At 46.2% G+C, this 129,958-nt stretch overlaps 1 protein-coding gene across 1 annotated transcript; it reads left to right on the top strand.

Moving 5' to 3' along the window:
• Positions 1-56,231: 56,231 nt before the first annotated feature.
• HEPH (hephaestin) lies at positions 56,232-125,194 on the top strand. The gene is given in 22 exon segments (XM_020967266.2): positions 56,232-56,463; positions 65,769-65,976; positions 68,076-68,169; positions 68,171-68,321; positions 70,073-70,285; positions 71,226-71,408; positions 75,312-75,566; positions 77,204-77,372; positions 80,190-80,329; positions 80,712-80,843; positions 83,822-84,033; positions 84,907-85,054; positions 93,777-93,989; positions 99,469-99,682; positions 106,668-106,807; positions 109,392-109,523; positions 111,620-111,726; positions 112,481-112,706; positions 116,284-116,423; positions 122,446-122,608; positions 123,448-123,486; positions 124,330-125,194. Coding segments are annotated over 21 exon segments (3,474 nt in total). The 5' UTR covers positions 56,232-56,463; positions 65,769-65,803; the 3' UTR covers positions 124,560-125,194.
• Positions 125,195-129,958: the final 4,764 nt, after the last annotated feature.

The following is a 129,958-nucleotide window of genomic DNA, read 5'->3' as shown; positions in this document are numbered from 1 at the left end:
CATTTGATTTGAACTTTTTGGATGTACTTCTCATGCAATACTGTTTGAAATAGTGCCCCGTGATGGCATCATTCCTTTCCTAGATTGTAAAGTCCATTAGGACAGAGGCTGCCTGAGTGTGGTATGATGTGAAGAATGTGTTGGATTTGGAATCAGAGCACCTAAGTTAAAATCCTGGCTCTGCCACTTACTGGCTATGTGACTGTAGACAAGTTACTTAACATCTATGGGCAACATCTGCTTGTCAAACATTCCTCTGAGATTATAATGTCTTTTTTAAAAAAATGTATTTAAATCTTTTGTTCTTATATGACCTTCATTTCTAAATGCATCTGTCCTCTCTTCCCTCCCCAGAGAGCCATCACTTGTAACAAAGTGTAAAGAGAGGGAGAGAAAGAAAAAGCTCAATACCTTAGCTGCTCTGCTCAGCTTCAACTTTTCCCCTCTACCATAAAGGAGGAGTACATTTTGTTCTCTCTTTATGTAGGCCAAGCTTGATCATTATAATTATGTATCCTTCAGTTTCATGGGTTGGGGGCGGACTCCTTGCCATTTACGTTGTAGTTACTGTGTATGTTATTTTCCTACCCTCTGAGTTTACTCACTTTTAAAAAATAGTTTATTTTTATTTTTTCAATTAACAAGCATTTAAAAAATATCCTTCCCATTACTCCCCAAATTGAGCAAATTACACACACCCTCCCCACACCCCACACCATAAGAAACAAAGGCATACATACATATACACATACATACATAGATACATACATAGCTACATAATTCAGCAAACAAATTCCCCTATTAGCCATGTCTGAAAATATATATCCCTTCCTGCATTGTAAGCTCTCTGTCAAGAGGAGAGGGGTAGACTTCATCTTCATTCTTTTAGCCTCATGATTTATCATTTCGTTCATCAGTTTTCAAGTCTTCCAAGGCTGTTTTTCTCTGTCATGTTGTTATCATCGTATAAACTGTTCTCCTGGTTCTGCTTACTTTGCCCTACATCCATTCACAGAGGCCTTGCCAGTTTCCTCTGAAGTGGTCCATTCCATCCATTCTAACAATGAAACACTCTTCCATGACATTCATGGACCCCAATTTGTTTAGCCATCCCCTAGTTAACTGGCATCAACTTTGGTTTTCGTTCTTTTCTACTACAGAAAGTGCTGCTATAAATATTTTGGTGAATAGAGCATCTTTCTTGAAGCTTTTGATCTCCTGGGGTATATGCCTAGTGACTGGGGCTCTGGGTTAAAAGGTAGAGGCAATTTAGTTACTTTCTTAGCTTGACTTCAAATTGTTTTCCAGAATCATTAGGCCAGGGGTGGTAAACCTGTGTCCTCGAGGCCACATGTGACCCTCTAGGTCCTCAAGTGGGGCCCTTTAACGCTGGGTTAGGCCAATTCACAGTTCCACCAAAAGGTATTTACTAGCATTCCTGTCCTTCCACAACCCCTCCGACATTGATTCGCCATCTTTTGTTGGTTTTGCCTGTTAGCTGGGTTTAAGGTGAAACCTCAGAGTTATTTTGATTTGTTCTTTCCTTATTATTACTGATTTGTAGCAATCTTTCATTTGGTTCTTTTGAGAGTTGTTCATGTCCCTTGACCATTTCTTCACTGGGGAATAGTTCCTGGAGATATGTGTGTGTGTGTGTGTGTGTGTGTGTATGTGTACATATATATACACACACACATATACATACATACACAAACACATGTACAATACATACAACACCTACATATATATTAGTTCCATATATAATGAATATATAAGAAGATAATAAGATGAATATAAGAGATACTTGATGCAAAAAAAAAATCCCCATTGACAGCTTCCCTTCTTATCCTATTTGCATTAGTTTGGTTCATACAAAAACTGTAAAATTCCACTATAATCAAATTTATCTGCTTTATTTTGGAGGGGAGGGTATAGAGGTGTTCAAGGAAGACTAGTATCTTTGGTGTGAGGGCTGCCGAGCCCTTTTCAGGGCTGCTCATCCACCTTCGGTGTCCACCCGGCACCCAACTCTCACCTGTGGCTCCAAGAAGCTGGAGCACAGGCAGCAGCCACACCCTGATAAACTGTTTTGGCAGACAGGCTAAACACGGTTGAGGGTAGCCAACAGGCTTCAAACCCATCGGTGAGTTAGGCAGGTGTCTACCCCCAGTATGTGAAGACTTCCCCTGCAGCTGGATGGATGAATGAGAACAATTTGTTCCAGTGGCCATGAAGGTGGCTGAAGCAAGTGCTGTGGAGTACTTGGGGTTTTGGTTTGTCCTTCGTTCTCAAAGAGGACCATGACATGATGGAAGTGATGTCATGACTTGCAAGTGAATTGGATTGAAGTGAGGGGCAGGCTGTATAAAATCACCAGCCTCACTTTCTCCTCCGGAGCCATCTGGGTCCAGTGGCCAGATATCGATCGGGACAACTGGAGATGGCCCCGTGGAGCGCTTAGAGTTTGGTTAGATATCAAAGACACCAAGGTCATTGTCTGCATCGCAGGCCATCATGGTCACTTTGACTTTTGTCTTGCCACTGGACTTTGATGACTCTGGAAGAGAGAGGTGATGACTTTGAGGAACTCTGCCTCAAATACCATTTATGAGTGAGTCAAAAGACATCACCCCTACCATTTTATCATTTTTGTGTACTTCAAAGTCCTGTGGTGACAGGTAAGTGATGAAGCAGCAGGTGCAGGTACACTGGGAGCTGTGGTCACACTCTTGCACACAGATAGCCCAGGCCATAGAGCTCTCTTCTCACCGGCCTGAAGCAGCAGTAGGATTTGGCAGCTCCTTGGGTGTTTGAGCAGCCTTCTTAAGGACCACACTGCTCACCTCCTGGTATGAGGAGAGGGCTAGGAAAAGTACCTTAATATTGTCTGCTTCACATAACCCTGGCCTGATTACTATGGCAGATGGGAATCCCACCCTGTGGTTGAAACAAAAAAAAAATACAGAAACTTTTGCAAAGATAATTCTACTCACCACTGGTGCATGGAACATGGACATTATGGACAACAAAAAATCCTATAGACATGAAAGACAAACAGCTCTTGTTGACAGAGATTCAGTGGGTATCACATCCAAAAAGCAGCCCTGAGTGAAACAAGGTTGGCAAATAAAGACCACCTAACTGAAGCCGGAGCTGGATACATATTTTTCTGGAGTGGCTGCAGAGATGGGGAGCTCATGAAGTTGGTGTAGGTTTTGCAATCAAAACTAATCTAGTCAACAAGACGTGAATGACAGACTCATGACAATGCAATTTGCCACTTGCAAGAAAGCACTGTGCCACCATCATGAGTGTGTATGTTCCCACCATGATGAACCCTGATGAGGTCAAAGAAAATTTTATGATAACCTGGAGCCCCTCATTCTCAATGTGCCAAAAGAGGACAAGCTTATAATTATGGCTGACTTTAACACCAGAGTAGGCACAAATATGGCAGGGAGTCATTGGGAGGAATGGAATCAGAAACAGCAAAGGCAACAGTCACTTACTACTGAAGATTTGTGCATCTCATGGCCTTCTCATCACCAACATTGTCTTCCATTTACCTAAATGCGATAAAACTTCGTGGATGCACCCTTGCAGCAAACATTGGCATTTAATAGACTATGTGATTGTAAGGAGAAGAGACAGACTGGATGTGAGAGTGACGACTGCGATGTGTGGTGCAGTGTGCTGGACTGATCATAGACTTATCCTCTCCAAGCTAAATATTCACATTCAACAAAAGTGGCATCCCCAAGGCAAAATGACTGCCAGAAAAATGAATGTCAACAGATTAGAGCTCTTCTCTGAGCAAGAATAGTTTGTTGCTAACTGTGTTGAAAGATTATTTATACAACATTTGCTATATTTAGAAAATGTGAACTAAGACTTTACAACAAAGTGAAAATGAAACCTCTAGTTTTCATGTTCATTCATTATGGCACACAGCCAACTTTAGAGTAAGTCTCAAACTGATTGCAGCACATGAGACAAGGTGGATGTGGTCTATAAGGCATCAAATTCACTGTTTAAGACAGTTTTGAAAAGGCATTCAGTGTTCAGTGCTCAGGTAGGTAGATGAAGTACTATAGTTTGGGAAAGGTAGGGTGGCAAATGTGTGGAATTTTTTAGCATTTTGTCATAATTGTACAATTTTGCATTATTACTGGATGTCATTTAAGTTTCTTATAATAATACCTATTCTCGTTGAAAACATGATTGGTTTAAAAGATTTCTAATGTCTTTAACTTCATTAGTGCAATCCACTAGTAATCATTTCTTATATATACTTTAATCCTGGCAGCTAGGCGGTGCAGTGGATAGAGAGCTGGCCCTGGAATCAGGAAGACCTGAGTTCAAATTCAGCCTCAGACACTTTCTGGCTGTGTGACCTTGAGCAAGTCACTTCACCCCTATTTGCCTCAGTTTCCTCATCCGTAAAATGGGAATAACAGCAGTACCTATCTCCCAGGGTTGTTGTGAGGATCAAATGAGATGATAATTATGAAGAGCTTAACATAGTACCTGGAGCATAGTAAGCACTATATAAATGTTAGCTATCATTATCATTATTATTATTGTTATTATTATTATTATTAATTATTCTGGCTCTGGCACTTATCTCTTGGTTGTTCTTAGACAAGTCATTTACCCTTTCTGGGTCTCAGTTTCATCATTTGTAAAATGAGGGACTGGCCTCCAAAATCTCATTGAATCCTCATTGAATATCCTTGGGAGGAAATGTAGGGGTGCAGGGAGAAGTGAAAGGTATTATTATCCCTATTACAAATGGGAAAACTGAGGCTCAGAGAAGTTAAGGTACTTGTCCAAGGTCATACAGCTAGTAAGGCAGGAGATGGGAGTTAAATCCATGCTTTTTGACTCTTAACTCCCCTAATGAAAGGCAGTATGACATAGTACAAAGGTTCCCAACCTAAGTAAGCATATACCCTGGGGGTGTGAGAAAATTGTCAAGGGGGTACAGGGAATATTTGGTAAATAACTATATTATCCTATTGAAATATTTCAAAGGAAGTTAGTGAAAAGATGTGTAGACTATAGAGAGAACTGTGAGGTGGTGCAAGTGGGAGCATTATTGTACATCTGAAAAATTTGAAAGAGACAGTTGTAGGAATAATTCGTATTGGCGAAAGTCAAATGAATGAGGTTTTGAGATGAAATCCTTTTAATATTGAGCCAGAAAAAATCAACAATAATGAATCATTGAAAGACAAGTTCACTGATCTCCGCAATAACGAGAAACTCCAAATTGATTTTCAATCAATGAAGTTGCAAAATGTTTAGTGTCCCCCTTAGTGAAGCAATCTTACTAACCATGCTCACAAGGCTTGGATTTTCTTTATAACAACTTATCTCTGTGAATGAGGATTCTCAGTTCTGTTCCCAATCAAATCCAAAGCAAGAAACAAATTGGAGGCTAAACATGGCGTGTAGGTTTCTCTTTCAAAAATTGGACCCAGAATAAACTGTCAGTTGACAAAAAACCAGAATTCAGCACCTCATTTATTTATTTATTTATTTGACTGTGTTCCAATAACCATTTATCAACCTGATGCTACTAAAATGCTGTTATATATAAAATAAAGATTGCTTTATGAAAAATTAATCTCTATATTGTAGTACTTCCTTGGCCATGAAAGATGTGTGTTGCATGCTGGGTATGCAATGGCAAATGTAACTCCTAATTGGCTGAAAGAATGCCAAGCTCAGTGTTGTAGATCTACCAGTTATAGAACTTGTCTCCAACACACTTCCCCTTATCTCCTAATATTCTCTTCCTATGCCCCTAAGCCTGATGTTCAAGTTCAGGGCAGTTAGAACCTAACCACTACTTGGTGGGGGTGCCAGAGGGAGAAGATGAGTGCCATTGGGAAAATTCTCTTACTCATCTTCTCCCTCTGCCACCCCCACCACCACTGATCAGCCTAGGCACCCCTCAAAGGGTAGGCTCTCGGATTCGAGGTTGTGATCAGTAACCATGTCTTCACTTTGGTTTGGGGTGGTTCCACAGCACGAGCAGGAAGGATTTGGGTTGGGATATGTGTCTCAGATCTCATTGTGTTCTCTTTCCCCCAGAACCACTCCCTCTTCGAACTTTGCTATTTCTGTCAAGGGGCACCAACATCCTTCCAGTTACTCTAGTTGACAGTGTCAGCAGCATCCTCTCTCCCTCATCCCAGATATCCAATCAGTTGCCAAATTCTGTAGTTTCTGCCTCCACAAAGTCTTCTTCCCTCTACTCTCATAGTTACCAGCCTAGTTCAGGTCCTTTTCACCTCTTGCCTAGACTATTGCAATAGCCTCCTAACTAGTCTCCCTGCCTCCAGTCTCTCCGCTCTTCAACCCAACTTCCAAAAGTGATCTTCCAAAAGCACGAGGCTTACTGTGCCTCAGGGGCTTCTTATTGTCTTTATGATCAAATATTATTCTGTCTTTAGTTCACCATTTCCAAATGTCTATTTTTGTGTAAATTTTATGCGGTGTGTGGTTCTTATTCCAATTGTCCCTTTATAGGGATAGGAATTGACCTGGTGATTTCATAGAGGCAGCTTCTGAGTGAGCAATATGCTGTTGCCAAGGGGGCAGCTAGGTGGCGCAGTGGATAGAGTGCCGGCCCTGGATTCAGGAGGACCTGAGTTCAAATCTGACCTCAGACACACAGCACTTACTATCTGTGTGACCTTGGGCAAGTCACTTAACCCCATTGCCTGTCCTAAAAAAAAAATATCCTCTTGCCAATGCAGTTTGACACCTTCTGTTGTACCTTATTGTCTTAGAGAATTGGTTGTTCTGGAACACTGAGAGGGTAAGTGATTTGTCTGAGACAGGGTAGGCATATGTATTTGTGTGTGTGTGTATATACATCTATATGTATATAAATAAAATATATATGTATACACATGTTAATGGAACATCATTCATGAGCCATGAACAGTGAGTGAACAATTAAAGTCAATCAATAATCACACACACACAAAAAGCCAAGATGGCTCAGAGGCACGATGAGCCTTGGGTTTTTTCTGGCTTCAAGGACAAATCTCTCTTCACTACCACTCACTGCCTCTCCATACACAGATATAATTTAGAAATAATTACATGTGCACATACTCAAAACCTTTTTATTGATAGAGATGAATGATGAAAAAAGTTTGAAGAGCCTAGTTCCCTGGCCTAGAGGGGACAGTCCATGCCCGAACTTGGCTATTATCTCTTGTCTACCAGCTTCCTCTCTTTTGTCCAGGCCACCTGGTTCCCCTCTCTCCCCAGGGGACCTTCTTTAAATATTTCCTGAGATATGTAGCTCAGGGATTTATGAAGGTTTTAATTCATCTGCTGATAGAGATTGTAGTCCTTCCACATCTCCGTAGATCGTTATTTCTTCATGAGTTTCTATGGACAAACTAAAAATTCATCCTCGTGATTTCCAACCTTCTGGCACTGGGTACTGAGCACTTACCAAGGCTGAGCCTTGGATGACAAGACAAACAGCTCAGCACTAGGGAGCAGCCTGGAAGATTTTCTAGCTACAGGTAGGTTTTTCAAAGGTCTTTGGGACCTCTTTATCCCCTGAGCCATCAGAGGGGGGACTTTCGTGGGAGTCCCAGGAGCCCCAGCAGTTGCTGTCTGTACCTCCCAGGCTGAGGAGATGCAGATTTGGGACCTTTGGGTTGTTGACAGGGGTAGCCCTTTTTTGGGTCTGCTTCCATCGCAGTGGGTGGCATCTATCCTTGGGCCTTAACCAGGAGCCGGCTGCATTAGACAAGATTGAGAGCAATGCTGCTAGGGCTGTTAGAGGTTTTCAAAATTCAAAAGTAACAGATGCTAATCGATGTGTCTGGAGCTTAATTGAAAGGACCCTAAGCAATAATATAATTCAAGACTAATTCTTGATACTTGGAACACAGACTGTCAGAGCTATGAGGGACCTTAGAATGTTACATACAGAACATTCTAAGGGTCTTCCCATCTGTCTCTCCTCATTCCAATCCATTCTCTACTTAGCTGCCAAAGTGATTTTTTTTCTATGCCAATTCAGTTCAATGAACATTTATTAAGCACCTACTGTGTTCCAGGCACTGTGCTAAGCACTGGGGATACAAATAGGAAAAAGAAAAACAGTCTCTGCCCTTAGGGAGTTGACAATCTAAAGGGGAAGACAACACACAAAAGAAAGCTGAGAAAGAGTGGGCACAGGGTTATTTGGCATGGGGGCATGGTGTTCTGTAGAGTTGAAACCAAGCAGAGCTGCTGGTGGAAAATGGAGAGTTACCTAGAAAGTTCTGAGCCCTCCATAAAGGAAGTCTTTGGGAGTTTATTTCTCTACCCTCCCAGTCCTCAAAAGTGAGTCATCTGCACGGTGGTGAAATTTCAGGTGATCAATTTATCCTGGGGGAGGCACGATATTTTTTGTGGAGTTGAAACCAAGCCTAGCTGCTAATGGAAAACGGTGTTACCCTGCACCAGCTCAATCTCTGAGGAAAGGAAGGGGGATTAGGTTCCTAGCTTAGCTCGGTTCCCATAGAGCACAGTCCCAGTTCCAAATTCAAAATCCTCCTCAGGCTCGAGTCCCAGGTGCCCTGGCTTCTCAGGGCTTCCATGCTAGGTTGGCTGGCTGCACCATTCTTGTAATCCTGGCTCCAAGGTCTCCATGGCACCAACTCCCAATGCCTGTGAGAACTTCCAGCACCTAAAACAGACGACAAATAATCCCAAACAGAAACAAATATCCCCAGCCCCATTTCTCTGAGCCAGAGGTAAAAGAGGGAGCAGGGAAGGAGAAACCTTCCCCTCTTACTGATTCAGTCATGGCCCAAGCTAGGCATAGCAAATTACCGAAAAGAGTGGTTTTTTCAGTTTCCCAGTTTTAAAGACGAAGGCAATCAGTCAAAGGAGGCTACTACCCCCACCTACATGGTAGGGGATGCAGAAGCCTCCATATTAGGCAATCCAGATGTGCTCCATAGGCCCCTCATAAACTGGACATGCCCAGACCAGCCCAGGTTACATATTTCCCCTGTTTAAAATTTGCTGTCCCCTGAAAAAAGGTAGGGATGCATTTTTTTTTCTTTTTTTTTCCCCCACAGTACTAGTCCCAAATTCAGAACAGTTCTCTATGGTCTCTGTATAAGCAATGTTTATTCACTTGGTTCTCCAGTGCCTTATAGTTGAGTCTGTAACTCAATTTACATTATCATGTAACCCAATATCACGTTATCATACGCAATCTCACATGTAAAAATTGGGATTATCTCTAAATAGAAAAATTTGAAGATTTGGAGAACAAAGAACATTTCATAAAGTTCCCCAAATCAGTCAACAAAAGAAGAGATTTTTTTTTTCCCCACAAAGTTTACCAAGTAATAAAGCTTGCTTAGCTTTATTAGCCCTACCGGACCTCTCTCAACCTACAAGTAAAAGAGCAAAGATAAAGAAAATTGGCTTCTGTCTCAAACAGAAACTGGTCCACCCTGAACTTTCCAAACCACATGGAGCTCACCCCACAGGGATTTGTGGTCAACTTGGCATTGCTCCTTTCTCAAATGAGAAAACTATCCTAAGTAGAAACTCTTCCATGATTCTCTCAGTGCATAAGGCCATTCAACTGGAGTCTAAACAAAGTGTCCCTTTCTACACAGGGCACAGGAAAATTCTCTAGGGGGGTCCTGTTTACATAGGCAATCCCCATAGAGGTCCAGGCAAATTCTTCTGGGTCCCTTATCCTGGAGGGCACCTGAAATTCCTTCATAGATCCTTGCCACTGCTAGGGTAAACCAAGTGGAACTGAAAATGTACCCAGCAGGCAAGAAGACAAGTAGGCTCAGTTAGAGAAGTAGCAAAGGATGTGGATTTTAGGCACAGGCTTTCTGACCCTAAGAAGTTGTAGGGCATTTTGCTTTCACAAAAGGCAAGCAGTTTAGGTCTGCTTAAATGCAAAAAGAACAAAATGAGCATTTCTACTAGTGATCCCAAATTTCTCACATTGAGCTCAATACAAGTATTTATACAAGACTCCATAATATAGGGCATATCAGTATCCAATCTTTATACAGAATTCAATAATACAAAAAGTATCAATATTTAAACAGTTGAGCAATCAACAAATGAAAAGTATGCAAAATTATACTATCTGCTCACGCCCCAACTCAAGGATTTCCAGTGGCTCCCTGTTACCTCCAAGATCACAATATAAAATCCCACATTTGGCATTTAAAGCTCTTGATAACCTGGCCCCTTCCTCCAGGTCTCAGCTGAAATCCCACCTTTTGCAGGAAGCCTTTTCCGGTCCACCCCAGCTGCCAATGCCTTCCCCTCTCAGATTAATATCACATAACTGTATATATTTTGTATGTACTCAGAATATTGCTGTCTCCCCCACTGGAATGCAAACCCCTTGAGACAAGGAACTGTAGTTGTTTGATTTGGGGGTTTTGCTTTTCTTTGTATTCCCGAAGAAATATGTGCACCCTGCCTGATACGTAGTTAGCACTTAATACATGCTTGTTAAAGGTACACTAGATCACTGTTTGGGAAGCTGTGAATTGGCCCAGCCATTCTGGAAAGAAATTTGGAATTACTCCCAGAAAGTGAGTAAACTGGGCATGTTCCCTTTGACCAAGCTATACCACTACCTTGGCCTATACCCTAAAGAAATTAGAGAAATAAGACAAGGATCGATCTGTACAAAGATATTGACAGCAGCTCTTTGGACAGTGGCAAAGAATTGGAAAGTAATGTACAGGCCTCCTATTGAGGAATGGCTAAACAAATTGTGGGCCATGAATGTAACTGGTAATGTGCCAGAAGAAGTGATGGAACCATTTCAGAGGCAACTGGGAGGCCCTTTCTAAATTGATTGATGCAGAGTGAAATGATTAGAACTGGGAAGATAATTAATTTATACAATGATAACACTATAGAGAAAGACACCTGTGACAGATGTTAGAACTCTGATCAACACAATAATAAACCGTAAGACCAAGAGGAGGACAAGGAAACACCACTCAACTCCAGCCAGAGAGGTGAAAACTTAAGATTCAGAAAGAGACATCCATTTTTGGACATGCTTAATTTGGAAATTTATTTTTATAGGGCTATCAAGATATGTATTAAGGAGTTGCTTTTTTTTTAAATTGATTCAATGCGTAGAAAGGGAAGGATAGGTCGACACAATTAAAAATAATTATTAGTTTAAAATTTAAAAAAAATTTTCAAGAAAAAATGCTTTAAAAAAGGGGGGAAAAATGCTTAACCAAACAGGAAGGATTATTAAGTCTAAAGGTCTCTAAAATTTTGATTACATACTCCAATTCAGTAAAATGATTTTGAGTATACTCCCCCCAATATATATATTCTTATTTATAAGCTATATACCTGGACTATGGCACTATTGTATACAGTATAAAATATAAACCAAAAAATAAAAAGATGATATACATATAAGAAACAGTATTTTAAAAATACTTTTATGTCATTTATTAACAATAGGAAGTCCTTTCTGTTCTCCCTCTGAGAGCAATTTGATTTGAATAGACTTCAAAATTTTTGAAAAATCCTTGTGTGTGTCCTAAAGGATAGAGGTGGATTTGTAAATAATTGCTTGTTAGTAATCAATCGTTCAGTTAATTTGATCACTGTAGCTAGCCCAAAAGGTGATTTTTTAAAAGATCCTTTTTTTTTAAAGATACACAATATGTGTCAAATTCAAACAACAGCAGAAGTCACCATTTTCTGGTTCAAACTGGTCACCACTCTCAATGCAAGACCAACCCAGAGTCAGTTGTCTCCACTGTCCCCCCAGCAGAAGGTTTTCAGCATAAAACTAGTCCCCTTTCTTTCCATGGTTCTAATGCAGGGCTTCCCAACTTTTTCCTGTCCCTGAATCCCTTGGCTTTTGGTAAACTTTCCTGTACCTACTATTCCATGTAAAAAGAAATACATTTCTAGAGTTTACTATCGTATACATGGAAGAAATAAAATGAACTAAAGATTATTTTTTTTAATCAAGAAAACTTTCTTTTGTGAGCATAGCAACATTTTTAGTATCATAGAGTTGTTCTTTCTCCAACCCTTGGGGGTTAGAGGGGACCTCCTGGGGGTGAGGGAGGGAGGAGATAGTATAAGGATATCTACAATGTAGAGCACAACTCATTCTTCACTCTCATTGACCTCTTCTCCTTGATACATTCTTCTCTCAAGGCTTTCAGGACATCCCTCTGTTCCGACTCTCCTTGTCCTTATCTGAATGCTCCATTTCAGTTTCCTTTGCTGGATCTTCCTCCAGGTCACTCCCTCTCATCATGAATGTCCCAGAAAGTTCTACCTAGGTCCTCCTCTCTTCTCCCTCTAGACTACTTCACTTAGTAATTTGACCAGCTCCCATGGATTTCATTACCATTTCTAGGCTGAGGATTCTCAAATCTACCTATCCTGCCCCAATATCGCACCTCCAGTTGCCTTTCAGAGATCTTGAATTGAATGTCCAGTAGACGTCTTAAACTCACAACATGTCTGAAACAGAATTCATTGTCTGTCCCCCTAAACCCTCCCTCCTACTTTCCCTGTTACTATAGAGGGCAACGTCATCTTTCCAGTCCCTCAGGCTCACAACCTAGAAATCATCTTGGACTCCTCATTATCTCTCACTCCCAACATGTCCAATCTGTGACCAAGGCCTGCCAACTTCACCTCTGCACCATCTCTCCAATACCGCGCCCTCTCCTCTCCTCTCCTCTGATAGGACCACCCCTCTGGTACAGGCCTTCATCATCTCACACCCAAACTATTGCAATAGCTGCTGGGGGGCGGGTGGTCTGCCTGCCTCAAGTTTCTCCTCCCTCCAATCTGTCCTGCATTCAGCCACCAAAGTGACTTTCCTAAAGCACAGGTCTGACCATGTTACCCTTCCCCCTCCATAAACTCCAGTGGCTCCCTATTGCCTCTAGGATCAAATATAAAATGCTCTGTTTGGTGTTTAAAGCCCTTCATAACTCAGCCCCTCCTACAATTCCAGTCTTCACATACTTTTTGATCCAGTGACCTTGGCCTTCTGACTGTTCCACAAACAAGACTCTCCATCTCTTGGTTCTGGGCACTCTCTGTGACTGTCCCCCCATGCCTGGAATGCTCTGCCTCCTCTGCTCTGACTCCTGACCTCCCTGGTTTCCTTTAAGTCCCAACTAAATCTCACCTTCTACAGGAGCAATCCCTCTGAATTCCAGTGCCTTCCCTCTGTTCATTATTTCCTATTTATCCTGTACATAGCTTGTATAGATTTCTTTGCATTTTGTCTCCCCAGTTAGATTGTAAGCTCCTTGACAGTGGTCAGTAACTGTCTTTTGCCTCTTTTTGTATCTCCAGCACTTAGCACAGTGCCTGGCACATAGTAAGTGACTAATAAGTTTTATTGATTGATCATCCAGACTGCTTAGAGGGAGAAAGGGGTGGAAACTTTTACTCACCAATCATGGCCTACCCCTGTCCTCAATTTGAGGTAATCTGGAGGGGCCAGGTATAGAGATGCTGGATTGGGGTAAGGGTAGAATTTTCCTAATGGCACCAAGGTGGCTGGGGGTGCCCTGGGTCTTTAGGTCACAACAGCCCTAAGGGGCAGATGGCCAAGGGCAGAAGGGAGGAGGTTAAGTCACATAGTGGTGGGAGGGATAGGCAGTAATATAAGGTATGTTTGTTTTGGAGACAAGCCCCTTGATTGGCTATTGCATGGAGGGAGCATAGATGGGACTCACATTCTCACCTGCCCATTGGAGGATAAGACACCCCTTGAGGTCATGATACAGTCCTGACTGGAGAGACCATTGATCTGTATCCACTGCTTTATCTTAGAGGTAAGAAAGTTGAATTGGGCAGTTACTTGGCACAGTGGATAGAGCCGTGGGCCCTGGAGTCAGGAGGACCTGAGTTCAAATCAGGTCTTAGACACTTACTAGCTGTGTGACCCTGGGCAAGTAATTTCCCCCTGTTTGCCTCAGTTTCCTCATCTGTAAAATGAGCTGGAGAAGGAAATGGCAAACCACTCCAGTATCTCTGCCAAGAAAGCCCCAAATGGAGTAAGGAAGAGTTGGACACAACTAATCAACTAAACAACAAGAAGGAAGCTGAGGCCTAAAAAACAATGATTTACACAAAGTATAAAGTAGGAGGAAACAAAAAATCACAAATTGTTGTATGGTGGTTTGTGCTCCTATTGTCAAGGCTAGTCACTTGACTGACTTAAACATAACTTTTTATCTTCATGAAAATGATGTGTGTGTGTGTGTGTGTGTGTGTGTGTGTATGTGTGAAAAGATGATGTAGACAGACATACCTCAGAGATATTTCAAGTTCCCTTCCAGACCACTGTAATGAAGCGAATATAACAGTAAAGCAAGTCACACGGATTTTTTAGCTTCCCCATGCATATAAAAGTTATGTTCATCCTACACTGTAGTCTATGAAGTATGCAATAGTATTATGTCTAAAAATGTACATACCCTAAATAAAAATACTTTATTGCTAAAAAAAAATGCTAACCATCATCTGAGCCTTCAGCGAGTCATAATCTTTTTGCTGCTGAGGGGTCTTGCCTTGATGTTAATGGCTGCTGACTGATCAGGGTGATGGTTGCTGAAGATTGGGGCTGCTGTGGCAATTTCTTAAAGTAAGACAACAATGAAGTTTGCCACATCGATTGAGACTTCCTTTCCCTTAACCACTTAGAGGCTATTGTAAGGTTATTAATTGGCCTAATTTTAATATTGTTGTGTCTCAGGGAACCGGGAGGCCTAAGGAGTGGGAGGGAGATGGAAGAACAGCTGGTTGGCAGAGCAGTCAGAACACACACAACATTTATCCATTAAGTGGATGGTCGTATATGGGCGCCATTCATGGTGCCCCAAAACAATTCCAATAGTAACATCAAAGATCACTGAATACAGACCTCCATAACAGATATAGTAATAATGAAAACATTTAAAATAGTGTGAGAATTACCAAAATGTGACACAGAGACTTGATGTGAGCTCATGCTGTTGGAAAAATGGCATCCACAGACTTGCTCGATGCAGGGTTACCACAAACTTTTAATTTATAAAAAATGCACTGTCTTTGAAGAGCAATAAAGCAAGGTATGCCTGTAATGCTTTGAATGGCCACAAGTGTATGTAAATCTCATGCCCTACATTTCCCCAGCCCTGTAGGACTCTGGCTTCAATTCAATTCAATAAAATATTTCTGAAAGCTCTTATTATGAACAAGCACCACTCAAGGCTCTAGGGATAAGAAGGGAAGGACCCACAGATAGTCATACGGTCAGAGATCTAGCACAGGAATGGGCCTTAGAGGCCAGCTAAGTCAACCCCCTCATTTTACAGAGGAGGAAACTGAGGCCCAGGAAGGGGAAGGGACTTGTCCAAGGTCACACATAGGATCCTACACCCAGATCTGGTGGGGTCTTAGAGGCCAGCTCACCCTCTGCTCCAATCCCCTTATTTTATAGAGGGGGAGCTAAGGCTCAGGGAGCTTTAAGTGATGCCTTGGAGCCTTGAGGTCACAGGGTAGTTAAAGGGAAGGGGTGAGAATCCAAATGGGTTCTGAGTCCAATTTCAGCCATCTTTACCCTGTACCACACTGAAAGAACAGGGCCTTGCATTTGAGGCCCTTATATCCTTAATTACTGTTGCCCTTGTGACTTAGAAGCATTGTACCAAGTCCCTTAGATGTTCTCCATGCCTGTCAATTGGTTCCCTGGGTGAGCAATAAAAATGCCTACTCAAGTCAACTGTGCAATTCATGAGGCCAAAAGAACACAAGAATTAACTAAGACAAATTCAGTTTCAGGGAGGGAGAATAAGTTACCATAGTGGCTTAGGGACAGGCATGTAGTATTAGAAGGGACTCCAAGGTTATCTGGTCCAACTCACAGGTTTGGAGTTCCATACTCCAGAGAGGCCCCAGGAAGTCTCCCTCACACATAGCTCATTCAAGGAAAATAATGATAGGTAACATTTATTGAGGGTCTATTATGTGCTTGTAAAAGCACTGTGCCCAGCACTTTACAAATATTATCATGTTTGATCCTCACAATAACCCTGGGAGGTAGGCGTTATTATCAGCTCAATTTTACAGATGAGGAAACTGAGGCAAACAGAAGTAAAGTGACTTACCCAGGGTAAGTGTCTGAGGTTGGAATTAAACTCAAGACTTTCTGATTTCAGGCCCAGAGCACTATTCACTGAGCCACCCGGCTGTCCTGTTGTTGGGTGTAACATTTTGACCACTCTCCCCCACTCTGGGGGCAAATGTCCCTGCTTATTGAGGGCAGGTAGGCAAGAGGCTGGTCTGAGTTGGTAATTTCTTTGTGGAACTGAGAGGGAAATTAAAGCCTACATACTCCATTGTCCCTCCCACCCCCTGGACCCCCTCCCTTATTCCTTAGCCACCCTCCAACCTACTACTCCCCTTACCTACTTAGATTCTGCCAAAGGAGTGTACATATGAATTTTTTGCACCCTTCAAATTTCTTACCCTAAAATAGAGTCCCAGCAGCCCTGTGCTAGTGACAGGCCTACTTAGTGGCACCCTACATCACTGGGTGAGGGGAGACACAACCCAAGGGTAACCTCCTCACAGAACTCATAGAAACAAAGGGAAACATTCCTAGAAGCTGGCCCCCGTAGCTGTCCTCCTCCAGCATGACAGAGGTCCCCTCTAATGCCTTTCCCCTGCTCTAAGAACTCTAAAGTTCCACCTAACTAGTCTCACAAATACCAGGAGAAATAAGTCCCCCATTCCCTGCTTTTATGTGCTGGCTGGGAGCACTCTGGGAGAGGCTGGTGCCCTCTTTAGTGCAATTGACCACAGCTGCTGCCTTCTTAGCCTCCCAGGTCAATTTCACTGCTTCTTTTGTTTAGCTAACACCCAGGGTTAGGCCTTCTTAATCACAGCCTCACCAAAGGCCCCTCCTGCCCAATAACTGCTTTTCTCACCTGCTAGCTAATGCCAGAAATTTCTTTAACAGGAGAAAAGGCCTCTTATTCCACAATTACAAGTCAGGCTGAAAATTCAAACATTCTCGAGTAGCTCAAGTTTCTTTTTTTTAAATTAGGTTTTATTTTATTTTCATACCTGCATTCTCTCTCCCACCCACCGCCCATTGTGAAGCCCAACTTCTGACAAACCAGTCACCCCTGTGTTTTTTTTTAAATTAAAAGCAGAAAGAAGAATATGATGATGTGCAAATCAACCTTTCTCACTCCCCCTGACCTTTCGAAGCTCTTCCACCTAAAATTCCCCCCTGAATTTATATAAGCTTACTCTTAGCACTTTATCTCTTCTTGGTCCTACTCACAAAATCAGAAAGGGAGCTCAAGGTCCATTTTAGTCCAACTCATCCTTAAATAAAAGCCCCCCTCTACAAACACCTGTCCAGCCACCAGCCAGCTTTTGTTTGCAGACTCTCAGGGCATTTATTTCCCAAGGCAGCCCCATGCCACTTTGGAGGCCAGCTTTCATTGTGTTAGGAAGGTTTTGTGACGTCAAGTCTATATTTGCTGCTCCTGGTTCAGCTCTCTGGGGATAAACAGAGAAAATCTAATCCCTTTTCCACATGACAATTTTTCAGATAATTAAGATAGCTATCATGTTCCCCCCTGCGCTATCTCTTTAGGCTAAACTTGCCTAGCTCTTTCAGCCTCTTCTCAGATGGCATAGGCCCTAGGCCCTGCCCCATTTTGCTTGTCCTCCATTAGCCATCTTTAGACTCCTTCCTCCCAGAACCTCCATTTTGGGGAAGGGTCCATACTAGCCAGCCATCATTCTCCAGGCCTTGTCACCATACCTGTACCTCCTTCTACCATTCCCCTAACCCCTTGTCAGCAACCCTTTCATGTGTTATCTTTCCTCTTTAGAATATAAGCTATATATATATATATATAATATATATATCATATCATATCATGTAATATAATATATAATATAAAATAATATATAATATATCATATAATTGTCTTCTTAAAAATTGTATTTGTTACCAAAATAAAGTCAAAATGGGTTCATGACTTAGATATAAAAGCTGATACCATAAGTAAACTGGGAGAACAAGGAATAGTTTACCTATCAGATCTATGGAGAACAGAAGAATTCATGACCAAACAGGAGATAGAGAACATTATGAAAAGCAAAATAGATAATTTTGATTACATTAAATTGAAAAGTTTTTGCACAAAGCCAATGCAACTAAGATTAGAAGGAAGGTAGAAAATAGGGAAAGAATTTTTACAACCAGTCTCTCTGATAAAGGCCTCATTTCTAAAATATATAGAGAATTAAGACAAATTTATAAGAACACAAGCCATTCCCCAATTGATAAATGGTCAAAGGATATGAACAGACAGTTCTCAGATGAAGAAATTAAAGCCATCTATAGTCATATGAAAAAATGCTCTAAATCGTTATTGATTAGAAATACAAATCAAAACAACTCTGAGGTACCACATCACACCTATCAGATTGGCCAACATGACAAAACAGGAAAATGATAAATGTTGGAGAAGATGTGGGAAAATTGGAACACTAATGCACTGTTGGTGGAGTTGTGAAATGATCCAACCATTTTGGAGAACAATTTGGAACTATGCCCAAAGGGCTACAAAAATGTGCATACCCTTTGATCCAGCAATAGCACTTCTAGGACTATATCCCAAAGAGATCAAACAAACAGGAAAAGGACCCACATGTACAAAAATATTCATAGCAGCTCTTTTTGTGGTGGCCAAGAATTGGAACTTGAGAGGATGCCCATCAATTGGGGAATGGCTGAGCAAGTTGTGGTATATGAATGTAATGGAATACTATTGTGTTATAAGAAATGATGAACAGGCTGACTTCAGAAAAACCTGGAAAGACTTACATGGTCTGATGCTGAGTGAAGTGAGCAGAACCAAAAGGACTTTGTACACAATAACAGCCATGTTGTGCGATGACTAAGAATGTTAAACTGAACCCTTCTCAGCATTATGAGGATCTAAGACATCTCCAGAGGCCTCGTGATGGAAAATGGTGTCCACATCCAAAGAAAGAACTATGGAAGTCGAATCACTATCACTTATTTTTACCTTCTGTTGAGTTTTGTTTCATCTTTCTGATGGTTCCTCCTATTGGTTTTAATTTTTATTTACAACTTCACTAATGTGAAAATATGTTTAATGGGTATGTAAATGTAAAGCCTATATCAGATTGTGTGCTGTCTTGGGGAGGGTGGTGGGGAGGAAGGGGGAGAAAAATTTTCAACTCAAAAGCCTATGGAAGTGATTGTTGATAAATCAAAATAAATTAATAAAATTTTTTTAAAATTGTATTTGTGTCATTAATGCCTAGCACAGTTCCTCCCATGTTTGTCCAGTTGTGTTTGACTCTCTGTGACCCCATTTGGGATTTTCTTGGCAGATACACTGGACTGGTTTGCCATTTCCTTCTCTAGCTCATTTTACAGATGAGGAAACTGAGGCAAACAGGGTTAAGTGACTTGTCCAGGGTCACATCCTCCCATATAGTAAGTGCTTAATAAATGCCTATTGACTGACTAGATGTTCTTTAGCTTCTCAGGGTCTTTTTTAAAATGTGGCGCCCAGGGGCAGCTTGGTGGTGCAGTAGATAGAGCACCAGCCCTGGATGCAGGAGGACCTGAGTTCAAATCCAGCCTCAGACACATAACACTTACTAGGTGTGTGACCCTGGGCAAGTCACTTAACCCCATTGCCTAGCCAAAAAAAAAAAAATGTGGTGCCCAGCACTGAACAACATAGTGCAAATGAGTTCTGACGTTGGCTGAGTAGAGTGAGACTGTCACCTCCTCATTCCTGAAAGCTTTGCCTCTGAATTCAGCCCAAGATTGGATCAGCTTTCTTGGCAGCCACATCATATTGCTGACTTCTACTGGGTCTGTGGTCTGCTACGACACCTAGATCTTTTTCAGGCAAATTGCTGACCCACCCACCAGGCTTTCCTGATCTGCCACTTGTGAAGTCAATTTCCTGAACTCAAGTGTAAGACTTGTTATTGATCTCTCTTCAATTCCATCTTATTGGAGTTAGCCCACTGTTCTGGCCCATTGAATTCTTTTTTGGCTTCAGACTGTTACCCAGGATCTTAGCTATGCTTCCGGGCTTTGTGGCATCTGAAAACTGGATAAGGGTTGGCTGGGTGGGATTCCTGACTATCCTTTTCATATTCTAGGTATTAGCATCCTGGTTCCACCTCTCTATATTTTGGCATCTTACTTAATAACTTGTGGTTTTTACTTCAGACTGTTCCAATTGTGTTGCATTCTGGTCAGTCAAAAAGGGGTCAATGGTTTCTATGAGATACTAATAACAACCAGGCTATTAGAAGTGGTAGGGATGGGGCGATTAGGTGGCACAATGAATAGAGCTCTGGTCCTGGAGTCAGGAGGACCTGAATTCAAATCAAGCCTTAGAAGCTTACTATATGTGTGACCCTAGGCAAGTCACTTAATCACAATTGCCTCAAAAAAAAAAAAAAGAAGTGGTAGGAATGATCTTCTGAAACTTGAAATGGCCAAGAAGATGGGCCCCTGGAATTTGGAGTATAGAGTGGAAGGACAACAGAGTACGGAATGAGCTTGTTTTGCAATGGGAGGTGTGATCAGGGGAGCCCTGGATGAGTATGATGAGGTCCCTTCCACTTCCAATCAACTGGATGAGGTTATAAAGTGTGGACTTTTGTCAGAAGAGGGTGCCTTTCATGGAGGCCCAATGCTGATAGGACACAATGAATTCCTCTGATTGGTCCCCAGTGATGGAGCTGCCTCTAAGATGACGACTAAGAATCAGAGAGGGTAACGCATTATGACTGGAAGCATTTTTTGCCTTCCATCGATAAGGGCAAGTTGTGACGTGGCCCATCACTTTCCTTTTCTTTCCTCTCTCCCTTGTGCTCTCTTCCCAAGAATCCCAAACTGCAGCTTGCAGAAGTGGGCTCCCTTGGCTAATCGAAGGCTGCTTACCATGTGCTTTGCTTTTCTGTTTCTTTTTCTGAACTGACTTCTGACCTCTGGGTCAGAGACTAGGGTTCCTGAGAAGATATCTTCAGGGGTCACATCATCAGCGAGTCCAAGTTCTCAAGTTCAAAAGAAAACTAAAAGTACCCCACGAGGCTTTCCAATCCTCTATGAGCTTGCTATGGACTATACGAAAGGTGCTGTTTCAAGGGAGGGGAAATATTTGCTCACAAGTCCCAAAGGTAGTTTTACCTTCTAGGGCAGGTCCCCTCCCCCCATTAATCTAGGGGAAGTTTAAAGAATGGAACGGGAGGCTATTAGAATTTATGCTTCTATATTTGTTCTTTTGCATCCTATGCATTTTCTGAGGTAGATGAAGTAAAAGCTGTCCCAACCTCAGTACCCATACTGTACATTGAGTCATGTGGGATTTGGTGGCCCTGGGGAAACTTTATCCTTTTTTACTTCTTAGATTTCCCCAGAGTTTGACCATGTAGTGGGAGTATGAACCAAAGAAATAAACTGACCTCTTGGGGTCAGGCCAGCAGGAAGGCACCCAGTCTGTATTACCCAGAGTTCCTGAGAATGAGCATGTTCTGGTCAGTGATTTGAATCAGAGGAAGAGAGTGGATTGGGACTGTGTGGAAGCTAAGAAAGGAGGAGTCCTGTAGATCTCCAGAGAGCTGGGTTAGCCCCCTAGAAGGAAGTTCGATAGAGGGAGCTTGAGGCTATTAAGGATTTAGGTGAAGTGTGGAGGCTGGCTCACAACATTGAGCATGTCCTGGGTCCCAGTGCCCTTCCCATGGACTGATAGCAGCACGTAGGGACAGTGATGCAAGCACCTTGACCTACTGGAGCCCTTGGTGGTCTCTACACAGGAAAAAAAAAACAGCATCTAGGGGCATTGCAAGCAGGCCTAAAGCTTGGGGAGTGATTGAGCATGAGAATGTATGTGTCTTCAAGGGCAGCCAACTTTCAATTTCCCAACAGATCCAAGTCCTGTCCCATTTCCCTTCATGGCTAGTAGTTGACTATTGACCATCCTCCCATCTAGTGGTAGGATTTACTACCTGAACCCATTGACTTAAAATAGCAGTAAGGTGTAAATGGTTGCTATTGGGTAGGTCCTTTTGGAAGGGAAGATTTCTATAGCACTGAATTTTCCTCATAGTCCAATGAGGCTGGTAACACAAATTGCATAGCTAGTAGTAGATGCCCTGGAACATGAAAACGAGTCTTTGGCCTCCAGACGCCATTTTCTTTTCAGAGAAGCTTCACTTCACAATTTTGCTTCAGGAAGGCCCTGAGAGTGAAGCAGAGCTTCAATATTGTAGGGCTACCCAGGCGTGGTCCCAGATGCTGACATTTGGGGGGGCCATGCTTCACTCCCAGGAGACCTTGCCTTCTTCCAAAACCCCTCTCCATATTACTGGCTGCCCTATCAGTCATGTTCCCTTGACAGGCTCTGGGCTGTCATACTTCAGGGGCCCCTGGCTATCACACCCTTTCCCAATGCCTACATCCCTACCCAGATGGACAGCCTCTTCCCTGGGAATTAACACTGGACACTAGCAAAAGCAGACCCACCTTCTAGCAAATTTTTTGAGCTAAGGATTGGGTCTTAACACCTCTCACTTGCCACCAAACACAAGACACAGAGTAATCACTTGATAAATGCTTGTCAATGATTCACAATCAATCAATCAACATTTTTAAAGCACCTACTCTGTGTCAGGTACTATACTAGGATACCAAGACAAGAATTAAACAGTCCTTGCCCTCAAGGACCTTACATCCTATCAGGGCAGATGACATGTACACAATGGACATGTCTACAGAATATCTATACAATGAATACCAGATAATTTTGGTGGGAAGTTCCAGATAGCTGGAGTAGGGGTAAGTGGATAGTAGTGGTCAGTCAGGGAGGGCCCCGTGTAGGAGATGGTGCTGGAGTTGAGTTCAGAAGACAATTAGGCAGAGGTGAGGAGGATGGGTGTTCTAGGCATGGAGAAAGCCTAGGCAAAGACATGGAAACAGGAAATGAGATTCCATGTGTGAGAAATAGTTAAAGACAAAATGGCAGGATCACAGAGTTTGTGAAAGGGGGTAATAAGTCTGGAAAGACAGATTGGTGCCAAGTTTTGAAGCTCTTCAAATGCCAAGAGGGAGTAAATGGAGTTTATTGTGTTTTAGGAATGTCATTTTCTCAGTTTTGGGGTGGAAGGTGAATTGGAGTGGGCACTGACTTCAGGGAGACCACTCAGGAGACTGAGAGTTCAGGTGAGAGGTGACATAGGCCTGAACTAGGGTGGTGGCTGTGTGAATGGAAAGAAGGGAATGGCTCTGAGAGCGGTGGAGTTAAAAAAGGAACGATTTAGCAACTGAGTCAATGGATGGGGTGTAGGAGAGAAGGGAGTCCGAGAAGACACGGAGTTCGTGAACTCAGGTGACTGGAAGAATGGTGGTGCTCTAGACAGAAATAGAGTGGTTTGGAAGAGGCATAGATTGAGAAGAAAAGATACTGAGCTCTGTCCTGAACATGTTGAGTTAGACCTCTTCATGGGGTATCTATGTGGAAATGTACAATCGATAAGCAGTTGGCGATGTGTCCTGGGAACTCAGGAAAGTAACCAGGGCTGGAGATCTAGATTGGATCATGGGATCCATGGGAGCTGAGGAAGTCACCAAGAGGGAGAGTAGAAGGGAAAAGAAAGGAGGGCCTAGGTCAGAGCCTTGGTGAATATTCCCAGCTAGGTGGGAAGGATACAGGTAATCGAGGAAAGGAGACTCGGAAAATTAGGCGAGAGGACAATGGAGAGAATGTAGCATGGTGAAGTGGCTTATAGGGGCCATTCCATGGAGCAGGCTGAATTGCCAGGAAAGACAACTCTGAGCATTTTCCATGGGTTGCCCACCATGCGTGAATTCAGCCCCTGCTTATAAGAGTGTCATGAAAACTCAGAGAAAGAATATCCAAGAGAAGAGAATGCTCTGCAGAATCCAATGCTACAGAAAAGTCAAGAAGGCTGAAGACTGAGAAAATTCCATTAGAGTTGGCTGTTAAAAGATTCTTCTTGGTAACTCTGGAGAAAGCAGTTACAGTAGAGATATGAGGATGGACATTAGATTGCAAGGGGCTGGGACATGAAGGAGAAGGCAGGAAGTTGAGGTAATGAGAGAAGACAGCTTTGGGGGATAGCCTGGATATGAAAGGGAGGAGAAATAGAGGATGACAGCTTGAGGGATAGTGTTGAGCTAGGATTGTTTCAGAATAGGGGAGTCCTGGGCATATTTGTATAAATGAGGCAATGAGCTAGGCAGTTAGGTTCCAAAGTAGAGAGATAGATAAGTAATGGACTTGGAGTCAGGGAAACCTGGGTTCAAATCTTACAAGCTGTATGACCATGGGCAAGTCACTTTAATCTGTCTGCCTCAGTTTCCTCATCTCTAAAAGCATGATAATAATAGTACCTGCCTCTCAGGGTTGGTATGAGGATCCTAAGAGATATTTATAAAATGCTTTGCAAACTTTAAAGGGTTTTATAAATGCTAGATATTATTATTATTATTATTATTATGGACAAGTAGAAAGAGATGGAAGATTAGAGAAAAAAATGATTGTGGGGATAATCTGTCAGAAGAAAGCCGAAGTCAGAGGAAGGATTGGCCTTCGCAAGGAAGAAAGGTCACCTTTTTTCATCAGATACTGAAAGAATAAAGAAAGGGAGATGATATCAAGGGCTTTTGAGATATAGAGCAGGGGAGAAGGGAACTCAGGGCCAATGGCTGGAGTTTTTCCCGTTAAAAATGAGCCTAGGCCTTTAACTGAGAGGATGGGGGGAGGGGGGCTGCAGGAGACTTGAGGAAAGAAGAGAAGGTTTGGAACAGCTGCTGTGGGGAGTGGGCTAGAGACTAATTTCAAGGGGGATTGGTGTGTTACAGCCAGTGCCCAGTTGAGATTAGATAACATAAATTTGTATCGGACCCAGGCAGCTTGATTGTGTGACTTCCTGAAGCACGCTTAGCAGCACGTGAAAGGGAGGCAGGTGGTGGGAGTAATCCCAGGGTTGGAGTTTGGCAAGACATGAGCCACGATAGGACAAGGGGGGCGAGGGATTCAAAAGTAGAGGACACTTGATATGTTTCTTGTCAAACAAATAATCCCCCTGGCTCTCTCCTCCCCTCCCCCCCCCACCTGCTGTAATCATCTGAGAGAAGAGCACCTCAGAGCCAGAATGGGCAGAGGCCCTTCCACGCTAACAAATTCGTACCTCCTGCTCCTCTAATCCCTGTGATTCACCAGTGGCCTTCAGGACCCCCTTTCCCCATGACCTCTTCCCACACTCATCTGTTCCACTCAGCCCACACCCTTCCTCGTCCCTCTTCCTCCATTGTGCCCTCTGCAATCCGGCTTTTGTTAACAAACTCTGTTTGGGCTGACAACTCTTTCCCTCACACTCTTGCCATCTTTCGGTGCTCCCTGAAAGCCAGCCCCTCCCCCCTCTCTCCGGCTGTCTGCTTTTTCTCTCCCACACTCTGACATGCAGGGCCAGGGGGAACAGCTGACGTCCTTCTCCCCCCAACCCCCAGCCCCCCACCCCTGCTACTTTCAGACCCTCCATCTGCCACCATCACTCAGCCGTTACCTTTCAAGTTTCCCCCCATTCTGTCCATTTCCTTGTTGCTGTCATTTGTGGGATCTGGGGTCACTTTCTGTCCTTCCAAATAAGTTCAGATTCTGACTCCCAGAATTCTTCTCTACCTCCAACCTTATTCTCTTCAAACACCTTGGTTTTCCCATTCCTTAGACCATGGGTAGGGAACCTGTGGTCTTGAGGCCCCATGTTCCCCTCTAGGTCCTCAAGTGCAGCCCTTTGACTGAATTCAAACTTCCTAGAACAAATCCCCTTAATAAAAGGATTTGTTCTGTAAAACTTGGACTCAGTCAAAAGGCTGTACCTGAGGACCTAGAAGGCCACATGTGGCCTCGAGGCTGCAGGTTCCTCACCCCTGCCTTAGCTTCTTCAGCAACCATGACCTCTGTCTCCAATCAATCTCACTCAATCACAGGAGCGGTTATACCTTAGACCAGGGGTGTCACACTCTAATAGAAATAGGACCAATTAATCCATACATAAGGATCCCTGTGGGCCACCTTTTGACTTAGTTTTGAAATGTCATGTTATCTATGTTTTATTATATTTGGATTATTTTATGTATTTTTGTATTTATTTTATTGCATTATTATTCATTTTGTTAAATATTTGATTTATATTGTTAAATATTTCCCAATGACATCTCAGCCTCACTCAGGAGGCACTCTGGAGTGTTGGGGGCTAAATGCGGTCTGCAAGCAACTTTGCTTTTGATCCCTCTCCTGATCTCCTACCCTTCAGCTTAATTTTCCTGAAGTAAAATTCTTAGAAATGACTGGGGGGAGGGGTTAACAGAACTTCTGTCAATACAGGTCCACACTTGCTCTGCCAATTAAAGTCTTAGACAGGTGCTCAGGCTGCCAGTGAGGTGCCTTGCACAAGGTTGCACAGACAGGATTTGAACTTAGGACTTCCTGACTCCAAGGCCAGTTCTCTACCCACAATGCCACCCTAACCAACACATGTCTAAACAGGGCCTTGATTACAAAATTCCTAACTTTTCTTACCTATTGAGGACATATCTGCCCCCACGGCGAGGCAGCTGTAGCATGGCAGAACGAACACTATCGCAGAATCTGACAAGCTGGGCTTGAATTCTAGTTCTGTTCCATATCAGCCGTGGGACCTTGGACAAGGCATCTTTCCTCTCTGATCCTTGGTCGGTCTAAAATCAGCAAGCATTTCTTAAGCACTCAATATATGCTGGCACTGTGACAAGCTCTGGGGATACAAGGCAAAAAGTAAATATTCCTTGCTCTTGGGGGGGGGGCTTCCATTTTAATAGGCAAGACAACCTGTGAGTCCTGTAAGTACACACCTACTATATATGAAAGAGCATTTTAGGATACAGGCTCTAGTAGCCAGGGGAGAGGGCGGGGGTCAGAAAAGGCTTCCAGCAGAAGGTGGCATTTGAACTTAGGCTGGAAGGAAGCCAGAAATTCCAAAAGACAGAGATGAGAAAGGAGAACATTCGGGACATGGGGAGCATGGGAGACCAAGTATTGTGCAGGCCGCTTTAGAGGAAACTGGTGGTGTCACAGTGCTCAGAGCACTGGGCCTGGAGTCAGGAAGATCTGAGTTCAAATCCAGCTACAGACACTAACTGTGTGATCCTGGGCAAGTCATTTAACTTTTGTCTGCCTCAGTTTCCTCAACTGGAAAATGGGGATCATAATAGCACCTACCTTGCAGGGTTGGTATGAGGATCAAATGAGATAATACTTGTTTTTTTTTAAATGCTTACTACAATGCCTGGCACACAGTAGGTGTTATAGAAACACTTTCTTCCTTTATTTCCCCCTACCCCACCCCCTTGCAGTTTGTCTGGACTACAGAGTGCGTGGAGAGGAGTAAAGTAGAAGATGACTAAAAATCTAGGAAAGGGCTGGGTTGAAAGTGGCATTTGATGCCAAACATAGGAATCTCTATCTCACCTCTGTCAGCCCCCTCATCTTGCAAATGATGAGATTGAAGCCTTAAGAGGCTGCCCACTGCATCACACAGGTGGTGGCTGGGTCCTTGAGCTGAGATCCAACCTAAGTTCCCTCACATTGCAGCCATTGCTTTTCCTATCACTCTATAAAATGAAATCAGGCCCCCTGAAGCACACACAACATTTCTGGGATGATGCCACAGTCCACTTGTGCATCAAATGGCTGACGTACAGCCAACAGTTTTCATTCCTGTTAAGAGACCCTCATGGCTGCCATTTGTTGGGCCTGGGACTGTTTGCATCGGGGCCTCAGAGATTTCCCCTCTCCCCTGCCCTTGTCTTCTGGGCCGATTAGCACATCTTGGCCGGCTCGGCCGGTCAGCCGATGGCTGGTGTGGGCCAGCATTTGCTAACTGTACTTCATCAGCTGAAATTGTCCTTAAAGTGTTTTTTCTTCCCACCTTGCTTTGATTGGCCCCACTTCAGCTCACTGCGGCAGCTGATTACATGTCACTGCTTCCACTTCCTCATCACCCGCTCCCTCCAAAAAAGCCCTTGCAATCGCTCCTTCCCCCCAACTGCTCAACTGAAGCGGCCCTCTCGAAGGGCATGGACAACCTCTTAATTATTTCATCTAGTGGACCTTTCAGAATCTGCATCCTCCCCTGACCTTTCTTAGTTGAAGCTGCTGACCACTTCTTACTTCTCTAAACTTTTCCCAGTCTTGGCCTTCATGCCGCAGCAGCTCAATCCTCCTGAGTATCTCTCCCCTCTGTGCTCCGGTTCCTTCCCTGGCTCCTCTTCCTCCTCCCAATCCCTGAACGTGGACCACATCTGGCCTGGTGTGCTCAGTTGAGCAAGGCCTTGACAGCTGGGAGCACATCCAGAGAAGGGCTGATTGAAGGAACCCAGGATGTTTAGCCTGGAGAACAGAGGGCTCGGGGGAAAATAATCAGTGTCTTTATGTATTTGAAGGGCTATCACGTGGGGAGGGGGATTAGATCTGTTCTGTTTGGCCCAGAGGATGGAAGTAAGAGTAGTTGCAGAGATGCGGAAAATTCCATAGAAATCACTGAATTGCAGGCTTGGACCAAATCTTAGACATTATCTAATCCAACCTCCACCAGAATAGGAATCCTTCCTATAACATCCCCAACCAGCATTCATCCAGTGTGTGTTTGAAGAGCTCTAGTCAAGGGGAACTCACTATCTCCATCCTATAACATCCCCAACCAGCATTCATCCAGTGTGTGTTTGAAGAGCTCTAGTCATGGGGAACTCACTATCTCCATCCTATAACATCCCCAACCAGCATTCATCTAGCATGTGTTTGAAGAGTTCTAGTCATGGGGAACTCACTATCTCCATCCTATAACATCCCCAACCAGCATTCATCTAGCATGTGTCTGAAGAGCTCTAGTCATGGGAAACTCACTACCTCCATCCTATAATATCCCCAGCCAGCATTCATCCAGTGTGTGTTTGAAGAGCTCTAATCATGGGGAACTCACTATCTCCCAAGGCAGACTGTTTTGCTTTGGGGACGGATCTGAGAGGAGTCTCTTCCTTATTGTGAGCTAAAATGGGCCTTTCAGCAGCTCTTCCCCCACCACGGATCCTGATTCTGCCCCCTGGGACCAAGCAGAACACGACTAATCCCTTCCCGGCCAAAAGCCTTGGAATATTTGACCACATCCACCGTGTTCCCCCTGAGTCTTATTTTCTCCAGGGAATCATCCCCAGTTCCTTTGTTCTACCAGTGCTCTATGGTATGGTTTAGGGTCTTCTTCACCCCACATGTTCACATAACAGTTTGTCAATATCCCTCCAAAAATGTGGCACATAGAACTAATTTGCAAACAATGTTCCAGATGTGCAGGTGTAGTCTGACCAGGGTTGAGTACCAGAGGCTATCTCATCCTGATATCAGATTGTAAATAACCTGAACATCAGGGTTACAATTTCTATTTGAAAGAACCAGGGTTTTTTTTACTTGTGATCAATGGTATGTGTTATGAGGTGATTGGTCAAGATCAGGAATTCTGCCTGTTGCCAGATTAGGTGTCAATTCATGACCGAGGTCAGGATTCAGGCTGTGGTTGCAATTGGTACTAAGAGCAAGAGTGTGCATGGGAGCAGGGGGTAAGAGGGAACCAGAAAAGGTCTCTTGCTGAAGGTGGGATTTGAGCTGAATCTCCAAGGAAGTTAGGGAAGCTGGGAGGCAGAGGTGAGGAGGGGGAGCAATCCAAATATAGGGCACAGCCAGGGCTAAAGCACCGAGGTGGGAGATGGAGTGTCACATGGGAGGAACAGCAAGGAGACCAGCTTAGCTGAAAGATTGGAAAGGTCAGAAGGTGCCAAGTCATGAAGGGTTTTATTTCATTTTATTTTATTTTGGTGAGAAAGATACACCCCTATTTTTAATTTTTTTAGAGGGGGAGCAATGGGGTTAAGTGACTTGCCCAGGGTCACACAGCTAGTGTCATGTGTCTGAGGCCGGATTTGAACTCAGGTCCTCCTGAATCCAGGGCCAGTGCTATATCCACTGCACCACCTAGATGCCCCCACATGAAGGATTTTAAATGCCAAATATTTGATCCTAGAGTTAATAGGGAGTCGCTAGAGCTTCTTGAATAAGGGAGTGACATGGGTAGACCTTGGCTTTAGGAAAATCACCTTGGCAGCTGGGTGAAGGATGAATTGGAATGCATGGGCACTTGAGGCATAGAGACCAATGAGAAGGTGGTTGTAATAATCTAGGTGAGAGTTGATGAGAGCTTGTACTAGGGTGGCGGCTATGTGAGTAGAGAGAGGAGGACTATGGGAGAAACATCAAGGAGTTAGAAATGTTAAAATTTGATGGCAAATTAGATATATGGAATGAGTGCAAGTAAGGAATTCAGAATGTCACCAAGGTTACAAGCCAAGGTGACTGAGAAGATAGTGGCCACCTTGATAGTAATAAAAAATGTAGGGAGCAGAGCCAAGATGGCTAAGAACTTGAAAATAACACCTCAAATCAAATGTTGGGAAAGCAGAGCCAACAAACTTAGGAGGTTGACAGAGAAGTTTGTGGTACCAGGGTGGAGACCAGTCTGGAGCCCACACATGTGGAGGATGAGAATGAAATGAAAGGGTGAGAAAGAAGGATGCACTGGGAGAAGGTGGGGCGAGAGAGGTGGAATGGCAAAAATTATCTCACATAAAAGAGGCATGCAAGGAAGAGCTTTTACAATAGAGGGGAACATGGGGGTGGGCAATGCTTGAACCTCACTCTCATCAGAATTGGTTCGAAGAGGGAAGAATATCTAGCTATCTATCTATTCATCTATCTACTTACCTACCAATCCATCCATCTATTTATCGTCTATTTACACATACATACACACACTTAGTTGTGTATAGAAATGTAACTTACCCAATAGGGAAATAGGAGGGGAAAGGGGATAAGAAAAAGGGGGAAGTGATAAAAGGGCAGATTAACGGAGGTCATATTTAGAAGCAAATTAGACTTTTGAGGAGGGGCAAGATAAAAAGAGAGAGAGAAGAAGAAGAAACAGAAGAAAATGAGATGGAGGTAAATACGCAGTTAGTAATCATAATTGTGAATGTGAATGGGATGAGCTCACCCATAAAATGGAAGCAGAGAGCAGAGTGGATTAGAAACCAGAATCCAGCAGTATGTCATTTATAAGACATTCACTTGAAACAGAAAGATACACAACATTAAAATAAAGGGCTGGAGCAAAATCTGACATGTTTCAACTGAACTAAAAGAAAAAACAACAGGGGTAGAAATCATGACCTCAGACAAAGCAAAAGCAAAAATTGACTTAATTAAAAGAGATAACCAGGAAAACTACATTTTGTGAAAAGGTACAATATACAATGAAGTAATATTAAAAGTTTTTACAGCAAGTTTCTCTAATGAAGGCCTCATTTCTCAAATATATACTGAGTATAGAACTGAATCAAATTTATAAAAATAGAGCCATTCCCCAATGCATAAATGGTTAAAGGCTATGAACAGGCAGTTTTCAGAGGAAGAAATCAAAACTACCTATAGCTATATGAAAAAATATTCTAAATCACTATTGATTAGAGAAATGCAAATTAAAACAACTCCAAGGTACCTCACCACCTCACATCTATCAGAAATGACAAATGTTGGAGGGGATGAGGGAAAAATTGGCACACTAAAGCATTGTTGGTGGAGTAGTGAACTGGCCTAATCATTTTGGAGAACAATTTGGAAGTAGGCCCAGAGGGCTATAAAACTGTGCCTACCCTTTGACTTAGTAATACCGCTAGCAGGTATGTACCCCAAAGAGGTCAAAGAAAAAGGAAAAGGACCTATATGTACAAAATATTTCTAGAGGCTCTTTTTATGGTGGCAAGTAATTGGAAACTGAGGAATTTTAATTGAGCCCATCAATTAGGAAATGGCTGAACAAGCTATGGCATGTGAATGTGATGGAGTACTATTGTGCTATGAGAAATAAAGAGGGGAGGGTGGTTTCAGAAAACACAGCAAGATTTCTATGAACTGGTATAAAATGAAGTGAGTAGAACCAGAAGGTCATTGTGCACAGTAATAGCAATGTTGTAATGATGATCAACTGGCTATTCTGATCAATACAATGATCCAAGACAATTCCAAAGGATTCATGATGAAAAAGTGCTACTTACCTCCAGAGAGATGACTGATGAACTCTGAGTGCAAAATGAAGTGTAATTTTCTCACTTTCTTTATTTTTCTTTCTTTTCTGGGGAATTTGGCTAATATGGGAATATGTTTTGCATGATTTCACAAGTATAATTGATATCATATTGCTTGCCTTCTCAGTAGGTGGGGAAGGGGTTGGGAAAGAGGAGGAGAATTTGGAACTCAAACTTTAAAAATAAAGAATGTTAAAAATAAATAATTTTTTTAAATAAGAAAATTAGGAAGAAGGGGGGTTCCCCACCCCTGGTTTGGGACATAAGGATAAGATAGAGGGTTTTTTTGATGTGTTGAGTTTCAAATGCCTATGGGACATAGGAAATTAATATGTCCAAAAGGCAAGTTGGTGATATGGGAATGGAGCTCAGGAGAAAGATCAGGGCTGGATATAGATGTCTGAAAATCAGCTGCATAGAGGTGAATTGAATGCATGGGAAATGATGAGTTCACCAAGGAAAAGAGTACAGAAGGGAAAAAGGAGATGACTCAGGACAAAATCTTGGGGGATACCAAGGGTTAGACAGAAGTTTGTCAGACAATACCTCTTCCTTATAGGTATGACCTTCTCTCCACATATATGCCCTGGCCACGTGTGTTTTCTACGTGTGTACCTCTCCAAATGTGTTCCCAGTTAGTGTCCACTCTTCCCAATGCTGAATGTGTATTTGTGGGAAAATATGGCCTAGGTTTCTGGGGGAAATGTATAAATGTATTCAATTTTCCTGCTATGCCATTTCATTAAACATCCTTATTTTGAACTAATTGTATCCCTTGGATCATGATTTACGGTAAAGGCATTAGTTGGGGTTTGAGAGCTATGGTATAATGCTTGAACGAAGATACCTTGAGCCTTGGGTCAGATTCTCTGAGGGATTGAAAGAGGTGCCCCCAGGTACTGCAATGGTGACCCCATTTCATCATTCAACCAAGCTGAGATCTTGTTACCTCTGATTTCTCCTTTTCCTTCACCCTTCCCCCCCATCCAATAAGTCACCAAATCCTATTCCTGATTCCTTCCTAATGTCTTTTGCATATGTCTCATTCTCCCCATTCCTGCAGTCTCCACTCTAGCCCATATTCTCATTGCCTCTTCCTTGGTCATTATAACAGCTTCCCAACTTCCTCTAGTCTCTCTGGGCTCCCATCTATCTGGCTAAACTGACCTTCCTAAAACACTGCTCTGAGCATGTCATTTCCCTCCTTTGAAAACCTTCAACGGTTTCCCATTACCAACAGGCTAAAGTTGGTTTCACATTCAACATACTTCATCATTACTTAGTCAGCAAGCATTTATGAAGCACCTACTATGTGCCAAACACAGTGCTGGGTGCTAGACACCCAGATGTTTTTGAAGACAAAAACAAAGCAGGCAGTGTGAGAGTTCAGGGAGGAAGATGACATAGCCACATAAGTATATAGAAAATATATAATACAAGGGAATTTCATTAGCAGCTGGGAGGTAGCATTTGGAATGAACCTTGAGGGAAAGTGAAGATTCTGAGAAGATGTAAGTGAGAAGGGAATGTTCCAAACATGGATGATGTCCCGTGCAAAGACAATTAGAGGGGAGGTGGAATGTCCCAAGTAAAGAACAAGCAAGGGGGCCACTTTGGCTTGACAGACAGAAGAGTGGGTATAATAAGCTTGCAGAGGTTGGATCCAGGTTGCAAAGAGCTTTAAAGACCAAAGAGAGAAGTTTCCATTTGACTCTAGAAGTAATAAGGAGCCAGTGCAGGTCTCTGAGAAAGGCAGTGATGTAGACTAGCACAGAGGCAGCTGTGTGGATAATCGATTGGTGATCACAGTACTTACCTCCCAAGGTTGTTGGAAGATCAAATATGTGGAGAGATACTGGATGTAAAACATGTTGCAAACCCTGAAGAGCTCTATAAATGCAGGTCAGCTACGTGGTGTGGTGGCTTTAAGAATCCTGAAGACGTATTGCTTGCCTTCTCAGTGTGTAAGGGAGGGGCAGGTAAGAGAGAGAGAACTGGAAACACACAATTCAAAAACAAAGACTGTTAAAAATAAACATGAAATATGAAAAAAAAAAAGAAACAGGAAGACTTGAACAAGGGTGGTGGCAGCCTTATGAGTAGAGGGAAGGGGAAGGATGCAAGAGATATTGTGCAGATGAATTGAAAAGATCTAGTGATGAATTTGATGTGTGGGGTGAGTATGAATAGGGGAGGATGAACCAGAGCCTATGAACCTGGGAAACAAGAAGGATTATGGCTCCAGAAATAGGAAAACTTGAAAGAGGAGTGGGTTTGGGAGGAAAGAGAACAGGCTTTGGTTTTTATATGCTGAATTTGAGATACCTATGGGACATCCTGCCGGAAATAGCCAGTAGAAGGTTGGTGATGTAGGACTAACACTCAGGAGAGAGGTTAAGGCTGGATATATAGATCTGAGAGTCTTCTGTGTCTAAATGAAAAGTGAACCCATGGGAAATGATAAAGTAGTAGAGAGAGAGAGGGAGAGAGGGAGAGGGGGAGAGAGAAGAAGGAGAAGGAGGAGGAGAAGAAGAAGAAGAAGAAGAAGAAGAAGAAGAAGAAGAAGAAGAAGAAGAAGAAGAAGAAGAAGAAGAAGAAGAGAAGGAGGAGGAGGAAGAAGAGAAAGAAGAAGGGAGAAGAGGAAGAAGAGGAGGAGGAGGAAGGAGAAGAAGAGGAAGAAGAAGAAAAAGAAGAAGGAAGAGGAGGAAGAGGAAGAGGGAGGGAGGAGAGCAGGAGTTCTTAACCTAGGGTCCAAGAAATAACTGTTTTTTGTTTTCTTTGCTAATCCTATGTATTTTGTTTTATGCATCTAAAAACATGATTCTGAGAAGGGCTTCTGAGAATAGGCTTCCCCAGACTGACCACCCAAGGGGTTCATGACAACAACAAGGTTAAGGGCTTCTAGTGTCAAGAGAGAAGGGAAGAGGGCCCAGGACTGAGACTTGATGGGAGGAGATTGTCCACAGTTAGGGGCTATGATGGGGCTAAAGATCCAGTGAAACAGGCTGAGAAAAAGCTGTCAGATAGACAGGAAGAGAGCCAAGAGAGAACAATGGAACAGAGGAGAGAGTACATAGGAACGGAGGATAGTCAGCAGTGCTGAAAGCTATGAAGGTCAAGAAGCTCAGGGACTGAGAAAAGGCCCTTGGAGTTAACAATGAAGAGATCATTGGTAACTTTGGAGACAGAGATTTCATTTGAGTCATTTGAGTCAAAAGCCACATTATGAGGGATTGGCAAGGGAGAGGACTGGAAGGAATATTGCAAGGAATTTATCAAGAGAAAATTGTAAACTCTTGCCCGATGGCTCCCTCCAAGAACCAGTTTCTAGGCCTCTTGCCTTAGTAATGTTAGAGCTAAGTAGAGACAAAAGAAACCTCCGTAGGGCACTCTGATGCTATGTGCCACTTACCATGTCACAGCTTAGTCTTACATCTTGTCTTCCAAAGGATGATAATGTTCGGCTCAGGTCAGGTGAAGGAGGGCTTTGGTGGCGGCACTGGTATTTCTTGTTTTGTGGCAGACCAGAGATTTCTACATCCAAAGCAGATATAAAAGGGATGACCATTTTTTTCTTACACTGGGAATCCCAGTTGGTTAACCACTGCCCTAGACTCCCTGGGACTGAGGAAACTGAAACACCTCTAATGGGAGTCAGTGATGGATTCACTTTGGGTATTAAAAGAGAAAGTTTGTGAGTCCCCTTTGGGAATGCTAGCAGCTGGGTGCCGGTGATCCCTGGTTCACCTCCCTAACCTGCTTCCCACAAAGCTGATGGGGGGTGGGGCAGCTAGGTGGAGCAGTAGATAGAGCACGGGCCCTGAAGTCAGGAGGACCTGAGTTCAAATCTGGCCTCAGATCAAACACTTGACACTTACTGGCTGTGTGACCCTGGGCAAGTCACGTAACCCCAATTGCCTAAAAAAAAAAAAAGCTGATGGGGGCTCATCACATTTGCTACAACCATCCCAGGACCACTGAGAGTTGTCACCCAGTCCCTGCTAGCTGACTTGAAACTATAGGCCACTACACAGCATAGATTTCCTTTCAAGGAAACCTGGTTAATCTCTGGCCTCCTTGATACCTTTTCTGGCTACAAAGGACATCCTCTAATAAACAACATTAGGATGACTACCTGGTTTCTTTATTCTCTAGACTTGAGGATCATCATGAAATCACTTATTTAGAGGGCATTTGCTTCTAAATGTAGGAAGTAATATGAACAAGAACATCTAATCAATTCCTTTTCTCAGTTATTTTCTATGAATACCCATAGTAACCCTGACTCATTTGGCAAAAAGGAACAAAACCTCCAGTGGGGAGGACAGGAGATTTTGATTTTGGGGGCAGCATCAACAATGAGGGGACATAAAGGCCCTGCCCATATGGATCCCTACATTGAACACCTACATGGCAACTTGGACTCCATCACCCACATTTAGGGAAATCTCAAAATGAGTGAAGGTAAATTACAGTTAGGCATTTTCCTGAATCAATTCCAAGTGGGGACAGTGAGCCAAGGGGAAAACAAATAATACTTATGGATCACTCACCAGGGTCAGACCCAGTGAGTGTGTGTGTGTGTGTGTGTGTGTGTTGTGTGCACGTGTGTGAGCCCAGAGGCTTTGGAAGCCCTGGGGCACATGTTACTAAACCCAGGTGTGTGTACCATACTTTCCTATTTATCAATCTCTCCTGGAAAGGCAGATGGCTGCCATGGATAAAAGACCAGCATTGGAGCCGAGAGGATCTGAGTTCAAGTCTTATCTCTGAGACACACTGGAAGGACAACCCTGGGTAAGGTCCTATGCGGCAGCTCTCAAAGACTATAAGTTGCAGAAAAAATGCTGGCCTGCATTGGTGGAAGGAATTGCTACACTGTGAGCTCCCCTGTGGTAATGAAGCTACAGGTCTTGACCAAAAACAAGCCCCAAATCTACATTGACTCTCAGGACAACTCCATGAAGTAAGTAATGCAACTATTTATTATGCCCATTTCATAGATGAGGAAATGGAGTCCCAGAGAGGTGAAGTGATTTCCCCAGAATCATATAACTAGGTGCTGAGTGATATAAGTCCAAGGCTTTGGAATCCCAATCCATTATTCTTTCTAATACATTTGGCTGTAGGTTTTGTCCAAAGATGTCCCTGAAGATTCCCCAGTTTGGAACTGCCCATGAAGAAGGGAAACGCCCTGACCAAGTATTGAAAAATAGATCCTTCTAAGGTTTTAGCTTTGTCTCTACCAAACTAGGTGACCTTGACCAAATTTCTTCCCCTACTTAGGCATCAGTTTCCTCATCTATGAAATGAAGAGGTTACATTAGAGAGTAGACAGTCACTGAGGTTCCTACTAACTCTAGAGCTTGATCTGACGTGTGACCTTGGGCAACTGACTTTTCTTCCTCAGTTTCCTCCTCTATAAAATCAGGCAGTGGGACTAACTGGTCTCTGGGGGCCCCTCTATCTCTAACATTCTGTGTTCTATGATTAATGAGTTCTAAATAGAGGAGAGTAAGCCAGGAAAGGTCATGGGTCCAAGTGTACGACCTTCAGAGAGCTGTCTTTGGGTAGTGGTGGTGGTAGAAAGTTACCCACTTCCACTTGTAGAGCTGGCCTGGGAGTGTTTCATCGTGGAGACTCCAGATGAATGCAAACACTGTACAGTTACAAAGCCTGATGTAAACATTGTCTTTCTAAAAGTGAGCACTAAAAAAAATAATAATAATAAAAAAAATAAAAGGTAGCACTGAGGGCCAGGAAGTAGAAGGCATATGAGGTCGTTAGAGAATATCCTAAAATGTTAGTATTGGGAGGGACCTTAAAACAGAGAAGGTCAGAACTTAGAGGGACTGTAGAACACAGAACATCAGAGCTAGAAAGAGCTCTTAGAATATAGAATGTCAGAGGTGGGAGGGACCTTAGAACATAGAATGTCTGAGCTGGGAGGGACCTTAGAACATAGAATGTCTGAGCTGGGAGGGACCTTAGAACATAGAATGTCTGAGCTGGGAGGGACCTTAGAACATAGACTGTGAGCTGGGAGGGACCTTAGAGTACATAGCATTGGAGCTGGAAGAGGCCTCTAACACACAGAATATCAGAGGTTGGAGAGACTTTAGAACACAAAGTATTGAAAATGGGAGGGAACGTAGAAGAGATGGAAAAGAACTTAGAACATAGAATGTCTGAGCTGAGAGAGATCTTAGAGGGCACCCAGTATAAGCCCCTTATATCACATATAGTGAAACTAAGGCCCAGAAGGAAGCGAATGGTGAATACAATTGTAGTACAAGTTAGTGGCATAATGGAGACCAGAACTCAACTCTCCTGGCTTGTGGTCTGGTCCACTTTGTACTCTACCCAACTGCTCCTTTATGAGAACTGGTCTGGATAACTGAATCTACTCTAAAATGGTCAGAAATTTTCTAGTTTGTTCCTGCCATGACCTGGTCATCCTTGAGTCCCAAAGCTTGAAATGAATGACATAGAGGTTCAAAGGATATTAGGCCATTAGATGTGGAAGGGACCCTGGAAGTCATGAAGTCCACTCCTCTCATCTCGCAGAGGAGGAAACTGAGCATCCAGACCATTGAGCTTGCTCCATTCCCCTCTGTTCAGGCTTAAAGGGAGATGACCATTGGGAGTTGAAGTGTTTGGTTGTCATTTTTCCCGCAGTGGAACTTTCCACATGGATAAGGTTAGGCCTGAAACTTTCAAATTGCACTTATTACTCATGTTTCTCTTAGATGATTTTTAATTTCGAGAACAGTAATCAATTAGACAGTAAAAAAAAAAAAGGAATTTGACCTTAAGTGTTTGGAAGACATTTTATATGGTTGATCATCTGTAATGGGTAAAAAGCTCTCATAGAGCACTTTGCATTTTCTCAAGTGCTTTCTAATCATTAGAGGCTTTGCATTTACGCACCCTGGAAATGAAGGTGACGGGGGTCCTGCTTCGTCATATTCAGAGAATTAGATGTTCCTTAGCTCCTGGAAGATGGGGAACGGCCTTCTTATATATACAGAGCCTAATCAACAAATACTTGTCTAATGTGGTTAGGGATGGGGGGGCCTGAAGCACATGGGAGATCATGGAACTTGTTGAAAATCAGAGGTGGGGGGAATAGAACACCTGTGTGGGAAGGCACTGTAGAACACTGGAGGGCAGAGCTAGAAGGCACCTTAGAACAGAGAATGTCAGGGCTGTGAGGGGCCTTAGAACAGAATGTCAGGGCTGGGAGGAACATAAAATAGAAAATATCAGAGCTAGAAGGTACCTTAGAACAGAGAATGTCAGAACTGGAAGGGCCCTTAGAAAATAGAATGTCAGATCTGTGACATCTCATAGAGCAAACAATTCTAGATCTGAGAGGTACCTTAGAACACATAATGTTAGAGCTGGAAGGGACTTTAGAATAGAGAATATCGGATCTGAGAGGGATCTTAGAATATCAGATTTGGTAAGGACCTTAGAACAGACAATGTCTGATCCATAAGGATCCTTAGAATAGAGAATATCCAAACTAGGAGAGACCTTCGAACACAGAATCTCAGGCCTGGACAGGGTCTTAGAACAGAACATGACAGAGCTGGGGGTGGGATAGGGTGAACTTAGAACATAGGAGGTTTCTTCAAAGCTACCTCAGGTTCATAGAACTCTGTGGGTTTGCATCCACTCACAAACAGAGCTCATGAGTTCCCACCAATGTGTTTCTTTCATCAATCAACCATAGGACATATTGGTTCAAAGAAAAAGGCATTTAATTAAAGAGGAAAGTAAAATATACACATAAGAGTATAATCTCCTTTAGGCTATCATATCACCAGGAGGAGATGTACACATGGCCAGGAACATGTGTGACTGGGGCAATTCATGCCTCTGATGCTGTTGTTTTCTCCCTAAAAGAGCTACCAAGGTCTTCTGGTCATTAGACCAGAAGTTTCTTTCTATATTGAGCTAGGGTCTTCTTCATCTTTTTTTTTTTTCCTTCTTCTTCTGTTGGGATGTTCTCTGTTAAAGGGTCTCCACTGAACTCATTTCTGCTGGTCATTTCTACTGAGCTGTTGCTGCTTTCTGCTGTCCCCTGCTGGTCTTCAGCTGCTGTGCATCTTTTCTTCCCCATAGGGGTCTATCAGCTCTTTTAATTCATAGTCTTGCTAGTTATTTTTGTCAGCTCTTTTGTGATATAGACCCCAACTGGCTTCAGCCAGCTATCCAGTTAGCTAGAGACAACTTTTAAGCATTTTAGACTGTCTTTTGAAGTGAACTGCTCTTCTCCCCTTCAGCCTTATCCCTAAAGTCTTAACCCTGTTACTGAACTATGACAAGAAAATTTCTTTTAGCTCCTATCATCTATCTGTTTGTCAGCCTGGGTCCCCACAATTCATTCTAAAAGTCTTACTTAGCAAAACTACAATGGAATTAAAGTGGAGCCCTGGAGACAATATACCTTTCAACTCTCATCATGCCCCTGTTCCATGCAAATTATCTTAGGGGCAAGCCCAGAAAGAAGAAGGCCGAGTTGGTGAAGTTGGCCTAATTCTTCCCATTAATGAGTGAGAGGGAGTCTCACGGTATTTTCCATACTATCAAACTTAAAGCTGGAAAAGATGGTAGAGGTCATCTAATCAATTGCTCCAACCTCCCACGGACTAGATTTTATTAGGGAACATCTAGTCCAACTCCCTTTTTTTTTTTGTGAGTCAATCAGGGTTAAGGGACTTACCCAGGGTCACACAGCTAGTAAGTGTCAAGCGTTTGGTCTGAGGTCAGTTTTGAACTCAGGTCCTCCTGACTTCAGGGCCAGTGCTGTATCCACTGCGCCACCTAGCTGCTCCTCAATTCCCTCTTTTAACAGATGAAAAGACTGAGGGATCAGAGAGGGAGGAAGACTTGGTGAAGGTCACACAGCTAGCCATCAGCATCAGTCAGTCCTTTTTCCTTTTTTAATGGGACATGTACTGGCCACAGCTTTCTGCTTGCATCTTGGACTTAATTCTCCAGGCAAGGGCGGCAGGGTCAGAGCAGAGGTAATAGAAGGGAGCACTGAAGATGACAGAGGTGTTTGGACGGTGTGGAGAGACAGGTCATTTAGCCAGGGCAGTGGGAAAGAAGTTGACTTTGGAGTCCCTCAAGCCTTCAGCTAGCTTCCTATTGAAAGGGAAAAATGAGGCTGCTTAACATTTTTTTTTCTGTGTCCCCACTCCTAGGCCTAGAAATAAGATCCCAAGGTTGAAACCTTTCAGGAAAGGGCAGCTAGGTGGCGAAGTGGATAGAGAACCAGCCCTGGAGTCAGGAGGACCTGAGTTCAAATCTGACCACAGACACTTGATACCAGCTGTGTGACCCTGGGCAAGTCATTTAACCCCATTGCCTAGCCCTCCCCCCCCCAAAGAAAAAAAGAAACCTGCAAGGAGGAAGGACTGGCAACTATCCTTGTTACTGAGTACCAACCACAGAATTGGATGAACATGGAGCAAGAGGCTTATAGACAGACAGAGTAAGACGTAAGAAGAAAAGAAAGGTACAGGTTATGATAGACTTTAAAAACCAAAGCTCCAGAGTCAGAAGTTGTTGCTGTTCAATTGTTTCAGACTCTCTGTGACCCCATTTGGGATTTTCTTAGCAAAGGTACTAGAATGATTTGCCATTTCTTTCTCAATTAGGAAACTGAGGCAAACAGGGCAAAGTGACTTGCCCAGGGTCATGCCACTAGTAAGTGTCTGAGGCCGGATTTGAACTCAGGCAGATGAGTCTCCCTGACTTCAGGCTCAGCACTCACACTATCCACTGTGCCCCCTAGCTGCCCTTAGAGTCAGAAGGCCTGGGTTCAAATCCTATCTGTTATGTGGTCTACCTGTGTGGCCTAGGGCAACTCACTTAACTTTTCTGGGCCTCAATTTCCTCCTCTTTCAAGGAGGAATTTGAGAATGAGGGGATTAGCCTCTGAGACCCCTGTTCTGTATCTATGATCCTATGTATAATCATGGGCCTTCCCCTTCCTGGGCCTCAGTTTGTCGTGTCAAAATGACTGGGTGGGTCAAGCTGGCTTCTGAGGTCTTCTACCTCTAAATGTAGGCTACTATGATCAGAATTAATGCTAACAATCAGGTTTCTACAATTTTCCGAGGCTTTCAAAGCCCTTTCCTTATAGCAATCTCCCCTCCTGCCGCGAGCCCCAAAGGCAGAGAAGGCAGGTATTATAATATAATATTATATTATTGTAGAAACCTGATTGTTAGCATTAATTCTGATCATAATATTATAATCTCCTTTTTACAGGGGAGGAAACTGAGGCAAGTGACTTTCTCAAAGTTCCCCATTGGAGGACCTTAACCCCAGATCTTCCAATTCCAAGTCAAGCACTCTCTCTCCTCTATTAAGAGGACAAAAGTGGCCCCATTTCTCTTCCCCCATCCCCCACAGATGCCCAATCATTTTGGGGTAGGAGAGCTGCCCTTGACCCCTAAGGCCCCTGAATAACCTTAGTTTGCTTCTCAGACTAGCTTCTGAACTTCTCTCCTGCCCTTTATTTCATCCCCTTTCTTCCACAGTTCCTTTGGAAATTTCCAAAAGTATGTCCAATGCTTGGGTTGCCAATGGGGCCCAAGCCAGAGAGGCTTTGGGGCTGGGGCCACTCCAGCTAACTGCTCATTTTGACCAGAAGGAAATAATTGCAGAGAAAAACTCTCTTCCAGCCCAACTCTTTGCAAGGAATGTGAAACCAGGGTAACCCCTGCCTTTCCAGATGATTCCAAGGTTTCTCCTAGTTTTAGTCTCATAGAACCATAGAGCCAGACAGTACCTCAGAGCAAAGATGTCAAACATGAGGCCTATAGGCCACATGCAGCCCACAACACTCCTGAGTGAGGCCTGAATTAGATTAAAATGGAATTGGGAAATATTTAACAAAATAAATAAATATAGAAGAAAACATTACATACAATATAGCATTATGTTTTAGAATTAAGTCAACATGGCTAGTTCGGAAGTATGTTGTGCATGACTTCATATGTATGATGGGTGTTGTATTTCTTGCCTTCTCAATGGCTGGGGGAGGGGTAAAGGGGAGGGAAAGAATTTGGAACTGAAAAATATAAATTTGAAAAAGAAAATAAAATTTTAAAAAGAGAAAAGCATAAAAGTAAGTCAATCTGCAGCCCACAGGGGGCCCCCTTTATATGGGCTGGACCCAGCTACCTCCCAGCACTGGCGCAGGGATGGAACATAACTGCCATTAATATAAGGTAATCCCAAAGTCTTAACAGAGTTTTAAGTTTTAATAGCTTAGACGAATAACTACTTTAAGAGATGCTATCTATCTTAGTAGATCCTCACAATCCTGGGCAGGAGGTGCTGCAAGGTTTCTTATCCCCATTTCACAGATTGGGAAACTGAGGCTCAACAAAGTGAAATGATTTTTCCATGGTCACACAGAAAGCCAGAGTCACAGTCAGGAATTGAAGCCAGGCTTCCTGAATTCCAGTCCGAGGCATTTTTCTGCCACACCTGAGCTCTCCTTCCCCTAGACAACCTGGAATGAATTTTTGGTTTTTTTTTAAGTCATTGATATCTTTTGATTTGATATAGCCTTCATTTTCAAATGTATCCCTCTCCCTGCCTTACCCAGGGAGCCATCCCTTGTAGCATCGTGTTAGAAAGGGAGAGAAAAAAAAAAGGATTGAGGAAAGCTAGCCCCCTCATTAAGTATCTGGCAGTCTGAAATAGTCCACATGTATAGTCCCCTGCCTCTTCAGAGAAGCTGGGGCAGCACATTTCCCACCTCTTCCACAGTGTCAAGCTTGGTCAGCATAATTACACAGTGTTTGGGTTTGTTATAAACTTGTGGCTCTTTGGGGGATACAGAGTGAGTCTGTCCTCCTTGTCTGTTATGTGTCTTAGCTTGTGAGTTTCTCAACAGTAGGGATCCAGGCTATCCAAATGGTTCTGTACAAGCTTTGGCTTGACACCATGTACAACCAGACACGTAATCAGTACTTTGTGATGACAAAGAAAATAATACACCCACATTTGGGGGGAAAAGGAAAAAAAAAGGCAAAAACCCAAACCAGGGGAATGGCCCTATTCCACTGCCCACTACCCCCACCAACCAAGTCCGCCATTGAGGTGTCCCTTTGCTAAAGCTCAGCCGATCCCCAATCAAAGGCAATCTGAGGGAGGGTTGCAGCATGCCAATACGGGGTGGAGATTGAGGCTGGGAACAGTGCCCAGCTCAGAGTTCATCAGCTGGCTCCATTTCTGAGGTTCCATGAAGATAAATCACACCCACACTAGGTTTCCTGAGCAGGGATGCTTGAGCGTGTTTCAGATAAGAGAGTCCTCAGAGCTTCAGGCCTGACCCTGGACTGTCCACCATGGGAAAAGAATGACTGATCTTTTGATGATGCCATCTACTTTCTCAGAGAATTTCCATATCCATAATTTCATTTGATCCTCCTGATCCCATCAGAAAGGGGGCAATGGAGCCAATGGTGGGGGTGGGGCTTTGCCTCTGCCCTCCTTTAGCCACCCCCTGGGCTCCCCTTGCCCACTCTGGCTTTCAGGAAGAGGAGTCTCTCTGATTGGCCCAAGCAGGGGCATGGTGGAACCAATGAAACTGCCCTTCCTCAGTCATGTAGTATCTAGCGTTTTGGCCTAGGAATTAGGAGAACTGGGTTCTAATTTGAGCTTGACCTTGTGAGATATGATTCACTGGGGCCCCCACTCTATTCCAACCAGTATTAATCAATTTGACATTTTACACAGATCATATAGGGATAATTAGATAAGAGAGAGTAAGCCTTCATAGTAGGCCTCAAACTTTAATGTAATGTTCACTACTTGTTTACCCATTATGAAGCTCACTTGCACCAACACAAGAATGCTGACAAAGATAACTCCATCCTATTTTATTCAAATTCTATATCCAAACCTAGTGTGGGTGAGATGCCCTAATTCTCTGGAAAGTCCCCCAACTTATTTTTGTACCTCCAGACCACTCTCTCTTGCCTAACACGAGCAGATGACCCTCTTAGGACCACTTGGTCACTGGAGATGACTTTTGCCTTGCCCATCTTAATTTTTGGCCCTCCAGAGCAAGGTCTATCAATCAATGAGATTCTGGATTTTGTGTAGCCCTTCTAGAGTGTTCAGGTATCAAACCTTAGAAAAATAATGTCCTGGAGGATCCTCTGATAATCTCCTATGGAGTATGGACTCAACCAGGAGAGCTTGTACCTGGGCCTCAGCTGTGTTTTCCAATTTGTGTTGTCTTTCCCAAGTAGGTGACTGAACATTATTGTTAAGGTATGCATATCTAAGCTTAGACATGATCTTCTGAGTTTGGAAGGTGTGGAGGGTGAAGTTGGTTGGTCACGTTACCAGCAGACATGTACCTGGGGTTGTTTGGACAGTGTGGAACCCGAGAGGAAATGTAAAATGCTTAATTAGCAGGTGCGCCAACTGCTTTATCTTCTGATGAGGCTGTATAAGCCTCCCAGAAAACTCTAACAGTCATTGTAAGTTACTGAATCCTATTTTAAGGTGCTCTGCTGATGTGTGCTTTGAGTCTTTCCTATTTGACATTTTTTTGTGTGTAGGAATAAGTTGCCTATCCTAAGGGGGGGGAACCTGTGACCTCAAGGCCACATGTGGCCTTCTAGGTCCTCAGGTGCGGCCTTTTGACTGAGTCCAAGTTTTACAGAACAAATCCTTTTATTGAGTTGGGATTCAGTCAAAGGGCTGCACTTGAGGACCTAGAAGGCCACATTTAGCCTCAAGGCTGCAGGTTCCCCACCCTTGACCTATCAAATACCTGATTCATATTGTACTTTGGATATTCATATTGTACTTTCACTTACCCATTTTTGGAGAAATCCTAGGCATAAATCATATAACCTGAGCTATAATATTAAGTAAATAATTGCTAGCAGTAATGATAAATAAATAATAAGTATTAGCTAACATCTACATAATGCTTTAAGGTTCGCAAAATTCTTTACAAATATTATCTCATTTAATCCTTACAACAACCCTAGGATGTAGGTGCTATTTATTATGCTCACTTTACAAATAAGGAAACTGAGGCAGATGGTGGTTAAATGACGTTCCCAGGGTCACATAGCTAGTAAGTGTCTGAAGCCAAATTTGAACTCCCTGCCCAGTACTCTGGGGTAGAGGCTTAATGAACCAAGGAGTGTGAGAAAAGGGAGCCTGAAATCTCTCTTATTAGAAGCCAAGATCCCTCAGGACTAAACCTGGTTCAAGCCACATGCCTGGGTCCGGAGTAGAGAAGCCTCTCAGTGGAGAAGGGAGTGACACAGTACCCTAGTGGTTTCCAGTGGTAGGCAAGGTGTTAAAAGGAATTTCTAACCCTGAGTCAAATTGGGGATTCTGACATAGACCCTACCTGTGGCAAGCAGAAAATAGAAGGAAGAAATAATTCTACTGCAGAAACAAGAAACCATTTCAAAATTGGAACCAGAAAGAATATGGCAAAACAACAAGTAAAGAAAATTTAGCTGGAAAGGTAATATTTTATTGAGGAAGAAAAAGAGCCTTATAAAGGGGAAGGGACTTGTCCAAGGTCACCCACAGCCAGTAAAGTAGAAGAATTGAAATGTCAACTGCTCTGCTCTAACTCCAAAGCTTTTGTAAGTTTCAAGGTCAGCCATCAAGGCTGACTTGTGCCTCAGCTCTCTCCACTTCCCATGTCAAGGCTCACCGTGTCCTTAGAAGTGAACAGAGTGATGTTCTGCCCACTTTGCCGGTTCAGTCCGGATCTTGCCTTACAGGCCCTCCCCCATGAATTGTTTACCCTGAAGCCCTTTATATGTTTACAACACAACACATACCCCTGGGGGCCTCATTTGTTAAATAAGCAGCTAGACTTGATGAGCTCTCCACAAAGACCTTTACAAAGCTGACATTTTCTGTTCTCTGTTATTCAAAAAAATTATTGATATATTTTGCTTTTAAATCAGCTTAATTTCTCAATATAGCCATCCTCCCTCCCCTCCCCTGTTAGTCATCTCTTCTAGCAAAGACTAAGCAGATGGGGGGGGGAAGATCAATTAAGCTAAAACACCCAGCATAATTGAATCTTAACATTAGAAGCCAAGACAGGAGGGACGTGCATTTTTTAACTCTTCTACGCACTTAGGCTTGGTAATTATAGTTTTGTCGTGTTCTGTTCCTGTGTATGTGTGTGTGTATGTGTGTGTGTTCCATTAATATTGTCGCAGTCACTGTGTAGATTGTGGTCCTGGTCTGTTCTGTCTTCTAAGGGCCTTGGAATTCTCTGTTCCCTATACCAAGGACCCTTTCAGTTCTCAAGTCTCTGCCCTCTATTCTAAGGGAGGTGGAGCTCGAACTTTCTCTGTTCCCTGCTCTAAAGGCCCTCCTAGCTCAGCCATTTTCTCTTCTGTGGTCTCAGGGCCCTGGGGCTGGGACAGTCCAAGGGCTGTCTTAGCTCAGGCAATTCTCTATTCCAGCTATTTGATGATAACTAGTTTCACTCACGTTGCCCACAACCAATGAGGAAAAGGTCATGTATTATTGTCTTCTGCCCCCCTTCCTCTGTCATGCCCTTTGCTCATACCTTTTCAAGTATGAGCCGTGCATGAGTCTGAGAAATGCCATCTGACTCAGCCCTGCTTAGCTATAGGCTGGCTATAGGGTCTTAGTATGTTGGGCATTAAAGATGATGGATGCATAGTAGAGATACGCCTTGGTGGGCGTTCCCAACCTGGGAACTCTAACCTGGTTATGCCCGGAGCATGAGTCGAGAGAATAAGAAAGGGGGAGGACCAGGGGGGCCATGGCTGCTCCTGACTCCTGAGTCTAATGACCAGAGTTTCCTCCAGTATCTCCCTCTAAGTAACACATCCTCCCCTCCTTCCCCCCGTGGAAAACCTCCCTTCCTTCCCTATCACGTATCTTAGCCTTGCCAAAGCCTCTCCTTTGTCCTATCTCTCTGACCACTGGGAACAGGGTTATATTGTATATTTATATTTCTCCCTCAGATCTCCTTGAGATTTTTTAGGTTCTCTCCCCCTCAGCTCATTTCCCTAGCATGGCCTCTGTGACCAGAACTCCCCAGCCTCCTTCTTCCTCCTGCTTCTTGCATTTTCTTCTAGGGCCCCCTTGCCATGACCTTTTCCCAGCACAATGTCTGCCACACAGTAGGCAGCTATGCTTGGTAATTGATTGGTGCCTGTGCCACCATGCACTGGACCCAGCCAGGCACTGTATTTATGTGGGCACACCTCCTAGTACAACCCAACAACTCAGGGAAAGCACCCTGATTTTGTTTCCTTTCCGACTCAGCTCAAGGCCACCTCCAGGAAGCCTGTACTGATCTCCCCAACTGATAGTGCACTCTTTCCCAAAACTACCTGCATTCATTTTTATATAATCTACATACATTTCTTTGTGGTGCATTAGATAGGACACTGGACTTGGAACCAGAAGGGCCTAGGTTCAAATCAAACATCAGTCACTCTAGTACTATTTATATGTTATTTATATGTTATGTGCCAGGCACTATGTTGAATACTTTATAAATGTTATCCCATTTGGTTCTCACAACAACCCTGGGATGTAGGTGCTATCATTATCCCCATTTTACATTTGAGAAAACTGAGGCAAACAGAGGTTAAGTGACTTGCCCAGGGTCACACAGTAAGTATCTGAGGCTGGATTTGAACTCAGGTCTTAGCGACTCCAGGCCCAGCCCTCTATCCACTGTGCCTAGATATCCACTTAGCTACCTTGCTACCACTGTTTGCTGTACGGGGTGTCCAGGAGCACTAGCACCTCTGGTGTGAGGGCTTGCCGAGCCCTTTTCAGGGCTGCTCATCCACATTTGGTGTCCACCTGGCACCCAGCCTTCACCTATGGGTCCAAGAAGCTGTAGCATGCACAATAGCCACACCCGCTAAACTGTCTCAGCAGATGTGCCAAACCAGGTTGAGAGTAACTGAGAGGGCTCAAGCTGGTTGGTGAGTTGGAAGGGTGTCTACTTCAAGCATGTGAAGACTTTCCCTGGTAGAACGGGCAGATGAGAACAATTTGTTCCAATAGCCATGAAGGTGGCTGAAGTAGGCACTGTGCAGCACTTAGAGCTTGGTCAGACATCAAAGATGCCAAGGTAATCCACTGCATCCCAAGCCAATGACAGTCTTTCTAACTTTTGTCTTGCCACGGGACTTCAGTGACTCTGGAAGAGAGAGTAAGGCTGAGTGTGCAACTCTGCCTCACTTAAATCCAGTTCAGGCACAAATTAAGACATCACCCCTGGGGCAGCTAGATGGTGCAGTGGCTAGAGCTCTGGTCTTGGAGTCAGGAGGACCTGAGTTCAAATCTGGCCTCAGACATTTGACCCTCACTAGCTGTGCGACCTTGGGCAAGTCACTTAACCCCAATTGCCTCACAAAAAAAAAAATTATTGGGGCAGCTAGGTGGTGCAGTGGATAGAGCACCGGCCCTGAAGTCAGAAGGACCTGAGTTAAAATCCTGCCTCAGACCAACCACTTGACACTTACTAGCTGTGTGACCCTGGGCAAGTCACTTAACCCCGATTGCCTCAACAAAAACAAATAAAAAAAAGACATCACTCCTGTGATGTCCCTGGTCCTCTTCAAACAACAACAACAACAACAATAACAACTTGCTGTAAGACTCTGGGCAAGTCACAGCCGCCCAGTGTATCAGTTTCCTTATCTGTAAATTGAGAAGGTTGTCCTTGGCCTCTTTCCTACTTTAAATCTATATTCCTCTATACATTGGGTCTCCCCTGTTAGAATGTAACCTCCTTGAGGGCAAGGACTCTGTGTCACTCTTGTCTTTGTATCTCAGCACAGTGCCTGGTACACAGTAGGTGCTCCCTAAATGTTTAATGGATTGTATCTTACTCTTTTTTACGGAGCAGACTTATTGTTCCATTAGTGTGGAGAGCTTTTAGAGAGGAAGGTCTCTCTCCCAAATCAGGTTAGCACCTTCTCTCTAACTTAAGAGTCTTGCCTGATACCCTGAGAGGTTAGGTGACTTAACTTGCCCAGGGACAGGTTTCCAGGACATATCAGAGGGAGGATCAGAACTCAGGTCTTCCATACTGAGACCCACTGTTCTCTCTCCTTGTACTCAGTAGGGAGAGGAACTGAGTGCACCTCTGATTTCATTGGTAGAAGGAACTCTCCAGATAAGGACATTTCCTGTGCAATTTATAGTCTTAGAGGGTTAGTTACCCAGAACACTCCTCCCTCCCCCCATGACCAATATGTGTCAGAGGCAGGACTTGAACCCGTGGCTTCTCTTCTTTGCCAGGCTTTCTCTCGCCCTGATCCTTCATCAGTACTAAATAAACATGACAACATGATCTGGAAAGGAGTGCCAATTATGCGTTTAGCCCCGTGTTAGATGTTCTGAAGACCACAGACTACAGTAAAATTATCAGACTCCATCCCTTCCCTGAGGGAATTGAGTTGGGGAGATAAGATTCCCACAAAGGGTGGAAGGCCAGTGCTTTATAATTAAGCACCAAACTGCGTGGGATGGCCAGTAAGTGCTACAAGATTTCACAGGTCATAGACTGAGAGCCTAAAGGAACCTCAGAGGCCATCTGGATCAGCGTCCCCATTTTACAGACGAGGAAGCTAAGGCTGAGGGAGAAGTGACTTGCCCAAGGTCACACAGGTAGGAAGGAGCTGACCTGGGATTTGAACCCTGACTCTAGCCCTTGTCACCCCCCTCTCCCCCCACTGCAGCAGGAGGGAGAAGAGAGGGGTTCCTACCAGTCAGGCTTGGGCTGATCCTCAAAGGTTGGCTAGAGGCTAGAATGCAGAAATGAAGGGTCAGAGGCCAGCCTGAACATGAACCAGAGGGGCAGAGCCCTTTTTAAAAGGTTGGGAAAATCCCCTAACCCTCCTCCCACTGGGGGCCATGAGGCTTTGAGCTTTCCTGAAAGCAAATGGGACTTAACTAATCCCAAAAGAAATCCCTATGGGGCCTGGGAGGGCAGAATTTTCTGGAACTGAAATTGTGTATTTATAAAAACGATCAGGGATTTAAGGTTGGCCCGACCTTAGAGGTCATCTAGCTAAACTCCCTCTTTCTACACAGGAGGAAACTGAGGCTGAGAGAGGACAGCTGACTTGTCCCGGGTCACAAATGACTTGTTTGGTCCCAGGGAGAGCCCCCTACCAAATTTTATTCTTTTTAAATCCCAGTGTCTGGTACATTTTTTTTCTTTTGGTCTGGTGATCTCCTTGGCAGAGAAGCCCTCTCAATGAAGATTGGCATCTGCTCTACAATTCAGGTCCGTAGAGAGCTGCCGGGGGGGGGGGGGGGGGGCGGCACACTGGCAGGTGAAGTGACTGACCCAGGGTCCCACCACCAGTCATCATCCCATCTGGGATTTGAACCTGGGTCTTCCTGGTTCTGAGGCATAGGCAGGTGATCTCTCTTGGCTTCTACTTGTTTCAATAGGTCAGCTAGAGGTCAGAGGCCCCGCTTCCTTGCTCTTTGTATGCCCTACAACACAAGGGCCCCAATGAGTGTTTGCTCTCGAGCTGACCCAATCTGGTCCTTAAGAGGAACACGAATTTGGGGATTATTTATTTGTTTAGCTTTATTTAGTATTTTATTTTCCCCCAGTTACATGTAAAAACAATTTTTAACATTGGTTTTTAAGACTTCTAGTTCCAAATTCTCTCCCTTCCTCCCTTCCACCCCCACCCCCCACTGAGAAGGCAAGCAATTTCATATAGGCCATACATGTGTAGTCATGCAAAACATATTCATAATAGTCATATTGTGAAAGAAAACATAGATAAGAAAAAAAAACCCTCAAGAAAAATGAAGAAAGTAAAAAAAAGTGTGCTTCAAATCTGTATTCAGACACCATCAGTTCTTTGGGGATGGATGGCATTTTTCATCTTAAGTCCTTCAGAGTTGTCTTGGATCATTGTATTGCTGAGAATAGCTAAGTCATTCACAGCTGATCATCTTACAATATTGCTGTTACTTTGCACACAGTACTTTTCCCTTTGCATCAGCTCATGCAAGTCTTTCCTGGTGTTTCGGAGGGGATCCTGCTCATCATTTCTTATAGCACAATAGCAGTCCCTTCTAATCACATACCACAACTTGTTCAGCCTCTCCCCAGTTGATGGGCATTAAGGACTTGGGATTTAAACTGGACAAAAGTATCTCAAGGAGAGACTTTGTCCTTTAGTGGGCACAGGGAAATAGGCCCTGGAAAGATCAACTTCAACTGAGGCAATTTTTTTCATCTGTAAAATAGGATTGATAAGTATATTGCTATAATCCCAACAGCACTATCTCCCATTTCCCTAGCCCTTAAAGGTTTCTATGGCTTATTTTAGAAGCAGTATCCTTCATTCTTGAAGGGGACCACGACAGCAGGAGGGTGATGTCTTGACTTGTAAGCGAATTGGATTTAAGTGAGGTAGGGCTGCGCAAAGTCATCAGCCTCACTCTCTCCTCATTGGGGTCCAGTGGCAAGACATAGGTCAAGATGAGTGGTGATGGCTTCATAGCGGTTAAAGAGCTGACCTGTAGCCAGGAGGACCAGGGTTTAAATCCTGCTTCTGATACAGGTGACCCTGGGTAAATCATTTAATCTCTCAGTACCCCAGGCAGGTCTCTAAGACTATAAGTTGAAAAGCAGTTGGTGATCTGCATTAGTGGAGGGAGTTTCCTCATCCTGGAAGTCCTTAGAGAAATAAAATCACAGGTCTGTCTGATTTTCTTTTAAAGGCATAGTTTACTATTTCACTACTTTGCTCATGGGAAAGGGCTTGAGGAAAGCACTGTGTAATACTTCGAGCAACAAACATTTATTAATCGCCTACTCTGTGCCAGGCATTGTGCTACTCACTGGAGATGCAAAGAGGCAGAAGACAGTCCCTGCCCTCAAGGAGCTTACAATCTAACGGGGAAGACAACATGCAAACCAATATGTACAAAAGGAGCTAAATAGAGAAGACAAGTAATTAAGAGAGAGAAAGCCCTAGAAACAAGAGGGGGTGGAGGAATCTCCAGTAAAAGGTGTTTTAGTTGGGACTTAAAGGAAGCCATGGAGTTCAGTTCGAGGAGTGGAAGAAGGAGGGCATTCGTTATTATTATTATTATTATTATTATTATTATTATTATTATTATTATCATCATCATCATCATCATCCTCATCATCCTCATCATCATTATGCTATCATTTTTAAAGGTTTTAAGGAGGGATGGATGGATGGATGGATGGATGGATGTGAACTCTGAATTGCAGACAAGGGCTCATACAGACACTGGTAGCTTCCTCCATTCTCACTGCTAGAAATGTGGCCACAGCTAGCAGGGAGGTGGGGCTGCCCCCAGTGATTACTAAAGGCCTGCTTGAAAGCCCAGCCTGGCCCTTTGATGGTTCCCAGAGGTCTATAACCTGTCTCCTGTTGGCTTCTGTGAGTCACAGTCTCATTCCTTCCCCTCCCTGCAATAAAAACCTTAGTGCCTGGACTTGGACCCCAGCTTAATGAATCCCGTTCCCACCTTCCTGCTTGGGGCTACTGTGCTCCAAGGTCCATGGTAGAAGGGGGTGTCTAGAACCAGGGTGATGACGTGGAGGCCTGCCTCCTCCCATCTTGCCCAGGGGTTCCCATTTGGCTACGGTCTGGAGGCCCAAGCTGGGAGGCCCAAGCCTAGGTCAGCTCCCAGGTCTCCAAGGGCACCGGGCCACCTCTAGAGCTTTATGACAGAGACTTTGCTCTCCTGGCCCGTGCTTTTGGCCCATCCTTCTCCCAAGGCCATGCCTCAGATTCTCAAGTCACAAGAAGTCAGTGTGTGAGGCCTGCCTCCAGGACTGCAGCTGCTCCTAGCTTGGGACGTCTCTTCAACAAGTAAGGACAATGGCTGGGCTCTGGGCCCCCATCTCCTGTCTCCTGAGCCCTTCCTTTCTCTCACTAGTGAGACAGCTTAGGGCATTCTCTCTGGTGCTTCTGAGACCTCACCCTTCTCTTTCCCTTCCTCAATTACTGTGCCCCATGATTTCCTAAGGCTTTTCCAGCCTTCTGGTCAGGACTTCAGCAGCTTTTGGAATGGACAATTTTTATCCTTTGACAGAGACTTCCTTTCACCTCAAACACATTCCGACTGCTGGGAGACACCTTGGGAGATCTGAAAGGGATCTTGGGATCTAGAAAGTCTGAGCCAGATATGCCCTGTTCTAAGGCCCCATCCCAGCTCTGACATCTCATATCCTTAGCATACAGAACAGAGTATATTCCGGCCATAAGAAAGCCAAGTCTAGGGTTTCTTAACCATCTCTATCCCAAGGGGTCTCTGGATAGATTTCAGGGGGTCTGTGAACTCGGATGGGAAAAAAAAATTAACATTTATTGGCACAAACCTCTAACTGAAACATAGCTTTTCCTTCAGTTAGGAATTTATTTAAAAACATGATTCTAAAAAGAAATCTATAGCCTTCACCAGACTTCCAGAGGCTTAAAAGGGACTTAACACAAAAGATTAAAAACCCCAGCTCTAATCCAACCCTCCCATTTTCCAGATAAGGAAAGTGAGGCCCAGAAAGGAGATAAGTGACTTGCTCAAGGTCATGCCCTAGTAAAAGTGTCAGATCTGGGACCAGAACCCTTCCTGTCCCATGTGTTTTCTGGTTCTATACACTGCTTCCTTGTGAGACGCCGATTTGGGGGCCTTTAAATAGATTGCTAGGCGGATAGAGGACAACAATATATCGTAACAGCACTGAAGAGACCAGCAAATCTGACAGCCTTATATTAAGCATGAGGTCTAGAGGTAAGTGACTTGGCCAAGGCCATCCAATGTACTAGTTAGTAAGCAGTAAAACCAGGTCTCTTGACCTCTGTAGAGTCCAGCTCTCTTTCCTTCTGGCTGTTATTGGTTTTTCAATGGGGGCCTGTGGAGTTCCCTTAAAGGAAGAGCTTAAGCTGCTATCGGCCCACGGTTAAGTGCCAGTTAGAGGAAGTAGCAGGAAGGCAGGAAGAGGCAGCCTGGGAGGGTAGAAGTGCAGTTGTCAGGGGAGAGGCAGTATGCCTCAGGCCCTGAGCCTTGGACATTCAACCATTTGCTAGTTGGGGAAGGTAGAGTGGGAAGAGCGTTGGGTTTTGAGCAAGAGGGCCTGGCTTCAAAACCCTTCCTTTGTCACTTATTACTGTGGGATCTGGCTGAGTGACTTAACGGCCTTGGTCTCGTGGTGTTTGGATCAGAAGGCCGCTCTAAGGTACTGTCCAGCTCCGAATCTATGATCTGAATGAAGTGACTTCCCTCTTCTGGGCTTCAGTTGCTGCCTTTGAAAAATGAAGGGGTTAAAATAGGTGATCTCTCTAGTCCCTTCCAGCATTAATATTAGAAGCTTCCCTTCCAGTTCTGCTGTTCCATGCTCTAAGGTCTCTCTAGCTCTGACACTGTGGTTCTTCCCAATGCTGACCTTCCATATTCTAAAGCCCTTCCTAGCTCTGACATTTTCTGTTTTAAGGTCTCCATCAATTCTGACATTCCTTGTTCTAAGGTCCCTCCCAGCTCTGACATTCCCTGTTCTAAGGTCCCTCCCAGCTCTGACATTCCCTGTTCTAAGTTCCCTCCCAGGTCTGACATTCCTTGTTCTAAGGCCCCTCCCAGCTCTGACATTACCTGTTCTAAGGCCCCCAACCCAGCTCTGACATTTTGTGTTCTAAATCCTTTCCCAGCTCTGGCTCAGATGCTGGCCTAGGACGGGGCCTGGGCTGCTGCTCCTCTCCTTGGGGCCCGCTTCTCTCCTCCCTAACCCCTTCCTCTCAGCCCAGACAACAAAGACGCCCCGCTCCCTCCCCTTAACCCCGCCCCCGGCCCCTGGCCCCGCCCCTGGGCCCGGGCCCCAGCCCGGGCCTCTGGGAATCCCTGCCAGGATCTCGGCCCAGGTTGGTTCAATCCTAAAGGCCCCCGACACTTTCTGAACCGGGCCTGGGGAAGGGGCCGGGGCTGGGGCCTGGGCCCGAGGAGAAGGCCTGGTCTCCCCTCTGAGACCCCCGTGGCCTACTTGAGCCTGGCTTCCCCCAGGCTGCCGAGGGCTAGGCCCAGGAGGCCAGGTAAGCCCCCTCCTTTGTAGGCCCCTTCCTCTCTCTCCCTTCCCGTTCCCCTCCCCTTCCCTTCACCCTTCCATTCTCTGCTCCCCCTCTACCCCTTCAGAAGGCAAACAGGGTCCAAGTTGTTGGCACTCAGAGGGCACAGTGGCATGGAGTTCAGGGACAAGAGCAAGTGCATCCAGAGCCTGAGGATCTGGGTACAAATTCTTGCCCTTTTTGTATGCTAGGGCAAGACCCTTCCTCTCCCTGGGCCTTAGTTTCCCCCTCTTTAAAATAAAGGGCTTGGACCAGATGGCCCCTATTCTAAGGCAGGGTAAACTTAAGCATTAGATTTGGAGACTATCCCTATTCCTGCCCTGCCCCTCTTACTAGCCCTTCGAGCTCAAGCAAGTTGCTTTCCCCTTTCTGGGCCTCAGTTTCCTCTTATATAAAATGATCTGACTCATGATGTTGCGGCAGTGGGAAAAAAAACCAAACCCTCATTGGCTGGGATCTGGGTGGTAATTTGGTTTCTGTTACTACCCATGTGACTTTATAGGCCCCAGAGATTTAAAGCTGACCTTAGGGGTCGGGAAACTGAGGCTGAGGGTGGTGAAGTCACTTGCCTGAGATCAGAGTTGGGAATCAAGGCCTGAGGAGCTCCTCAGGTTCTAAACTGAAAGCTCCACATTGGCTTCCCTCTCTGGCCTCAGTTTCTTCCTCAGCCAAAGTTTCCAAGGCCGGTGAACTGGAAGGTGCCATTTTCTCTGGCCTATGAGCTTGAATTTTTCCTGGGAACTTCCAGTCCTGCTCTCCTCCCCCCCAACCCTCCAGAGGCCAATGAGGTAATGAGTGTGAAAGAGTGTGGTATAACCACTTAAACTATTTAAAAACCCCCAACCAGCCCCGTGTCAGAGTTCTACTTTGATGTGGTTTTAAAACTGGTAATATGAGGATATGAAGTGGCTTCTGAAGAGCTGACTTTGAACACTTCCACATTGAGTGAGCCAGTCACAGCACAGACGGTCCAGAGACTGCCAAAAGTCAGTCTGGTTTGGTGGGCCAAGGCCTGGGTTGGGATGCTGCTGGCAGCTGAGGTGTGCTGGATGAAGCCAGGCACAAGGGCCCCTTGGGCAAGTCTCTGGGGCTCAATTTCCTTCTGCTATTTGTACCAAGCAATAGGGCATAGTCGCAGGGGTGGGGAACTTGCGGCCTTGAGGCCACATGTGGCCCTCTAGGTCCTCAAGTGTGGCCCTTTGACTAAATCCAGACTTCACAGAACAAATCCCCTTCATAAAAGGATTTATTCTGTAAAACCTGGACTCAGTCAAAAGGCCACACCCAAGGACCTAGAAGGTCCTTTCTTTCATGTTACCTTTCCCCCTTACCCCCCACTAGTGGATAGAGTACAGGTTATGGAATCTAGAAGATCCAGGTTCATAGCTGGTACTTACTAGCTCTCTGGCCATGGGAAACCCATTTCTACATGGTGAGTCTCAGTTTCCTCATCTGTAAAGTCTCTTCTAGCTCCATGATTATCACAGTGCTTTAAAACTTTCCCGTTCTATGGTCTAAGGTCCCTCCCAGCTCTGACTTTGTCTGCTAACGGCCTTCTCAGCTGGGACTTCCTATGTCCTGAAGACACCGATCAGTTCCGATATTCTCTGTTCTAAGGTACCTTTCAGTTTTGACATTCTATATTCTAAGATTTCTTCCAGCTGTGACATTCTCTGTCCTGAGGCCCCTCCACTTCTAATATTCTGTGTTCTAAGGTTCCTCCCAACTCCAACAGTCTATGTTGGAATTTGTGTTAAGCCTTGAAAGAAGCCAGGGAAGCCAGAAGGTCAAAGTGAGGAGGGAGAGAGCATTCCAGGCATGGGTGACAGCAAGTACAAGGGCAGGGAGGTTGGAGATAGGGCATCATGTTTGAGGAGCTGCATGTAGGCTGTTGTAGCTGGATCATAGAATTCGTGGATGGGTATCAAATGGAAGATTGGAAAGTTAGAAGGGGTTCAGGTTGTGAAGGGCTTTGAACACCAAACAGGAGATATTTTAATTGATCCTGGAGGTAATAGGGAGCCACTGAAGTTTAGTGAGCTCAAACCTGAGCTTTAGGAAAAATCCGCTTGGAAGGACTGGAATGAGGAGAGACTTGAGACAGGAAGGCCAAGCACAGCGCCATTGCAATAGTCCAGGCCTGAGGTGCTGAGTGTCTGCCACAGGGCATTTTGTGAGTGGACAGAAAGGGCCTGGCATGCAGGAGCCCCCCAATAAGTATTGGCTGTTGTGTTGTAGAATAGGAGCTCTGGAACTTGTCCTTTTTCTTGGCTGGCCTGCCTAGTTCCAGGTGAAGGAGATGCAAGTGCAGTGTTCTTGTACTTTGACCTGAAAAGAACAGCATGCAAACTCTCTCACCTGTTGTTTATATCTTCCTTGGACAGGATGCTGATTTCCCAGGGTGGATCAAAGTCTCTCTAGCAGTCTGAGCCTGAAGCTTTGCCAAGCACACCCAGCCCAGGGCCACTTTTCCCATGTCCTCTGGCAGAGGGGTAACTCTTGACCTCTTCCCCTCTTCCTCTCTTGCTATTGCACTTCCTGTCCTGCACTTCTCCCTCCTCTTTCCCCTCTCATTCCTAGACTCCCAGACCTGTAGAAATCATCTGGTCCATTTCCTGATGTTTGTCCAGCTTTAGCTGTTTGCAGAGCACCGTGGTGGGAACTGAGGTGGGGAGCCAGTTAGACTATGCCCCTTATTTCACAGATTATGGAGAGATGAGGTACTTTCCCAAGGTCACATGTGCTCTCTCCCTCCCTTCTCTTTCCTTCCTTCCTCTGCAGTCAGTATACATCTGCATTGTTTTGTATCTGCCTTTGAATGCAGCTGTGCACAATTCCTTCATTTGCTCAATAAGCATATCTTTAGAGCCCACACAACTTAGGTATGACATGAGTCCTGCCTTCATAGTAAATGAGGTAATAATTGTAAAGCTTTGAGCACATAGTAGATGCTATATACATGCTATTTTTATCATGAAGAAGAAGATCATGATTATGCTATAGGAGGGGGACATAGGCCAGGCCTGACTCAGATTGGCCCAAGTTCAGGTTTAGGACCGGGACAAGATCAGACATGCGTACCCATTCATCAGTTAGCAAAAAGAAGTTTACTTAATCAGCAAGGATGCAGCATTGATTCAGTTGGGCGCAGTTTCCTTGCCTCTGGGTTGGCCATGTTGGTGTCTTGGCCAGAATCTCCCCACTCTTGGTGAGTAGACTTCTGTACTTGGGCCTGGAAATTAAATTCATGCCTTAAGCCTTAGCCTCCTTGTCCCAATTCAGTCTTGAGGTGGTTTCAGATTGTGTGGGGTAATGCTATTGCTTCTGTAATACCATGTAGTCCAATCCTTTTTATTTTTACAGAGGAGGAAACAGGCCTAGGGAGGGGATGACCATGTCGGAGGAGAGAAGCTAGTATATTGGAGAGATGTTCCAAAGTTAGAAATGATAGGACTTGGCAATAGATTGATTATGGGGATGAAAGTGAGGAGTCAAGGAGGACACCTTAGTTTTACAGCAGGGATGGGGAACGTGTGGCCTTGAGGCCACATGTGGCCTTCTAGGTCCTCGAGTGTGGCTTTTTGACTGAGTCCAAGTTTTACAGAACAAATCCTTTAATTAAGGGGATTTGTTCCATGAAGTTTGAATTCAATCAGAAGGCCACACTTGAGGACCCAGAGGGCAAGGATTTGTTCTGTGAAGTTTGGATTCAGTCACAGGGCTGCACTTGAGGACCTAGAGGGGATTTATTTTGTGAAGTTTGGATTCAGTCAAAGGGCTGCACCTCAGGACCTAGAGGGAATTTGTTCTATGAAGTTTGGATTCAGTCAGAGGGCCACACTTGAGGACCCAGAGGGCAAGGATTTGTTCTGTGAAGTTTGGATTCAGTCACAGGGCTGCACTTGAGGACCTAGAGGGGATTTATTTTGTGAAGTTTGGATTCAGTCAAAGGGCTGCACCTCAGGACCTAGAGGGAATTTGTTCTATGAAGTTTGGATTCAGTCAGAGGGCCACACTTGAGGACCTAGAGGGGAGTTGTTCTGTGTAGTTTGGATTCAGTCAGCGGGCCACACTTGAGGACCTACAGAGACACATGTGGCCTTGAGGCTGCAAGTTCCCCACCCCTGGTTTAGAGCCTCAGTGCCTGGGAAGATGGTCATTCCATGGACAGTAACAAGGAAGCCAGGACGAGGAGAGACTTTGACATTGGAGAGAGTATTTTCAATTTAATGAAGATGTCAGAAAAGAAGAGAATAAGAGGAAAGGAAGTAGATTGTAGAAAGCCTTCTCAAGGATTTTAGCCAGAAAACAGAGGAGAGATATAGGATGAGAGCTAGAGGGACTGGCTGGTTCAAGGAGGGCTTTTTGAAGATGGGTGAGCCATGGGCATGTTTGTGGGTAGTAAGGGAAGGAGCTTATAGAAAGAGATTGAGGGTTAGTAACCGAGTCAGGATGATAGAGGAGGCCATCTGCTGGAAAAAGCTAGGCCTGAATGAGCTCACTTGTGCACATAGAAGGGTTTGGCATCAGGCAAGGCCACCTCAGTGTGTGAAATGGGACAGTGAAGGAGACAGTGGGGAGGCATGGAAATGATTTGAGATGAGGAGGAGGGGAGATGAGGGAGCTCTCTGGGAACGGGCTCCATTTTATCTGTAGAGAGGAGGCAAGTTCTCAACTGAGAGGATGGGGAGGAGGAGCCATAGGATGCTTGAGGAGGGATGAGGTTTGAGAAAAAACGCTGTGGTGAGTGAGATAGCAACTTGATTAGGGAGCTCTACAGGGATTGCCATGTTACAGCTAGGGCCCAGTTGAAATTAAGTAACAGAAATTTGCAGATGGCCCAGGGAGAAGAGTTTCATAGTTTTCATTGGCTTTGTTCAGAAGCACATGAGGAGCATGGGAGGGAGTGGGGAGTGAGGAGGAGGAGTGATCCAAGGCTGAGGATGAGCAGGGCAAGATTGGCCATAGGATAAGGAGGACAGGGGCTGCCAGACAAGAGCTGTCAAACTCAAGGCCTGAAGGCAGCCCAGCCAGATTAAAATGTCTTTGGGAAAAATTTAACAAAATAAATAAAAACACAATATGACATAGCGCTTGTTCATTTGTGACTTTCTAAGTCAATGTGCAGCCTTTGAGTCTGACGCCACAGCTGTAAATTATGCCCCCAAAACCACTGAACCTCGCAGACCCTTTGACTGGGCAACACTAGGTCTGTATCAGAGAAGGAGGAAAAGGACAAAAATATTTCTAGCAGCTCTTTTTGTGGTGGCCAAGAATTGGAAATTAAGGGGGTGCCCATCCACTGGGGAATGGCTGAACAATTTGTGGGACATGAATGTAATGGAATACTATTGTGTTATAAGAAATGATGAGCTGGATGGTTTCAGAAAACCTTGGGAAGACATATGATCTCATGCAAAGTGAAATGAGCAGAAGCAGGAGAACTATTTATCCAATAGCAATAAAAGCATAAATTCAAACAACTTTGAAAGACTTAGGAACTCTGATCGATGCAGTGGTACCCGAGGACTGATAATGAGACAGGCTTCTCACCTCCCGATAGAGAAGTGATGGACTCAGGGTACAGACTGAAGCATGCACTATTTTGGACATGGCTAATGTGGGAACTACATTTCTGACTATAAATACTGGCTTTTCTTGCTTTATCAATCAGTAGGAGAAGGGGACCTGGGAATTTGGAACTAAAAATACAATTGGAAAAAAAAAGAACACAGTGTAGATTTCAATTGATTCACCAAGGTGTCAAGAAGAGGAAGGAAGGAGAGTGTAGGCAATGTAGGGGTGATGGTCTGGGAAGAAACTGAGGGCTGGAGGGTCATGGTGAGGATGAAGAGGTGGGCTAGGGGTTACAAGGCAGAGGGAGAAATGGAATGCCGACAGATTGTGATCAGATGAAGGAATTTCCAAGCTCATGATTATGAAAGTGGTACATTTGTGGGTGATGGTAAGGTCAAAGGTATGGCCATCTCTGAGTATAGCTGAAGTGGGGTGGAGGGAAACTGAGGAAGTAGGAAATTAGGGTGTTTGAGGTCAGTCAGTCAGTCAATAAGCATTTATTAAGGTCATTACTATGTGCCTAGCAGTCTAATGCAAACAACTATGTTTGACTGAGATGATACAGGCTATATTGGAGTTAATCTCAGAGGGAAGGCACTAATACTAAGGAAGATGGACTGGGGAAGGTTTCTTGTGGAAGGAGAGACTTTACAGAAGACAAGAAAGTTAAGGAAGAGATGAGGAGGCATTGGGGACAGCCAGGGAAGATTCTTGTAGTTGGGAGATGGAATATAGTATTCCAGAATCAGTGAGAGGTGATCTGGTCAGACCTATGTTTAAGCGAGATTGATTTGGCAGCCCAGCAGAGGCTAGGCTGGACTGGACTGGGGAGAGGCTTGAGGCAGGCCATGGCAATCGTCCAGGAGGGAAGTGAGGAGGGCCTGGACCGTGGTGGTGGCGGTGTCAGGGGAGAGAAAGGGGCTCGAAGAGGGATCATCTGGAGGAATACCAATATGTATGCTAATGTTCCTTAATAGGAGGGCAGGATTTGGGGAAGAGAGAAAGACTGTGAGCGAGGCACTGAATTCATTGAGGAAGGAAAGAGTGTGTCCTGGGAGTTTGGAGAAAACAGCTACCAGAAGCTTGATTGTGTGATTAATATGGATTGAATGAACCTCAAATGAGCCAGCATGTAAATTGTGTAAACAGAGCTGTTGAGGCCATGGGAGTGAATGAGGTTGTCAAAGGAGAGGGGACAGAGGGGCCATGGATGGATCCTTGGGAAACCCTCGAAATATGGTTCTGGTCCAGTGAACTCTCCAGGGTTCTGTGTATGTTGGGGGGGGGTTGGTATGCTTGTATATTTCTTCTTGTATCTGTGTTTCTGGGGGTGACTGCTTAGCTCCACTGTGAGAGGTAGGTGGGGCTTTCTGACTGGTCTGGGGAGTGAGAGTTGCCTCTCACTCGGAATAAGGTCTGTAAAATGGGACTGAGAATCCCCTCAGGGTCTTAAAGGAAATAGAGAAGACCAAATCGGAATTCTGGTGTCATCTAATTTGGTTTTACTACAACCTGGAGAGGAGAGGAAGAGGCTAAATCACTTATCCTCTCTGGGTCTCAGTTTCCCTATATGTAAAATGGGATCAGACTAACCAGCTGGTCCCCTTCCAGCTCTGACATCTTGGGATTCTAACATTGGGCCTTCCCTGGGCCAAGAGGTACCAGAACTGTTCATCTAAATCATCGAAAAGAAGCTCTAAGCCGCTCCCTTGGCCCACAGATTACCCAGTGGGAAAGGTAGGAATAATGGGTATATTACAACCCACCTCTGCCAGGCAATCCTGGGCTAAACTACCTGCTGGGGCAGGATCCTAGGCCTCTAAAGGGGGCCCTTGGAGGCCACCTGGCCCAACCCCATCATTTTACAGAGGAGGAAACTCAGGCCCAGGGAGGGGAAGGGACTTGTCCAGGGTCACACAGAGAGCATTAGTGCTATATAGCTCATCATCCTCATTATTGGACTGTTAGGAGTGTCCTTCATCTGAAAGTGGAATGGGCTGCCTTGGAAGGTAGTGAGTTCCCTGTGACGAGAGGTCTAATAGCAAGGTGATAAGATGTTGTAGAAGAAACCCTGTTCAGGTACAAGTTGGATTAGTTTCTCCTTTTGCAGAGGGGTAGTCTGAGGCCCACAGTGGGAAACAGAAGTTCTCCTGTCCTCTGGGAAAGGAGAACAGGAAAGGCAGGCAGGCACAGTGCTCCCAGGGGGTTTGGATAACCCAGAGGTGGGGGGGCCAAATCCCCACTTGGGCCTTCTGTCTCCTAGGTATGTCGAGGCAGCTCAGTAGGCCCATGACTAGAATGCTGGGCCCTGGAGTCAGGAAGACCCAAGTGCAAGAGCAGCCTCAGACACTTTCTAGCTGTGTGCCCCTGGTCGAGTCACTTCATCTCTGTCTGCCTCAGTTTCCTCAACTATCAAATGGGATTCACCTGTTGCTCAGGGTTATTGTGAGGATCAAATGAGATCAGATTTGTAAAGCCCATAGTAGGTGCTTTCTCCCTTCCATATACAGAGCTTATGTTTTTCTAATTGTTCTCCATGCTGTGTCCCAGCTACTTGAGGGCAGGGCCGATGTTTCTGTCTTTCTTGGGCCTCTTCTAAGCACTTAGCCCAGTAACTGGCCCACAGGAAGTGGTCAGTACATGGCTTTTGACTATACCATGTTCCTTCTCACATGATGTGGTAGGGGAGAATGTTCTCTGCTCCCTCCCATTCTCCATAAAAGCATCAAAATGCTTTTCACTCTTCTGTTTCTTCATTAATAACATAGAAAAATAAAGGATTAATGAACTAAATGTGCAATTAAAAACTCTTATCAATTGCCAGGTGCGATGGCAGCTGCCTGTAATCTCAGCTGCTGGGGAAGCAGGGGCTGATGCAGATTGGGTGTCTCTTCCTGTTAGCTTCCCTCTCTTCACCACTGGCTTCCCTGGGGCACTTCTCAGCCCCATTCTCCAGGCCCTAGACTGAGGCAGAGACAGGGCCAGACTCTTACTCCCCCCTTTTCATTTAAGAGTCCTGGTGAAGGTCGAGCCTCCTACTCTTTGTGAATTCCACAAATCCATTGGCATCCCCCAAATTAGCCCACTCTTCCATGAATTTCTGGCCTCTCATTAGGGTGAGCTGAGTGGTGGGCAGTTAGGTGGTCATAAGAGGCTGGCTGTCTTAGTGGACCACAAGCCAAATCTGCATCAAGAAGGTGAGAAAGATGCTGGGACAAAGGTCTGGCAATCTAGCATCTTGTGATGGTTCATTTTTGTCTTTGTCCCATCGCCTAGCAGAGATCCCTCCCCCTACTGTACCACACAGAGAGATAGGCTGGGATTGGCACTACCCAGAGGTGCCCAGTCCTTGGTTCTAAGTGGCACACACACATGGTGTTCCCGAAGTCTTTTTTAAAATTTATTTTTATTTATTTTTTCCTTTTTTTTGTTCCCTAAGTCTTAGTGAAGTTCCCAGGCTATTTCAAGCTATTTTCACTTTTCTCCTCTATAAAATGAGGGAGGTTGGACCAGCACATCTTAAAGGTATGGAGCAGTGCATCCTGGGAGAAGCTGGCCCATGGCCTTGCTGTCCTGCTGTCCGGCTTGTCTTTACTTTTCCTTCCGTAGCCTTGGGCCTAGGCCCCTGCCTCGTCCCTCCTTGGCAGCCTCTCTGGCTACATAGACTCAAGGCTTCTTTGGTGTCTCTCTTGCAGAGCAGCAGCTGCCTCTACGTGTGCCTGCCAGAGCCATGCAGGCCATGGGCCAGTGGTGGCTTCTGGGGGCCCTGCTCTCCATCCTGGTGCTGTGGCCTTATCCGGCTCAGGGGGCAACCCGGATCCACTACCTGGGCATCCGAGAAGTCCAATGGAACTACTTGCCAAAGGGGAGAAACATCACGGGCAAGTCAGTGGAAGATGACAAGTAGGTTCTACCTTGAGTAGGATTGGGGGAGGGCACGTACCAGGGGGTAAAGAGCCCTAGGTGTCCTGGCCTCTGCTATGGGACATGGAGAGGCCTCCTAGGAATAGGGGACTTAGAGCTTGAAGACCTTAGATATATTCTAGTATAGCCTCCTCATTTTACAAATGAGGAGACTGAGTCTCAGCGTGAAGTGACTTACCTCCGCAACCAAGGTAAGTCTTAGTGAATAGCAGAATTAAGATTTAAAATGAAGTCCCTTGACACTAAATTCATATTCGACTATCCCACAATCCCTCTTTAGGACTCTAGTATGGCAACAATAATTCCCACATCTAGGGAACATTAAGGTTTACAAAGGGGCAGCTAGGTGGCACAGTGGATAGTGTGCTGGCCTGGAATCAGGAAGACCAGAGTTCGAATCCGGCCTCATACACTTACTAGCTGTGTGACCTTGGGCAAGTCTCTTCACCCTGTTTGCCTCAATTTCCTTATCTGTAAAATGAGCTGGAAAAGTAAATGGCAAACTAATATCCGCCAAGAAAACCCCAAATGCGGTCACGGAGAGTCAGACGTGACTGAAATGACTGAACATCAACAGGGTTTACAAAGCACTTCCCCCAAGCCAACCCTGTGGGCTAAGCATTATGAATATTATGATCTTTTTTTTTTTTTTGGCAGTTGGGGTTAAGTGACTTGCCCAGGGTTAAGTGACTTGCCCAGGGTCACACAGCTAGTAAGTGTCAAGTGTTTGGTCTGAGGCTGGATTTGAACTCAGGTCCTCCTGACTTCAGGGCAAGTGCTCTATCCACTGCGCCACCTAGCTGCCCCTCATGATCTCCATTTTACAGATGGGAAAACTGAAGTGTAGAGAGGTGAAGGGACTGGACCAAGGTCACGTCAGTAAGTGGAGGAGTCTTTTGACACCAAGCCCAGAGCCTTTTGTCCCCCTCCATGGCTTTCTGGTGTAGGTAATCATAGATGCTCACTTTTCTTCAGCACTTTACAATCTACAGCATGTTTTCTGTACAGATATGTGGTGCAGATGGTATTATGCCCATTTTACAGATGTGGAGCCTGAAGCTCAGAGAAGCGTCTTGTCCAAGTTCACAGTCCGACTTCAGATTCCCAGTGCTCTAACCCCTAACCCAGCTTATCTTTTCCCCATAAAGACTCACTTTGAAACTCCAAAGCCTCTAAGTTTGGGGCCAACTTTCCAAAGCTGATCTCAGTGATGCAACTTCCCATAAACCAGTTACAGCCCAGCTTTTCCAGCAAAGACCGTCTTCCCCTTCAGCCCAGTTTTGGAAGCCCAAACTCCCTGGATTGGAACAGGTCTTGAAAGGTCACCTCAGCCTCTTCCCTGCCTCAGACCACACTAATGGCCAGCTTGGTATGGCAGTTGAGTGCTGCCAATGAAGACAGAAGACCTGAGTTCAAATCCCTGCTTTCTCATGTATTAAGTATGTGACCTTGGGCAAGTCACGTCCCTTCCCCTGGGCCTTCAGTTTCCTCCTTTGTAAAACAAAGAAGTTGGATTACCTGGTCTCTGAGGTCCCTTCCAGTTCTAGATCTAAGATCTTGTGTGTGACCTTGGACAAGTCACTTCCCCTCCTTGGCCCTTTGTGAAAAGAGAGGGTTGGACTAAGTGACCTCCAAGTCCCCTTCTGGCTCCAGATCTAGGGTCCTGTGTGCCACTTTGGAAGGGGTTAGACTAGCTGTTCCTTTTGGCTCTATGCTCCTCAGACTCAGTCTACTCACTCTTGAATGGGGATAATGATGAACGTGCTGTCTACCTCTCTGGTTACTGTGAGAACAGTTATTTGCCAACCTTAGGTACTAGAGCATGGATTCTTGACCTGGCATCCATGGATAGATTTCAGGGACTTGGAGAACACGGATGGAAAATAGGGCCAGCTTTGTTTTCCCTAATCTTATGTTTCCTTTATGAACTGATATATTTTCTTTTTTGTATTTAAAAAATGCTCCTGAGAAGGCATCCATAGACGGCCCTGGCTTCACTGGCCGAGGAGTCCAGGAAGCCCTCTGCACTCAGAAAGGGGGAGCTGTTATTACTCTTCTGCTTCTCTCTCTCCCCCTAGGGTGGCTGCTGGTTTCCTGGAACCCGGCAAGGACCGAATAGGGAGTATCTACCATAAGACTGTCTATAAGGAATACTACGACGGCTCCTATACGACAGGAGGTGCCCCAGCCGGCCTGGTTGGGCTTCCTGGGCCCCGTTCTATGGGGCGAAGTGGGGGACATCATCCTAGTTCATCTAAAGAACTTTGCCACACGCTCCTACACGATTCACCCCCATGGCGTCTTCTACGAGAAAGACTCTGAAGGTCAGCCGGCATGCCCTCTCCTCCCTAGGCTGGGCCCCTTTTCCTGATCTGAAGGAGTTTGGAGAGGGCTCTTCCAGGCCAGTAGTCTGGAGACCTGAACTCAAGGCCTGGCTCTGCTGCCCAAATGGGCACTTCCTTGACGTCTCTGGGCTTCAGTGACTCCCTCTGTAAAATAGGGCTAATGATCATGTTTGGCTTATGTTGAGGATCAAACGTGTGGTTTGTGAGAGAGTGCTCCGAAAATCTGGAAGTGCTGTTCACAGAATTTGAAAGCCAAAGGGGAATTTAGAGGGCCAACATGTTTATTTTACAGAAAAAGAAACTGAGGCCCAGTGTGGACTGTGGTAACAGAGCTGAGTCTTGAGCCCAGATCTGCTGGCACCCTATTCAGGGCTCTTAATGTTATACCTTGATATGACCCCAGGGAGCAGGCCTGAGAAAGGGAAGGGACTCAGACCCAGGCCAGTGCTGATGCCATCTGAGAGGGATGGCAATGAGTCTGGCACCAGTGTTTCAAACTGTCGTCTCTCAGTGATCCTGGGATTTAGTGCTGGAGGGAACTTTCTGTATGCCTCATCTGGGCCAGCTCCATCATTTTATCAGTGAGAACCCAGAGAGGGAGAGTGACAGAGAGGGAAGGGGATGGGGGGGAGAGAGAAGGGGGACAGAGAGGGAGGAGGCAGAGAGAGAAGGGGGACAGAGAGGAAGATGGACAGAGAGAGGGAGGGAGACAGAGAGAGGGAGGGGGCAGAGAGAGGGAGGAGGCAGAGAGAGGGGGGACAGGGAGGGAGGGGCAGAGAGAGAAGGGGGACAGAGAGGGAGAGGGCAGAGAGAGGGGGACAGGGAGGGAGGGGGCAGAGAGAGAAGGGGGACAGAGAGGAAGACGGACAGAGAGAGGGAGGGGGACAGAGAGGAAGAGGGACAGAGGGAGGGAGGGGGACAGAGAGGGAGGAGGACAGAGGGAGGGAGGGAGAAAAGAAGGGAGAGAGAAGAAATGAGATAGGAAGGGAGGGAAGGAGAAAGTAACTTTATGAAACCTGAAAAATACCTCAGTTCACAAAGAAGCCTGTGCTAGGCACTATGCTGAGTACTGAGATACAAATACAACCCCCAAGATGGTCCCTGGCCTCAGAGAGCTTAGATTCTTCTTTTTTATTTTTTTGTAGCTTAGATTCTAATAGGGGAACTCAACCCCTCAAGGGATGCTGGGAAGTGGGAGTGCAGAAGGGTACCCAGTAGAAGACAGACTGCTGTTTAGTGGAAGGGAGGTCTAGGCCCTGGCAGGGTAAGGCAGAGGCCCCCTAGCAGATGTGAGGAGCCAAGGGTGGAGTCCAAGTTTCCCTCAGGCTAGAGATGGGCAGAGAGGTGACTTGTCCACAGTCACCCAGGTAGCCTGTAGTAAAGGTGAGCAGCAGGGCCTTAATTCCGATTTGAGTTCATTGACTCCCCATCCAGCATTCTCTCCACTACTAATGTAAAAACTGGCCTGTTCTCTTAACATCTTGGGCCTTAGGAGCTCTTGGTATTTGACCGTTGGGTAAAACCCTTCTCACCTGGGGAACTGAGGCATGGGGCAGGGTAGAACCTCCCTCAAGTTGATGCCTCCTGGATCCCAGAATCCCCTCTTCCCCAAATCCAGCACCAGAACTCAGCTGACTTGGGTGTTTTGCTTTCCAGACTAATCTTGCCCCCAACACCTCACGCTGAGCAATAAGGGTGAGGAGGATACCTATATTTGTTCTGTTTGCCAGGTTCCCTGTACCCAGATGGTACCTCTGGGAGGCTGAAAGCAGATGATGCTGTTCCCCCTGGGGGGAGTCACATGTACAACTGGACCATCCCTGAGGGCCACGCGCCTGCCCATGCTGACCCCCCTTGCCTCACCTGGATCTACCACTCCCACGTGGATGCTCCCCGAGACATTGCCTCTGGCCTCATTGGGCCCCTCATCACCTGCAAAAGAGGTAGAGTCTCCCAGTCAGAGGAGGGGGATGGGGCCTGGGGGACCCGTCTGCTATTATTGCCAACCAGAGCACTTTGAGGTAATAGGAAGGGGATGTTGACAGCTGCCACCAGTAGGCCATCAGCTTCTCCCCCACTCTGAGGCTGCTTTTAAGCAATAGATAAAACACAGAGAGCCCAGGCATCTGGGAGCCTGTACTATGGCTGGAGAGAGGACAGCAGGAGAACCAGGTGAGGCCTCTTCATGGCAGGGCAAGGTAGCTCCAAGGTAGCTTTCCCGGTGCACCTTTGTGTTTCCCCGTGGGAAGTCTGATGTACCAGGCTGTTTTACAGAGCTGCCTGATGTCTTGGGCCCAGACAACAGTAAGGAGCTGGGGGATGAAGACTGTCAATGTCACAAAGTTATTGACTGAGTCAGAGGGACTGCCCTCCTGCATCCCTTTTGACTCTTCCACTACCATCTTATTCCTCCTCACCTCCCTGGTAAAGCTCATAGTGGTATGTAGGTGGGTGTGGTCAGGGTGGGGGCTGCTCAGGGTTTGGCCTCGGTAGGGATTTTTAGGGTTGTGGCTGGTTTGGAGGAGGGATGTTAGGGGTGTGGTGAGATTGGGGGCTTGGCCAGGGTAGGATATGGCCTGGCTACATATATGATCAGAGTTAGGAGTGTGATTAGGGGTGGGACTGTGGTCAGGGTGGGGCTTGTCTGGGGTCAGGGTGTGGCCAGGGCTGGGTCTTGGGCAGGATGGGTACAGGGTAAGCTATTTCAGTTTTAATTGAAGCCCCACATCAGAAGGTTAGACAACCTTCCTGCCACTGGCCAAACCTCCCAGGCCTCCCCTCTTCTCATTCTTTCCTCATGGGATGTTTCCTCAGTTTCCTCTACTGTCCCCTTTGTCATCCATCCTTGGGGCTCCTCATGGCCCTTTCCCTTCCTGCCTCCAGGAACCCTGGCTGGAAGCTCCCCTCCCAGGCGACAGGATGTGGCCCAAGACTTCTTCCTCCTCTTCAGTGTGGTGGATGAGAATTTGAGCTGGCTCTTGGATAAGAACATTGCCTCCTTCTGTTCAGACCCTGCCTCAGTGGACAAAGAGGATGAAGCTTTCCAGGAGAGTAACAAGATGCACGGTGAGGCCGCTCGGCTCCAGACTTTGTGCTCCCGCTACCCCCTCTTCTTGACCTGATCAGGGATGCAGAGTCTCTGGGCCCCATCAGCCTGATGAGATGGGGGCACCTCTGGCCATTGGTGCCCAGGGCTGAGCAAAGGCAAAACTGTAGGCGGGCAAAGAGTCTGTGTTCTCCATGCCCAGTAGGAAAGCCTTTTGGATCGGCCACTCCCATCAGCAGATCATCAGGGACTGCCTCCAGAAGTCCTGCCTATTTGGGCAAGGAATTGACCTTTCCCAAATTTCATAAAATGTCAGAGCTGGATGGAATCAATCAACAAATCTTTATTAAGTGCCTACTTTGTAGCAAGCAGGTGCTGGTCCCTTGGGGTAGAAAGACAAAACAAGCATTTATTGAGCACCTACTCTGTGCCAGGCACTGTGCTAAGGCTGGGGATATAAAAAGAGGCAAAAGACAGTCCCTGCCCTGGAGGAGCTTACAATCTAATGGGGATGGCAACGTGCCAAACAAATACATGCAAAGCAAGCTCTATACAGGATCAACAGGAAATAACGAACAGAGGGAAGGCACCGTGATTTAGAGGAGTTGGGGAAGGCTGCCTACAGAAGAGAAGACGAATTTAGTTGGGCCTTAAAGGAAGCCAGGGAGCTCAGTAGTTGGAGCAGAGGAGGGGGAGCATTCCAGATCTGGGAGACAGCCAGAGAGAATGCTGGGATGGGGGGGGGGGCTTGTTGGTGGAGCAGCCAGGGAGCCAGAGTCATTGGGCTGAAGAGTACGTATCAGGGAGTAGGGTAAAAAGCCTCGCCCTCTGTTTCCCCTTATGCTCACCCTACCCCCATCTTCCCCAGGGTCTATTGTCACTGGCGCTTCCTCGGAAGGTGACACACACACACACACATACACACACACACACACACACACACACACACACACACACACATACACACACACTATATGCACATGTGATCAGGGAGGGGAGGTGCAGGGATATGAGACTTGGTCCCTTGCCTTGAGGATGTTATAGTCTAGGAGAGACAAAATTCCAATAGCCATTATCTTTTGTTACCTATTTAAAATGAATGTAGAGAGTTAGGGGAGGTACAGAGTCCGGTTAATTCATTTTACGGAGAAGGAAACTGAGGCCCGGGGAGGGAAAGAGGCTTGTCCAAGGTCACCTAGGTAGCAGGCCTCAGGGGCGAGATTTAATCCCAAGTCCTTTGAGCCCCAGGCCAGGGCTCTTTCCACTGAACTGGACTATCTCTAAATCTAGGTCTGGCCCTGGGGTCAGTCCCATGATCCCTCCAGGCCCAGGACTGGGTTTCTGACACCAAACCTTAGGGGCATGCCCCCAGTATGCCATGCTTCCTTCTCAGTCCAAGGGAGGGTGAGGTTGTATCCAGGCAGGCTTCAGGCAGGAGGTATGGGCCAGGGTGGGGCCCCATGAGGGTTTGGGATGGTCAGAGAGAGGGACTGTGGACTTGGCATGGGCAAGGTGAAAGTTAGATTGAACTTGGAGGAATTTCTCCACACCCTTATTGCCCTTTTCTCTTGTTTTAGCCTAGACTTTTTCGGATTGTGTGGTTGGAAGTTCTGTAGGTTTTCCTTACTACCTGTGTGACCTCTTCACCTCTCTGGGCCCCAATTTCCTCCTCTGTAGAATGGAGGCTCCTAGGGTCCTAGCTGTAGAGCTGGAAGGGCCCTTAAAGGCCACCGCATCCAACTCCCTCCTTTTCCTTCTCTTCCCTCTCTCTCTGTCCGCTGGCTCTTTCCCTCTCATCTGCACACATGCCCACGTCTCCCTCATCCTCCCAAACTCCTCGCTTGATCCTTCCATTCTCACTAATGCCCATCCCATAGCTCTCCTCCTTTCTGTGGCTAAACTTGAGAAGGTCCCCTGTAAAAGGCGCCTCCATTTTCTTTCCTCTCCCTCTCTCCTTGAAGCTTTCCATCCTGCCTTAGATGTCATTGGCACAGCCAGACGGCTCTCTCCAAAGTTACCATCGATCTCTTAGTTGTCAAACCGAGGCCTTTTCTCAGTCCTCATCCTCCTTGACCTCTCTGCAGCCTTGGGCATTATCAATCACCCTCTTCTCTTTGATGATTTCTCATGTCTAGGCTTTGTTGTCACTCCTCTCCCTTGGTTCTCCTCCTACCTTTCAGACAGCTCGTCTGTCTCCTTTGCTGGGTCCTCCTCCAGATCATAGCTGTCCCCCAAGGTTCTGTTCCGGGTCCCCTTCTCTTCTCCCTCTTTACTATTTCATGGTGATATCATCAGCTCCCATGGATTTCATTACTATCTCTGTGCTGAGCTTTCTCAAATCTGCCTATTCTGCCCCATTCTCACGTCTCCAGTTGTCTTTCAGACATCTTGAATTGAAATCCAGTAGACATCTTAAATTCAATATGTCCCAAACCGAACTCATTGTCTTTCCCCCAAACCCTCCTATCATCCCTATTACTGTCAAGGGCATCCCCATCCTTCCAGTCCCTCAGGCTCATAACCTAAGAGTCATCCTGGATTTCTCACTCTCTCACCCCCCATGTCAAAGCTGTTGCTAAAGCCTGGTGATTTGACCTCTGCAAGATCTCTTGAGTACGCCCCTTTCTCTCCTCAGACACTGTCCCCACCCTGGTGCAGGCCCTCATCACTATTGCAATGACCCTGGACTCTTGGCTATTCCACAAACGAGACCCACCATCTCTCAGCTCCAGGCATTCTGTCTGGCTGTCCCCCACACCCAGAATCTTCTCCCAGCTCTGTTCTGATTACTGAGCTCCTCCTCGGAGTCCCAACTAAAATCCCACTTCCTACAGGAAGGCTTCCCCATTCCCTCTTCATAGTTGCCTTTCCTCTGGTAATTATTTCCCATTGATTTGGTATAGGGCTTGTTTGTATATATTTATCTGTATGTTGGGTCTCCAATTTGATTGTAGGCTCCTTGAGGGCAGGGCCTAGCTTTGCCTCCTTTTGCATCCTCAGAACTTAAATGCCTCAAATTGCCTAGCAAAGCAGTGGAGGCCCAGGGACTAGAACCCAGGGCTTCTGACTTTCTACTTTTCTCTGTGCTAGGTTGAGGTCCTTTTCAGTCCTACATGTAGGATCCTACGTGTGACCTTGGGCAAGTCATTAATCCTCCTTGGACCTCAGTTTGCTCCTCTGTAAAATGAGAGGGGTTGGACTAAATGGCCTCTGTGATTTCTTCTAGGTCTATAGCCATGAGCCTATGGGCTCTCTTCCCATATTTTGGAGATGAGATGATGAAAGTCGTGGCCCTACTCCCTGCCTCATGTCATTCAGGATAGTTTAGACTTTGATCACTTCTTTGCAAACCTTAAAGCCCTATACAAATGTTAGATACTTTTTTTTTTTTGCTAGGCAGTTGGGGTTAAGTGACTTGCCCAGGGTCACACAGCTAGTAAGTGTCATGTGTCCGAGACTGGATTTGAACTCAGGTCTTCCTGACTCCAGGGCCAGTGCTGTATTCACTGTACCACCTAGCTGCCCCCCAAATGTTAGATATTTTTGTTGCTTTTGTCTGAGCCTTTGTCTTGCCATCCCGAAGAGGCCTGATCTTTATCCCTACATAGCAAGAACCTTTCCCCCTCCTCTTGTCTCCCCTCCCCCAGCCTAAAACCGTTGGCTGGCTTGATGGAAGTACAGGGTACTGAAGAGAATGAAGACTTTTGCCTAGGGAGAGGTTGTATGGAGTGGTGAGGAGAGCTCCGAATTTGATGCCAGAGGACCTGAGTTCAAATTCAGCTCTGTTACCTGTGTGACCTTGGACAAGTAACTTTCCCTCCCCGGGCCTCAGATTCCTCATCTGGAAGGGGGGGGGGTTGGGTTGGATATTCTCTGTGGTCCCTTCCAGCTCTAATGTTCTGGGATCTTGGTCCTTTTCGTAGCAATCAATGGCTTTGTCTTTGGGACCCTGCCTGAGCTGAGCATGTGCGCTGGGAAGCATGTGGCCTGGCACTTGTTTGGCATGGGCAGCGAGGTGGATGTGCACACAGCGTTCTTCCCTGGGCAGACGCTGACAGTCCGGGGCCACCGCACAGATGTGGCCTCCCTCTTCCCAGCCACCTTTGTGACTGCTGAGATGGTGCCCCAGGTCCCTGGCAGTTGGCTACTGAGCTGTCAAGTGAACAGCCACCTGAGAGGTATGATGCTTGGGTGTTCCTGGCCTCCTGGGAGGGGAGGAAAGCAGTAGGGACTCTAGGAAAGGGAGGGTCTTTGGGCCAGGGCTGTCCAGAGAGAGCTCCCAGAAACCTGGAGAGTCTGAAGATGCTGTAATACGTCTTGGAGAAGGAGCGTAGGGCTATATGGTAGCTGTTGGGGTACTGTGTGCAAGTACAGTGGCATTCTGGGAGAAAGACATGGCAACAGAGCATAAGAATACCTATATGTTAGCACAGTCTGGAAGGCAAGGCACTTGAGCTGTGGCAGCCAGAGGGCAGCAGCTGCTGCTAATAATTTTCTTTCTGTGAGCAGAGAAAGTTCAGGCTTCTGGGGTAGTAGTTAGTCTGGTGGTAGTCAGTCAACAAGCATTTATTAAGTACCTACTATGTGCCGGGCCTGTACCAAGTGCTGGTGATACAAGGAAAAGTAATACTACATCCCTTGCCCTTGAGAAGCTCACAGTCTGATTGGGGAGAAAACCTGTACATAATTAGATAGATACAAGATACATACAGAGTAGATGGGAGGTAATCTCAGAGGGGAAGATTCTAGCAACTGAGGGGCTTCCTGCAGAATGTAGGATTGGAGATGAGTCCTGAGGGAAGCCAGGAGTGGGAGCAGCCAGAGCGAATGCCTAGAGTTGGGAGATGGAGGAACACGTGGGGAATGTGAGGAACAGCCGGGAGGCCAGCGTCACCAGATCATGGAGAGGGGAGGAAAGTGTGAGAAGCAAGGAAAGTGTGAGAAGCCTGGAAAGGGAAGAAGGTCGAGTTGTGAAGCAGAGGCTTTTCTATCTGATCCTGAAGGTAATAGGGAGCCATGGGAGTTTATTGAGGAAGGAGGTAGACTTGGGCTTTGGAAGCTCACAATGGAAATTGTGAGTCTGGGGGACCGGGAATATGGCCACAGCCTTGACATCAGTGAGAAAATTGGGAAGAAGGGAAGGTGTGGGGGAAAGATGATGAGTTCTGTTTTGGACATGTTAATGAGGAGATACTTAGGGGCCATCCGATTTGAGAGGCCCCCAAAGTGGTTGATGATGTGAGAGACCGGGGCTAGGAGCTGATGAGATCACCAAGTGAGATAGTGCAGAGAGAGAAGAGGAGGTGGCCCAGGGCAGAGCCTTGGAGGATCCACATGGTCGAAGGGCATGACCTGGGGCTGGCAAAGGAGGCTGGGAAGGAGGAGAGCCAGGAGCGCCAGAAGAGGATCTCTGGGAGGAGAGGGTAATTCACAGTGCCCAAGGCTGCTGGTTGGCCAGGAAGGCCGAGGATGGAGAACAGGCTGTCAGATTTGGGAATCAGGACATTGTCGGTAACTCGGGAGGGAGCAGTTTTAGTTGAATGATGAGGGCAGAAGCCAGAATGTAGAGAGTTCAGAAGAAGAGTATGGGGAAGGGAAGTGAGCTTAAATGAGAGGGTGTTATTGGCTTCATCTCTTCTGTAAACACTCTTCCTCAATGCTAGGTCAGAAGCCTCTTCCCAGTATTCAAAGGTATGGTGGGCCCTTCCTTGGCTATGCCAAAGTGTGGCTGGTGCCAGGCCTGCTGGTGATGAGGGGCTGAGGCGTGTGTGGGCTCAGGATATGTATCTATCCTACTGTGGTGTCTCTTCTCCAGATGGCATGGAAGCACTCTATGAGGTCAAGTCATGCTCCGTGGCCTCCTCAAAGCCCCTCCTTACTGGCCAAGTCCGACGGTACTTCATTGGGGCCTCTGAGGAGCGTTGGGACTATGGGCCTACGGGGAGAGATGGAAGGACTGGGAAGAGCCTTCAGGAGCCAGGCAGGTAAGAGGTGCCCTCCAGGCCAGACACCGGGGCCCTCTCTCTCTTTCTCTCGGGCCCTCTCTTCCCTTGATTTTACCTTTTTCCTTTCTCCTTTCCTCTGCCTTCCCCCACCCCCACTTCCCCCAGCAAACTCTTGGATTGTAAATGTTCAAACACATACTGGCTGAGCTGGTACATGCTGGAGGTCTCATGAACATGGAACTCTATGCATGAAGAGCCCAGCCTGAGAGCCTGGCCCTAGCTGGGAAGTTTCTGAACAGTGATTGAAACAAACAGAAACAGCTCTGGCTTTGGAGTCAAGAGGAACCAGGTTCAAATCCTGATGCTTGTCTGACTTTGGACAAGTCATTTCTCCTCTCTGGCCCTCAGTTTGCTCATCTGAAAAATGAGGTGATTGCATGAGATGGCTTCTGGGGTTCCTCCAGAGTGCGTGACCTTGGGCAGGTTTCTTAATCTTCTGGCTTCTGAAGGCCTTTTCCAAGCCTGGGCAAGCCCCTTCTCCTCCCCGGGCCTCGGTTTCCCCCTCTGTAAAACTGGGGGGGGAGGGGGATTGCACTAGCTGGTCTCTGATGCTCCTTCCTGCTCTAGACGTAGGATTCTGTGGGACTTGGGATGGCCTAGTAGGCCATAGGAGGGTAGGCAGGTGGCCCTTGAGGGGGGCTGCTGCTTTGGCCTTCCCCAGGGCCTGAGCACCACAGCGAATGCAGTAGCTTCTTGCTTTTTTTCTTCTCACAGACTTATTGTGTCAGAGCCAGGAAAGGATCTGGAGTGTTCAGAGCTGGAAGGGCCCTTAGTGCTAATATAGGCTAACCCCCCTCATCTTACATATGAGGAAACTGAGGCCCAGAGAGGTCACATCCCCAGTCCTCCAACCTAGGGTCTCTGACTCCAAATCCAAGGCTTTTTACCACTAGAGTAACCCTGGGAGCCTCAGCCTGGAGAAGGCCTGGGAGCCAGATAACTCCTCTGATGGCTCAGATAAGATTGGGAAGGGGAGGAAGGGAAAGAGATGGCTGGCCGGCTGGTGCTGTGGCTGGGCCTCACTGTCCTCATCCTTTCCTCTGAGTGTCCTGGCTCCCTAGCCTGGCCAAGCTTGGGCAGGATGGAGTGGGAGGAAGGTAGAGTACCTAACCCTTGGATGGAAGAGCCTTCTGGCTTCATCCAAGATTGTGCAAGGCTGAGGGGAGATAGCAGAGGAAAAGGCCTCAGGCCTTTTCTTCCACCTCATTCCTACTATCAGGAGAGAGGAAAGGGAAACCTTTTGCAATATTTGACAAAGGGCAAGGGACTTATGAGAGGCAGCATTTATAAGCAGATTTCCTGGGAATTGGGAAGAAAGGCCTGGAATCAAGTCCTGCCTCTGTGGTGGACTGGCTGGGGGGCCTTGGCTAATTCACTTGACCTCTTAGTGACCACGCTGTAAGTTATAGAAAGGGGTGGCCATCTGCTTCAGTGGAGGGAGTTTCCACACTGGGAGTTTCCCCATGCCAATAAAATTGCCAGTGCTTGGGCACACACACACACACACACACACACATACACAATCATATGATACTTGGACAATCAGGGCCCCAGTGTAGCTCCCAGAAGAGGCCTCCAACTAGGAAGTTTCCTTCCACGAGGCAGCTTGGTGTACTGACCTGGGAGTCAGAAGCTTTGCTAGCATAGTGCAGCAGGGGCCACAGTCAGCAGCCCTGGGTTGGAATTCTGGCTGTCACAGTTACTCATTGTGTGACCCTGGGCAAATCCCTTCATCTCTGGAAATGAAGACAGTAGTCCTTGAGAGCTGCTTTGAGCCTGCTTTGGAGGCTCTGAAATGCTTTGTTCCATGTCAGAGGGCTCATCAATTCTAATTAGCTCCTTTTACCGCTGTGGACACTGAGGGATTGGCCCAAGGTCCCCTGGTCAGTAGCCTTGTAGCCAACTCCCCTTATTAAATCAGACACTCTTTTCATTCCACAGAGGTCATGGGGGTGCAGGGCTTGTGTTTGGGGAAGGGGTAAGCAGTGTTGACCTGGCTAGGGGAGTGGGATGGGACCTGTCACTGCTCTCCCAGTATCCCATGGAGGTGGGAGAAGGTATGTTTCCTTATTTGTTTTGGGGGGTTTTTTTGGTTGTTGAATGTTTGATGAAGGCATTTATATGTTTTTTTCCATCACTGTTGCTTTCCCATAATGACCTCCCAATCCCCAAATCAACAAAGTCTCTTTTATAACAAATAAGTGTAGTCAAAATAAGTCTCCATATGCACATTGTGGGACCTCCTCATTCCATACCTACAGTCCATATCCCCTCTGCTTCATCAAGGTCTCTTTGGAAGTCATGATTGGCCACTGAACTGATCATAGGATCATTGGCTTATAGCTCTGTCACTGCAAAGGAGCCTCCCAGGCCATTAAGTCCTTTTTATGGAGGAGGAAACTAAGGCCCATAGAGAAGTGACTGCCCCAAGGTCACACAGATAGTAAGTGGTTGAGGCCAGATCTGAAAGGAGGTCTTCCTGACTCGTGGTTCTGCTTACTTCTGGGCAATAAAAACACATTCCATTCCCATACTGGTTTGTTCAAGCATTCTCCAGTTCATGACAACTCACTTTGCTTCCACTTCTTTGATAAATGTTTTCTATACATAGGGCTTTCTCCTCGGTCCTTGGGGTCCGTGCACAGTCCAGGGACTTTTGGGACTGTGGCCCAAACCCAAATTCCACAGCATCCCATGTCTGTTGCCCCATTCAGTCATCTACACCAAGGCCTGGGGCTCTCGAGGGGTAGGAGATGGGGAGTGAAGTCATGTGACAATTGAGTCTTCCTGTCCTAGCAACTCGGAAAAGTTCTTCCAGAAGAGTTCCAGCAGGATTGGGGGCAGTTACTGGAAAGTCCGCTATATCCAGTACACAGATGAGACATTCCAGACAAAGCTGCCACAGTCTGAGGAAACCTTGCACCTGGGCATCTTGGGTGAGCCTCATCAGGGTGGAGTTGGGGCCTCGAGAGCATGGGGCTGGGGCAGGCCAGAGAACTGGGATCAATTGGGCCACTGTGCCAGGGAAGACCTGGTTTGAGCTCTTCACACATCCACAGTAGGGATGCTGCAGATAGAGCAGAGGGTGGACAATAACAATGGCCTCCTGTGGACCAGGCATTGTCCTTGGTGCTGGAGATACAAAGACAAAGCCTGAGCTTTGCATCAGTCAACAAGCCCTTACTGAGCACCTGATATGCACCAAACAGGGGCCTCCTTGGTTTTCTCCCTCCTCCCTTCCTGTTCCCACCTGCCTCCTCTGCCTTCTTCCCAAAGCCCTTCTTATTTCAGCCCTCCTTTTTTTTTTCTTTTGCCCAGGGCCAGTGATCAGGGCCGAGGTGGGTGACACCATCGAGGTAGTGTTCTACAATCGAGCCTCACAACCATTCAGCATTCAGCCCCACGGAGTCTTCTATGACCAGGACTACGAGGGCACAGTGTACAATGATGGTCAGTCAATCGCTGGCCTGAGGGCTTTTGGGGGCCAGCCTCATGGGCACTGGTCTTCCCTTGGGCAGGCTGCTTCACCCAATGGCAAGAGCCCTCAGTAGGCTGGTTGGTTGTCTCAGGGGCAGATGTTTGCTCCTTGACATATCAAATTGCTCCCATGATCCCCTCACCAGGGTTGACTACACTGGGGTCATACTAAGACTCAAAGAAGATGAAATTTAATAGGGAGAAGTAGAAAGGCCTATGCCTAGGTTAAATAAAAAGAAACCAACTGCTCAAGACCAGAATGTCCTGAATAGATTCCCAAGTCAGCCTGTGTCAAGGGCATGACATGGTCACATCCAGGCTCTCCTTGTGCTTTCTTAGGTACTGGTCAGTTGGAAGGACCAAGAGGGGCCCTCCACAAAAGGAATCCCAACTGTCACATTGCCAAAAGCAGTCTTTGGGGGCAGCTAGATGGTGCAGTGGATAGAGCACCGGCCCTGAAGTCAGGAGGACCTGAGTTCAAATCTGGCCTCAGACCAAACACTTGACACTAACTAGCTGTGTGACCCTGGGCAAGTCACTTAACCCCAATTGCCTAAAAAAAACCAAAACAAAAGAAAAAAAAAACAAAAGCAGTCTTTGGGCTTCTGCTCAAAGACTTCCAAGGATGGGCAGCTCACCACCTCCGAGGCAACCCATATGGGGCCAACTGTGCTTTCTAGGAAGGTTTTCCTGACACATTTGGCTTCTATGTACCTTGTCCTCTGATCATGGAATCCTTGAGACAGGCCTGGGAGGGCCCTTGGAGGCCTCACACTGAGTCCCTCCTCCTCCACATGATAGCCCTTACTGGAAGACAGCTCATATCCTCAAGTCTGAACCTTCTTTTCTCCATACTCAACATGCCCAGCACATTCAATCTATGCACATGAGATTCTCAGAGTCCTTCTTAATCTGTGGGTTCCAGAATTCTCTACAATACTCTTTTTTTTGGCTAGGCAATGGAGTTAAGTGACTTGCCCAGAGTCACGCAGCTAATAAATGTTATGTGTCTGAGGCTGGACTTGAACTCAGGTCCTTCTGACTCCAGGGCCGGTGCTCTATCCACTGTGCCACCGAGCTGCCCTTTCTCTACAATATTCTGAATGAGGCCTGCAGTCCTCTGTCCTTGTCAGACCCCCCCCCCAAGGGAGTCATCTGTTCCTTTCTGGGCAGAGGACAGCCACATTGGGGAAGGGATTTTTTATATTATGGCCATTGGGAATGGTTGGAAGGAGTCGAGGATGCTCATTTTAGAAAAGAGATCTTGGGGGATGTGATGGCTGTCTGCAAGTATTTGAAGGCCTGCTGAGTGGAGGTGGGGTTAGCTTTATTCTCCTTGGCCCCAGAGGGCAGAACCAGGGGCAATGGGGGATGTTTCCAAGGGGAGGGTTAGTTGCAATGTATGGAAAACCTGCTAGGAATTCAAGCTGTCCCAGAGTTGATGGGTTGGGATCCCTCTTCCTGGAGCTCTTCAGAAGGAATTCTTGGTCAGGTGACAGGCTGGACTAGGTGACGTCTGAGGGCCCTTTCAGCTCAGATGTATTGAGAACTTTATTCTTTGGGAAGGGCCTTGGCAGCCATTGTGTCAGCTCACTAGCAGGAGGTGGGGTAGGGCCAGTATTGTCTCTGGAAGATGAGGACGGCTCCATTCCATCTGTTGTTCAGTTGTTTCAGTCTTGTCTGATTCTCCATCCATTTGGGGTTTTCTTGGCAGAGATACTGGAGTGGTCTGCCATTTCCTTCTCCAGCTCACTTTGCAGATGAGGAAACCAAGGCAACCAGGGTCAAGTGACTTGCCCAGAGTCACACAGCTACAGTCTAAGGCTGAATTTGAACTCGGGAAGATAAGTCTTCCTGACTTCAGGCCTGAAATGCTGTCTATCCACTGCAGCTCCACCAAGCTCCCTCCTGCCCCCCCATTCCATCTACAGCAGGACAAATACTGTCACCCCCATTTTACAGATGAGAAAACCAAGGCCCTAATTAGAGAAGGGAAATGATTTTCCTTGAGTAACCCAGCTAGTCAATGGCAAAGTTGGAACACTCTAGATGTCTTGCTTAGGCCTCACACTGCCTCACCTTTGTGGCTTTCCACAAAGCCTATCTATGTGATAAGGCTTCTTGCAGAAGTGGTTGATCTAGGCCCCGGTTGTGCAGAATTATTTGGCCCCATCATGCTGCATTTTGAGAGGCAGCATGGTAGCAATGGGCAGAGTTCTGGCTTTAGAGTCTGAATTCTGCCTTCGTCACTAACTACTTGGGTGACCTTGGCCAAGTCATTTTTCTGCCTTGGACCTCAGTTTCCTCATCTGTAAAATGAAAATGTTATACTAGATCCAAGGTTCTTTTTTCTTATTTAATATTTTATTTTGCCCAATTACATGTAAAAATAATTTTAACATCCTTTTTTTTTTCAAAATTTGAGCTCCAAATTCTCTCCGTCCCTCTCTTCTCCCCCCATTGAGAAGGCAAGCCATTTGACATATATACACCTACGTGTATAGTCATGCAAAACACATTTCTGTGTAAGTCATTCTGTGAAAGAAAACAGACAAAAAATCCCAAGAAGAATGAAGAAAGTAAAGACAAAGTATCTTTGATCTTCATTCAGGCTCTACCAGCCTGGAAAGGGACAGCACCTTTCATTTTAAGTCCTACAGAATTGTCTTGGTAGATCAAGGTTCTTAACAGGGAGTGGGGTGAGGGGGAGGGAGATCTTGTGAACTTTTAAAAATCATTTTGATAACTGTATTTTAATATCATTGGCTTCCTTTGTAATCTTCCATTTTTATTTTATGAATCTAAAAATCTGATTCTGAAAAGGGGCCCAGAGATTTCACCAGTCTATGACATGGGAGTTCATAACCCCCTAAAAGATTAAGAACTCTTGGATTAGATAACCTTTGAGGTCCCTTCCAGCTGTAAATCTCAGACTCTCTGATCCCACCCAGGGACACGTCAACATGGCTTGATCGCCAAGTCCTTCGAGAAAGTCACATACCGCTGGACCGTCCCTCCCCATGCTGGCCCCACTGCCAAGGACCCAGCCTGTCTCACTTGGATGTATTTCTCAGCTGTCAATCCCATCAAGGACACCAACTCCGGCCTAGTAGGGCCCCTTCTGGTCTGCAAAGCGGGCTCCCTGGGGGCCAATGGCAAGCAGGTAGAGTGAGGTGGGGGGGATGTCTGGGTTGGAGTGGGCAGGCCTAAGAGGCATGGCCTGCTGGAGCTGCTTGTCGGGGTGTGTGGTGGGGTCAGGGGGTCATGGGTTCATGGGTCGGGCTTTAGAGGATCGAGATGGATTTTCCAAAAGCTGTCAGCTCACAAATAATAGTTATTGAATTCAGGGGTACTCCTTTCTTGTCAAGAACTCTCCATGTGTCTCCCCTTTCTTGCTTCTGTTGCTTTGTGTTCCTGTTTTCTCCCCCTCCCACTAGTCCGACTTTCTCTTATGCCCCAGTTTCTGCTTAGCCCCTGACCCTCTCCCTCGTTCTTCCCTGGACACAGCCTCACTAACCTTTACCTTCCTAGGCGAGCTTAGTCTGAGAAGCCTCTCCCAGCTGGGTGCTGTTTCTGGGCCCTGGCCCCTGGCATGTGGAGTTCAGATTGGGCAGAGTTTGAATCCTGACTTAGCTTCTTGCTAGCTAGACGAGGCATTCGTGGGCAAGGCATTCCACCTTCCTGAGTCTCAGTTTCCTCAAAGATGAGAGAGTTGGGCTCAATAATAATGGCAATAAGAGCTAGCATTTATATAGAGCTTTAAGGCTTGCAAAGTTCACGAGATCCTCATGTAACCCTATGAGGGAGGTGCTGTTATTATTCCCATTTTGTAGATGAGGAAACTGAGACAAATGTTAAGTGACTTGCCCAGGGTCACATAGCTAGTGAGTATCTAAGGCAGGATCTGAACTCGGGTCTTCCAGACACCAAGCCAGGCACTCTAGCCACTATAGCACCTAGTTCAATGACCTTTAAAGTTCCTTCCAGTTCCAGGTCTGTGACCCATGATCCTCTGTTCTCTCCCTGGGACCTGCAGAAAGGTGTGGACAAGGAATTCTTTCTCCTGTTCACTGTCTTTGATGAGAATGAGAGTTGGTACAGCAGCACCAATAAGGATGCCACCATGTTGGACCAAAAACACCTCTTAGAAGATGAGAGCTTCCTAGACTCCAACAAGATGCACAGTAAGGCTGCCGCGAGGCCCTCCCCACTTCCTGTATCCCTCCACTCACCAGAGCTCTAGGGCTTGTCCTGACTGGCCTAGTGTTTGGTAAGGCCGAGGGAGAGATGAATTGGAGGAGGCAGAGCAGGCCAGGCCAGGCCTTTCCTGGGAAGCTGCTATGTTCCCAGGCCTGGGTAGCTGAGAGTGAGGAGCCAGAGAGGTGAGGTGACTTGGGATCGTGGGCCCACACATTTCACAGTGAGAGAGGGCCTCACTGGCCTGTAAAAGGGTGGCCTGAGTGATAGGGCCTCTGAGTTCCTGTCCAGCTTGACATCTAAGCACATATGTTTAACCCTAGGGAAGTTGCTTCACCTTCTTGGCCTCAGTTTCCTCATTTGTAAAACAAGGAGTGTGGACTAGGCCAGGGGTCCCAAACCTCTTTTTGTCCCAGAGCCCTTCAGCATCCTAGTGAAGCCAATGGGCCTCTTCTCAGAATCATGGTAGACTCGGGGGTAGATGATACCAACACTTCAATGCTTCAGGTATCTGTAGTTGAGGCAGGGTGACCAACCCTCCCTACCCCGCCCCCTCCCCCAGACACAGGGAGCCACAACTCAGAGGGTTGAATGATGAATTTGTTAGAAAGATGTCACACAAGTGCTTTGTGAGACCCGATTCTCTGTTCTATCCTGCCCTGCCTCAACTCTAACATTCTGTGTTCTAAGACACCTTTCTCTTCTGTAAGGGAAATAATGTGAGCAAAACCCTGGTGAGATGAGAGCTCATTGCCTGATGGGGGTTCTAAATGGAGCCCAGTTTGCTGATAGGTGTCCTCAAGGGGGCTGATGGGAGACACAGTGGCAAAGGTCTCCTGGCATCCAGTGATGGGGAGCCTGGAATGTCATGGGAAGGCGACAAAGAGCTGTGCAAGGTTTTTGGTTAAAGGCATGAAATGTCCAGGGTTAGACAGGAGGACATTTGGCAGTGAAGTGGAATAAATGAGATTGGAAGCATGGTACAGCAGAGAGAATACTGAATTTGGAAGGCCTGAATTTGAATTCTGACTCTGCCACTTACCAATTCTGTGACCTTGGGCAAGTCCCTTCCTCTCCCTGGGCCTCAGTTTCCTTTTCTGTAAAATGAAGGGGGTTGGACCAGATCAACATTTCCTAAACTTTTTGGTTTCAAGACCCTTTCCCATTTTTTTTTACATTTTTTTAAGGCAATTGGGGTTAAGTGACTTGCTCAGGGTCACACAGCTAGTAAGTGTCAAGTGTTTGCTCTGAGTCCAGATTTGAACTCAGGTCCTCCTGACTTCAGGGCTGGTGCTCTATCCGCTGTACCACCTAGCTGCCCCCAGACCCCTTTCCATTCTTAAAAATGATTGAAGATGTCTTCAAAGAGCTTTTGTTTCTGTGGGTTATAGCTTTTGACATATGCCTTCTTACAAAGTAAAATATGTTAGAACTATGAAAACAGTTATGACTTTGTGGACCCCCTGAAAGGTTCTCTGGGAGCACGTGGGCCACCCTTTGAGAATCAATGGAGTACATGGCTCCTGAAGTGCTGCAGAGCTCTAGAGCTGTGCTCCTGTGATCTCTTAAAACCCCTTCCAGCCCTGTGACTTTATGGGGAGAGAGAAGAATGAAGGAAATAAACATTAAGCCCCTACCATGTGCTAAGCATAAACACTTCATTAGATACTGCTGTTATCAGAATACCCCATTTTCTAATTGAGGAAACTGAGGCAAAAACAGGTTGAGTAATTTTGCCCAGGGTCACACAGCTAGTTAGTGTCAAGTGTTTGGTCTGTGGCCAGATTTAAACTCAGGTATTCCTGCCCCCAGGCCCTGAGCTCTACTCACTGAACTACCTGGCCCCTTAGGAGGTTATGGCAGTGGTGCAGGAGCCCTTTAGAGCTGCCATACTGTCAGTGGTTATAGAGGTCCGGTGTTCATTTTGAGGATGTCCAAGCTGGGGCTGTGTGAGGCCTTGCGTGGTGAAGCCTCCAAAGATGTCGACAGGATTGTCACCATTCTGATGTCTGTTACTTTCCCCTTGGACACCAAGCTGGCTGCTGGTTGGTTTTAGGTACCTCGGCACAAGGATTGCTTCCTTCTTTCTTGTCTCCTAACCCCTCCTACAGTGCCTGGAACAGAGAGGGTGCCTAATAAGTATTTGCTATTTGAACATCTAGCTCAAATGTTAGATGAGTAGTTTTCTAAACGTGTGGCTGTATTATCTGGGTTTGGCGCCTTCTCCAGCCAGCAGGGGGAAGTGTTGGTAGTGGAGAAAAACCTTATTCTTTGTGAGAAATTTCTGGAAAAACCATTTCCAGGCTTTTTTTTTTTCAGTCTCTCAGCAAGTGTGTTTGCTATGTCAGGTATGAGATGCCACCTTCACTCTCTGGATTCACGTGGAAAAAGGAAATGCCTCCCAGGGGTGCAGACTTGGTGACTGAGAGCCTGAGTGAGGGTCTGTGGCTCTGCTTTGGAGAACTTTGGGCCTGACAGGTGTTTGATGCTGGTGGTTTCCTCTGTGTTTCATTTATGTGCATTTACAAAGCTGATTCTGATAAAAGGCCCATTGGCTTCACTAGGATGCTGAAGGATTCTGGGACAAAAAGAGGTTTGGGACCCCGGCCTAGTCCCCACTCTTCACTGTACAAATGAAGAAACTGAAGCCAAGGAGGTAAAGTGACTTAAAGCTGGAAGGACTCTAGGAGGCCAGCTAGTCCAATCCAGTCTTTTTTACAGAGAAGAAAACTGAGGCCAAGGAGGCAAAGCGTCTTCCCTAGGATTAAACACAGGTGCTTAAATCTCAGGAACTCAGAGGCCCTGTCACCCAGGCCACCCTTTTACAGGCCAGTGAGGCCCTCTCTCACTCGGAAATGTGTGGGCCCACAATCCCAAGTCACCCGGGTCACTTTCCCCATTTGGAGATAGATGGGATTGGCCTTGGAGGTTCCTTTGAACTCGTAAATCTGTGATGTGAGGATTTCCAGTCATTTCCCTGATCTGTACCATAGTCTCCCAATTTGCAAGTTGAAAGGAGAGGACCTCTTCGCATCATAAGTCTCTGATCCCCTCATCTCAATGCATATCTAGTCTCTGTGCCTCAGTTTCCATCTGTGGAATAAGTGTATAGAAGCAAACTTCCCCTGAGGTCCCTTTGAACAATGAAGGCTAGGTAGACCATTACATAAAGCAATGAGCCTGGAGGCAGGAAGTCTGGAGTTTAAAACCAGCTGTGGGCACTTTCTAGTTTATTGACCCTGGGTAAGTCAGTGGCCTACTCTGCCTCAGTGTTTTCAAGCTTAAAATGGGATAATTTGCATCTAAATGCTGAGGTTGTTGTGATGATCAGATCAGGTGATGTGTTTGTAAAAAGTGCCTAGCTTACTGCCTGGCACACAGTGGCTGCTTATTAAATGCTAGTTGTCATTGTAATCGAGGAAAAGTCTTTCAAAGGCTCATTTAACTGATCAGGCAGTTAGCCAGCTGAGCTGACAGGGGACTGAAACAGGAGCAAAGAGATTAGCCTCAGACATTTTCTAGCTCAGTGACCTTGGATAAATCATTTTACCCATTTGCAGCCTTGGTGTTCTCAGGTGTAAAATGGGTATAAGATGATTTCATGAAAATCTTAAGGTTGTGAAGAGGATCAAATGGGTGATATTTCTAAAAAGGGTCCAGCACAGTGACTGGCACATAGTAGGTACTTACCAAATTCTAGTTGACAGTATAGTTCTATGGGAGAATTCTCCATAAGGGCCATTTAGTTTATCAGGCACTGAGGTGGCTGAGTGAATAGAGGGACAAGAATGAAGTTGGGAGGGGCAGCTAGGTGGCACAGTGGATAGAGCACCGGACCAGGAGTTGGGAGGGCCTGAGACATTTGATACTTACTAGTTGTGTGACCCTGGGCAAGTCATTCAACTCCGATTGCCTCACAAAAAAGAAAGAAAGAAAGAAAGAAAGAAAGAAAGAAAGAAAGAAAGAAAGAAAGAAAGAAAGAAAGAAAGAAAGAAAGAAAGAAAGAAAGAGAAAGAAAAAAAAGAAAGAGAATGAAGCTTGGAAGTAAGGAGGTCAAAATTAGACTCAGACATGTGCTAGCTTAGTGACCCTGGATAAGTCATTCAACCACTCTCTGCCTCAGTGTTCTCGGAGGTAAAATGGGCAAAATAATATTGCAACCAACTCCTAAGGTGTTTGTGGGGATCACATGGGATAGGTTTTATAAAATGGTTTTAGGATGACTCCCAGGACACAGAAGGCTCTTGGTTGATTTCTATAGATGAATATCCAGAGAAGGCTATTTATTGAATTAGGGAGGCAGAAAGATGATGGCGCATAGAACTGAGCCTGGAGTAAAGAAAGCTTGAGTTCACAATGTGTTTCCACTTTTTGACTTAGAGACCTTAAATAAGTTAGTGAACTACTCTTTGCCTCACTGTTCTCACATGTAAAGTGGGTGTAATAATATTTCATGTAACTCCTGAGAATTTTCCAAGCATGAAATACAGTGATATTACTTAATGGGGCATAGAACAGTGCATGGCACATAGCAGGGGTGCACTAAATGCTAGTTGTTGGTATAATGCTGTAGGAGAATTCTCAAACAAGATAATTCAATACACCAGGGAGCTAGCTAGAGTTCCCAATGGGCCTGATTCACTTTTTAACATAGAGACCTTGGAGAAGTCACTGAAATGGGGCAGAGGACAGTATGTGGCACATAATAGGGCAGCAGTAAGTATTGGTTTTCAGTATAATTGTATAGGAGAATTCCCTATAAAGAATATTTATTGCGTTGGGGACCTAGCAAGTTGAGGGCACATAGAACTAAGCTTAGGGTAAAGAAAGCTTCAGTTCACAATATGTCTTGATCCACTTTTTGGCTTAGAGGCCTTAAATAAGTCAGTAAATTACTCTTTGCCTCGGTGTTCTCACATGTAAAATGGGTATAATAATATTTCATGTGGCTCCTAAGGGAGTCACAGGCATGAAATGCAAGGATAGTACTAAACAGGGCATAGGATAGTCCATGGCACATAGTGGGGCCATAGTCAATGCCAGTTGTAAGTATAATTCTATAGGAGAATTCTCTGGAAACAATATTTATTGTGTTAGGGAGCTAGCTTGAGTTCACAGTGGGCCTGATTCACTTTTTGACTTAGAGACCTTAAATAAGTCAGTAAACTACTCTTTGCCTCAGTGATCTCACATGTAAAATGGGTATAATAATATTTCGTCCAGCCTCAGACACTTGACACTTGACACCTACTAGCTGTGTGACCCTGGGCAAGTCACTTAACCCCAATTGCCTCACAAAAAAAAAATAATAATATTTCATGTGACTCCTAAGCGAGTCATGGGCATGAAATACAGTGATATTACTAAATGGGGCCTAGCACAGTGTATGGCACATAGTAGGGGCACACTAAATGCTAGTTTGCTGTATAATTATATGGGAGAATTCTCTGCAAAAGACATTTAATGAATTTGGGAGGAAGAAAGGTGAGGGCATGTAGAACTAAGCCTGGTTTAAAGAAGGGTTGAGTTCGTAATGAGCCTGATTCACTTTTAAACTTAGAGATCTTAGATAAGTCACTCAACTATTCATTGCCTCAGTATTCTCAGGGATAAAATGGGCATAATGGTGTTGCATGTAACTCCTAAGAATTTCATGAGCGTGAAATAAAATGATGTTACTAAGTGGGGCATAGGAGAGTGCATGGCACATAGTAGGGGTGCAATCAATGCTAGTTGTAAGTGTAATTATGCAGGAGAATTCTCTGTAAAGGACATTTATTGTTAGTGAGCTAGCTTGAGTTCACAATGGGCCTGATTCGCTTAATAATTTAGAGACCTTAGATATGTCACTCACTCTTTGCCTCAGTATTCTTAGGTATACAATGGGTATAACAGTGTTTCATGTCACACTTGAGAATTTCATGGGCATGAAATACAATGGTATTGCTTAATGGGCATAGGACAGTGCATGCCACGTAGTAGGGGTGCAATAGCTTTTAGTTTTCTGTATAATCATACAGGAGAATTCTCTGAAAAGGACTTTTATTTTGTTAGGGAGCTAGGAAGCTGGTACATATAGAACTGAGCCTGGAATAAAGAAGGTTTGAGTTCAAAATCGCCCTCACGTACTTTCTACCTTAATGACCTTTGAGAAGTCACTTAACTACTCTTTGCCTCAGTGTTCTCAGGGGTCAAATTGGTATAATAGTATAGCATGTAACTCCTCATAATGTCCTGAGCACCTGATACAATAATATCACTAAATAGGTCTTGACACGTTGCTTGGCACATAGCGGGGGGGGGGCAACAAATGCTAGTTTGAGTATAATTTATGTCCATTCGTTTGAATGCACCAGGGAGTGCAGATCCTGAGTGAATGTAGGCCTGAATCTGGAGCAAAGAAGTTCTCAGTTGGCTTCAGGCATGCATGGTCTAGCTTAGTGGTCCTGGATTAGTCACTTCCTCACCGGTTTGCCTCAGTTCTTTCCAGTTGAAATGCCAAGTACGGCATTGCATGGAAAGCCTAAGGTTGGTGTGAAGCTCCAACGTCATGCTGTGTGTCCCCACTGAATAGCCCACATACTTCTCTGGCGCTGGCACTTCCAGGATCGGGAGGCCGGCTTCTCCTGGACCCGCCTCTCCTTTGCCTGTCCCACCCTAAATGGGCTCACCCAGGTTCCCAGGAGCTAGAAACTCGACTACATCATTTGTGGTATCTGGGGACTGGCTTCATGTTCTCCCTAGGAAGAAAAAAAAAAAGAAAAGTACTAGGCTTGGCACTTAGTAGGGGCATACTATAGGCTTGTTGTCAGTATGGTTATGTAGGAGATGTCTGTTTAATGTCCATTTAATGGATTATGCATTTAAGTAGTTGAGTAGAGGGAGGAAATGGCAAGTCCTGAGTTCAAAATAGGCCTCAGATACGCCCTAGATGTGTGTCCCTGAATAAGTCACTGAACTATTCTTTGCCTCACTGTTCTGGAATGTAAAATGGGAATAATAAAGTAGCATCTAATGCCTAAGAATGTTATGAGCATGAAATACACTGATATGGGATAGAACACAGTGCTTGGCACATAGCAGGGTAGCACTAAATGTTAGTGGTCAGTATAATTATCTGAGAGAATTCTCAGAAAAGGACATTTATTATGTTAGGGACCTAGTTTGAATTCCCAATGGGCCTGATTCACTTTTTAACTTAGAGACCTTAGATACATACCTCCTCTTTGCCTCAGTGTTCTCAGTTGTAAAATGGGTATAATTGTATTTCATGTAACTCCTGAGAATATCATAAGCATGAAATACACTGTTATTATTAGGTAGGTTCTAGCCCAGTGCCTGGCACATAGTAGGGGTACACTAAATGCTAGTTATCAGTATAATTCTATAGGAAAATTCTGTGAAAAGGATATTTATTATGTTATGGGGTTAGCAAAATGAGTGCACATAGAGCTAAGCCTGTAATGAAGAAGGCCAGGGTTAAAAATTGGCCTGAGACATTATCTAGCTTAGTAACCTTATAAATGGCACTCACCTACTCTTTGCCTCTGTGTTCTCAGGTGTAAAATGGGTATAGTAATCATTCACATAACTCCTGAGAGTGTCATGAACATGAAATACAATGATATTACTGAATGAGGCATAGGACAGTGCATGGCACATAGTAGGGGTGCACTAAATGCCAGTTGTTAGTATAATTCTGTAGGAAAATTCTCTGCAAAGGACATTTAGTATGTTTGGGAGCTAGCTAGAGTTCCCAATAGGCCTGATTCACTTTTTAGCTTAGAGACCTTAGATAAGCCACTCAACTATTCCTTGCCTTAGTGTTCTCAGGTGTAAAATGGGTATAAATATTTCATGCAACTCCTAAGGATGTCATGAGCATGAAATATGCCAATATTGCTAAATGGGTAGAGCACAGTACATGGCACATAGTAGGGGTGCACTAAATGGTAGTGGTCTGTATAATTATATGGGAGAATTCTCTGAAAAAGACATTTAATGAATTAGAGAGCAAGTGATGTAAGGGCACAGAGAATTAAGCCCGGTGTAAAGAAGGCTTGAGTTCCCAAAGGGCCTGAGTGTTCTCAGTGTTCTCAGGGGCAAAATGGGTACAATAGTCTTTCACATAACTCCTGAGAGTGCCGTGAACATGAAATATAATGATATTATTAAATGGAGTAGAGTACAGTCTGTGGCACATAGTAGGGGCATAATAATTGCCAACTGTCATTTTAATTCTGTAGGAGAATACTCTGAAAAGACCATCTAATGTATTAGGGCCCTAGCAAGATGAGAACATATGGAACTAAACCTGGCAGAAAGAAGGCTGGAGTTCAAAATTGGCCTGAGACACTTTCTGGCTAAGTGACCTCAGAGGAGTCATTCAACTACTCTTTGCCTCAGTGTTCTCAGGTGTGAAATGAGTATTATAGTGTTTTGTGTAATGACGATCAAATGGGATACTTGTACCAAGTGTACAGCATGGTGCCTGGCACGTAGTAGGTGCTTAATAAATGGCAGTTGTCATTATAAGTTTGCAGAAGAAATCTAATTGTTCATTCACTGCAAGCCCTGTGTTGCCAGTGGTGGATAGCAGCCATAGCTTCCTTCAGAGGCGGTGGTTTGACTGGGCCAGTTGGGCCTGGTGTGATCAGACCCACCACCACTGTTAACCCTCAGTCTGTGTTTTTTTTTTCTCTTTTTCAGCCATTAATGGTTTTGTCTTCTCAAACCTGCCCGGGTTAGTCATGTGCCAGGGGGACACAGTGGCCTGGCACTTCCTCAGCCTGGGCACTGAGACTGACATGCATGGAGCCATGTTCGAGGGCCATACCGTCCACATGCTGGGCATGAGGAAGAGTGGAGCTTCCCTCTTCCCACACACCTTCGCTACAGCGCTCATGCATCCAGACACTCCAGGTAAGGCCTCTGGCTTAACATGGGGTCCCTGGAATGGTGAGAGGCAGCCCCCCCAGCCCCCATCCCATTGCCTACTCACTGTCCCAGATCTCTGGACCCTTCTTGGCCTAGACTACACTGGCAGCCTGCAAGGCCTCTCCCCTTCTCTTCCTCCTGCCAGCCTGTTCAGTGTCTGGCTTGGCTTAGGGGCTCTGTCCACCCAGTCAACATTTATTAAGCACCTACTATGTGCCAGGCACTGTGCTGAGCACTGAGGATGGAAAGAATGGTAAAAACCAGTCCCTGTGCTCAGGGAGCTCCTAGTATAATGGGGCAGACAACGTGCAAACAACTGTGTCCAAAGTGGATCTAGGAGGACTTGTTAGCCACAATTAACAGAGGGAAGACCCTAGAATTAGGGGAGATTGGGACAGGTTCAGGGCTAGGAGGCTCACTAAATAGAAGGCTGGGCTGGGGTCAGTAGGAACCTTGAATTTCAATCCAACCTCAGACACTTAGTAGTTAGGTGACTCTGGGCCAGTCACTTAACCTCTGTCTGCCTCAGTTTCCTTAAATGTAAAATGGGGATCATAATAGCACCTAACCTCCCAGAGTTGTGAGGATCAAATGAAATCATCTTTGGAAAATGCTTGGCACTTAGTAGGTGCTGTATAAATGCCCATTCCCTTCTCCCCTCTCCCCATCCTTCTCTTACTGTAAAAGATGGGATTTTAGCTGGGACCTGAAGGAAGCCAGGGAAGGCAGGAGGTAGAGATGAGGAGGGGAGGGCCTTCCAGGCAGGGGGCAAAGCCAAAGAGAATGCCTGGAGTTGGGAGATGGAGGGTCTTATATGAGGCACAGCAAGGGGATCTGTGTCCCTAGATTGGAGAGTCTGTGGGGAAGGGGTAGTGATAAAAAGTGTAAGAAGACTGGAAATGTGTATGTGGAGGGTTTTGAGCACAGACCAGATTTCATATTTGATTATATATTATTATAATATATTAATATATTATATGACACAATCAGATATGTTATATGTAAATATATAATTATTTATATAACATATAATAATATAATGATTTATATACATTACATGTATATATAATCAGATATATATTATACTTGATTTATATTTGATCCCAGAGGTGATAAGGAACCACTGGAGTTTGCTGCGTAGGGGCTGTGGTCAGACTTGTACTTTAGGAAGACTGAGGCAGGCAGACCCATCAGCAGCCATTGCCATAGTTCAGGTGTGAGGGCCTGCTCCTCAGAACATATGTGAGAGATCTTGTAAAGGTCAGATTGACAGGCCTTGACAAGAGCTTGAATATGGGGGCAAGAGGGAAGGAGGCCACTTGAACAGATGAGAGGGTTTGGGGGAAAAGCTAATGAGATGTTCTGGACGTGTGGAATTTCAGATGTCCATGGGACATCCAGTCAGAGATGTGTAACAGACAGCTGGAGATGGGAGTCTGCAGGTCAGCAGAGAGGTTAGGGCTAAATATGTAGATCTGAAAAGCATCAGCACACGACAGCAGAGAGATGCTAATTGAATCCATGAGAGCAGATGAGATCACCGTCACTCATGACGAGGGAAAAGGGGAGAAAGCTCAGGCCCGCCAGGAGCCTGGAAGCCACCCACGCATCCTAACACAGTGCAATCAGACCTTCCCGGCTTGGTATGGGGACCCAGGTGCTGTGCCAGACAGAAGGGGGCCTGCCTCTGCTGAGCCCCAGCTTTTGTGGGCCCTAAGGCTTATGAACACCCAGGCCCAGGCAATCTTGCTTTCTCATTAGCTCCTTAGAGCTAGGCAGAGCAGAGGCTCTGAGAAACGTGAGGGGGCAGGCACCTTGCTACCTTTACTGGTGATAGCTGGGGGGTAGGCAGAGGTGGTTTGAGACTGGCCAGGCAGGCATTCAGCAGGTGAAGAGAGCAGCCCAGAGACATTACCAACAAAGGCATGGAAGTTTGGGGGCAGAGAAGAATCCATTTTGATTCGAGCATGGAGTATGTTGTGGGGGAAGACTGGAAGAGTTGGGGTGAAGGGCTTTACCCCATGAACACTGACCTTCCATTGGGAATACTGCAGAGAGGATTTCCATATTGGTTCAGAGAGAGTCTCTGTATAAAGAGACAGAGAGATAGGGAGAAGGCGGGGAGGGAGAGAGAATGAGAGATGGGGGCGGACATTACATGCACCATCAGATTGATAGAGGGTTAGTCTCACTACTCCTCCCCTCCCTTTTTTATCTGCTGTTACCAGGAAGGTTGTCTCAATCGGGGGGGGGGGGATTTGTATTGGGGAATGAAAGTGATGTAAAAACAAAAGGTAGCTGCGTTACAAGCCAAATCACCCCAGATCACCTCTCTCCCTCTCTCCTGTGTGGCCCAGGTAGGAGGCCATGGATGTGCAATGTTGCATGTGTCATCAGACTTGGTTGATATGTTGGTTACTTTTGTCAGGGTGCCTGTTTTCCTCTTTCTTTTATTTTTTATTACTATAGGCAGCATTCTGGGTAGGAGAAGGATACGTCTGAAAGTAAGCATTATTCAGAGAGCCAGGAGCCTAGGCCCAGAGCCAGCCAGGCCCTTGTAGACCACCTTGTCTAGCTCTTTCATTTTGCAGAGGAAGAAAGTGATTCTGAGCGAGGGGCTCAGGGAGGAAGTGGCCCTGGCCCCCACCCCAGGGAGCAGGCTCTGGGCCTTTGCAGTCAGGCCTGGTTTTCCACATGCAACCAGCAGGTGTCCACAGTGCTGCTTAGAGAACCAGGAAATTGGGGCCGAGAGCCCTGTTACCTGGGGGTCCTGGCTTACTGGAGTTAGGGGCTGCCCCGAGCCCCTCCTGCTCCTCCTTTGTCTCCCTTTGACGCTGAAAAAGAAAATCCCATCCAATCAGCTGAGCCAAGGGGCTTTACCCGCACTGGGCAGGGAGCAGCTTGGCTTAAATGTCACCCTTCTGGTTGGGCGGCCATCATTCTTCCCTAGCCTTTATTATTGGCCTTCTGTTTTCTGATCCTATTGGCTATTCCAAGGGGCCAAGGAAGGGCCTGGCAAAGCTCATCAGAAAGAAGAACATGTCTGCCCCTTCCCTCAGCTTTAATCTGAAATTGAAAAAAAATTAAAAAGGATTACATAAAAAAAATTAATTCCTTTTGTTTTTTTCCATGACAGATCTTTCTCAATATTGATTCTCCTCTTCCACTCTCTCCAAACCCTGGCCCCCATTCCTATATCCTCCTATCCAAGTGTATCCTTGTAGAGGGTAGGGAGAACAGAGAACATTAGAGCAGGAAGGAGAGTGGCAAAAAATGGAATGTCACGGCTAGCAGATACCCCAAAATACAGAATGTCACAGTCCAGAGACCTCAAAACAGAGGGGCCTCAGAATGCCCAACCTCAGAGCTGGGAGGGCCCTAGAACAGAGAATCAATGGGCCACCATTTTATGATGTGCCAGGCACGGTGCTGGTACTGGGGATCCACAAAGACAAAAGTAAAATTATTCCTGTTGTCAAGAAGCTGACATTCTATGGGAGGGTTAACATGTAAATAATTAAAGATATTCTCCACCCCCTCCCCAATACATGGTAAGTTGGTGGGAAGAGCCCTAGGAGAGAATCTAAGAGGCTAAGGTGAAGAGGAGAACATGCCAGACATGTGAAGAGGGGCAGGGACATGGTCTTGTGTATATGTGTGTGCGTATCTGTGTATATATATGAATGTGTATATATGTGCATGTGTGTATATATGTATGTGCATATGTGTATGTGTACATGTATATGTGTGTGTGTATGTGTGTATATGTATATGAATATGTCTTTGTGTGCGTGTGTGTGTGTGTGTGTGTGTGTGCTCATGTGTGTAAAAGCAAGCTAGCCAGGAGAGTGAGGAAAGGGGGTTGGAAGAGGTTGCAAAGCTAGCTTGGGGCTGGGTTGGACAGAGGTTTTAGCTGCCAAACAGAGGAGTTTAGATTTCATCTCAGAGGCAACAGGGAGCTATTGGAGGTCATTGAGTAAGGGGGAGATACCACTTGAGCAGCTTGTGGAGGATGGCTTGGAATGAGGAGAGACTTGAGGCAGGGAGAGCAGTGACGCAGCTGCTGCCACCCTAGTCCAGGAGAGGCCTTGAGCAACGAGTCTAGAGAAAAGAGGATGGATGTGAGACAGAAACAGGGCTTGGCACCCACTTGAGTATAAGGATGGCTCTAATGTTGCAGACAGCGGTGCCTAGAAAGCTGGCCACGCCTTGGAGGGCGATAGGGACGTTGAGAAGCTGGCAGGCTTGGGGGTCAGGAACCCAACTTGTTGGAGCTAGAAGGGACCTTGGACCCTGGCACATCAGGGCGTGTGGCCAAGTGAGCAGAGACATGAGAGAGATCTTCTATTGCAACTGCCTCATTCTTACAGAGCAAGAGACCAAGGCCCCCAGGGAGGAAGTGACTTGGCCAGGGTCACACAGGCAGAATTGGAGGCCAGGTCACCTTGTCCCCCTATATGATGTCACTGCACAGGTAGTAGAAAGCCATCGTAGACTCTTGAGCTGAGGAGCCATGGAACGAAAGAAAATGAGTGTCTGGTCCATATCTTCTGATCTTGAACCTCTGACATAGAATATTTGAACAAGTCAGATTTTGGTCTTCATTCCATTGTTAGAGCTCCATGGACAGCCAATTCCGAGCTGTCACAATGGAATGTGCAGCTGTCTGGCTTGACTTGGTCGGTCAGAGAGCTCCCAGCACACAGATGGATGAGGAAGATGAGTTCTCGAGGCCAGAGTTGGAGGGGACCTTACGGAGCTAGTAGAGGGCGTGGCTCCCACTGGGCTCCGATTGGGCCACTGATGGCCAAAGACCAAGGCTCTGAGTTGAACCCTCTACCAAGAGCTTCATTTCCCTCACCACCCAAGCCCAAGACATTTGATGGACCCTGTTCTGTGGGGACCCTTTCCCCAACTCCACCCTATCTTGCTCATAACTTCCTGTCCAGACCCTTCTGCCTGTCTCTCTCTCTCTCTGTTTCTCTTTTTCTCTGTTTCTCTCACTCTCCCCTCCTCTGGTGGACACAGGCTCTCCTCCCTGACAAAGGCAATGTGGCATAGTAGGGAGCACCACTGGGTCTGAGTGCTGATTTGGCCATTTTTGTAAACTGGGCAAATCACTCTGCCCCTAAATGCAATTTCCCACCTCTGTGACTTTGTTCATGACACCTAGAGTAGCTTTTCTTTTGTTTTTGTTTTCTTTTTTTTCTTTCCCACTTAATATGGAATAGCTTTTCTGGGCCTCAGTTCTCTCATCTTTAAAATGAGGTCAGTTAACACGTGTTCTCCTTATCTCATGGGGGTGTTGCAAAGGAATCATTTTGCAAGCCTCGGAGTCCTTGTCATTATATTTCCCAGGGATCCCTGCCCAGGACCATCTCTTGCATGGCTTTCTGAGAGAAGCAGGTGCAGTTCCCTGGGGAGGCCTGAGGCAGATCTTTCCCCCTGTCTCTCCTCCACCCAGGGACCTTTGAGATCTATTGCCAAGAAAGCAACCACCTCCAGGCGGGAATGAGGGCGTCCTACAATGTCTCCAGGTGCCAAGGCAGAAGGTCTGGAGCCCGACTGCGTTACCAAGCGGTTCGCACCTATTACATCATGGCTGAGGAGGTGGAATGGGACTATTGCCCAGACCGCAGTTGGGAGAGCGACTGGCATAATCAATCAGAGAAGGAGAGGTGAGGAGGCCTGCTGAGAGGGAGGGAGGGAGGGAGGGAGCAATCAAGGCAAACATTTAGGAAGAATCCAAGGCCCAGGGCACAGTGTTGGATTCTGGGTTATAAAGATCTCCTGGCCCTCCCCTCAAGGAGGGGCAGTAACAGGCACTGCAGTGCCCAGAATGCTGGATCTAGAGTCACAAAGAACTGAGTTCAAATCTAGCCTCAGACCCTGAGCAAGTCACTTCCTCTCTGTCTGCCTCAGTTTCCTCCTCTGTAAAATGAGGATCACAACAGCACCTACCTCCCAGGGTTGTTATGAAGATCCAATAAGATAATATTTATTAAAAAAAGCACTTAGCCTAGTTCCTGGCACACAGTAGGTGCTATATAAATGTTTGCTATTATTTAAGGGGTAGGAGATGTGGGGAGAAGTCACCAAGCTGTGATCTAGAGGAGAGTTATGTGAGTGCCAGGGAGAAGCCAAGCAAAGTACCATGGGAAAGGTGAGGAGGGAGAGGTCACTTCTAGCTAGGGGCTTCATGGAGTAGGGTACCTGGGCTGGGCCTTAAAGCAACAGAGGGGACATTAAGAAATAGGGAAAAGGCCTTCTAAAGCAGCACTTCTTCCACTGTAGGTCACAGCCCCATATGGGGTTGCAAAAAATTTGGCAACAGTAAAAAGTTTCTGAGCATGCAACAACCAAAAATGAATTAAAAATCAAATGTAATGAATCTGAGGTGTTTCTGGCAGTGCTTGTCTGTGTTATACTGCCTCAGCTTCATGGCAGCCTTGGTTCTGAACACACAGCATGCGCACTTTGTACTGCACATGCCCTCAGGCCACCATCTAACACTGTGGCCAACTCCAAAAGGGGTCGCCAGTGGAAAAAGTTAAAGAAGCCCCGTTCTAGAGGAGGGCACTGGGGCTCCAAGAGAGGAAAGGACTTGCCCAGGGTGACACAGAGGATCCCAGTTCTAGAGCTGGGGATGGTGGGGGTAGGACCTCAGAGGCTGGTTGGCCCAAACCCCTCATTTTACCTAGGGGGAAACTGAGGCCCAGAGAACAGAAGTGACTTGTCCAGGGTCCCACAGGTAGTAAGTGTCTGAGACTGCATTTGAACTCAGGTCCTCCTGACTTTAAATCCAGTCCTCACTGCTTCAGGGGTCAGAGGTAAGGATAAAGGGTAGAGAGTAAGGCCAGTCTGGTTGGAGGGTGAATCCAAGCTAAGCTTGACTTAGAGGCAGGTGGCCAGGTGGATGGAGTCAGGAAGACCTACCTAGCTTGGCATCCTGGGCCAGGTCACTTTGCCTCTTGGTGCATGCACCCCGACAACTCTTCAGAACCATGAAGGATCGGCTGCTGCTGTATGTTGGCAGAGGGGTTTTCCACACCAGGAGTTCCTCATATTGCTGCACTCACAGCTCCTCTTCCCTGACTTGAGAGCCTGGCCCCCATCTCCACTGGGCCTTCCCAGCTGCACAATGCTCTTCCTCTTCCCCAGCTGACTTGCCAACAGGATTCACTTGGTAGCTGTTCAGACCATCAGTGATATCAAACTCAAAGAGAAAAGGACCTGTGGGGGCCACATATTGACTTTGAAAACCACAAATTAATGTTCTCTATGTTGTATTTATTTTTCTTTTGGTGAACATTTCCCAATGACATTTGAATCTGATTCATGCCACTTTGCCCCCTCTGATCGAGACCCTTGCTGCCCCCATCCCTGTGCCTACATCTTGGAGCAGAGGGGAGATTGGGAGATTGGGCTTAGACTCCTGGGATGGAGTGGCTTCCCCCTCTTTGGAGGCCTTCAGGCATGGGCAGGATGGCCTTGTCCAGGGGGGTAGAGTAGGAATGGCTTTTGAGGTTTGGGGCCCTTCCAACCCAGGTTCTGGGATCCTCTCTCCTAACTTGCCCCACATACCCACTCAGCTGGTAGATCATGTTCCTTTCTCCACAATGTGTCTTGTCTGTGCAGCCATTGCCTTGATTCAGGCCCTCATCACCTCTGGCTTCATCCATCGCAGTGGCCTCCTAATTGGCCTCCCTGCCTCAGTGTCTCCACTGTCTAATCCACTGTGTACACAGCTGCCTGGGTGACAATCAGAAAGCTCATGTTGGCCATGTCACTCTCCTCGGTGAACTCTGCTGGCTCCCTATTACCTCTAAGATCAAATATTCTGTTGTTCAGTCATTTCAGTTGTGTCTACCTCTCTGTAACCCCGTTTGGGGTTTTCTTGGCAAAGATACTGGAGGGATTTGCCATTTCCTTCTCCAGCTCACTTTACAGATGAGGAACCAGTGGTAAACAGAGTGAAGTGACTTGCCCAGGGTAACACCAGCTAGTAAATGTCTTAGGCCAAATTTGAACTCAGGTCTTCCTGACTCCAGGCCTGGCACTCTCTCTACCATGGTGCCACCCAGCTGCCCCAAGATCAAGCATAAGCTCTATTTAAAGCCTTTCCCAACTTGTACTACCTTTCTGGTCTTCTTACATGTGACTCCCCTCCACACATTCTATGGGCCAATCATACAGGCCTATTTGTCATTTCTGATCTCCTCACCTTTGCACTGAACATTCCCCCATGCTTGGAATACTTCTCAATACCTGGCACAAAGTAGGGGCTTAATAATTACCTGTTGTCAGTTGGCTCCTCTACACAGTTGTTCTGCCAACGATTGCCTCTTCCACTCATCTTGAGTCTCTCCCTCTATCCTGGCCCCTTCCCCACTGTTTACAAACCTGCCTCTGTCTCCCTCCTCCATTTCACTGCCAAACTCGCAGAAAGGATCGTCTCTCCTGTTGCTGCCATTTCCCCACCAATGGGCCGCCTTCCCCCCCCTTGGCAATTTGGCTTCTGCCCCAGCCTCTCTCTAACGCTTGCCAGTGATTTCCCACGTTGGAAATCCAATAGCCTTTTCGGCATCTCCATCTTCCTTGATCTCTGTCGCTCCTGGCACTGTCAACCACCCATGTGCATTGATTTTTGTGTGCCATTGTTATGCCCTGCTTCTCCCACCTGTCTGGTGGCTCCTGAGTGAGTCATCCTTTCTCTTCTCCTGCTGTGATGTGGGGGGAGGGGGGTTCCCCAAGCCAAGGCTCTGCCTTGGGGCTCACTTTATCTTTGGAGACCTGCTTGGAATTCATGGATTCAGTTAGCTAGAGTCTGTGCTGCCTCCCAAATCTCTGCAGTCAAGCGTAGAGTCCAGCCCTCTTTGGGCAGCGTACGTACCATAGTGGAGAGAGTGCTCAATTTAGAGTCAGGAAGACCTGGATTCAAATCTCATCCCCAATATTTACTCCCTGTGTGATCTGGGGCAGCCCCTCTGGCCTCGGTTTCCCCATTTCTAACATGGGAGGGCAGGGGGGCGAACTTTTTGATCATTGGACTCCCCTCCCTGTAGATTGGCCAAAGTACTTTGCACCTTCTCCAGATTTGCCCATTTTTGTTCAAACCTGACTGGCCCTTGACTCTTTACTTCCTCTCCCTCCTCAGACCCAATCAGCTCTCAAGCCCTATCAATTCTACCTTCTCAACATTCTCAGCATCTGTCCCCATAGCTCTGCCTCAACACCCATTAAGCCACTGCCTTAGTGCGGGTGGTCATCAGCCTGCCTCAGACCATCCAAAGAGCCTCCCAACTGCTCTGCCTGCCAGTCTCTCCTCTTCCCCTTACTCAGCTGCCAAAGTAATGCTCTTAAGATCCAAGGCTGATCATGTCTCTCCCCTCCTCAAAACTCTTCCGTAGCTCCCTAGTGCCTCTAGGAGGATTTAAAAACTCCTTGGTCTGGTATTTGAATCCTAGTCCGAGCCACTATGAAGCATTCCTTACCATGTACCATGCTGCCCAAATCTGCCTAATTCTGCCATGTTGTTTGGCCCACATCCCTCTGTGTTATCCCCAAGGGCAGCATGAACAGCTCAGTCAGATGCTTTGATGAAGTCTAGGTATGCAATGACTACAGGATTTCCCTGATTTCCTGGGCTAGTGACCTTCTCAGAAAGGAAATGAGGCAAGCGTAGTGTGACTTGTTCTTGGTGAAACCGTGTCATGTCAGCGCTTGGTGTTAACATTTCCCTCTCTAACTGCCCAGATAGCGGCTCTTTAATAATACGTCTTCGAATTCTGTCAGAAAGCAAAGCCGAGTTCACTGGCTCCCTTTGGGGACTCCCACATCTTATCTTTTAGAAAAGCAGCCTATCAGCCCTCCTCCAGTCCTATGCACGTTCAGTGCCCTCCACCACCTTTCAAAGAGAACCAACCAATATTATTTACTCACTTAGTGAAGGTTTCACCTCCCTATTGACTATTTTTGTTCTGGCCATCTCAGGCTGAAGATAATCTTCCTTGGCAGGAGAAAAAAATATGGGAAGCACTGTGGCATGGTAGATTGAGCTCTGGACTTGCAGTCAGAAAGACTTGTGTTCAAATCCTGCCACAGAAACTTATTACCTATGTGACCCTGGGCAAGTCACTTCCCTTCCCTTGTCTCTGTATGTGACCTTAGGCCAATCCCTTCCCCACCCTGGGCCTCAGTTTCCTCCTCTGAAAAAGGAGGCAGTTGGACTGGATGGCTGCTGAGGGCCCTTCCAGCTATAGAACTAGGAGCCTATGAGTGACCTTGGACAAGTCTCTTCTCCTCCCCAGGCCTCAGTTTCCTTTTCTGAAAAAGGAGGCAGTTGGATAGGATGGACTCTGAGGGCCCTTCCAGCTATAGAACTAGGAGCCTATGAGTGACCTTGAACAAGCCCCTTCTCCTCCCCAGGACTCAGTTTCCTTCTCTGTAAAATGAAGGAGTTGTACTGCATGGCCTCTGAGTCAAGGATCCTGAGTCAAGTAGTTGTGCCATGTCTCTTTTGTCCCCTTGACCCTACTCCTTCCCGCACTCTGCTTCTCCATTCCCTCCGAGCTGTGCTTGGCCTTTGGCAGGCCTGGGTCATGCTGTTGCACTCAGCCTCAGCCACCTGCCTTCACTTCTTTTTTGAAGACATGGCTGGTTAAGAGATCTAGGCTGGGGGCCCAGTTCCCTGAGCCTCCATGCCAGGCTTTCCCCAGCTCCCCTTTTATGTCTCATTGGAATGGCTCCTGTTTAGGTCTTTGGGACCTCATTCCCACAAGCCTCCCATGCCTCCTGGGCAGAATTCTCCTGTGGAATTGTAGGCCACAGGGAGCCTTTCTATCCTAGCCTTTCTCTGCAGCCTTCCCAAACCTATGGTACAGGTTGACATGTACTACCCTGTGGTAGTGTCTCTCATTCCTCTGTTAACCAGCCGTACCTCGTGAATGAGTCCGTGACTTCGAGGTTTGTTGTTCCATCCCTTCTGTCAATTACTGGGCCTCTCTACTGCCATTTTGTTTAGGTTAGTGTGTAGCTGCTATACTCTATGGCAATTAACTTGGCAGATGTACATAGGGAGTTTGCTCTTTCCTCCGCTTTCAGTTTGAAGCCTTCATGAATGGATTCACGGCACTCTAGACAAATATGTACACACGCACACATATATATGCACATGTACATATATATACACATATACCTATACACATATATGTGTGTATATATGTATATACATGTATATGTATGTATATATAGTTAGGTGCACTTTATTGTTGGCCAAAAGCCCATCATTCCTTCGTCCAGAAATACAAATCCTGCTCATAGAGGACATCTTAACCAGCCATTCACTTCCCAAGTCCTATTTTCTCCTCAGGATGGGCTTAACTTCAATCCATCAGTAGTAATGAGGAAAACACCACCTGTGCCCCAAGGTCTTGAGTCTCTTGCCAAGAACTTCAGCAAAACTCGAGTCTTTCCAGTGGTCTCACCCTCCTGAGTAGCCAGAAATGGGCAATGTGTGAGTGAGGCTTGATGAATCTTGGGAGCTCAGCACCATGTCCCAGGTGCTTGTCTGTAGGAGACGGCAGATCTCTCCGGCATGAAGAACAAGTCAACGTGGCTTGTCTTCCTTAGCAGGGAGCCACTGACTGCCCGCTGATTGGCGTCCTTCTTCTGCTTCATACAGATGGGTATCTCATCCCATAGCTTCTCCCCACCTGCCCATTCCCACGCCCTTGGAGGACCAGCAGAGTTGAACTTCCTTGTCTTTAGGAAATTTGAACTTGTTAATTTAGCCCCACGTAGCCTATGCTCCTTCTCCGGCCTCTTTTCCTCCCTGCCATGTTCTTCCATCCTCCAGCCTCTTGATGTGATGCTCTTTGGCATTTTATTTGGCCAGTGAAGCCATCCTTGCCATTTCTAAGGGGATTTCAATTCTCTGGGCTCCAGTGGGCAGTGGACAGGTGTTTCCTGAGGCTTTGGGCCTTGGGTATCTGTAGTAATACAGAAGCATTTCCTGAAGGTCACCACAGTATACCCCCTGCCCTCAGATTCTCTGCTCTCATGGAGAACTGCATGTCAAAGTGCTTTTTCTTCTTGCTGGGGGCTCCAGACTTGCCCAAGGGGACACACCCAATGAAGAGGCAGCAGGCAGAAGCAGGAATTAGGCCTGTTTGCTGCCTCCTGGTCTGCCACTCTCACTGCTTAGAATTACAGGTTTCAGAGCTTTCGGTCTGACTTCCTTCCTTTAGATGAATATGGTGTTATCCCCATTTTCCAGGTGAAGACACTGAGGCTCAGAGGGCAGAGGTCACTTGCCCAAAGTCCCTCGCTGAATATGTTGCAGAGCCAACTCTCCTGGCATCCAGGCCAAGGTTCTTCCCACTATATTGGCTTGCCTCCCCTGGGCATGGGTAGCAGTTAAGAGGGGCAAGTGGAAGCTGCAACCTGTTCTCTGATCCCCTGGTCATGCAATGAGACCATCAGAGTATACCTATAGGAAGGGGAGGGTCGCTTCTCCGCACCTCAGTTTTTCCATCTGTGGTATAGGACCTTCTTTACATCTAAAAATGAGCTTGTACTCTCCCCCCATCAACCTTGTCCCCTAAAGGGATGGACTGTGCCCAGAGGGCCAGGGGCTGATGACATACTCTCTGTATTTCCCAGCTATGGCCATGTCTTTCTGAGCAATGAAGATGGGCTCCTGGGTTCTCGGTATAAGAAAGTTGTGTACAGGGAATATTTTGATGGCACCTTCAGGACTCCTCGCCCAAGGACTGGCCCAGAAGAGCACTTGGGAATTCTGGGTAAGCATATCAACTTGATCTCCCCTCTTTATCTATTCCCTTCTGTCTCTTCCCTCATCCCTAGAACCTGGCAGCCTGATCTGGGGCCAGGAGCCTGTGCCCAGGGTGATGTGGGGTGGCGGACAGCAGGTGGCGGGCAGTGGTGGGGTGGTAAGGAAAAAAGGACAGAACTGGATCAAGGCACAGCTGGCTTCATCTAAGGCCAAACGGGGTCTGGTGCCCTTGCACCTAGTTAAGAGGAAAGGGTATCTGAGATTTGTTCAGAGGCAGCTGGACACCTACTCAGCTCATTAAATAGAGCACCACACCTGCAGTCAGGGAGACACGAGTTCAAATCCAGCCTCAGACACTTATTAGCTGGGGGATCCTGGGCAAGTCACTTAACTTCTGTGTGCCTCAGTTTCCTGTAAAATGGGGACCATAACAGTACCTACCTCTCAGAGTGGTTGTGAGGGTCAGATTGGATATTTGTAAAGTACTTAGCACAGTGCCAGGCACATAGTAAGTGCTTCATAAATCTTCCTTGCTTCCTCCCTTCCTCCCTCTGACCAGTGCCACAGAGTTGGACCATACATCGGCTGCCCAGCCCCCCTTCTAATTTGGCACATGTGCTACTGCTTACTATTATTTTTGAAAGCACGTTTCATTAAAGGCTTTTGATATTACGCCAGTCATTTCTGGAAATGCCTCTCCTCAACCCCCCACTCCAAAATGAACTCTAGTTTGTGACAAAGAAAAACAGTTACAAAAACCATTTGCTCTGGTGACCCATGGCCTCACTGTGCAGAGGGAGCTGGTCTGGACCCCATCGGTTACTGAGTTTGGCTTCCTTCTAATAATAGCAGCAAACGTTTGTTAAGCACCTACTATGTGCCAGGCTCTGTGCTAAGCACTTTTTACAAATATCCCATTTGATTTTCACAATCACCTTAGGAATTAGCTACTATTATTACGCTCATTTTATACTTGAAGGAAATGAGGCAAACTGTTTAAGTGACTTGTCCAGGGTCACACAGCTAGAAAGTGGCTTGAGTCGAGTTTTGAGCTCAGGACTTTTTGACTTCAGGCCCAGGTCTCTGGCCATGGAGCTACCTAGCTGCGTAATCAATTCGATGAATGTTTAGTGGACATCTACTACAGAATTACAATGACAACTAGCATTTATTAAGTCCTATGTGCCGGGCGCTGTGCTAAGCACTTTTTTACAAATATGATCTCATTTCATCCTCGTGACACCCTGGGGAGGTGGCTGTGTTATCATACGTATTTAACAGTTGACAGCACTGAGGCGGAGGGTAAGCAACTTGGCAGGGAGCACACAGCTAGACCTCAGGCCTTCCTAATGCCAAACCCAGAGTTCTATTTAGTGAGTCACCTAGTTGCCTACTAATTTTTAATGAACATTTGGTAGATATCTACTACAGAATTATGATAACAACTAGCATTTATTAAGCACCTACTATGTGCCAGGCACTGTACTAAGCATTTTTCTTTTAATAAATATAATCGCATTTGAGCTTCACAACAACTATCATTATCCCCATTTTACAGATGAGGAAACTGAGGCAAACAGAGTTAAAGTGACTTGTCTAGGGTTCCACATCTGGGAAGTGTCTGAGGCTAGATTTGAAATTAAGCTGTCCTGGCTCTAAGCCCGGCGCTTTCTCTTTCCACTGAGCTTACAGTTCATTAGTCTTTCCTTGGCTCTCTTGCACTTGAGAACTCTCACTTGTTCCAGTTATGAAAGGTTATTTTCTCTAATTTTTTAAGATGTGACCTTTTCTATCCATGTTTCCTCCCCCTTCGGACACAAGCCTTATCTCCATAGCCATTTTAGGGATTATACAGTAAGTACTGGGTGATGTGACTGGAATCTGAAGGATTTTGCTCTCCTTGCCCCATGCCTAAGCAGGGGTGGGGGTGGGGGTGGTACCCTCCCGCTAAATGTAGGGACAAGACTCTAGCCCCAGTCCTTCTCTTGTCTGTTTCTGTGTGGCCCTGGTTTTTTAGGTTTTGTTTTTACACTTTTATTAAGTTTTCTTGTGTTTAAAAATATGAAAACCGGGGCAGCTAGATGGCGCAGTAGATAGAGCACCGGCCCTGAGGTCAGGAGGACCTGAGTTCAAATCTGACCTCAGACCAAACACTTGACACTTACTAGCTGTGTGACCCTGGGCAAGTCACTTAACCCCAATTGCCTAAAAAATACATACATACATACATACATACATACATACATACATACATACATACATACATACACATATACATATACATATACATACACATACACATACACATATACATACACATACATACATATACACACATACATATACATACATACATATACATACATACATACACAACACACACACACACAAATATATATATATAAACCATTCAGAGGATTTTGGCCAGAAGGATTTGGCCCATGGGCCAGGCCGTAGTTTGCTGACCCCTGTACCCTTACTATGAGGCCTGGCAGCTGGAGGTGCCTATGCCTGTTTCAGGCTGTTCCTCAATTCTCAATTTTTCTTTCTGATACATAAATGTAGCCCTGTCCTCTTCTTCCCCTCACCAGGACCACTGCTCCGGGGAGAGGTCGGCGACATCTTGACGGTGGTGTTCAAGAACAACGCCAGTCGTCCCTACTCTCTTCATGCCCATGGGGTACTGGAGAAGGAGGCGGGCTCAGTGCAGGCTGCAGAGTCTGGTAAGTGGGGCTATTCTGGTGGGGTGAGTGGCACAGGGGGAGCTTTATACTGGCAGTACCCCTGTTTTGGGCCCCTGGCTTTCTTAGGCCCTTTAGCCCTTTCTCAGAGACCAGGATACTGGTCAGGACTGGGCCTTGGAATTTGTTCCTCAGTGCAGGATCTCAGGTCGGTTGAATCATAATATGGATGAGGCCAGAGTTGTATGTTCATGTCTGTGATGGGCCATGTAGCTTAATTTAGAGAAATATTTATTTACGTGGCCACAGGCTAAATCTTAACCCTTAGGCAGCCATCTTAGCCTGGAGAGGAAGCCTAGTGGGTGGAGTTAAGGGACCTATGTTCAAATCCAGCAAGTTATATAATCTCTCTAGGCCTTGATTTCCTCATCTGTAAAATGAGGGGGTTGGGTTTGATGTCCTTAAATGTCCCAGCTTTGAATATGTGATCCAATTACTAGTTGCTAGGATAAACATTCCAAATTTCTTCAGATAGAAGATATTACTAAGGTACTTACAGTCTGAGACTGGGAGGACATAGTCCCTTATGGGATCTCCAGTGGGGAAAAAGGGATTTGATTTTCCCTGCCTGGATTCAGAGAGGAGGAAGGTGAACAGCAACTGATTTAGCTGGTGAGGGCTTCAGGAAAAACTCCCTGGTAATTGGAACTCTCTCCAAGTATGGTGGGTCACCTTAGGAGATTGTAGATTGCCTGTCTCAGAAAGTTTTCAAGTGGAAAAACAGTCCTTCTGTCAGAAACATTGGAGAAGGGCTTTGTGCTAAGGTCTGCATTGGACCCGAGGCCGCCAGGAGGCCCAAGCAACTCTGAGATCCCAATATGCCATGAGAGGTTCCCAAATGAAATAGGCACTGTATGGTATAGCCCCTGCTCAGCCAACTTTAGGGGCCCCCATCACCTCGAGGGTCCAATAGGAAGCCCTTTCTTTGGCATTTCCGGCCCCTCACATCCTGGGGCCTTCCAAGATTCCCAGCCCTCGTCTCTGGGTCTTTGTGCATGTCTGTAATATACTCCCTCCTTGTCCCCACCTCTTGGGATCCCTAAGTTCTTTAAAGGCTCAGCTTATACGCCACCTTCTGATGGAGGTCCTCCCTGGTGTCCCCAGCCACTAATGCCTCCCCCTTGTAGATCACCTTCCATTCTCTGTCTGTCTGTCTGTCTCTCTCTCTCTCTCTCATATATACAGACAGACATCATAATACATATATATGTATATCTATGTGTACACCTTCTCTCTACCATTAGAATGTAAGTGCCTTGAGGACAGGGGCTGTCTTTCCTTTCCCATGGATCCTCTGCTTAGCTCAGCAGTGCTTCTGGATTGAGTAACAGATGGCCTATTCTGGATAGCTCAATTCAACAGGAGTTTATTAGATACATATTATGTGTAAGACCATGGCACCAGGATCATTATAAACTAGAAAGAAAGGAAGACCTGGGTTTGAATCCTGCTTCTGTGACCTCTGAGCAAGGTACTTAAGTTTCCTTTTGAGCTTTGGGAAAATCTCCAAGGCTTAAGATGCATTCTGTATCCTGTGGAGGAATTTCCTACCCTGGGAGTTCCAACATCTGGAAAATCATAGGTCCTTGGCATGTTGATTTACATGTGAGATACTGTGGTGCTGTTCTGGAAATACAAAGACAAAACTGAGTAACAGTCTGGGCCCTCTACATTGTGTTGGAAAAGGAAGCACACACACACACACACCCTCCCTAGTATGGCAGGGTGGATAATGAGTTAGCCTCAAAGTCGGGAAGACCTCTCCTTAAGTCCTTACTTTGATATATATTGACTGTGTGTTTGATATTTGCATGATTTATAAGCCCTGTTAGGAGGCTGGGGGGTGGGAGAATGGGAGAGAACCATGGCCTGGAGTAGTCAAGGTGGGCTTTCTGGTGGCCGTGGGCCTTGAAGGACAGGTCCAATTTGGAGAGAGGGAGAGTAGCCAGAAGGGCCTTCCAAAAGAAGAAAGGACATGATGGCAATGAGCCTGGCTTGTTGGAAAGTGTTTGTCAGATTCCTGGCCTTGGCCCAGGGTGGCCTGGCTTTGCTGGAGAGTTCTTCCTGCCTCTCTTCAGGTGAGGTGATCATATACCAATGGAGCATCCCTGAACGATCTGGCCCTGGGCCGAACGACTCAGCTTGCATCCCCTGGATCTACTACTCCAATGTGGATCCCATCAAGGTAGAGTTTGGCCTAGCTCCCTGTGGGGCTGGGGCAGGGCAGAGGTGTATGAGTCCTCCTGATCATGGGCTTAGGGGACCGGCCTTGGGGAGTCTGGATATTCTGAATTCCAGTGTTTTCTTCTGCCTTGAAGAGCTGGATCTGGAGGCCTGGCATCTTTTCCCAGCTCTGCCTCTGACTTGGGAAGGTTCCTGGCCTTAGTTCTTCAACCAGGGTGAGAGTCTGTGCCCCTCTTAGAGCAAAGCCTGGCAGACCAGGCCAGGGAAGCAGAGAACCAAGAACTAGAAGGGCCCCCTCACGTGACCTGTTGCAGAGAATGCTAGGCCTAGATCCGGCAGCACCCTCAGAGGCCAGCCCACTCACTTCACAGAGGAAGACACTGATGTTCAAGGAGGTTGTACTCATATATGATCCTAGAGCTTCAGATGACCTCAGGGGGCCATCTGGTCCAACCCTCTCATTTTACAGAAAAGGAAACTGAGGCCCAGGGCAAAATGACTTTCCCAAAGTCACTCAGAGGATCTTAGCTCTAAAGCTGGTAGGGCTCTTAGAGGCCATGAAATCTAACCCCCTCATTTTATAGAGGAGGAAACTCAGGCCCAGAGAGAAAGGTGCTTGCCCAAGGTCATACCGAGAGTGAGTAGCAGCACTTATTCTAATTCCATGAGCACCCCGACTTATCCCAAGTTCTCCTGTTCCCCTCCAGACCTGAGGGGTGACGGACACCCCTAGCCTTCTTACTTTTCTCTTCCAGGATATGTACAGTGGCCTGGTAGGTCCCTTGGTCATCTGCCGGAAGGGGACACTCAAGGCCACAGGGGCCCGAAAGGATGTGGACCGGGATTTTGCCCTACTGTTCCTGATCTTTGATGAGAACCAGTCTTGGTACCTGGAGGAGAACGTGGCAGCCCATGGTCTCCAAGATTCAAGCCACAGCAACCTGCAAGATGAGACCTTCCTAGAAAGCAACAAGATGCACGGTTTGTGGGCCCCAGTGTGCGCCATGGAGGGTGGGGCCTGGCAGGGAGAGGACCCTTCTGCACTCCCTGGCCTTTCATCAGGAGGCATGCTTCTGGGGTGGTGAGGCCTGGCTTCCCTTCAGAGCTTGCAACGTTGAGGCCTAGCTCAGGTCCAGCTGCCTCCTGCCCAATCATGCACAGTAACCAGAGAGCTGCAGGAAGACACAGGTGGAAAAGATCTCAGTCCTAAAGTGTTCAAGCTACAAGGGTCCTTGGGGCCAGCTAGTCTAATCCACTCATTTGACAGAGGAGGAAACTGAGTCCTGGAGAGGGGAAGGAAGTTACCCAAGGTCACACATGGGCTCCCAGATCAAGGGCTGGAAGGGTCTTTGCAAGCCAGCTAGTCCAAATCCATCTCTTTGCAGAGGAGGAAAGGGAGACCCAGGGAAGTCAGGTGATTTGCCCAAGCAGCTTCATAAGCTACAAAGCTCATATTAGAACCCAGGCCTCATGATTCCCAGCCCCATTCTCTTTCCACTGGGCTGGGTCTCACTTACCATGCTGTATGGCTGATGCCAGAAGCTATGTGGTATATAGAGAAGAATAAGTCTGCCCTCAGAGCTTAGAGTCTGATTGGGGAAGAAAGGAGACAAGATAAAACAACAAGGGATGGGGGTGAGGGGCCTAGTGAGTAATGGGCTCTCGAATGAATGAATGAATGAATGAATGAATGAATGAATGAATGAATGAATGAATAAACAAACATTGTAGACCAAGCAGTATGCTAAGTCCTGCCCTAAAGCAAGGCAGTCCCTGTCCTCAGCAAAGGACTTAGACACTGCCATTATCTGCAGGGGAGAAAACACCCAAAGGGTGGTCATGGAAGGGAGTTTTGGTCTGGGGGTCACAAGGATGATGCCACCCATTGGGTATCTCATTGGCATGGCCCTTCCCAAAGTGATGCTAATGTTGGTTTGATTGTTAAGTATAGAGAAGGTAGCACTGATGTGAGTGGAAGAGGCCTTTAAGATGCAATAATGTGGCAAGAAGGAAAAAAACACCAGATTTGGATTCAGAGGTCCTGGGTTCAAATCCTGGCTCTGCCACTTATTACCTGTACAAGACCCTTTCTCTGGGCCTCAGTTTCTTCCTATGTAAAATGAAGGAGTTGGACTGGATGTCTTCTGAAGGACCCTTCTAGCTCTAAATCTGTGGTCCCCATTTTGCAGATGTGGCAACTGAGGCTCAGAGGCATTGAGGGATTTACTCGATTTCACATAGCAAGGAATGACAATTGGGATTTGAATGCATATTCTTTGACTCTAAATCCAATGTTCTGCTGCCCCAAGAGGTAAAGAGTTGGTCAAGGCATTCCTTCCTTCCTTCCTTCCTTCCTTCCTTCCTTCCTTCCTTCCTTCCTTCCTTCCTTCCTTCCTTCCTTCCTTCCTTCATTCCATTGACCATCCATGTATTGAGTGCTTGTTCTATGTAAGGGTCTGCATTAGGTTCCATGGAGGGGCAGGGCCTGAATACACGCACAGAAGGGAAGGGTATTCCAGCCTTCTGTGAGTAGGGTGAGTAGGGTGAGTAGGGTGATTGAAGTATTGAAGGCTGATTGAAGGCTGGAAAGTAGGCTGGGGCCAGCCTGTTTGAAGGGCTTTGAATTCAACTTGATTCAACAGTGCAATGCACTGGCAAACCTCAGCCCTCAGCCAGCTTACCTGCGATGGGGGGTAAGGGTGAGTGTGAGGCAGGGAGAACTGAGGAGGGATGATGTCCATGGCCTACGGGGGCTCGAAGGTGCCACCTCTACCAGGGGTGATTGGCAGCTAAGCCTTGCAGGAACAACAGGATTCTGAGGCAGAGCGAGGAGGCAGGGAGGGCACTCCTGGCGTGGGGTGTGGTGTGCAGAAGTGCATGGAGGTGGGGAATGTCTAGTAGCTTAGTTTGGCGTGCTCCTAGCTCCTGTGGAGGGGAGTGATGTCAGATGGGAATCTGAGGCAGTCCGAAGCCCAGCTGTGGAGAGTTCAGTTCTACATTGAAGAGCTTCTGTTTGATTGCCATCAAAGTGTTTGACCAGGGATAAAGCCGCAGTCGGATGGGGATCAAGGGGATGAGTTTGGTGCTTGCTTTGGGAGTGTGGTAACTAAAGATAGGCCCATCAGTTTGGTGGCAGCACGGAGGATGAAATAGGAAGGAGCAAGGCTAGAAGCAGTTAAAACCAATTAGGAGGCAAGAGGTGGTAAGGACATGAACTGTGGGTGGAGGGAAGGGGGCAGATGTAAGAGATGCCATCAGTGGCAGCTCTCCAACACTCCCCGGAGTCACAGAATGGCAGAGTTGGACGTGTGGTCCAACTTGCCCAGGGTTGGATGGGAAAGAATCTCCCCAGTAATGTACCTGACAAGTGGTGTTTAATTGGCTGCTAATTGGCTGGGGGGGGCAGGAGAGGAGGGAGAAGAAGCTGGCAGAGAGGGCTGAGTTTCTAAGTGTGGCCCTGCTGGGAAGGCTATAAGGAAGGCAGCTTTGGGGGCAGGCTGCCTGGTAAAGAGCTGGCTCTTTCCCCAGTACCGCAGTAGGTATGGGGCAGGTGGTGTTGAAAAGAAGCAACACAACATAGAGGGGAGAACATTGGATTTGGAACGAGAAGGCCCAGCTTTGAGTCACTGGTGGCTCTGCCACTGACTAGCTATGAATTGCCCTCTTGGAACCTCATTTTCCCATTTGCTAAAATGGAACTACAGCTATCCCTTCTCTGTCACGGGGGTTAGGGGCACAGTGCCCCTGCGAACTGGAAAATCTGCCTACAATGTTTCAGCCCTTCCTTTGTAGCAGAGAGGAAGTCTGAATTTTTTTTCTTTTTCTCTTATGGGGCGTTTGTCTTTCATTGTCTTTCATTCTCAAAGATGACACCAGCAGGTGATGGGAGAGCAGCGCTCAGGACCAAGACTAGGCCTGACTATACATGGTTTTAGAAGCCATCGTGGTAGATGGTAATTGCATATATGAGAGCTGCTGAGATCATCGAGAGAGAAAGAAAATGAGAGGGCCCACAACCAAGCCTTGGGGGATGCCTCCAGTTACAGGGCATGGCAGGGGGGGAAATCTTGCAAAGGAAACTGAGGAAGAGCAGTCAGGCAGGAGGAGAAGCAGGAGCAGGGCCACCAAAGGCCAGAGAGGGGAGAGTTTCCAGGAGGCATCAAAGGTGGAGAGAGGGAGAAGGCTGAGTCTGGAGAAGAGGCCTCTAGATGTGGCGGCTTTGGAGAGAGCCCAGTCTGCTGAATGATGGCGACCAAAGCCAGCCCACAAAGGAGTGATGAGGGAGGGGAAAGGAAATGAAGGCAACAAGTATAGATTTTGAAGAGGTTTCACATAGACCACTTTGTAAACTCTAGAACACTGGAGACGCATGAGCCATTTTACCAAATCCTTGGCTGAGAGGGCCAGGATATTGTGACGGGGTTTGTCTGAGGCAGACGCCCCCATCCATGTGGCACGGAGTCTGGAATGGTCCAGATATGAGTGAATGGACGGCAGGAGAGGCAGCAGGAGTGGAGAGAAGAGGATGAACAACAGAGCTTTTCTTCCTTCTTTGCAGCCATCAATGGGAAGTTGTATGCCAACCTTGGGGGACTGACCATGTACCAGGGAGAGCGAGTAGGCTGGTACATGCTGGCCATGGGTCAGGATATTGACCTGCACACCGTCCACTTCCACGCAGAGAGCTTTCTCTACCGGGTGAGTGGGGCAGGGCTCGGGAAGAGGCTGGAGGTCATAAAGTTGGTGGCGGGAGGGCAAAGGGAAGATGAGGGAACAATAGGGTTATCAACTGGCCCATGGTCAAAGGAGAAGGATGCTTACTGGGCCCTGGAGCCCAGCCCTTCTTGCTCTTGTGGGTTTGGGATAGAAACATATACAGGATAAATTTAAGGTCCTGCACTTGGATTCAAAAGAGCAATTTCATAAACACAGGCTAGAGAGCAGTTTATGTGTGTGGGGGAATAGATCGGAGGGGTCTTAGTGGACCACCAGCTCAGCAAGTGAACATTGTGATATGGCAGCCAAAAAAAAAAGGCACTTAGGCTGCAATCGGGGAGGCCTGGTAGCCAGAAGGATGGCGATCAGAGTCCTGCTGTACACTATTGTGCTTCATCCACATCTAAACGGGGACATTATAAACTGGAGAGCTGCCCAAGAGCAGCCAGGCTGATGAGAAGATTGGAGAGCGTGCTGTGTGAGGATCAGCTGAAGATCTGTGGATATTGAGCCTGAAGAAGCGGTTTGGGGGAGAGGGGATACGCATGATGGTGGAAGGGGGGCTAGCCTCATTCTGCTTGGCCCCAGAGGGCAAAACACAGAATGATAGGGAGGCATATTTAGAATGTCAGGAAAAACGTGTGCGTGTGTGTGTGTGTGTGTGTGTGTGTGTGTGTGTGCTCAAGAGTGTGTGTGTATATCTATATGCAAGCATGTGAGTATATGTATATATATATATATATATATATATATATATATATATATATATATATATGTCTGTGTGGGGGTGTCTGTATATCTGTGTATGAGCATATGAGTGTATGTGTCTATATATGTTTGTGTGCGCTTGTGTTTCTATGTGTCTATGCGTGTCTGTATCAGCGCGAATGCATCTCTGTCTATGCTATGTGAATCTCTGTGTTTCCGTGTGTCTATGTTTATGTCTGTTTGTAAGTCTATGTTTCTTTGTGTATCTCTGATTGTGTCAATATGTGTGTGTCTCTGTGTGTGTATCTATGCAAATATCTGGAAATGTGTGTCTGTCTCTTTGTTTCTGTGCCTATGTGTTTATAGGTGTCTATGTGTTTGTGTGTATCTGTGAACATGTGTATCTGTGTTTCTTTTTGTGTGACCGTGTTTCTCTTCATGTCTCTGTATCTCTGTGTGTTTTTGTGTGTCTACGTATGTCTGTGAATATGTGCCTGTGTTTCTGTGTATATCTTGTGTGCCTGTGTGTTTCTTTGTGTGTTTGTGTCCGTGTGTCTCTGTATATGCCTGTCTACATGTCTGTTTCTTTGTGTGTGTTTCTGTCTTTGCAGGTATGTGTATCTTTATGTGTTTCTCTGTGTGTATCTGTGTAAGTCTATGTGTTTCTGTGTGTCACGTACATGTCTCTGTGTTTGTGTTTTTATCTGTGTGGGTCTCTGTATTTCTGTTTGTTTATTTATGTGTTTCTATGGGTGTCTATGTGAATATGTATGTGTCTGTGTCATGTATATATGTGTATTTTTGTATGTCTATGGTTTTCTCTTCATGTTTCTGTGTATCTATATGAATTTTGTGTGTCCATATGAATCTGTGTTTGTGCCTCTGTGTGCATTTCTCAGTGGGCTTTGTGTGTCTGTGTATGTGTCTGTGCGTGCATCTGTGTGGGTCTGTGTGTTTATGTATCTTTATGTGTATCTATGTGTCTCTCTCTGTATGTCTTTATGTGTGTGTGTGTGTGTGTGTGTGTGTGTATATATATGTATTTCTGTTTATGTGTGTGTGTGTGTGCGAAAATGTGGCTATGTATCTGTCTGTTTTCCCTTGTTTCTGTGTGTGTGTGTGAATATTTGTATGTCTCTGTGTGTCTATATCTGTCTCTATGTTTCTTTGTGTGATTCTATGCATATCTATGTGTGTCTTTGTGAATACGTGTTGCATATATTTCTTTGTGTGTCTATGTTGTCTGTGAACACGTGTGTCTACAATTATGTGTATCTGTGTGTGTATTCTTTGCATGTTTTTGTTTCTATGCATCTATGTGTGTTTCTTTGTGTCTAGGTATATGTGTACATCTTTATCTTTATGTGTGTCTGTCATTGTTTTTCTGTATATATCTGTTTATCTATGTGTGTGTCTGTGTGAATGTTTATGTGCATATGTATATCTGAATATGTGTACATTTTTATGTGTTTCTGTGTGAATATGTGTGTCTTTGTGTTTCTGTGTGCATACGTGTGTCTATTTCTGTACATATATTTCTCTGGTTTTCTGTTTATGTGTGTGTCTGTTTTTTGTCTGTGAGTTGTATATATGTCTGTGTCTTTCTGTGGGTCTGTGTGCATATATGTGAATGTTTGTATCTGTATATGTGTATTTTGTGTCTATGTATATTTCTCTATGGGTTTCTATGTGGCTATGAATGTGTCTTTGTGTATGTTCTGTATGTGTATTTCTGTGGGTCTGTTTGTGTGTGTCTGTGTGTTTGTGTCTCTTTGTGTGTGTCTGTGAATATGTGTATCTGTGTGTGTTTGTATGCTTTGTGTCTTTCTGTGTTTCTATGTGTCTGTGTATCTTATGTTCTTTGTGTTTCTCTGTGTGTTTAGGTTTTTCTGTACATAGATTTGTTTCCTTTGTATATGTTTGTGTCTGTGTGAATGTTTGTCCTTTCTGTGTCTGTATGTTCTGTGTGTGTCTGTGTGATTCTGTGGCTCTGTGTACATATGAATATGTGTCTGTATGTATCCAAACATGTTTTCTTATCTCTCTGTATATGTGTACTTGTGTGTATGTCTGGGTGCATGCCATTGTGTGTCTGTGTGTATTTCTCTACGGGTTTCTGTGTGTCTATGTATGGGTCTGTGTATAAGTTTGTTCTGAATGTGTGTTTCTGTGGGTCTGTGTGTTTGCTATGTGTCAGTGTATGTTTGTGTGTGACTCTGTTTCTCTGTGGGTTTTTTGTGTGTATCATCTGTGTGAATGTTTCTCCTTTTGTGTGTCTGTGTCTGTTAATATGTGTAACTATGTGTCTGTGTAATTCTGTGTTTCTCTGTATGTCTTTGTGTCTCTGTGTTTCTCTGTATCTGTGTATCTTGGTTGTGTCTGTATTTCTCTGTCATGTTTCTCTCTCTCTCTCTCTCTCTCTCTCTCTCTCTCTCTCTCTCTCTCTATATATATATATATATATATATATATATATATATATATATATATATAAAATATTTCTGTTTGCTATATGTATGTTTATATGAATGTGTGTCTGTTTTTTATTTCTCTGTGTTTTATATGTGTCTGTGTAAATATGTGTGTATGTATGTTTCTTTGAGTCTGTTTATGTGTCTGTATGTTTGTATGTATGTATCTGTGTCTGTGTGTTTTTGTGTCTTTGTTTCTATGTGTGTTTCATTGCATATACGTGTGTGTCTGTGCAATTTCTTGGTATATTTCTGTGTGTATTTCTCTATAGGTTTCTGTGTGTCAATGTATGTGTTTTATGTACTGTATGTGTGTTTCTGTCTGTATGTTTGTTATATGTCAATGTGCTTCTTTGTATATGTTGTCTGTGTTTCTTTGTGTCTGTGTGAACATGTGTTTTTGCTTCCCTTTGTGTTTTTGCCTGTCTCTGAATATTTATCTATGTGTGTCTGTGTCTCTGTGTGTTTGTATGTTTTTGCATCTCTATGTGTTTCTGTGTGTCTATGCATGTGCGTATTTTGATTGTGTCTCTGTGTTTCTCTCTGTCTTTATTTTTCTGTGTGTGTATTTGTTTCTGTTTCAGTGTGTCTGTAAATGTGTCTGGATTTTGTATTTATATGTTCTGTGTGTGTCTGTGTGAATATGTGTGTGTGTGTCTGTGTGTGTGTGTTTTAGCAATTGGGGTTAAGTGACTTGCCCAGGGTCACACAAAATATGTGTGTTTTTATGTGAATGTGTGTCTGTATTTATCTGTGTATGTGTGTTTTTTGTGTCTATGTGTATATTTGTGTAATTTCTTGGTGAATTTCTGTGTGTATTTCTGGGTTTCTGTGTGTCTGTATATGTGTCTGTGTGAACATCTGTTCTATGTGTATATTTCTGTGGGTCTGTGTGTTTCTTTGTGTCTATATGTGTTTGCTGTGTATCTCTGTGTTTTTATGTTTCTGTGTATATATCGTGTCTGTGTGTTTGTGTGTCTATGTTTTTCTGTCTGTGTATTCATCTACATATGTGTCTGTGTAAATGTGTGTCTGTGTTTTTTGTGTTTGTCTACTTCTATGTGTATCTGTGTGTATGTCTGTATTTTTTGGCATGTTTCTATGTGTCTGTATTTCTTTGTGAGTTTCTGTGTGTCTCCATGTATGTTTGTTTTGTGTGTATATTCCTGTGTATCTATGTGTGTTTCTATATGTCTCTGTGTGTATGTGTCTATGTATCTGTGTATTTGAATTTTGGGTGTCAGCATGTATTTTTCTATGGGTTTCTTTGTGTTTATGCGTGTGTCTCTGTTTATGTTTGTTCTGTGTGTGTGTTTGTTATATGTCAATGTGTGTTTCTATATGTTTCTCTGTGTCTTTGTGTGTCTGTGAATGTGTATGTGTGTCTGTGTCTCTATGTGTTTCTCTGTCTGTGTATCTGTGTTCTATGTGTTTCTCGAGGTGTTTTATGTTTTTCTATATATGTATTTGTTTCTGTTTGTCTATGTGTATATGTGTGATTCTGTGGGTCAGTGTGTCTGTGTGAATGTGTATCTGTATGTATGTATGTTTTTTGTGTCTGTGTTTCTATATGCCTGTGTTTGTGTCTGTTTTTCTGGGTGTTTTTCTGTGTATATATGTGTGTTCCTGTTTTCCTGTTTGTATCTATTTCTCTGTGTGCGTTTCTATGTATATATGCGTGTCTGTTTCTCTGTATATATATATATATATATATGTATATGTCCATGTGTTTCTGCCTGCATGTGTATTTCTATTTCTATATGTATCTGTGTGTTTCTGTGTATACACATGTGTGTGTCTCAGCAGAGAGGCCAAAGAGCCTGCTCTCTGGTGCTCGGCCCAGGCCAGTGCTGAGCCATTCTGGAAGGAGGGGATTCTCAGAATGACACCCAGGGCTCCTGTAAGTTGGGATCCTTCCTTGCTCCGAGAGGCTCCGTCTGAGAAGTGCATGCCAGGCTGCTGCGCCACTGCGCCCCATCCCCCCCACACACTTAAAGCATGAAGCCCCTTCATAGCATTCCCAGCGTCTGAGGCTCCAAGATCCCAAGCTGAAAGAGGCCATGAAGGGTGGCTAGTCCAGCCCCCTCAAGGCCCAGGGCAGGGCAATGATTTGTCCAAGGTCACACAGAGGAGCCTCGATGGCCAGTGGGAAAGGCTCTCAGAGGTCGTCTGGTCCAGGAGTTCTTGACCTTGGCTCTTTGAAGTCTTTTATTTGATGTGTTAATAAGTCTATTTCAATAGAATTTATTTACTTTGTAATCCTGTTTTTCATTTTTAACACTTAAAAACATAATTCTGAGAAAAGGCCTGTAGGCTTCACCAGCCTGATGGCTGGAGAGGTCTCTGACAACAAAGGTTAAGAAGCCCTACTCTAGTCCAATCTTCTCATCTTGCAGATGAGGAAACTGAGGCCCAGGTGTGTGAAGGGTCTTGTCTAAGGTCCCATAGCTAATAAAAGCTTGAGGTGGGATATGAACTCAGGTCTTTCTGACTCTCTGTTCATGCTTCTTCATAGCTACCAGGACTGACAGGGCTGGAAGGGAGAGCCCTAGTGGAGAAGGGGGAAGCTAGAAGCTTGAGCTACTACAAAGGGCACCTTGACAGAAAAAAAAATGGTATATGGAAATGTTGGCATGGCACCAAGCCAGGCTTTCGGCTCCCAGTCAGGTCGAGAGCACCAACAAAGATTGGGCTGTCCTCCTTGCAGGCCAAACGCATGGCCGTGGCTGATCCAGGGCCCAAGGGTGATGTCCCCTTCTGGCTACCAGTTTGAGAGAGGCCTGGCATTCTCTTCCCTCCTCTCACTGGCCACATCTCTCTGACAGAATGGGGAGAGCTACCGAGCTGATGTGGTGGACCTGTTCCCAGGGACCTTTGAGGCTGTGGAGATGGTGGCCAGCAACCCCGGAACATGGCTAATGCACTGCCATGTGGCTGACCATGTCCATGCTGGCATGGAGACTCTCTTCACTGTCCTAGCCCAAAGAGGTAAAATTGAAGGGAGGGGCAAGGAAGGGGTATGTCTCAAAGGACCCCAAAGTTTAGAACCCAGAATGTCAGGGCTGGGAGGGAGTCTTAGGACACAGAATCTTCGAGCTGGGAGAGGCCTTAGACCAGGGAATGTCAGAGCTGGGAGAGGCCTTAGAACCCAGAATAGCAAAGCTTGGAGGGGACTTAGAATATGAAATGTCAGAGCTGGGAGGGGCCTTAAAACACAGTACATCAGCTCTAGAATGGACCTTAGAACATAAAATGTTAAAGTTGGAAGAGGCCTTAGAATAGGGAGTGTCAGAGCTAGGAGGGGCCTTAGAAGAGGGAATGTCAGAGCTGGGAGAGGCCTTAGAACCCAGAATGGCCAAGCTTGGAGGGGACTTAAAATATGAAATATCAGAGCTGGGAGGGACCTTAGAACCCAGAATGTCAGTGCTAGGGGACACCTTAGAACCTAGAACATTAGCTCTGAGAGGGAACTTAGAATGAAGAATGTGAAAACTGGGGTGGGGGGAGGGATCTTAGAACATAGACTGTCAGACCTAGGAGAGGCCATGGAATGCTAGCCTCCTCATAAAACAGGGAGAACCCGAGGCCTGGAGTAGGGACTGGGCTTGCCCAAGATCACACATTTTTGTTAGTGGCAGAACCAGGTCCCCTGATTCCCAGTCCAGTGCCATCCCCCCTATTTGTTACTGCCCCTTGCCCCTTGGTACCATGGGAATATCCCCCCGTTCCTGCCCTTGAGTGCCCCACACCTGTACACACACAGCCTAGGCACATGGAGAGACAAGGTATTGAGTTCAGGGGGCCTAAGCTGTCTCTCCTTTTTGCAGAGCCCATGATCACCACCAGCAACAAGAAAGCAGGATCAGGTATGGAGGGTGCCATGCAAGTAGGGACTGCCCAAGGGGGAAAGAAAGTGGTTGTGTGTGTGTGTGTGTGTGTGTGTGTGTGTGTGTGTAGACAACCCAGGGGCTGGCTCAGGCTGGCTCCTAATGAAGAAGATGCCAGATGGCCACCAGAGGCCAGGCATTGGCTATTTCAATTTCCTCATGCTCCTCTGCTTCTGCATGGGCCCAAACCCCAGCGTTAGGGGTGCAAGGGATCTTAGAGAGGATTGAGTCCAAGTTTTTCAGAGGAGGAAACTGAGGTTTTGATAGGGAGTAGCATAGAGCTGACCTGAATCACTTGGGGGCCCAGTGCCCAGCCCACAGTAAGTCCTTAGTAAATGCTTTTGGAGGGATGGAGGGATGGATGGATGGATGCATCCATCTCATGTGAGAAGACCATAAATGTGGAGCTAAAAGGCCTTTGAGTCCAACCCCCTCATTTTACAGATGAGGAAACAGGGTCACACAGCTAGAAAGTGAACTCAGGTCTTCCTGATTCCCAGCACTCTGTCTCATTCTGGCTCTGCTGCTTACTAGCCGTAAGCCTCTCTAGGCTTTTATATCTATTTTCTTGGTTGATCCTTGCAACAAGTGGAAGAGGGAGGTGAGGCAGGTAGTGTCATCCCCCTTTCACAGAAGAAGAAATAGTCTCAGAAATTGAGTGACTTGCCCAGGGTCATACTGCTAGTCATTACTCAAACTCAGGTCCATTGACTTCCAGCCCAACAGGTATCCTACTGCCCTATGCCCAAGCTCCCCATTAGCAGCCAGCCGAGCCCCACCCCACCTCATTGGGTTACTCTTTTCAATCTCCCGCCATGCCAGTCACAGCCCCTGAAGATATGGAAGCCAGAGTCAGGATCCTGGGAATAAAGGTCCCTACAGAGCACGTGGAGACATTAGCCATGGTCCTTGTTGTTCTGGGGCTTGTCCTTCTCATCGTCGTGGCAGCCTTGGCTGGGGTCCTGTGTTACCAGCAGCGGCAGAGGAAGCTGAGGCGGAACAGGCGCTCCATCCTGGATGACAGCTTCAAGCTCTTGGCCATGAAGCAATGAGACCTGCACCCAGGGGCCCATGTCTTCGTGAGAGCCCATTGGATGGCTTTGGAAGCTGGGACCGGGTGGGGCAGGGCCTTCTTTCAGTAAGATGTTTTCCATGGCACTGACCCACATGAACCCTCTGCTCTAGAGTGGGTTACCAACGACAACAGCAGCAGCAGCAGCAGCAGCAACAGCCTCACACCTCCCAGCAGCCTCTGGTACCCCTTCAAAAACAGTCAGATGTGTCCAGCTGTGAAGGTGGACCCTGGCTTAGCCTCCTGAAGCCTGACCCTTCTTTCACGCGGGAGTGTGGTGCAGTGCCTGGACAGAGGGAGAACAGGCCAAACGCAGGCCCCGAGGCCCAGCCAGTTCGGGGGAGATGCCACATCTGGGCCATAAGGACCAAGAAGGGGGCCAGGTTTGGGGCTGAGGAAGGCAGGGTCTGCCTTGGACCTTGATTCTCCTTGGGGCTGACTGCTTTAGAAGGGCTGGCTTGGGTTGGGGGAGGTTGGTAGGCAAAAGAATGCCAGCTCCGGAAGGTAGGCCTCTCGATGGGCAGAGGTCCCGGCCCAGAGGGAGGGCCTGGCATGCTGTGTCCCGATGTGATTCCTGGCAAACACTGTACATTAAAGAGCTGATGAAACCTGGAAGTACAGGACTAAAGTGGGGGGAGGGGCTGCATGAACACAATCCTATGGCTCTTGGAGTCCAACACCCCACCACCTGGAGGGGGCATTTCTTCTACAGCATTTGTGGTGGTCAGTGGGCATCTGGTCCCTCCCCCTACCCTTGGGAGGACCTGACCCTTCTCTGGCCAGACATTAAGGGGTCTCTCTTGCTCTCTTGGCACCTTGTTCTGTCTGGGGCTGGGGAAAAACCCACCAAGCAAGAGATCGAGCTGTCAAGCAGGAAAGAGAACACTGGCTGCTCTGGGTGTGTTTGGCAAGGGGGAGGTAGCTCCAGCAGGGAATATCCTAGCCCGGGGTAGGGAACCTACAGCCTTGAGGCCACACGTGGCCCTCTAGGTCCTTGGGTGCAGCCTTTTGACTGAACCAAGTTTTACAGAACAAATCCTTTTATTAAGGGGCCACAGGTCCCCCACCCCTGTCCTGGAGCGAACCCCAGACTTGGGAGGGGGCAAGGAGGGTGGCAGGGTGGTGTGGTGGAGAGGGTGTGGGATTTGGGGTAAGAAGGCCTGGGTTCAGCTCTCACCACAGACACCTCTCAGCTGGGTGACCCTAGGCAAGTCACCATCTCCTTTGACTTGCTGTAAAACGAGGGGGGCTGGACTTCCTGGCCCCTAAGAAGCCTTTCAGTTCTCAGTCTCAGAGCCCTGATCCTCCAAAAGGCTTCATCCAGAAGTGGAAATCTAGGTCTGGGTGCCAAGTGATGATGGCAGAGAGAGGGAGAGGCCAGGCTTAGGTTCTCCCAGGGCTAGAGAAGATGGGTTTTTTAGGACACCCCTGACTATGAAGGCCTATGCCTGGTGGAGCCACCGGTGTGATAGGAGGGTCACCTTCATTCTGGGGGTCCCTAGACAATGGGCTCCCTCCCTCCATCCTGCCTTTGTAACCAGGATATTTTTTCTTTGGTAAGTTGAGAGCTCAATGAAGCCTACTGGTACCCCAGAGGCAGAATGGGGATCTGAATGGACTCTGCCTCATGGCACTGAACATGGCATCGACAGCCCAAGAGGGCGTTGAGGAAAATGCCAGCCATGGCCTCCTCCAAAGCCCTGACCCTCTTTCCCCATTTCTCCCTCCTCCTCCCCAACTACCCACAATAACCTCTCCAGGTTTCCCATATTGCACTTGGTCACTGCCCTTGGGTTCAAATTCTAGCCTGAGCAAGTTATCATACCTCTCTAGGCCTCACTTTCCTCCTCCATAAAATGGAGCTAACATCACTTGTACTCCCAACTTCCCAGGACTGTAGATAGTGCTAGAGAAATGTGAGCTAGCATTCTTGCCTGAGCAAGAGAATGGTGGCCCAGTTACCGACCAGCCTTTATGGGAGCATAAAACCCACAGGGCTTGAGCTGTCTTTGGTGCTGAAAGTTGAGTTCCTGGTACCCAGAGGCTAACCAACTTAATTTTACAGATGAGAAAATTGAGGCAGAAGAAGTGCACTAGTTTGGTCGGGGTCACACAGGTAGCAGAACTTGTATGCTGGCCTAGGTTTTATGACTTCAAATCCCATGCTCTTCCCATTTGCAGGAACCCCCATGACTCCAGTCCCCCAAGAAGCTAGGCCCATCTCAGTAGATTTCTAGGAGAATGGCTAGAAATGCTAAAAGCTTCAGGTTGTTAATAACCCCCCGAAATGCTTAGGAGCCTTTAAAGTATTACCGAACTAGTGCATTTCATGGCAAGAGAGTCTTTTGACCTAGTGGTTAATTTACAGGGTAATGAAAACCCAGTGCACTCTGGGGACTTGAGGCAATTACACTCTTGTGTGCAAGTGGAACTTCGATCTCATCAGCATGTGCACTCCACTCAGTTAAATGGTGTCCATGCCTGCCCATCCTGTGTGGGGATTCCCTGAGGCTGCTGCCTCCTGGGCCAGTGGTGCAATCAATTGGCATGAGCATGGAAACGTGGATCCTTGGTGGAGACAAAGCTGAGGGAAGAGATAGGTCTGGCCTGACCTTCAGCTCCAGTGTCCAGTGAGGGTGCTAAAGTTTAAAGCCTGGCCACTCTTAAAAGGGGAGGGAACGAGCATATATTAAGCACCTACTGTGTACTGGGCACCGTACCAACTGCTTTACAAACATTACCCCATTTGATTCTCACAACAATCCTGGGAGGTAGATACTATTAGGATCCCCATTTGACAGTTGTGAAAACTGAGGCAGACAGAGGTGGTGTGACTTGCCCAGGGTCATAACAGCTAGTAATCAATTGCCCGGGGCCAAGTTTGAATACAGGTCTTCCTGACTCCAGGCCCAGGGCTCTCTCCACTTCACCACCTAGCTACCATATATTAGTGGGGTGGTATCCTAGATAAATGGGGGTCTGAAGGTAAGCAAGATAGCACCCCAAGTGCAGTAAGAGGAATAAAAAGGTACTCTCAAACCTTTTAGAAGTGTGTTGTTTGTTTGTTTTCAAATTTAAGCTGATAATTTGGTAATTGGTACCCAGATTCATGGGGAAGATAATTCAACAGCAGTTCCATTACTTCTGCTCTGGTTTGTTTCTCTCCAGACTCACTAAAAGCTGACACCATAGAGTGTCAGAACTAGAAGGGTCCTTAGAACATGGAATTTCAGAGCTGGGAGAGATCTTAGAACATAGGCTAGATTTCTGGTCCCATCATGCCTTATTCCTGGCCCAATCACTGATCCTCTGCTTTTCTTTCTGTAACCTATAACCTCTTTCTCCAGTCTGCATCCGCCATGTATGGGAGTGTCATAACCTATACCACTAACCACCCCCAGCTCATTTGAATTTACTCCAGGTTCTGTAGTTCTGGAGGGACTGATAAAGAGCTGGCTTCAGAACTGGGAAGACCTGGGTTCCAGTCCTGCCTTTGACACATGCTAGCTGTGTGACCCTGGACAAGTCACTTCACCTCGAGGTGCCTCAGGCAGTTCTCTGGGTTACAAAGAAGGTGCTGACTTGAATTAGTAGAGGAAGTTACCTCACCTGGGAGTACCCTACATCAAAGAAATCACCAGACCAGGCTGTATCCCTCTCTGGAATTTCTCATTTGACATCTGTGTCTAAGCATCTATTTCTGACTCACCTTTGGTTTGGCAATGTCAGCCAGCAACTGTCATTTCTATTGGGGTTTTTTTAGCCACAAAGCCCCCTATAGCTGTAAAGCCCACTTGATCTTCACCACCCTATGAGCAAGGTGGCACCAGTATTATCTATGTCTAGGTCTGTGTGATCCTGGGCAAGTCATTTTCCCTTTCTGAGCTTCAGTTTCCTCATCTTGAAAATTGTTGTCCAGCATGATCGATGAGAGAAAAACGCTCTGTAAGCCTTCAGACCCTGTGCAAAGTGAGCTATCATAGACTCAGAGCTAGAAGGGACCAGAATGACCAAGTCCAGGCCCCTCATTTTCAGAGGAGGAAGCAGGGGAAGTACTTTGCCCAGGTAGGAAGTGTCTGAGAAGAGACTTAAACCCACGGCTTCCAACACCCTACCCACTATGGCACACTGCATCTCTCAGCATCCTTTCCCTATTCTTTGCATCCCTCTGGGATGTTTTCCTACTCACTCCCCCAGCATACTCAAAATACATAACCCCTTCCAACTAATGTCTGATTCTCTCAGCCCGTCCTTTCTATGAGCTAAACAGTAGCCAGCTATCTTAAGAACACAGGGCGTGGTCCACAAGATGTGTTAGCTGGGCAAGTCCTAGGGTTCTTTATTGGGCATAATGGGAGTGCATGAGCCGCTGCTAATGAGGCAATTTTAGAAGGAGCTTTGCTGAGATCCAGCCTCGAAGTCATGGGAACATGATTAGCGGCAGCCACAAACAACTTAATTAGTGTGGGCTGCTGTTCAAAAAAAAAATGAGCTATGGACTTTCATGCTCACAGAGTGGTGAATTTACAAGAACCTTAAAACATGGAACACAATATCAAGACAGCTTCGAATGTAGAAAGTAAGAGCTGGAGAGCGGATTTCGGAACATAGAATGGCAGAGTTGGAAGGCGTCTCAAAAGACAAAAATGTTGGAGCTGGGAGGTATCCGAGAACTCAGGGTTAGAGCTGACAGAATCCTTAGATATAAGCCAATCTGATCCACTCATGTTACACAAGGGGAAATTGAGTCCCAGAGAAGGAAAGGGACTTTCTCAGGGTCACACAATGAGTTAAATGGAAGAACTAAGAAACAAATGCAAGTCTCCCTACTGCCTCTGCTGCACCATAATGTATGGTGCTGCCTTCTCTTAGGTCCGTTTCAGCCTCATCTTTGTGACTTTGACTAGGAGAAGCTTGTTACACTTGGAACCAACTGACTTCAGAAAAACCAAAGCCCACTCTTATTGTGAGATAACCCATGCTTCCAGCCATACCCAGGTTAGCTTGTCTGGCCTGCTGGGCCCAGGAACTGAGATCCATACAGCATCCAAAGGCATAACTTTGGTCAGTCCCCATAATCCTTCTTCCCAACTGGGCTGTTTGTCACTGTTTTCTAATGCTCACTTCCCCCCTCCAGACTGGGCAAGAGAATAGACCTGTGGGGTGAACCAGAGCAGAGAATATCAGCAATGCCTGGATAAGCCGTGTGTTAGGTCTGACCACTGATGCGTAGAGACTATAACATGGACATTTGTAATCTCAGAATGGCAGGGCTAGGGGATCTGTAGAACCTAGAATGTCAGAGCCAGAGAGGTCTTAGAACAGAGAATGTCAGAGCTGGGAAGGCCTTAGAAGAGAGAATGTCAGAGCTGGGAGGGC

The sequence above is a fragment of the Phascolarctos cinereus genome, unplaced genomic scaffold (genome assembly GCF_003287225.1).
Source record: "Phascolarctos cinereus isolate Bilbo 61053 unplaced genomic scaffold, phaCin_HiC Scaffold_8;HRSCAF=390, whole genome shotgun sequence".
Taxonomy (NCBI): Eukaryota; Metazoa; Chordata; class Mammalia; order Diprotodontia; family Phascolarctidae; genus Phascolarctos; species Phascolarctos cinereus.
The sequence above is the reverse complement of the archived record's forward strand: the minus strand, read 5'-3'. Positions and strand labels throughout refer to the sequence as shown.